At 36.9% G+C, this 144,179-nt stretch overlaps 4 protein-coding genes and 2 pseudogenes across 5 annotated transcripts; 3 read left to right on the plus strand and 3 right to left on the minus strand.

Moving 5' to 3' along the window:
• Positions 1 to 2,562: 2,562 nt before the first annotated feature.
• On the plus strand, positions 2,563 to 9,036 carry LOC148659511 (cytochrome c oxidase subunit 5A, mitochondrial-like). Its single transcript, XM_088641833.1, has 5 exons — positions 2,563 to 2,756; positions 5,434 to 5,550; positions 5,990 to 6,111; positions 7,636 to 7,764; positions 8,866 to 9,036. The coding sequence occupies exons 1-4, from the start codon at positions 2,684 to 2,686 to the stop codon at positions 7,747 to 7,749; spliced, it is 426 nt and encodes a 141-aa protein (XP_088497959.1). The 5' UTR covers positions 2,563 to 2,683; the 3' UTR covers positions 7,750 to 7,764; positions 8,866 to 9,036.
• A 1,294-nt stretch (positions 9,037 to 10,330) lies between these two features.
• On the plus strand, positions 10,331 to 19,418 carry fam219b (family with sequence similarity 219 member B). Its single transcript, XM_088641838.1, has 6 exons — positions 10,331 to 10,576; positions 11,360 to 11,462; positions 12,839 to 12,929; positions 14,752 to 14,829; positions 15,394 to 15,442; positions 15,807 to 19,418. The coding sequence occupies exons 1-6, from the start codon at positions 10,520 to 10,522 to the stop codon at positions 15,960 to 15,962; spliced, it is 534 nt and encodes a 177-aa protein (XP_088497964.1). The 5' UTR covers positions 10,331 to 10,519; the 3' UTR covers positions 15,963 to 19,418.
• Positions 19,419 to 22,309: 2,891 nt separating this feature from the next.
• On the plus strand, positions 22,310 to 79,498 carry LOC148659513 (AT-rich interactive domain-containing protein 3B-like). 2 transcript variants are annotated; one of them, XM_088641836.1, is made up of 9 exons: positions 22,310 to 23,301; positions 26,366 to 26,983; positions 52,624 to 52,698; positions 52,902 to 52,974; positions 71,882 to 72,065; positions 74,194 to 74,450; positions 76,313 to 76,561; positions 77,564 to 77,653; positions 77,971 to 79,498. In XM_088641836.1, exons 1-9 carry the CDS (start codon positions 23,266 to 23,268, stop codon positions 78,120 to 78,122), a joined length of 1,734 nt encoding a protein of 577 aa, XP_088497962.1. In that variant the 5' UTR covers positions 22,310 to 23,265; the 3' UTR covers positions 78,123 to 79,498. The 2 variants fall into 2 exon arrangements, with proteins under 2 accessions (XP_088497962.1, XP_088497961.1); XM_088641835.1 differs by having other exon boundaries at positions 22,312 to 23,301; positions 76,310 to 76,561.
• A 7,476-nt stretch (positions 79,499 to 86,974) lies between these two features.
• Positions 86,975 to 108,845, minus strand: LOC148659514 (semaphorin-7A-like). Its single transcript, XM_088641834.1, has 14 exons — positions 108,685 to 108,845; positions 102,093 to 102,238; positions 101,693 to 101,731; positions 100,883 to 100,978; positions 100,040 to 100,139; positions 99,293 to 99,400; positions 96,049 to 96,191; positions 95,055 to 95,233; positions 94,532 to 94,640; positions 93,625 to 93,820; positions 91,370 to 91,485; positions 90,647 to 90,792; positions 89,737 to 89,792; positions 86,975 to 89,110 (listed from the first exon to the last, which is right to left on the minus strand). The coding sequence occupies exons 1-14, from the start codon at positions 108,785 to 108,787 to the stop codon at positions 88,764 to 88,766; spliced, it is 1,884 nt and encodes a 627-aa protein (XP_088497960.1). The 5' UTR covers positions 108,788 to 108,845; the 3' UTR covers positions 86,975 to 88,763.
• A 10,539-nt stretch (positions 108,846 to 119,384) lies between these two features.
• On the minus strand, positions 119,385 to 121,691 carry LOC148659515 (UDP-glucuronosyltransferase 2B31 pseudogene; annotated as a pseudogene).
• A 4,269-nt stretch (positions 121,692 to 125,960) lies between these two features.
• LOC148659516 (UDP-glucuronosyltransferase 2B31 pseudogene) lies at positions 125,961 to 127,040 on the minus strand (annotated as a pseudogene).
• Positions 127,041 to 144,179: the final 17,139 nt, after the last annotated feature.

Here is a 144,179-nt window from a genome sequence, read left to right on the forward strand (position 1 = left end):
ACAAAATTTAGATCATGGAATATGTACAGTATTTCATATTAAGAACAGTGTTATATTTCCAGTAGCTATTGGGAGAAAATAAAGTCACTCCAATTCATTTTCACAAAAGGAAAAGTCTTGTGAAGATACCTCTATTGCTAGACTCTTCTGATATGAGTCCAGTCTAAAGATCAAGTGAGATCACTTCACTGAGGTTTTTACTGGTTAGCAAATAACAGCAATAATGTTGCTCCAGTTTCACATTAAGCTACACCTGACAGAAAAAAGGCAGATGTACTCTGTCTAACCACCTCACTTTCCCAATAGTGAGATGTGGATGGTGAAATATGTCATTGTGCACTAGATTAAATGAAATATTCGATTCAAAAAGTGGACACTCTTAAATTAATGGCGTTCTGTTCTGAAGTGCTTGGTCTGTAAACGCAGATTTATAATTCAAGCAATCAATTTTATTTTTAACTGAGCATTCTTGAGGCACTTTACCTAAAGACAATAAATACAACACATACAATAAAAATCATTACAGTATACAGAATATACGGAAAAATATAACTGAGAAAATTAAAAGAAAGAAATAGATTAAGAATTTAATAGCATAAATATATATATGTTTTAAGGCAAGATTTAAAAACATCAAAGAAAGCTGTATTTTTAATATGGTCAGGAAGAGAAAAAGAGGGAACCAATGAAAAAGCTTAGTCCCCTAATGTACAATGTGAAGTCCTTGGAACGTTAAGCAGAACAGATACAAGTCAACAACGTGAGTGAAATTGGACATGTGTAAACAATAGCTCTTGAAGGTACACAGCAGACAACCTATGCAATGCCTTATAGGTCAACAAGATAATTTAAAAGACTGTCCTGTAATAGACTGGTAGTCAGTGCTGGTTTTCAGCAAAAGAGAACTAATATGTTCAGATTTTTTTTAATCTTGGACAGCACTCAGTGAACATAGATAATCACATACTGTAGTTTCTATAGTCGTTTCTTGGATGATCTAGCTAATAAAGCATTGCAGTATCTAGACAGTAGTCTAACCTTGAGAAGATTAGCATGAACGAATTAGCTTTAGATCGCATTAGTTCATTAGCATGAACTAATTTCTCAGCATCAGGCAGAGAAAGAATTGGTCTTAGATGGGATGTGCTGAAGGAGTTAAACTGCTTTTCATGCATTTTCCACTTTACCCAAACATTCTCTTTCCAAAGCACTAGACCTCTTGCAAGAGCTGTTTCAGAGAACGATGAGATCAGTCTACTTGGTTAAGGGGATCAGCTCCATACCTGGCAATAAGACTCCAATGAGAAAGCATTTGATGGAGAGGGGAGATCATATAAAAAAACTGCTAGCTGACCCACATATTTTCAGATATGCGAATCGGGAACAGACGTGTTGTCATGAAGTGTAAAGAACATGACATTTGCTTAGATCCAAACCTATCACTTAAATACCTTCTGTGTACTAGTGTAGTACTATAAAAGCCTCTGTGCCTCTCACGTTAGTGAGCTCAGTATTAGTTGTTTCCTACTGGATATTAGTACATGCAACGATTAATGAATTTAAAATGACAAAGTTAAAGAGGTTAGCATTGTGGTTTGACAAATGCGAAGACAAAACGTGATGTTATGCGACAATGCGTCTTAAGTTTGGAGTTTTACTAGAATACATCCATGTAGAAGTGTCTACTTTTCCTGTTTGCAAAACCAATCATTAAGTTGTAAGCCCTCTGAAAAAACAAAAAGGACAAAACGTTTCACTTATTTGAAATGTATGTGTCTTTGATGTTAGTGTCTCATCCTTCCGGGAAATGGTTCTACATCAGCAAGTAGGCGAGTCAGACTCAAGACCAAATGCGAAAACAATCTCAGATTTATGTAGTCAGTCTGAATCTGTTTGGAGTAAATTTCATTACCCAGTAGTATGAAACAACGATACTACGCATGCGGAAGTCACGACAGAAAGACTGAAATATCACTTAGTGCATTTAATTTGATGTAAAATTTTTACACCTGCCAATTGTAAATTGCAGGGTGACATGGCTGCTGGCCTCTTTGATATCTCTAGTGATCCACCGATAAATGTCGCGCAAAATAAATTATATTAACCAAACACACTAATCGAAAGGTGACTGTGAAACACAAATCACGTGAAAACGGCCAGGAACTCATGCACACCGCTACGTCTAGCGGTGACAAACTTGTTTAATTATTAAACGTATAAAGAATTTACAAATACAACTACAACCAGAGGATCAAAAACAGGTACAAGAGAAAAACCACAGAGAAAAAAAAAACATTTAACCGCCAGAGGTAATGATGTAAATTATGTGATCAAATTGTATTTTTTTACAAATATCATACGTTTTCCTTGCTTTATTATTTCTCAAAGTTTTTACAGAATTTAAATAGTTTCAGCTCCTAGCGGTGACAAACTGTGCACCAGCTGATACAAAAGCGGCTGTTGAAGCACGCTCCTTTCCTTTCCAGTCTGCCTAAAACGTCATCTCAAAGCACAGCAGAGTTTCACGTTTTAATCCCACCCTTTTTCGTCAGCGTCCTGCGTTGAACAGGTCCCGGCCAGCGTAGCGCAGCCGCAGTGCCGACTCCGGCTTCCCTCCCCGTGTCGTCCCGATGCCCTTCTTGTGCTGAGTCTCATTGAGTTTCCGCTTCTTCTTTCCCGCACCATGTTCAGAGCCGCTGTTCGATACACAGCCTTCGGTATTCGGAGCCTGGCCCGGACTCGCCAGCAGCACAGCGGTAAGAGTCGGCTCGATAGGGTTGGAGGTCGGTTCACGGTTCCGCCGGAGAGATTGCGAGCCTTGGGCCTGAGGGGTCATGCAGTCTTGCCGGCGAAATGAGGAGGATCGAGAGGCAGCGAGACATGCATTGTGTGGAGTAGATGAAGGTCTTAACTGAGCACATCGGGTAGTGTTTTTTTTTTTTAGGTTATTTATCTTGTTTCACAAACACGAACAAAACCTTAGAGGCGGTATAGAACTGAGATTTGCTCATACCGCAGGGGACCTTTGTTTGAATTGGGTCTTGCACCGTTTCTTAACACTAGTTAGTATTTCAATTGATTGTATGCCAAAAATGTGTCAGATCACCGTCTCATCTACGTGCATTGTAAATATAAAGTTAACCTGTTTTAATTTGCATTGTATTCAGTTCACAAGCTTGATAGGATTTGAGTGTCGCTGCTAGTACATAGGAGTACATAGCGGTCAGTCTTCAAATATGTGGATAAAACCCTATCACACTAGAAAAGAAGTGCAGTAAATCTTGCATTCTGCTTGTGAAGTTATTTTACGTGATTTGATGCACAGGCTTAAAACATCTTTCTGGTTCTATATATTGTGTCCTTGTAATGACCCACTGGAGTTAAGGCTTTAAGGCCTAGCATCTGTAGCTACCTTTCTCCGCATAGCTTAAACCAGAAACAGAATAAGATTTCACACCAGGAAATGGTTCATGATTTTATTTGACTCATGTGGTTTTTAATAGTTATGGCTTGATAAACTGAGCGATTTTTATTCCTCAGTAAAATTTATGATGGCAGCCTGTTTGCCGCACAGAATTATTTCAAAGCGTTTAAAAATAACTTGAGAAGACGATCTTTTCAAAATTTCTTGTTAGATACTTTATTGATCCCGTGAGGGAAACTGCAGTGCAACAGCAGCTTATCACAGACAACACAGCAACAGTGTAACGAATGATACAATAATAATACAATACAATCAGTACAGTGAGAAGTGCACTAAGAAGAGTTACTCACAGTCCAGGACACACAAAGAACAAACCAGAACAGAACAGTACACAAAAAGTCGTATTGCACAATATAAATATAAATGTATTGCGCAGGTCCCTGGCATATATTGCACAAAAACGGTTGTAAAAGGGAAAAAGAACAGATGCATCAGTTTACTGTTTAGTCCAGAAACAGGTCACTGTCAATGTTGCCTCTGCCCAGACGCAAGGTGGGTGTGTAGTACAGTCTTATGAATGACCTCCTGTAGCACTCCCTGTCGCACCATGGATGGGTCAGTCTATTGCTGAACGTGCTCTTCATTTCCACAAGCTGTCATAGAGGGGATGGGAGACGTTGTCCATGATGGCCTCTAGTTTGGACACCATTCTCCTCTCAGCCACTACCTCCAGGGGGTCCAGGTCAGACCCAGTGAGAGAGCTTGCTCTCCTGATGAGCTTGTTCAGCCTGTTAGAATCCACTGCTCTAATCCCAGAGCCCCAGCATACCACCACGTAGAAAATGGAGCTCGCCACCACCGACTGATAGAACATATGTAGCATCTTACTACACACATTGAAGGACCTGAGCCTCCTCAAGAAGTAAAGCAGTATCCGTATTGTTAAATACGAATACTGCATTTGTGATGTATGTGTGACATTGCAGGGCATAGTGCTATTATATTTTAATTTAATTAATGCAGTTATGTAATTTGAGACAAGGTTTCAGTAATTGACATTTTGTTACAGACAATTGGGCTTTAAAAAAAATACAAGTCTTTTCCTGAAGATTCTATGGGATGTCTTACCTTTTGAAGTTGACAATGTTGTCAAACATTTTTTGGAAATCTTAAAATATTTAAATAAAGATCCTCAATACTTTCCAGGTTCGTATCTGGTTTATAGCAAAAGGTTTCTGTCTTAGTGTTAAATTTTTTTCCTTAATCTAAGACTAAACACAAAACGCTTGTTTGGCTATCTATTAAAAATATTGGAATGTGAAGAACTGTACAACCATGATAATAATAGTAGCTAGAAAAATTGAAGAGTGAATACTTTACCCCTTTATAAAATGGAAGATTGCAGTTTCTGCATCCTCTTCATAATGCAGTAGTATTGCAAACATGAGCTGTACAACAAAACTGCCAGCAACAACGTTCTTTGCCAGTCGGGAAGTTCACACTCATGCAAGATTCATCTCTGCCTTTTCTATTGGGAGTGATTGATTGTAAAACGATTGGTCATTTCATGAGTACCTTGCTGGAATGCATTATTCAAGAGCATCCCAGATGTCCAGCAGGGTTATGATTAGGCTTACGATGGGCCAAAATAGGACGGTTTTGGCCCAAGGAAGCCCATTGACTAAAATGGTTTGACAGTGGTCTTTTTTCCAGCGACATTCACATACAGTCTAACTTTTACCATAGATATACTTGAAGAACTGTTAAATAGAATTGCCACTTCGCATCCTATTTGGAAAGATAGGATACTGGGAAAGATTCCCGTGGTATTTAAACCTCCTGAATACTGGTTAAATTGATTTCTTGCAGGTATTTAGAAAAAAAGTTGTTTTAACATTTAAAGACATTGTTTCTTTAACATACAAATACAGAAGAACAGAATTTCACGATTTTCAATGTGGAATCTGGTACCTGACCCCACTTGTTGACACTGTGTGTGTTCATCCTAGCTCCCGTGGTGTCCCGCTGTTATTCACATGGCAAGCAGGAAACGGATGAAGAGTTTGATGCCCGCTGGGTCACCTATTTCAACAAACCCGACATCGATGCCTGGGAGCTGAGAAAAGGTGAGTTTCTTGGAGTGCATGGCATTTTTCATGTTCATTATTGAACCATTCCTGCAGTTGAGAACGTACAGGATTGTGCAGGTACATTTCCAGGTTGGTTCTTGCAACCTTGACCTTTTTTTCTCCTTGGTATTTAGTGAGATTTGCAAATACTCTTGTCTTCTCCATTTCTAGTGGATAGATATACAACTATAGCTCGATAAATGACTTGGGTTAAATCCTAAAATAGGTCAGAACAGATTTTGTAATACATGATATTAACATTTTTTTCTCGTAGAAGTCTTAATGTTATTTCTTATAACGAAGCTGTGGTTTTAACTTCTTTTATATCAATGTTGTTTGTCCTGGATTGTGCAGACTATTGCTGTTTCAACAGAAAACGATGGTGGAATTCTAGACCACAGCTTTAATCCCAGTTCTTCTTGCCCTCGCTTTACAGGCATGAACACCCTAATTGGTTACGACCTGGTACCTGAACCAAAGATCCTTGACGCTGCCCTGCGGGCTTGCCGGAGATTAAATGACTTGGCGAGCGCAATCCGCATCCTCGAGGCCGTCAAGGTGAGAGACTGCTAATAGAGCCTCTTTTTCTTTACACCGAAGGTACATTTTAAAATCTCTTGTGTAACCTTTATGGATACATGACAGGGGTTTGTATTTAAGTATACTTATGTATTCTTCTCCATTAAACATATGTTACAGAGTAGGACGTTTCAATAAGGAAGGCCCAGCACAAGTTGCTCATATAATATAATCCATCAGAACTCCCCTCAGAGGAAGTCAGTATGTTTCCATAGTTTCCCAGATTTAGAGCAAAAACAAATCAACTGAGTACATCAGAGCTGTGTGTAGCAACTCTACACTAGTTTGTATTGCTTTTTAAGATTTTTGAATAGAGACAGAAGACATCCTCTGAAAATTCAAACCATACGAATCTGTGAACTAGATATCGGCAATCAAATGATATACAGAAATTCTTGTCTACCAATCTAGGATCGTAAAAACATTCAGGGTGAGGAAAGTCAAAACATTGAGACTACGAGTACTGTTTTTGTGTTGAGTTAATGTAATGCCTCCCTTAACTCTAATGAAACAATGTATAGGTGGTACCACATCCTTTTTGTATACAGTATATGTACCCTTTTGTGTTTATTGCTCTTAAATCTGGACAGATGTTACAAGTGTAATGCTAGGAGAGGTATACAGACATTAAGGGTCTGTTTTATCAGTCTCCGAACACCAACAGGTTAACTTTCATTAAAATAAAATGGAGAAGTACTTATTATGATAAGGTCTCCTAGTAAAATGAACTACGCCACAGAAGGAAGTGCAGGTTGTAAAGTGAGATGTTATGATGCCGCCCACACACACACACCCCTGCTACGTGCAATCTTGTAAGTCACAGTGTCTTCTTTTGTTACATTATGTAAACTACTGAATAACCAAATGATAATATCCTTAAGCAACAGAAGAACATACACAGCACTGGTGTCACAGTACCACTCGAATGTAATAAATATTTAGATTGATCAAGTTGGTCAATGTACAATAAGCCTAACAAATAGCTTAAAATTGTTTTTGCTTTAAATATTTGTTTTATTGTGTTAAATATTTACATTAAATTCAAATAATGCACCAGCTCAGGGTTTTGACTTGGAAGACTCCTCACTTTGATCCCCAAAATCTATAATTTTCACTTAATTTGCTTTTTTTCCTCTAATTAACAGTGAGCTGTCTCCATTTATTTCTTATTTGCTTTCTTTGAACCAGTGGCTTCATTAACAATTTAGAGTTAAAGAATCCAAAGTGTTCTGTTTCAGGCATTACTCGAGGGTTAGCTGTGTGCTCCCAGCAGTCACTTTATTTCACAGCATTTGGCCTTTTGAAACTGAAAGGGAAAGCGTATTGAAGGGCATGAACAAGGCTTGACTCCTAATGTGTAAAACACGATTTCAGTCAGCTGTTCAGTTTTCCAAATTTAACTCCTGATCCTTAAATCTACTTTTTTTTAAATGGATTTTTGTGACTGTGAAGGTGACAGGCTATTGGTGCTGCCAGTGTTCTAACCAAAGTTTGTTTTGGCAGGATAAAGCAGGACCTCACAAAGATATCTACCCCTACGTAATTCAGGAACTGAGGCCTACCCTGGATGAATTAGGCATCTCCACACCAGAAGAATTGGGCATTGACAAAGCATAGACCTCAATCCCCTGGGTAGGTAGAGCTGAATACTGCTCTGAGACTGGCCCTGTCATGGGAGTCTTGGAAGATTACAGAAATATTTTTTTGTGATTTGTCATTTATTTAAACGATGCATATCAAAAACACACCAATACTAATGGGTGGGAGTTTAAATTGTAGAGGTATTTTAATTGTTTTCTATTTCTGTAATTCTTTTAAAAGTAAAATATTTTTACACTTTTCAAGCAAAATTCAGTGTCCAGATGTTTTTCTAATGAGATGCACTTTAAACTTAACAATAATTGAGAATGTGAATTTGTGTGGTTCACTTTCCAACTTCTTAGATCAGCAAAAGCCTAGGTTAAAAAGCAAAAAATAACTGTTATTCAGTTTCAAAATTTAGTTTTGCCTAATGCTTCCAAAATATCAAGAAAATAGTGGTGTCCAAATAACATTTGATTTATTGGTAATTAGCACTCTATTTCAACAGATATTCATGTTCTTAATATTCTTTATAAGTGTTTTGAAAATAAGTTCATCTGGTTCCTGTCTATTTAATATAGAATAACTGGTAGCTTTTTATTTTGTTTGTCACCAGAATTGCCACATTTTCTTTTACACATTTGCTTCTGGGAGATGTTTAAGTCAGGGAGAAGACTGCTTTATATTTTGTCCTTGTTAAAATGTACTTTCTGAATTTGATGCTTCCTTTAATGTGTTCACACAGGAGAAAATATAAAGGGCTCTTACTATAGAGCAGTACCATTAAGCTTGTCAACACTAGCAATATGAAGGGCTCAAAAGGGCTTTTCAAGCTTTGACCTTTTTTTAAAGGTTCTTGACATTACTGGCTTTGTTTCATTATCCGTTGGATAAATACTTTCTGTCAGAAGCAGCAGTAATGTGGGACAGACTCCATTTGCTTTGTCCTTTGTCACTTACTATATTATTATTATATTATTATTATAATAAGACAACACCAAATGTTGTAAAATTCACAATCGGCTCTATGTAAAACTTCATTGAATCTTTGATTATTTTTCTTTACTTGACTTATCTGCCTTTTAATGTATAAGCAGTATAACCCACAATAATATCCTAGATACAATAAATTGTACTTATCTCTCTTTTTAGGCTGATCTCCAGAGGACTGCTGTCAACAGTGTAAAACACTTGTTCACTGCACTTGAAGTCTTGGCCTTGTATGCCCATGTTTGTGTGATATTTACATCGGCCTTTGTTGTGTCCTACTGTATGTAAAATGATGGACCTAATAAAGGAAAAATAATTTAAAAAACAAGAAAATGTGTGCCTTTTAGTTATTTTCCATTCTTTAGATTTGTCACTCTGCAGATGCAATATAATTTTCCTCCACAGGACATTCTCATTTTCAATTTCTGCAAATTTTTAAAGTAGTCTTTTTTAAAAAACATTTTATTTTTTACACTTTGAACAATATTCAGTCCAACATTATACATGGAAATACAGTATATTCTTCCCATGCTGTATATTTGTTGATTTCATGTTATCAATCATTCTTGTCAGAGTTCAAAGTTGTCTGCATAAGGATCATTGGCACGTGGATCTATGAAAGACACTGCTGAACTATTTATCATTATGGTTCTGCAGAACTCGGATATTTGCTTAAGAATAGAATATAGTGTGTGGCTCTTCACAGGTAAAGAAAAGACTCACTCTTCACTCTGTGAAATTGCTTTGAAATAAAGTAAAAGTAATAATGCTGGAAAAAGCTCTCTTAGGATGAACATTCAATAAATGTTGGCCCTCACAATGTCCATACAGTATCAACAGGAAAAAGTCATTTGCTAAATGCTGATGATCATGTACTTGAAACCACAGGTGCTGTTCAATATTGATATAAAATGTGACATTTTGATGTCTTGCCTAATTTTAGGCAACTGGTCCTCAATGTTTTGCCCATTTCATACAGCATTTGGGTATAACCCAGTGTGCTGTGAAAGAGCTTTGTAATTTGAGCTCATATTTTAAAAAAATGTATTTGAATGTTAAGATACTTGGACTGGAATCAGATGGTGAGATTGCATTGATCTGAAAGTATTATATTGTTAAGAAGAAGTCTTCAATCACTGAGTTACGGGTAAACTACCTGGACCAGGCAGTGAATCCTGAACTGTGATGCATTTCCAATCTACACCTAATTGTTAGCAGAGCTCCACCTGCAGAATAAAGAGCTAGCTATGTACCCCCGCCCTCCTGAAATTAACTTTCTGCAGAGCAAAAACTGGTGATAGTCCTACAGCTCTTGGTCGAAGTAAAAGATAGCATTTAACCAGACGTCCTTTCTAGGCAGCTTCCTGAGGTTGCACACACATTTAGTTAAAAGCAAAGCGGTTATATGCATAAGGGCAGCGTTGGCATCTTTTTTTCAAGATGTATACACTTCACTAATTTATTTTTGGAGCATTGGAAATCTGTGATAAGGAGTGATACTTCTAACGTTTGCTTCACTGTTCCTGAAAGTATGCAAAAGCAAAACGTTACACAGCTCGGCAGACACTCTTACGCTGGACAATCCCTCGCGTCCCCGCCAGCTTAACGCATGCGTACATGCGTCTGCCGCGTACTTCACTGTCACCGGGAAGCGGAACCAATATGTGGGGTCAAAGCAGCATAGCCAATTTAGAAGTTGTGTTACAGTCTACTGAGTTTAATCAATTCTAAATATTTAACGTGTTTGGCCACCATGCTACAGAATAAAGAATGAGGATAGAGAAAAGCTGCTAAAGTGAAAACAGTGTGAGAGAAGATGGAGGTGCCGGAGAAAGATTCTTTGCTTTCGGTACCGGAATCGCCACAGACACTGGTGGGTAAACAAACATAGTTCAGCTACCGCTGATGTTCTTATCCAATTTTATAGACAATGCAAAATCATAATGTCAGTAGATATTATAGTATTTTCTTCGCAGTTTACGTTTTGGTGCATGTTTAGACTGGCAACATTAACAATGTCTTTGAAAGATAGGCGGTTTCCAGATTGTAAATTTATAAGTCCCTTTTAAGAAGGTAGAATCGATACCTTACAATGTACTTACAATGGCGAATCCTTCCCGAATTTGAAATATTTCTGTTTCGTCTGTTAAAACAGAGTCTGTAGGTTATATTTTTTAAGTACCTATATGAAAGTTGTTTTGAAATACAATTACATTTTTTTAAGTGGGTTCTTCTAAATTCTAGAAGAAAGTAGCCATGTCTTCTGCGGTAGACACTCTCTGTCTGACTACGCGCGATAAAACAATTCACAATTCAAATAAAAAACCATATGTTAATTGTAATAGATACAAGTACTTGTAGTACTTACAAGTTTCATTAGTTAAAATGCATTAAGCTTGATTCTTAAGACGTCAGAGAACCGTCACATTTCACTTTACTGAAGTTTTTGTTTAAGGAGTGGTGCTTATTTCAGTTTAACTAGATATATCTTGCTTACTGCTCGGAATTGAAACTATTAATAGCTTTGGTCAGTTGTGTAGTGGGGCTGCCACACAATACCCAGGTGACTGGTTGCACAAGCTTATTTTCTTTCCAACTGAAATCACCATAGATAAGAAGGCCTTTGCAGTGTGCTGCTTTTTTCATCTTCTGTCAGGTCCCCAGTAGCAGACCAAAATGGACAGAGAGTGGGGCGAGGCCTGTAGAAAAGAGAGGCCCGTACATTATGTCCAAAGTTCCTGCAATTCATCTCAAACTGCGTAAGTGCTGTTTCTGGAAGTGTCACTTATTTTGTAATTGTTGTGAGTGCACATGCTAGAAATTGCTAGGGATATTTTGAGATATTCAAGTATTTGCCCATTGCAGCCATGAAAAAACAACTGGCTTTTATCTATTTTTTTATGTGGTTTAGATAAAATATTGCAATAATATATTGTATTAATCTAAACAGAGCAGTATTAAAATATGTATTCCATGCTGAGAAGAGAAGAAGCTCATCGTTTCGGCTGTGGAGGCCGAAAAGACACCTAGAGATGGCTCCACAGCAGAAATGTTCTGTTTCTTTTCTTTTATTTTTAGCAGGGAATAAACCTTTACTTGTTCATTTGTAGCCTACGCATGCTGACGCAGCTACCTACTTGAACTTCTTCAACCCAGTATTAAAATATGTACAACTCACATCAGCTTGCAATTTCATCACCTTAAGTTGCTCACAATGTCTCACATGGCGGCCAAACTGTGTGGAATTACCCATGCATTGTCTAAATATAAAATATAACCAAAGGAGACTGTGGCATCACAAAGCTCAGAGTAATAATAGAACTGACAGTAATTAAACAGGAAGAAACCAAAACATTATTACTTCATTTGAGGGTTTTACTTTTTAAAGTACAGATTGAATGTATTATGATTACTGTATAGGAACTGAACTCGGGGACCCAGCACTGCAAGGCAACATAGCGAACCACTACGCCACCATGCCACCCATCCTTCATCATATTTCATAAAATAGGAATTGTCATTCTTTGATTCTTAATCTAGAATTACAGATGCATTGGGCATCAGATTAATAAAATAAGGAAGAAAATGTATTTGCATGGAGTGTCATGCAGATCACGGTTTGTGTTTCTCTGGTGGCTGCAGTTTCTGTCCAGGTGGTCAGCTCATGTGACACTCTCTGGAGCTACCTTCATATTCTACTGCATCATCATCATCATCATCATTAAGAGCTAAACAATGAAAATGGAAACTTTTTTAAATTGATCACATCCATCAGTTACCATGCCAGTTGCTCTATGATGCTGATAGTTCAGCTTTTGTGATGACATGCAGTATAGCATCAAAGTAACACAAATAAACTTTTTTTATGCTGTTTAATTGCTCTCTCGTTGACGAAACATTTTAAAAGACCTTCGTTTCGTGCTAATTTTGCAAAAGCTGAAAAGGTGTGATTCTTAACTTCATTAGCCCTGGAGCAGAGGGATGCAGAGCTTTACTGATCCAACTGCCGAGGTAAGGTTGGCCTTCATGCCATTTAGGAGTCATGTGTCAGCCTAGACAGCCATCTTGGTTATTATATCTGACCACAACATTAGTGAGATAATGACCGTCATGTTTGTTTTACCTGTTTTACCAGAAAGGCACAGAGATATGGCAAGGAAGGCCCTGAAGAAGAAAGGGTTGACAGCTGGAGCCGTGGTCCAGCAGCCTAAACCAGGAGCTAAGAGGTGGATCAAATAACTCATGTCCCATTTCAAGCATGTCTTAGTATCTCTCTTTTTGTGAAAGAAACCTGGAATTCCTGGTGATGTTGAGCCCTTTGGGAAATCTGTGTTCATATATCAAGAATGTGACTTTATGTATGTGCAGATACTCTTTATGCTCCAAGCATTTCAAACTGTTAACTTAATGTAGAGACTTTTAAAATGTACTTGGGCTGTTAAACAAAAGTTGTAATCATCACATTTTATGTTGAATAACCAACAGGAATATAATCAGTAGGTAATAATTGAGTAAGAGTTTTAAAAATAACTAGACTCAATTGACTAAGCAAAGTCTTATTTGGTGGAATAAAATCCTAAAACCTATATGAAATTTAAATTACTACTTATTTTATAATGCAGGGCTGTAATGGCATTTTTAATTGAGTTTCTTTAATAAGACTTTTTTAAAATAGTTTTTGCCCTTGTCATTAGGATTAGTTATCTATTGTATAATGCAAAATGTCTGTGTTTTCTGGTCCTTGTAAAGTTGAAAGAAAGGTGATAATTTTTAGTTTCTTATTTGGTTTTGAAAGGACTGTGTTTGCAGAAAATGAGTTTCACACAACATATTCTCATTTGTGGTCTTCATGTATAGCCAACTTGAGTCTTATCTGAAGGGACTTGATTTGTCCTGAATTTTTCTGAACATGAGCAAACATTTTGCCTGTAGGAAGCCTTTACAACAATAATACCACATATGCTGCTATTAATGATAAAAAGCTCAGGATTTGTATACTTAAGTGAACTGGTACTCCATAATTTGAATATGCTTTTGTTTAGGATAACCACTTGATATGTGAAGTCCCAGGTAAGGCTCCTGGCTTGTACTAAACAAGTATGTAACTGTAGTAATTCATGTAGCAGTAGAGACCTTTACAAGATGACATGAGAGATACAATTAAAAATGAAGGAGTGCAGTACGATAAAGTTATTTTGGTCATTGAAAAACGTTTTAAGAAAGAAATGAGATTACAGTTTACTAGCCTTTCAGTACACCAAATAAGTTACACACCCCCGAGGTTCTACTTTTTGTAGTTTTAACAAAATATATGGATAACTATAGTGATATTTTGCAGACAGCTCTTCACTGTTATTTCTTAAAGCACAGTTTCAAAGATCTACAAGCCCCATCTTGTGGTGATTTATATGTACTCCACTTTTATTTACAAAACCTCTCCCTTTCATGAATATTCTGTATTTAAATACTTTTCTCAATACTTTACATTCATTGTGAACAGTTTATAATCCTTTTACTTCATGGGTTTTCAATGAGTAAAAAGAAGAATACTACTCTCATATACTGTCTTTGTAATTTGTAATTAGTAAATTCATACTTCTTAAAAAAGTAAGGTTATGGAATATTGCAAGATATTTGACTTTAATATCAAGATACTTGCAGTTGTGGCAGTAATTGTTATGGGCCTATGTCTTGCACCACTGGGATTTTTACGAAAGACAGTTTGCTGTGGTTTATAAGTATCATAGACGGGAAGAAGAATTTTTTTTAATCATATGTGATTCAAACACAGGATGCATCTTGCTGTGTTAACATTCAAATATAATAAACTTTTATTCTGTAACCATGCACCAAGAAAAATGCATCAAAGTGCATTTTTGTTTTGTTATAACACCTAAATAATATATCGTCTCTCATTGTCTTTTCCACTTGTGGAATATACATTATAGTACATAAAACTACATTATATGTCAAATTGAAAATCAGTTAATGTAAAATCATTAAGTAATGATGTGTTTATATTAACATTAAAATGTCCTTCTCTTCAAGGAGCATGAAGTATAATAAAGGGTATGCTGCTCTCAGTCAAAACTCTGAGGATGCACTTGTATCATTGGATTCAGATAGGTAAGACACATTTCTCCTCCTTTCAGTTTTAGAATTCTACAGATGAACCTATCGTTACACAGTTCTCTCACAAAATCATATGTATCTCTCAGACTTATTTAAAGCTGATGTTTACTGCTAATACTCATTTTGCTTTTCTCTTGCTTTACTATGCACCATTTTGAAATGGTGAAAATTGCTTAAAGCTTTCACGTGGTGAAAGAAGGCACCATTGCTACATCTAGCCAAATTTGCTTGATTACATATACAATTAAGTGTAACCCTATGTTTTCCTATAACTTTCTAATATCTACTATGTATACTACACTATATATACACTCCTATATATTGTACATTCTTATTATATAGTGTTAGTAAATGATTATGCAATGTTCTTTCTGACTATTGAGATATACATCAGGAAACAAGGGTTTAAGAATTTAAGGAAGATAATTGTTACAGAGCTGATTAAAGTTTTATTAAAAATTACATTTTATTTAAAACATCAATATTTTTAGTCTAACCAAATTATGACTGGCAGTTCCTTTTGTGTAGTCTCATCTCTTACCAGTGTTTCTTCCTCAGTGATGCTGAACCGGAGTCCCAGTATTCTTCTGGATATTCCTCTGCAGAGGTGAGTCTTTCAGCCAAGACAAGCCACAGCTATGTACATACCCTGCAGATCATGTTCTTTGTTAGATCACAAAATCTAACCAGGTTTATCATATCTTACTCCTGTCTAAAAACTCCTTGTCCTGGTTAATTTGTAGATGAATGTTCATATTAACGAATTAATTTCCATTTGTCATCTACTGTATATATTATTATTAAAGCAGTGCAGTTTGTCATTACATTGCATCTCATTGGTACCTAGTTTTTTAGTTCAACTTTAATCATTCAGAGTTTTGATACAACTGGGTTGTATAATTATTCTTGTAGTTGTGTAATTACTTCCTGATCACGCTATACATACAGATGGCTGCCTATCCTCACTGCAGGTAAACCAGGACCTGAACAGGCAGCTTCTGCAGGATGGCTACCGGCTGGATGAGATGCCTGATGATGAGGACCTAGACCTCATTCCTCCAAAAGCCATGGGTTCTTCTACCTGTGCCTGCTGCTGTGTGGAGACCCCTTTGTGCTGTATCCAGTAGCTATAGGAGCATAACAGTTTTGTCAGCTCGGAGTGGCACAACCACCAGTGCATTGGCCATACTAATGTATTGTAAGGTCAGTGTGGGCACCAATCTTCATACGCCTGTCATTTTATACCTCTGCTGTGGCCACACTTTATGATCCTTGAGGAAAAAGTTCCATTCCAGGGCTTCTTAAAAGTCACAAGCTAGCTTTTCACGAGAGTAGCTGCAGAGTGACTGGGCAGTTTTCAGATTAGTGCATGTGCACTTTTTTATCAAAAAGCGATCTGTCTTGGTGTTTAAATTATCACCACTTTTTCAATATGAACGTTTTGTCAGAGCTTGCCTTCAGAACAGGTTTTAATACTTTACCAAAGTAATGAGACTTTCATAAAGGTGCTATTATAGCTTAAGAACTTCCAATTCTGTTACAGTAATATATTGGAAACTAATCTGAAAAAGTATGTAGTGTAGAGATTGATTTGTCCTTTTTGTTTTGGACAAAAGGACAAAATCTACTATTTGTATGGAACTTTTCCCTGATAATCCCACTATTAACAAGATTCCAGATGATGAAGAGATAACATGAATTCCTAACTACTTCCAGATTCCAAAAACTCTTGGAATAAAACATGTGGTTGAAACAAATGTAACAAGAATCTCCAGAGAAAAGGTTTCCTTTTGTCATTTGTTGGTCTGAGTAATTTGTCTCACTGTTGTGGCATCACATCATGCCCATTATCAATCCCAGGATCAGTCTGTTACTAAATTGTTACAACAAAGGTCATTCAGAAACACCATAAACCAAAATTGCTACTGACAGATTATTTAATAATTTGGTACCATTTAAAAGCACTTTCACTTACATTGGTGATATAACAAAGGTTATTGGTAGGCCTTTGCTTTCCTTGCTTTCTTCATTACTTTGAAACGGAGAATTCTTTCTCAGTTCATGGTGCAGAATAAGGTGTAAAATGTAACAGTCCTTGATAACTCAGTCAGATTGAATTCAATCCCTTTGCACTTTAAGAGCAATTTCAGGTGATATTTTTTCTTCTTGTTAAGAAATATCCAAGGAATTCTGTTTTTTTTGTATCAAATAGTAATTTGCTGAGTTAGAAGGATTCTGAATTGCTATCCTGTCACTTTCTGAAACATAGTGGGGACATTTTATTAGCATTGTTTCCAGGAATTCTTTCTCTTGAAGCGCCTAGTCCTACATTTGATAGATGTTTGTTTTGTACAAAAAAGGCCTTTTATAAAGACCTTACATGGACCTTGTCAAAAATGTGGACTTCGTTTAAAAAAGAGATTTGGCAAAGTATCACTGGCCAAGGTTTCTTTTATGTCCAATGAAATAAGTTCTCTGCAGAAAGAAACGTATTGTCTGATACCAGGGGCACAGTGGCAGAGTTCTTCAAGCTACCATCCTTTTGAAATGAGAGTACTGGTTCTCAAAATAACGATCTGTGGCTTGGGCCATCAGACTATCATTATACTTGTGTGCTTACTTAATACTTCCAAGTAGCTTACAACATATTTGTATTTTACATATATTGCTAATCGTCTTGTAGGTTTCTACCCAACGTAATCAAAAAGAGTTTCTTGTCAGAGGTGTGGGACAAAAAAAAATTAAATGTTTCACTAGCAAAATAACATTAACGTTCATACAAATTGTTCTATTTAAAATGTGACACTATGCTGTTTTTTTTCTAGAGAAAACAGTTTTCAATTTGGTTTTAGTTAAAACACTTCCCTGCCCTTCTTACAAGTGCTGTACATAAATTAAAAGAACAAAGGCAGAAACACTAAATTTTCTTACTTATCAGAAGTAGCTATAACTGCTAACACTAGAGGAAAACTGCAGCTTTGGAGTTGTAAGTGCCTTTCACAGTTAAACATCTCTGACTCAAAAGCAATTGGGCAAAAAAGAGAAGAGATTATGTAACACAAACAGTTGCTTGCCCTTTTCCCTTAAATACTCAAATGTTTGTTTGCACATAAAGTTAATCTAGTGATCTTTATATTTCTCAAAAATCCATTAAATGACTGTTCAATTTCAGTTACTATTCCTCTTGTTGTTTTTTCTGTGTTTGCACACTGTGGGGTTTTGATGATACCTGTTGTCTCTATTATTTGCTCTTAACTGTTCATTCTTGTCATAACATGAGGTGTTCATTGTTTGAGGGGAAAATACAAAGTGAGGAGTGAGACACTGAGGGTTTCACTTGTCAGTGTTTCACACTTAGCAATTTTTTTCTGACTTCTATGACTGCAATAAAGCCAATAAAAAAGAGAAGGACTTCATCACTTTTACTTCAGATTACACTCCTGGGATTTATCACATTACAAAAGAAATAATGAAAGCTTTTGCTAAAATGTCAGGATGTCCTGGCAAATATATGAAGTATTGAAAGGGCCATGATAATGAAAATGGTATGCAGTGCACTGAGGTTTACAATTCTGTAACAATATACAACTATTGTAATGTCTGGTATCTTGATATTTATCCAGTTAATGCATTGCAGTAAAACTTAATTGATGTATAAACTGTAGTAAGCATTGTTGGGAGTAGGATACATCTTACTCAATACATATGTAAAGCAAAGTGAACACCATGTATAAGATTGTATTTTCATTCATTGTTACGATAAGTAAACACCTGCTGGTCATTTTACTTATGATCATCTTTGGAATTCAGTTGATCATCTCTTTTTATCTTCACAGCTCAATGAGGATATATTTGATGTGTAGAACATCTCAATATTGTGCACATTACATGTTTTGTGCTTTTTAATCCCCTGCATGTTTGACACTGGCCTGCAGAGGGACCCAGGTTTCCAAGCCTTCTTCACAGTTTACAGTAAGAGTATGTTGAAAAGCTGTTCAGTTCAAGTTAGGGAATCCACTGGTCATAATGTGTCATTTTCTTGGCATGTTATCTAAACTTCAAGGGACCAGTAAAATTAACTGGATGATTTGTCTTCATAAAATGTACAAGAAGGGTTTTACACTTTGTATTACTTTTTTTGAAAGATTGTAGTGCATCTGTTTGCAAGCTGTACACTCCTGTTACTTAAGATATACATTTTAAAAACCCTTTTAAACCCTTTATTCCGAGGTGAGACATTTTTGGTGCAATGTGCTACTTAGTATAGAGCAGGAGTATTAATTTGCTGTGTCTTTATGAATTCTCATGTGTGTGTTTTTGACTCCAGTTATGTTTGTGTTTAAATATTGTACTGATCACAGTGCAGTAAGTAGTCACACTTGCTGTACATATGTGTACTATGCAACTCGCTTGACAATCCTTTCTGTACTCACTTTGCTAGTTAAGGCTATTAAATGTTACTTAGTGCTGAATGCAATACATTATTTATCCTTTATATATATTAAAATCTAAGCTTTGTATTTAATAAATGAAAATTGTGCTGTTGTTTATAAATAAAATTATTTACTCTGGTGTTTTGGAAATGGTTCATATAGCATGCATTTTTTCATTGAGCAAAGACAAAAAAAGAACCACCCGATATTCATTTTTTGACAGTTGCCCTTTCAAAGAGCTTTGGTGGGCTTAAAGTTTAACTGACCTTTAAATACTTCGACATTAGAATAACCGATTAATCCAATTGTTAGCCAATCACAGAACAGATGTTTTTAACAAGTTTCCATTATAAAGTAGTGAAACTTTAAAGATTTGTATTATTCTCACTATTTTTCACTCATTTAGTGGATTCTGTACTCCTTGATATTATTGATTGTGTTTTCAGAATTAATTATACCAGTCCATGACACAGCAACTGGCTTTAAGCATTGGAATTGGAAGACCTTTTTCAAGACTTCTGATCACCAGTAATAGTTTCACAAATGGTTTAGATGATATTCAAAGAATCGGTCTACTTTTCTGCTTTTATTCAGATAAATGGTGATTGTCATTTAAAGACTGTGATGGTGTGATCCAGTTAGAAGTCTAAATTAAGGACACACAGTTTCATTGACAGTGGCTTCTTCTAAGATAATCTGTCAGAACTTTGGCTTAATGAAATTTACTGGCAAATAAGCAGTCACTTGCTATCCAGATCAGATGGCAGAATGATGCAGATGGAAACGTGAGAAGGGGCTTCTTGTTAAACACCTGCAAGCGTTGCTTATTGATGCCCTTGGAATAGATGGGCAGGTGTGATGGAGGTTTGTGCACTGGTGTTTTCAAAACATACAAATGAGAACTGAAACCTGATGTTTCTATTGACTCTCCTGTTGTTTTGATCACTGTATATCAACTTTGGATACTATGGTCACAATTTCAAATTTGACGTCTAGGTTTCTCAGCTTTTTTACATTTAGGTCACTGCTGATTTTTAATTCTCTCTTGGCACATGCTGATGTGCTCTTTGCATGTGGTGGTAGATTGTAGTTGCTAAGTATGTTTCATATTTTGAACTTGGTGGTTTTGGAGATTGCCTTCTACTGTAACCAGCCCTTTTTTTCCCAGCCTACAGAGGAAGAAATGGGGTTCTTTTTCTTTAAAACATTAAATACAGATGACAGATGGAATAAAGAAACATCTTGATGGAACACCATAGTTGAAAAGTATGTGGGAGGAAGCCTGCAGAAATGTGCTCTGATATTAAATACTTTCTAGTATTAAGTATCTGAACCCCTCAGATTGCAACAGTGCAGCGCTTTTATGATGCTCAAGAACATATGATACATTAAAGTATGATGATCCTCAGCTTTCATACATACACTCCCACATTCACCAAAAGGTTTTCTTTTTAAAATGCCTAATTATAGCATTTTGTATACATTGAAAAATGATCCTGGTAGGCTTTAACATTTTAGCAACCTTGTGTACTTAATACCTGGACCTCACATGCTAGCAGTTAAGTAAATAGTGTCTTAGTGCTCAATCATGGAGTTATGGATTTACTGCTGTTAGACATCACATTTGATCAAATTTCATGCGAAAATGAAAAGGGTGTATATATACTGGGGATATATTGGGTAAAGATGTTTGCAATTCTTTAATTTTTGTTTTTGGTGGTATGCAAAATTCTTTAGGTAAACTGTCAGACGAAAACATAACTTCCTTTAGACTTCAGGACTCAAATGAAAAAGAAACTAAACACTATAAATATGTGGATTAGGGTAAACAACCCTCCTTTGACATATTGAATTCTCCACAAACAAAAAAGTTAAATGCTGTTTTCAAGCAATAAAAGCATTTGTGCTTTTTTGTTACCCAGATTATGGATGTCTTTTTTATGTTAATTTTTTTAGTTATGGAAACTGTGTAAAAATATGTCTGTCTGCAGTGCAGATAAAACATGCATAACTTAGACTGGCCCTCTGATATGTATTAAGTATCATAGAAGCTGCAACATTCAGCTCAGAATAACCTAAAGTATATCCATGACACCAACAATTGGACATTTCAGAATATTAATTGGCATTTTAATTTAATTGCAGATACTTGATTATTAAAGTCTAAATTAATTTTGATAAAGCAGGTTGAATGTAGCATTTTGTATAGAAAAGTAGGAATGGTTAAGTGAAAGCTTTTCATGTTTAGATTTAAAATGTAATTTTCTTTCTGACTCAACCTGAGTTAAAAAAAGTTCAGTTAAAAGCTTTCAGTTTCTGTCAGATATTGTGGTCAATTTTATGTTTCATCAGGCTGGAATTTGTAGCTGCACATCTTTGATAAAAATTTCCTCTTTGCCATATGTTGAAACAATAACCTTTCAAACAACATTTCCACTGGAATCATGCATGAACTGCAGTGAATAATGACAGTCAGACCACTACATAGGACACAGAGCAGTATATTTTACAAAACACAAGCCACTGATTCCCAGTTTAAAAAGCAATATGGGCTTCTCACATAAAAACAACAACAAATATAGTGGTAAATAAACAATAAGCAAGTGTACAATTAAAAACAGTTTTGAAATTTGCCAAGAGATGAAAATCAAATCTAACTTCTGAAAAATAATGTATATTTAGGATAAACAGTATAAGGAACAAGCAGAGGGTAATTCTGCAATGAGATGCGGAGCTTTCTTCGGTCGTACATTACTTTCCACTTTTTATAATGAAATTAACATTGTTTCCATCCACGGTCTCCTCTATATTGTAATTGTGTTTTATCTTGTGTATTCTTCTTATTTATTATTGTTGTCATCCTGTAAAGCGCTTTGAGAAGCCACCTTTAAAGGCGCTTATAAAATAAAGTTTATTATTATATTATTTTCTTTACAGTTCCCTGTTCTAACATTTTCTACATACTGTATATCATGTGAATTGTTGTCTAACGTAGTTTGAGCACTTAAAAAAGTCTCCTCTATACCCTATCCTCTATACAGCTAGTTGACGGAATTTTTTGCATGCCAAGTTGTTTTGGAGCATTTATGGATATCATGATTATATCAATTGTTCTAATTATCAGGATACATAATACCTACAAATTAAATCTGGGAAATCAATGCAGAGTTTGCTGCTTAAGATGGGTGAATTTATGAGCTTCTAAATGCAGCTTCATGCAGCATTACTGTACATATGTTTGCCTGTTGGTTTCAAGTTATCAGTACAAACTGTTGTAGAACCATTAATGTAAACCAGCCGTACACTTTTAAAACAAACATTATTATTGAAAGTCTTTTAAAATTCTCGATTGAGTATAATTTGAATTTCTAACTTTACACAATAACATTTTCTTTGAGATATGTTGATTCACAATAATACGTGTTTACAAACGTTCTATTTTAGACAATATAATTGATAAAGACATATTTCTGTTAGTTATTTAGCGCGTTATAGCGTTACATCCTTATTAACAAATTCACTTACTTTGGTATTGGTCAATTAGCACTCTCAACATCAACAGCAACAATAATTTCATCTAAGAAAATACTTTTTTTTTCCCGTTAAAGATCGTCGTTACCATTCTACCACTGTCATCAAGATACTCAGTTTTATGCGGATTTCTGCATAGATTTAAATATGTTTTGCATACGTGCCGTAATTATTCCACAGTGTTTCTGAGCCCTGAGGCAGGAACTTGTTGCTGACAGGGCGGGCCTTAGGCTGGGGGTTTAATTCAGCAAAAAGACAAGCAGGGAGTGTGAGAGCCGGCACACAGTTCCGAGGAATGAAGACGGGGGGTCTGGGGGAGTTAATCATAAATTAAGAAATTCCTCTTTTCGTACATAGTCATAAAGGGTCGGCTAACTTTCAACCGCTTCGGGATTTCGTGGAGCACTGCAGGACCCAAGTGGATTTTTGTTTGAATTCGTTCCAGAAAGAGGAAAGGTTAGGAGGGATGGTGGACAACTCCGGTAGCAGCAAGGCTCAAATGGTGAGTTTTCACCCATCAGCGTTGAGCTCTGATATGTATTAGCGCTGGTAGTATTGGCAAGGCGAAATGGCATCGGTTTGGATCTCTTCCCAAAGCGGAGCGGAAATTAACAGAACATCGGTGATTGTAAGGGGGGGAAATCAAACTCTACTTCTGTTTTGACTAATTTCGATTGTCTGTTTTATGTCCAGGGAGATTTGGTTTGAATTGGATTATTTAGTTCTACGTGCTACTTTTTGTTTACATGAGGGTATGTATACATTTTGCAAACTTCAAAGGATGCATTCAATAGTAAACCGCCACCTGGAAATATTTTAACAGGCTGTTAACAGTAATAAAAGTATCCGTACAAACGTATATTTACAACGTTTTCGTGCTACTCTTACAAGTGGTCTGAGTTAGTCGATAATTTGTGTTAAAACGAAAGGCATAATATCTTGAGTTTACAGTAAGGAGACGGTTTGATTCATTCATTCCCTTCCTACTGAAACGCCCCGTGCAAATATCCTAAATGGTTCAATGCAAGTTTGTTCTATAAATTTGTTTTTACATTATTTTAAAAATAAAGCAGGATAATCTGTAAACGTTCTTAAAATATTTTAGTCTCTGAATAAACAGTTTTTTTTAGGAAACAGTTTAACCACAGGGAAGAACTCAATACAAAAGCTTAGCTTTGTGAAACAAGGTGTCTTCGGTTGTATGTTTTTTTAACAAAGATTAGCTTTTGTTAAAAGAAATAGGCTATACATCAGATATTTGACAGCGGCGTCCTGTGTTTAATTTTGAGAATGCTGTAAGTCTAATTAAACTAAAAAACACGATCCCTGCTTCTGGGCTGCCCGCGTGTGAGCTAAACTTTTATTGCAGATCCGGGGAAAACGAGGCTTGTAGTTTACGCATTGCACAGCAGTATTGAGTCGGTATATTTGTGACTAAAACGTAAAGTACATCTGTGTATGCAAACCTTTTCCACGTTTCGCCTTTATTTTGTGTTAATTAAATCATTTAAAATGCCTTAAGTAAAATCTCTGGCATCTACCTATAGAAGTACATCAGTTTCAAACGATTGTAAGCCTCTAATAAACTAAAAATATTGAGTTTACCGATCGTTAAATCGAAAATATTTGCTAAAATAATGTCGCATATATCCTAAGTTACTATCTTTAAATGAATTATTACTTTATTCATAATTACAAAGGTACAATTGAGCTATAGATAGGGAAAACTCACGTTTTTTTTAAACCTACAATTATGTAATTTTCTATCCATATTGCTTCCCTCTCTTTTTTTTAACAGAACCAAGAATACATTTCCACATCTCTTCTGATATTATGTATAAACATTCTTTTGTTTATTTACATTTATGATTTACACGTTGTAGGACAACCCGCAACTAATTTCTTTTATCTGTCTTATATACGTTACGCATACCTCACAGTAAAGTGGGCGGCATTAAGCGAATTGGAAATTCTCGGGATATTGATCCTAGGCAATTAAATTTTAATGTGGATGTTTTGAAGGAAAAACACTGCTCTGACAGCTGTCCATAGTCTAGAAATGATCTAGATTGAAGAAATCCTGTACGTTTTAAAGCGTACGTTTTTATTTTCTTTCTGGGGGTGGGGGTTACAGTAAGAAACTTATTGTAATAATGCATGCCATACAAATAGTTAATCGTTCATTTGCATCTGTAATATTTCCCTGAACGAACGCCATAATGCTACTGCCTCGTCTCTCTCACACCTGAAGAAAGCTCCACTGCCGAAACGTTGTGTTTTCTTTCTTCTTCTTTTTTTCAGCATGGAATAAACATATTACTTGTTCCATTTAAAATATGAGCTCTGTTCAAGGGCTTGTTTTACACTTTTCTCAAATATACAGTCTTTTCTATATTTTGAAAGATGTAAAAATCCCAGTAATGGTCATAAGAGCAGGCTAACCTTTTCTGCCTCAGCCTATGCACAAATTAACATCGAATGTTGGTTTGGATTTTTTATCACATCAGTGTTTGCATTCACTGACGGAGTGGGAAAGTATATGCTGTCACTTACAAAGTGAAATAAAGGCATGACTGCAGAAGTGGGTAAAAAAATTAATTTGGGTTTGTCAGACTCTAGTTTCAGAATGTAAACTTACTAGATTAATGTGAAATCGAGGGATGCTGTATCTTTGCTGTTGCTGGGGCGGAGCGGTGGCTCTGTGACTAAGGATCTGCACCTGTGGCTGGAGATTGCCGGTTCAAATCCCGCAGCCGGCAGAGGAATCCTACTCCGTTGGGCGCCTGAGCAAGGCCCTTCACCCCACCTGCTCCAAGGGTGCTGTACAATGGCTGACCCTGCACTCTGACCCCAGGCTTCTCTCCCTGTCTGTGTCTCATGGAGAGCAAGAAAAAGACAAATTCCTAATGCAAGAAATTGTATATGGCCAATAAAGTTATCTTAAAAAGATCTCTGTATCTTGCTTTCAGTGTCCTTTTTATGGATTCAGGAGTGTGCTAGAATCAATGTGTATGATGAACCTTATTGAAAAATCTGTGGTCATCCTTGTTGGTGCTTCAGATTTTGACAGAAGTTTTGATTTAGGAAAAATAATAGGATTTAAGGAGAAATATATTTTACAGGATGTCTGATGCAAGTTCAGAAAAGTAGTTTAGAAAAAAAAACTGTTAAAATCCAGTAAAAAAAAATCTTTTGTTGGCAATATATGGTTTCTGCTCCTGCTTTTTTAAACAAGAAAACATTTCTTCTCTTAATGTACTTGCCTTGTCTGAAGGCATGAAGCATCTTGTTTTATATCTTTATGACTGTTAGAGAGAGAAGTGAAGTTATGGTTTTTATATGAAGGCACACTGCTCCTTTACACTCATGTCCGTGTTATCAAACTGTTCCACATGTTAAGGAAAAGGCAGGTTTTTGTGTCCACTGCACATCATCTGCAAGTCTAGAAAGAGGGAGAAGATTGATTGGACCTCAGCTATTTGTTTTGTGAAGTGTTGCTTCAAGTTACCCTTTTTTTGCTGATGTACTGACCCCCTTTCTCTTCCATTCTCTCTCTGTGCACCTAGCCCAGTTTGTCCCAGGAGGGCCTGAGCCCACCGTACCCTCAAGCCCACGCCGGGGTCAAGTTGGAGGCGGTGATGGAGCAGCTGCAGAGACAGCAGCAGGCCCGTCTCGAAATGGAAAACCGCGAGAGGAAGGAGCGCCATCTGCGCGAAGCCCATATCATGTATGCCCAGCAGGTAGCAGCACAGCAGGCCATCTTGGCAGCTGCCCGGGCTTCAGGAAGTCAGTTGTCCCAGGGGTACCTGAATAAGAGTCTGCCCGGCGGAATCGCTGGTGGACAGAGGGCCTCGGACCAGAGCAGTGTAGATTCGGAGCACGAGGAAGAGGATGGAGGCCGGGACTCGGAGGATGAAGATATGATGGAAGGTGAGGAGGATGGAAGTGAGGAGGAGGAAGGAGGGGGACTAGAGTACCTCCGGAAGCAGACTCTAGCACTTCAACAAGGCCACCGCATTGCATCGGGATCCTATGCCCCCCCTGCTAGCTCAACGAGTGCCCCACCCACTGCTGTCAAGGTGAAGCAGGAGCCTGAAGAGGAGAGTCACTCCCCAACTGGACCCCACTCGTCCACGTCCCCAAATGGCCAAGCAGACTGGAGTTACGACGAGCAGTTCAAACAGGTAAGGCCTTAGTCTTCCACTCAGAGGATTCCCTTGATGCTGGTTTAAAGATGTGAAGACTAAAAAGTCCTATTTTTGTCATCATTCTATTTTGTGGGGGGTGCCTCACTTTAAATTTTGAGACATGTCATATTCTTCTGCCTATGAATCTCAAAACGAGATAAGAGGAGGATTATGAATGTCCACCAGAAACACGATGCCATAGACAGGGTTCTTTAAATCCAACTCTGAAAAAGGTAAATGGATGAGTGGTTCTACGTGTGTCTCACTAATTGTCATGTTGAGATATCAGATTTAGCATAGTTGTCCAGTGTGTCCTTTATTCTTTTTGGACTCTGAGGTGGGGGATAACTTATCAAACTGGAAGCTGTATCCACAGCTGGATAGAATGTGAGTTTTCTCCACTGTAGCCTGAAATTGATGTGGGACTTTTCTTTAGTAGACATGGATTAACCTAAGTCTTTGAATGTAGTGTTCTCATCTTCCATCCCTTGATTTGATATTATGATAGACCAATTAATAATTAAAATGTAGGTTTTGTGAAGTTTTAATTATGTGCATATTCAGCTTGAAATGCGTATATCCATTTTCCAGCTACATAATTATTAATTACTTAATTTGTGGCTGGTTTTGGGAAAAAAAAGTTTCTCAATAGAGTGAAAACGGCAGGTCCTGTCAGATAAGACTGCTTACTAGAAGTGTACATTTTTTTCTAGGAACGGAGGCATTTGTCTATTCTGCTGTTTTAGTCAGCTTTTAATTTCTGTACTCAAGATGTGGTTGCATTCAGTTTTTTTTCTTGTTGTTGTTCAACATGGCAGGCAGAGCACCAGCTGTGAACTAACAGAAGTGAGTCATATCTCAGCCCCTTTTCACGGTCTCAGATGCCACATCAGAAAGTGTGGTCATTCTTTGAAAGTATTTTCATATTGTTTCCGTTAATGTCAAATGAACAATGCACACAATAGTCAAAATTGTGTAGCAAGATGTAACTTCAGTAATTACAGTGACTAGCTTGTGTTTGTGTGCTAAAGTTCCTGCCTGGCACTTCCATATGATCTGATGTGAAACTGGTGGGCTCACGCCTGAAGAGGGCTTCACAGCCGAAACTTTGTGTTTCCTTTCTTTTCTTTTCAGCATGGAATAAACCCATTGCCTGATCCTAATGTTCAGTGGTATGAGCTTAAGGTAAAACTAGTTTTGTCAGCTCCTTGGTTGTCCCTTGAAACAACTCGGATTAATCGATTCACTATCATAAACAAGGATATCAAGTTGTCTGACAGTAATGCCCCAGCTGAATAAACAGTACTAAATATAATTGTAGTCATGAAGTAGTTCAGGTGGGTAGCTGCATCAGCATGCGTAGGCTGCAAAGGAACAAGTAAAGGTTTATTCCATGCTGAAAATTTCAGCATGGAATAAACCTATTATTTGTTCCATAATTGGAGTCATGTCTGAAGTGTAGTGGAGTAGCCATTTTGCCCCAACATTTGAGTGGATCTTATTTTTCACATCTCATTTTGAGAGCAATATGTGATCTGTATTTTTCATTACCACAAAGGATTCCTTTTTAGCGTTGCGTAAAATACTTTCACACAACCCACTGGTGTATTTCCAAAATACATTTGCACACTAGAAATGTAAGTAGTTTCAGATTTACAAATTATATTGATCAGTGCCAAATGAACTTTTAAACAGACAAAAGGGGATTAAACTTGATACAGTAATAAGAGATTATTGTAATGCATCTCAGAGTCTCAAAGTCAATTCAACTTTGTTTTACAAGCAAACCAATTTAACCATTTATTTATCATCTATTTTAACCATACTCTTGACTTGAACTTTATGATAGTTCACTTTGTCCTCCTTAGACCTGAGGTCTTTGTCTATTATTTTTATAAAATAAACTTTGTCAAACCAGTGAAAGCTGAAATAGAATTTGGTTTAAATTTGTGTTGTTTACTTTATTTCCTTAAATGGATACATGTATATATTATAATGAGGAACAGGGCTATGAAGCTTATGCAAAGGTGTATTTTTATTGGAGAATAATAACCCTGCATCAGATTTTTCTTTTTCTTTTGTCACATGCTTTGTTTTGATTTACTAAAAGGGTGAACTGCTCCTGCTGGGAGTAATGGTTAATCTGCCTTTGTGTCCCGTCCGTTGTCTTTGTGTCACACCATTACTCTCAAGAGACTAGCATGCCTTTGTAGCCAAAATCCTCGAAGTGTGGCCTGGCGCTCTGCCAGAATCAACTCTCAAAGTGTGCTCTTCGGCCTTCCAGGAAAGGGCTTCTGGCAATCCAGTAGCAGGCTGGCCTGCATCCAAGCAGTGGAGTTAGAGACAGCCAGAGCCGGAGTGTGGGAGTGTGGAAGACCGCGAGTACAGTACTGAACTTTTGACAGTTCGTCAATGAGCTCGTGCCGACACAGTTTGAAGGAGGCTGTGTGCCAAACCCCAAGCTGTCTTTTTTTACACTGCGAAAATATAAATAGTCCATAACCACAAGTTGTGCAGTCTAGTTGTCAGTGATCCTGAGCTCCTATACCTTCCACATTTGACCATTTAAAAGGATTGTTTTGATTCTTCCGTATGATGATCTTTTTGTGGTTCAGCAATCTTGTTTCAAATTGCTGGGATATTGTACTTTATTATGGCAATCAGTCCAAACTTCTCCATGTGAATTTTTCTCATGGAATGTTTTACCTAATTTCAGCAGAGCTTCACATGGACATACTCTCGCACAGCTGTTTGTGCATAACAGACAAACGCCACGTGCGCTTGTGGTGTGGTTGCTGTTTATTTTTATTTTTCTCTCCCAGGGATCGTAAAATACAGATAGCATCTTTATGTGAGAATAGGGACAGTGCTAGATCAAAGAGGCTGTAGTAGCAGGAGGGTGGGGTTTACCACAGACGTGTATCATTCAGCAGCAGTACAGATTGACTGAAGGGTGGGAATGTTATCTGTAAACTGAAACATTAGCAAGAGAGTTGGATAAACCTGCTAGCTGCATTATGGGAAAAACTGTGGTGGAGAATGACTCATAATTGTAGACTGTCTGCTGTTTCTTCAGAGTGAGAGGGTAGAGGATTTGCAGCTGAATCTGTCTATTACCTGTACATCTTATTTCTTTGCATGTAATATTCAGTTGCCTTTCACTGCTAACTTAAATTGTGCCTTCTTTGGGAGGGAGGGTATTATTAAATTTCTTTTGATTGCTTTATCAGCATGAGGGTTTTGGAGAAGGGCAACAGATGTCGCATGCATTGTGTCAGTCCCTAAAATGATGGTGGGGGGTGGTTGTATATATCTGTGTATGTGGAGGGGTCCATTTTTGTCATTGATGTATGTCTTTTGACCTCGCCCCTGGCCTAAACAGCAGAGTAAATAATTGTTAAACAAGAGAACAGACAAAAGAACCTTGGCAACATGCTGTCAAGAAAGGCTGTCAGTGGTGAGGCCTAGCAGTTTTTAGACCTCTTGTTGACAAGGCCTATTCCAGAAAACGAGGCCTTCATCTGGCTCTCTTGAGACCTCTGGACTATCCCTTTAGAGCATTCTGACAACCACGTTTTCTTCCACACCCCTTGTCAAGCAAGTGCAGGGCCTGGACTAATCCATGGTGATTAATAGGTTTTTAATCAACAAAACGCCAAGATTAATCATCCAGTAGTTCTCTTGGCTACATCTTAATGATAGGTATTGGTCCCTGTATCTGCTGTTTTTTTTTTAATTTAGGAGGCAGATACTCAGAATGTGCTTGCCCCTCAGAGACCTTGTACATTAGGAGAGGGGGATTAAGTTGTCAGATGGAATGCAATTTATTTTAAGTAGCTTTATTTTTTAATGCACTGAGGAAATTACATTTAAACCTGTTGAGGGCTGGTGAGGAGCAGGATAAAATGTCCTGCCCGTATTTGCTTAATTTTTTTAATTTTGGGGTTGTTTTGACTGCCCTGTAAAAAGGCTAGGTTTCATTTCCAGCTTTTGCTGTATTGGAAAGGCAAAATCTGATAGTGGAATCTATACCATTGCCCTGACCGTGCCATTTAAGGGAGATTTATGTCCGCTTCTCTCTAGATCATTAAACTCCATCCTCTTGTGTTGCTAATGCATTAGGACCTATTTGTTGAATACTGTTGCATAATTTAGCTGTTTCCCAGCAACCCATCAAGCCCGTGTAAGAAGTAAGTCTTCAGCTACTTCAAATTGATTAAAATTATACAATCCAGAGTAAAGTGAGTAATTTGTGGAACCATTGAATTTTTACTATTATTGTTGCTCTTTAGGTAATGAACAAAAATAAATTGTTTGATTACAATATTTTTGGGATATGGTTTTGTCGTGCAATTTAGATACTTGTAGTTTTCCATCTTTCTGATTGTATAAGTATCTGACTCGGCATGGTGTTGACAAAGTAATGGAGATTTGAAATTGTTACCTATTAATTATTTTAACTTCATTTTTAGCAAGATTACCAATGGTGGCTACTTTTTTACATCACAGAAAACCAATATTTTTGGGGCATCGGTACTTGCTCTGGATGAGTACCTTAAATGTCTCATTTATCTTGAGGGCAGATGGAACTAGGTGGTTGAGGTATTCAGTTGTCTGTTTTAGATTGTGGGTTAGTTTCCCATTTGGGAGGAGGCTCAAATCATATAGTTCCCAAGGTAACTGCAGCCCCAGGCAACTAAGTCAAGACCACCAAAAGTGAAGTGAAGGCTCATGGATTTACCTCGTATACTATCTTGAATGGGCCGTTCTTAGCCCTGCTCTTAATAAAACAAAAGACGGTTTGATTTATTTATTATGTACAGAAAAAAAACTTTCAAGTATTTGTGGCTACTGGGAAAGCCTTATACCATTAGTTCTAAGAGTGGTATTCTAAACGAATGTCTGCTGTGTTTCACCTAGGGAGGTCTTCACTTCCTGAGCTTTGAAATGGTGTAGCTGTCAGAAAATGCTCCATGAGCATGGAATACTACGTTATAGGTATTAAAAATAATTGGAGAAAGTGAGTAAGAAATAAAGGGGAAATACTATCTTTTTGAAAAGAGATGAAAGTATGCTACAAATAAGGTTTGTATAGGTCTCTATGCTTTATTTTTTATTGGCAAAATGAGATGTTAGGATGAAGTAATTTTTAAAATGATCCACCTATTTTTTACATAAAAATATATATTTTTAAAATCTATATCTTCTTCATACATATCAAATTTCTGCAATAATTTGGTAAAGTAACCGAACCCGAATTAACACCCAAGCTTGTGTTTTTTAAATAACTGTGTTAAAGTATGTTTTTTTTCTTTGAAGTAATAAGAATAAAAAGACAGTGTGACATCACAGCAGGCCCCATGCTCACCATACCATTTTCTGATCTTTAAACAGACTTTAGCTTTGTGTTTGCAAAATGTTTATAAAATGAGCGTATAAACATTTGCTTTTCAATGTGTGTGGCATTATGCAGGGAATTCAGTGTGACTGTTCTTGGGCCTTCAGTTTGGTTCATTATTAATTAGATCAGTGTGTTGGTCTGGGATTTACACAGAAAGAGCTTAGTGAGAGACTACACATTTCTCAAACCTTGTGTTAAGATATTTAATTCAGCTCCAAAGAGGAGGAGGGGGTTGCTTTTTCCAGATTGCACTGCCCCACCCAAAGGAAACATTCCAGACAGAATTAAAGAGTTAACTCTTCAGATAGTAAGCATTCTCCTCTGGAGCTCAATCTAGTCAAAGACCGCACCCCAGACTTCCTGGGACTTGTGAGCTGTTAATTCATTTCACAAAACATAGGGGAAGCTGTAACGAAAGAACTAGAGGGTAGAAGAGGGTAAGCAATTTTACAGGCATTTTATCTGTCTGCTTACTTCCTCATTCCTAGCTGTGTTCACATTTTCACCATGGTTTGCTTCATTCACTTGCTGTTAGAGACAAATGTTTGGATTGAGGTGTTGGGGGGAAACTGCAGTGGTGGTGACTGGTGTTGATCTGTGAAAAGTTTACCACTTTAATTGAGTAGCTCATCCTTCCATGGCTCCGTGGAAGAAGTGCTCTTTCTCCCAGTCTACTATGGTAATGGAAAGTAAAGTGTACAGCTTACACGTCAAACACTTTCAAGCAGGCAAGAGAGATGTCACGGTTTAGTTAAATGCTGTAGTAAAATAGATATAGTCATCATGCTTATCTTTAATCATTATTTCCATGTAACATTGCCTTATGTTGTTTGACAAAACCAAATTACAAAAAATAAGAAAATTTCCAGAGTCTTAAAGCAACATGCTTGCGATGTATTAAAATCAAGTTATTCAATAACATAATTTCCTAGTGTTTTCATGTAATTGATGTATGCAGTGTTCAAGAAGGTAATTTTCTGACAAAGTGCCATATAAAACAGTTGGCATATGTAACTAGTCATTTGTTGCAGACGGTAGCTCATAGTGAAGAGGAGTTCATGTGTTGTGTGTCGGGGTCATACTGTGTGGACCCCCAGATTTCACAAATTTTGCCACCTGGAGGTACGACAAATGCCTTGTGATCAGACATGTTTTTTTTTCTGCTGAAAGCAGCTCTGTCAGGTGTGTCTGTTTACCTGCCAAAATGCCTGTGAACACTTTCCAAGACAGCACAGCATGTGTGAAGATGTTGAATAACAATGAATAAGGTTGTGTCAAATATTTAATCAATTTGTGTCACTTGGGAAGGTAAAATAAGTATCACACATTTAACTAATAAGGATGCATTTATATTTTAGGATACTAAGGATAAAGAAGTATACCACTAAAAAGATGTCTGTAAAATTAAATTAAAATAAAAAAGACAATATTTCCTAGTGTGTAGGACTTAACCTTATTTAACATCACTACTCTGATCCTTTTCTCAGCTTCAGAAGCAATTTGGCACAACGCCATTTAAGAATCTAACTCCTCTGGAGCTGCTGCACAACTGGAGGATGTAGTTTTATGACTGTATTTCATCCTTTGGCTGAGTCCTATAACTGAAACATTGATAGACTTGTTAATTGTGGGTGGAATTTGTCTGCCTTTACTGGATGAATGTTCTGTCTAATCCAGCTGGTTGTTGGCACCAGCTCTTTTTTTCCAGATGTGCAACAGCTGATCTGCCTTTTAATGAGAAACTTAAAGCAAGAGAAACCTCTGGGATTCATGAGAAAGGCTATGTCCTGACTGAGATCTCCTACAAGAAGTCTTTTTATGGCTTGTTACAGGAAGATTTTGAGAATGTAAAATGCACACGGATATAATTAGAGTACATTACGTTTTTATATAACGATACAGGTTATAAACTTGGACAAACCCACACTTCCTTTTTTAGCTTTTATTAAACATTGGGAGCATTCCAAAACATAGGTAATTACATGTAAAAATAGTCAGTGCTTAAGCTTATAATTTATTTAATGCCACATTCATAAATGGCATTTTTAAGAACTAATGTATATTTTTCATTACTACCATATGATTGTAGTTTTTCTGTTTTTTAAAAGTCTATTTAAGCTCTACGGTCTGGCACTCATATCTTATAGAAAAGTCATGGGTAGTTTTGTTTTAATGTCTCAAGGTCTGCGTGTTCTTGCTCAATACTTGTGGGGGGGGGGGGGGAACGTGCAAGTCCTGTTGAGCAAGCAAATGAATGCTATGATAAAGCCAGCCCAACTTGTTTCACAGTTTGATAGGGTTGTTTGTATAAACTCAAACTCATGCACTCCCTTCTTAATGGTGGAATGATACTTTAATGAAAGTGTTGCAGTAGTGTGCTCTACAGCCATAGTTGTTTTTAGCCAACATGAATGTCAATGATAACCGTTGTTTTAGTAGTAAAGCTAATAACTTCAATAACGCAAACGCATATTATACATCGGTAATACCAGAATAGGCTTCATACTTGAAGGAGAACTATGAGGTGTGCTGAAAACTGATGTGCTCTTGGACAGAACAGTCAATTTGATTGATATATTTTATATAATAAAGCTGAGAAATAAAGTTGTACTGTATTGGTTAAAGATTTTAAAACCAATGATCCAGATAGTATTTCAAAAGCTAAAATGTAGGCCATAGCTTGTATTTTTTTTCCTTGAACTACACTTTTTTTTTGGGCAGCAGGTTAAACAAAAGTCTGCAAGCTTTTATTTTTTTTCAGCGCCTTGACAGTAGAGTAGCCTTTAAAACGTTCTGGCTTTCACCTCGCTGTTTAGTTGCAGGACAATAAAACTGAATATAAAACTGGTTTGAAAGAAAAGGCATACATTGGACTGTTTGCTTGTAAAAAGCTGTTAAAGTGGATGGCATTTCTTTGAGAGGTTTAAGATATGAACGGCATTTCCAATTAGATCTTTTGAACCAGTGAAGAGGTTTAAAAATATTTGCTCGTTTTAAAAGGCAGAGGTTTAACAGCAAGGCCACAGTTTTGACTGTTGACAGTTTCTATATCTCCATCCCCTGTACATGTACAAAATGCATATTGATTAAAAAAAATAAAATGCAATCTATGGTGATTTTAGACATTTAATAGATTTTTTGGTTTGGAAACTTTGGGTTTCAGAAAGTACATCCTATGAAGGACTTGAACCGTAGTATAGTTTTTTTTTTCTCAGTCTTGTGGTTTACTTTATTCTTGTTTCTCAACACCAAACTGTTAAAGTGACATTAAAATGATTGGAGGGTGAGCTTCAAGGCTGAGGAATGTGATATCTTGGTGAAAGGGATTTAACTGAGCAAATGTGGCTAGCTGTTTGCCTAACACAGCTCCCAATGACCAGCAAATCTGTTTGCTTTGGCTCCTTGCGCTGACACATTGATAAGCTTCTTCCAACTTGTCTCTTTGTCTTTCCCTTCCCTTCTTTATTGAAGGGAGTTCAGGGTGGGGCATGGGGCCATTTGGTCTGATTTCTGTGGCCTCTGTGCATTGTGGGGTGATGGTCTAATTGCTGTGATTAATCTCCATTTTGTTAGACTTTGCCTGGGGACACACATTTTGCTCAAGCCTCAACAGGTGTGCCAAGAGGCAGACACCCTACATCTCAAAGACTTGTAGCAGCTCGTTTTCTGGCCATTTGACCTTCTGTTTCAACTATTGTCTTCTTGGCTCTTTGTAAAAAAAAAAGGGGGGGATGTGCTCTAAATTTCAAGTTATTGTATCTTCGCCAAGAGATGTATTTTAATTTAGAAGGGAATAGACTTCTTGAATAAAATACAAGGTCAGAACTGTAAAGGAGAGATGCATTACCACCAGCTGTGTTTCACAATGAACGTGCCATAAAGGTCACAACACTGGAAATGCGAGTGGAATCGTCTTTGGGCAGGGGTTGGACAACAGCTAACATTTGTGTAGATTAATATCTGTGGTGCTGCCTTATGAAATTCCATTTATTTTCTCAATTCTGTGTGCTGAGGAGAATTCAATTAAGAGCCTTTTAAATTGCAAGTAAATGCAATTTTCTTGTGCGGTAACAAGCTTCAAAAAGACATTTCAGTAACATTCAGCTTTTATTGCAATATATGCAACATCTAAGACAAGAGGAAATGGGCATAGTATGAATCGCCCCTTTGCAGTGTGCATTGTTTGCAAGTACTATATAAATGACATTTCTTAAATGGCCATTGTTCTTCCATATTTTATTGATTAGTTCTCTTAATTATAATTGATTATTCATTTTTTTTTGTATTGCATAATGGTTTACTGTACCTATAAATGCAATTAACAGTCTTAGTGCAGAACTGCCCATTTGTGAACACCTAGTCAGAAGGATTTTTTATTAACAGAATTACATTGTCATTGGAATGATTTTACAGATGGGTTTGAAATATTTATAAAATAAGATCAAAAGACCTTTGCTTAGTCAGTTGTTTTATTTGATACATTGCTTACTCATACAGAACATTTTAGTGTCTAGAAGTTCTAACTGATCTTGCAACTCATACACTGCAACCTGTAAGATACAAATCATTATTTTAAACATGATCCTCAAGTTAAAATTCAGTTTGTTTGAGTGTGTCATTTTTTTTAATTACTGTGAAACAATAGGTAATAGAATGTATAGTTAAAAAACCTGTGTAAAGACATTACCTATTCAGAATTATAGTAATTCATTCTTTGCATTGTATAAAAACGTAACTTCTCATGACATGCATGATAGTGTCTCTGAACAAGGTATGTTTCTGTCTGAATATTAAGATTTTATGGTGTACCAAAGTAAAAACAAGCAATTTTTTAGTTTGTCTCTGACATGACTTTTGTGCTAACATGAAGCATGCAATTGTAAAATGCTGACTTTAATAATTGATAGTCTTATTAAGCCTGTTCTACAGATTTTAGCCTAAAGCACATATGTAATATATATACAATGTACCATTCTGTTCTTTTATTTATCTTCTCTTTAAACAAAAATCTTGTGTTTTTTTAGAAACTACTATAGAAATGGAATTTGCTTAATTTATTTCAAGCTGTTTACTGTAAGATCAGCAGTTATTTTCTTTTCACAATTTTCTGTAAAATGTTGCAGTGTTGTGGTGTGCTTTTGAATTGCAGACTAATTTCAGAATGTGAAAACCCATTCCAGATTTGTGGATGTACTTCAGTCAGTGTAAGCCAGATGGTGCAGAAAATCAGTGCAGTTTAATTAACTGGTCTCCTCAAAAATCTTTCTGCTTTCAGTTTATTCACTAAAGGCTGTTTTCTGAATTGAGAAGCTCAGTCACCTCAGAAAGAGAATTAAAAGTATTTTTTGAATTTTACAGAATCTGTAGCACTGCTGGTTCATGCTACTATATACTGGTCTGTTCCATGAGGCACTTTACCAGCTTGGTAGTTGAGGGTCAGATTCAAGCTGTGATAAGAAATGTTGAATTATAAAAGATGTAAGTTACCTGGTATATTTCAGATAATAAATGTACTTGAACTAGACAATGTAATTTTAATTTGTCCAAACATGTTTGTGTAAACAGTATCTGTTCTGCCAAACTTCATGGGGTGTATGTGTAAAAATTAATGCAGATCTGTGCTGAAGGGCTAAGTGATCATGTCCACCAATATTTTGTCCAAAAAACCTCACTCTGTTCATTTAGAGAGCATAATACACCATTTACCCCTGTTAAAAAAGGCCTGCACAGAAACATCCCTATTGTTAAATGATAATAAGCTATATACAAACATACATTATATGCTGCATATTGTTATTATATATTATTGTTACAGATTATGTGCGATTTTAAAGATTATTAGAAAGGTTATGAATTTTACATAGAAAAAGGTCATTTTTAGGAAAAGCTGCTGTATGTAACATGAGATTGCGGTGTTAACAGACAGCTGTTCAAAAGCCTTTTTTCTGTTGGCAGGTGTCTAAATCTAGTCCTCGATAGGCATAGGATTTGCTGTTTTTATTCTTTCTCTTTTACCAAATTTAAACAAGAATTTGCTTAGTTCAGCAGATTATTATCAAGATCTTACAATGGCTTACTACAAACCTGGTTCTGCTCAGGTACGAGATTTACACTGCATGCTTTTAGGCTTGCTCATGTAGGGTTTAAGTTTTTATGAACATTGTTTAATTTTGCAGTGCTTATTCTTACATTTTTAGAGAAATGGACGCTAATTGCTGATTCACGATTTGTGTGTCATTTTCAAACTTGAAATGAAGGCACTACAAGTCTTTTATGCATTTACTGCCTTGTTGGGTGTAATTGGCCTTCTGCATGCTAGGTTGTGATAGGCATAAGCTGTTTTACCCATTTCAACCATCTGCGATTGTTTTTTGTTTAAGGCAATCAACCTCTCCTTATACTGTCAAACATCTCGTATAAGTCTCGAAGAAATCCTACATTTCATAAATGATAAATGATTTAGTCTATTACTATCAGTAATGTCTGGAAACTCCTGCCCCTCAGTTTTGCTTGAATGTTTTTGCTATTAGCTGCCCAAATGTTATTTCACCAGCCCTTAGGTTTATCTCTCAGGTCAGGTTTGGCAACAAGCTGTAATATGATCCTTCTGCTGTTACTAGATAAAGAGCTGTCTCCTATCACAGTTCTTGTCCAGTGGAAGCATTATAAATTATTCCAAGAATTCAACAAAGAATTTAATTGCAGTTGTTCAATTCAAATGAAATATCACATGCCCTTTAAGGCCTGGTATTTGACTGTGTCCAGTGAATCATAAATTACTTCCAAGCTCCTTATTGTCTTTAGCCTGCAATTGCAGAAATGGCCTTTTATGCTGAAAAATAATGAAGGTGTTTATGCTTGATACCCTTGTGAAAAGGTTTATAAATGTTGGCTTTCCATTAACTGCTCAGGAGCATTTCACTCCATCATGATGTTTATGAATTGGACACAAGTGTCAAATGGAAATGACCTGTTCATAAATTTAAATATTTCTGACATAAATAGACCACCCAATGAAATATTGGAATAATATTTTGTGAGCTATTAACAAATATTCCATGAATCAGGTTTAGTTCACATGGAAAGAATAATTTAACCATTTCATGTAATTGAAATTCGGAAGAATCTGAAATATAACATGAATTTCAGCACCACTTTTATTTGCATGTCTTTGTTAAATGTACAATTATTGTTCAATGTACTTCATGTTAAATAGCTCCAGCACAAGAAGGACTGTTTTAGTGACGGTGTCCAAATAAAATATTTAAAGAAACTAATTTTAAGGCAACCAGACCATCATTTCTGTATTGTGATAACCTAAATGATTAAATAAAATCACAGATCTTTGATGAGTCTGGAAGCATAATTGCTGCTTTTTTCTTCTTCTTCTTCGCATTTTCCCACTTCTGTGGGGTCTGCTTTTTTGCACCGATTTTTCCACTTCGTACGGTCTGCGGCGTCTCTGCAGGTGACTTTTGCGAGGCGCATGTCGTCTTTCAGCCGGTCCAGCCAGCGCGTAGATGGTCGTCCACGGGGCCAGCGGCCTTCCACATTCAATTCGAGGGCGGTCTTTGCCATTGATGTGTCATTGCTGCGGAGCACGTGTCCATACCATCGCAGGCGCGAGTCCCTCATTTTCACAGTGATTGGGGTGACTCTGAGTGTTTTTCACACCCCTTCATTCATGACATGGTCTAGTCTTGTCAAGCCGAGGGTCCATCGCAGCATCTTCATTTCCATCGTGTGGAGTGCCCGTTCATGTTTCATTGTCGTTGGCCAGCATTCAGTTCCGTATAGGGCCACTGGTCTGACCACTGAGCGGTAGACTTTGGATTTTAGGCGCAAAGGGATCTTCTGGTTGCACTGTACTCCAGTGACCTGCCGCCGTTTCATCCAAGTGGCGCTGACTTCCATCTTGGCGTCTTGGAGGGTAGTGCAGTCGGAGTTGACACATGAGCCAAGGTACTTGAACTGTGTCACTTTGTTCAGTTGGACCCCACAAGCTGCGATTTTGCCATCGGTTTGATCACCACATTCCAGGTACTCCATCTTCTTGATGTTCAATTTCATCCCGTATCGTTCAAGGCGCGTCTTCCACTCCTGTACTTGCTGTTCAAGGCCGTGTCGCGTTTCACTTGCTATCATAACATCGGTGTCCATGGATGCCTCGTTTGGATATCTTTGGTCACTGTATCCATGCAAAGTATGAAGAGCAGAGGAGACAAGGCTGAGCCTTGGTGGACGCCAACATTGATCGGGAAGGTGTCTGAGGTTCCAGCTGCGCAACGTACTGAGCTAGTGGTCTTTTGGTACAGGAGCTTGTCCAGCTGACATAGGCTTCAATCAAGGGGGACTTTGGCATCCAACACCAATAGCAGATGTTGTGGGGCGATGCTGTTGTACAGGATTACTTTGGTGTCAGTGACTATTTTGAAGTCTCGTTGTCTCACCATCCAGTAATCGATCTGAGATGTTCGACTGCCTCTGTAGTAGGTGATGAGGTGTGATTCCCGCTTTTTGAAGGTGTTGGTGATGACCAGATCCTAGGTCTCCGCGTGCTCTAGGTTCCGGGTGCCGCCTTCATTACGGTTGCCGTGTCCTTGTCCACCATGGTTATGATGGAAATTATCCTTTGCTTGGCCAACATGCCCATTGAGGTCTCTGCCAATGAAAAGAATTTCACTGTCATCGATGGCTAAGACGTGCGTTTCGAGGTCGTGCCAAAATTTATCTTTCTCCTCGTCTGGGCAGCCAGTGTGCAGTGCATAGCATGACACAACGCGCAGTGTGCTGGTTCCCATGCAGATTTTGGTGGACATGAGGCCGTCGGTGATTTGGGCTACTTCGGTGACGCTGTCGCGGATCCACTGGCTTACGACCACACCGACGCCATTTTGTGTTGTCTTCTTACCATGGTAGATCAGCTTATAGCCTTCTCCTATTTCTCTTGATTTTGGGCCGGCCCATTTAGTCTCTTAGACGCAGGCAATGTCCACTTTTCGCTTCTTCAGGGAATTAGCCAGTTTTTGGCTTCGGCCCGTCATTGTTCCGATGTCGATGGTCGCCAGCCGGATCCTTTTTGGCTGTTGTTGTTGTTGTTGATGATGATGGACTAGCTTCTTTAACCATCTCCGTCCTTGAGCCGGTAGCCCTCGCCCATTTTGCCCTAGCATTTCCTGTATGCCATGAGTTGTCGTGTGCATTTCAGACTGAATTTGGAAAAAAAAAATTGTTTTTTCTCAAATACTTGAAAATGTTATACAATTCAGTCTGAATTGGATAGTCATTGCATTGTAACCAGTATCAATTGGCAGTATCCAAATGTGAATCTGAATTCTTGCTACTGTATGATTTTGTTCCTGTAACTTGGCCGTCATGTAAAGGGCTCAAACATGCAAGCCCAGTACATTCCAAATTTTATATATGCAATTCTAATACCAGCAAGGTGAATGTATGTGAAAATGTGTTTGTGTTAACAACGATAACCATGAGAAGACTGTCTTTATGGCACATAACACTAACTCCTGTTGTTTCAAGCCATTTTTGCAAGGAAGTAGTTTTATTTTAGTGAGCAGACAATTAGCACTTGATGCACTCTTTCTGCTTAAAATGATAGCAATTGTTTTTTAAAAACTGCGTACAATTCTGTTAAGAGCTCTGTGGCAAACTGACATGAAGGGTAAAATAGCAAAGATTAAGTATGACTACCATTTTGTTCTTTTGTCCATTTGTATTCTTCATTGTAAGCTGCTCTTGAGAGCACAAAGTACTTTACTGATGAATTCCAAACTAGATAAGCATTTTATTGTGGGAAACATCCACACCAGGCCATGTCGGGGTTTCCTATAGTTGCATGCAGACCAGGTGGGCCTCCTGTCCAAAAATCGGTGCTGTCTGGCCAAAAAAATGTGTCAACACGAGATTCCATATTGAAATAGTTTTGTAATAATACGCCATAAGATCATTTGCCAGCCAGCAGCCGCAGCGGTACATAAATGTCTACACATTGTAACTCTCAATTCTCACACATTGGAAGGGAATCTCACGGTCTTGCGTATTTCCACCACATCTAGGCTGATTAAAAAAAAATGAAGTAATGAATGTGAAATTCTGAAATTGTTATAGAGGCTCATGAGTCCGTTAATTAACCAATGTATTTTTTGTATGTGATTAAAAGAAACCATTAATACATATTGTAAGCCACCATAGTTTTTGAGAACCTCACACATCAGGGTTCTGGACCCTAGAGAGCTTGTTAGTAAGACGTAGAAGAATAAGTGGAAGGTTTCTTAAGAGCTGAATCATCGGGTCACAGATAAATACCATTTCCCTTCGTCGCTTGCCTATTAATTTTCAAAGTGAAAAAAGACTTATTGCCTCACTGGGTGTAACACAATAATAGCACCTCAATATCAGGAAGAACACAATGGTGACATGCTGCACGCAGAAAACAAAAAAAATACCTATGTGTTTCAAGCACAAAGGTCTTCCATGGTCAGCATCACGGGTAGCCTACATCTTTGATGAATGCTATATGATCGAACTAATTTTTGTGGTCAAACATCTTATTCAGGACCATATAGTTTAGTTACAATAATAAGATAGCTAGTTCGCAAGCTAGTACAGTCATCTAGCTGTTAGATAGCTAGGGGGTGAGGCTGGCGAGGTGGTGGTCACCAGATGGGCTAGGCTTCTTCCTGTGGGAAACTTATGTTGTTGGAAATGTGATCTGTAATGCAGTGTATCCAGTATACAATGTATTGTCGATTAACTCCAAATGTAGTAGAATATAATTCTGTTGCCATTACATTTACAGTCTGGTTAAAGGCTGTTTCAATACAATCTAAAATGGCCCCAATAAGAGCCCTTTAGTATGGTTGTTGATAAATAGCATTGTAGACTTCTAGTGGGCAAAACATGTTACTTACATGATGAATACTTCCTCTATTTTCTGGCACTTGAACTGCTGTGGAATTAACAATTTTAGTTTCTTTTGTGGGGGATGTTTTTTATAGGTGGTTTATATTAAAAGTTGCTCTGCTAGACATGTGTATATGTTTATGCACTTCATTGAGGTATTCAGTTACCAGTATCATTTGGCGTAAGTGAAGACTATGGAGTCTTAAAAATGATGGATGATATTTAACTTTGTTGTGGCATGCTTAGCCTTGAAACTTCCATCCTTGAATATGAAGCATCACTAAGACTGGATTGGATATTTCTTTGCTGTCTGCTATTTGGAAACTAGCAATTTCGAAAGATTAGTAGGGTAGTTACTGTAATGACTTAGTATCAAAAACTGCAAAAACATTGTTCCATTATTCTGAGTGTAAATATACCCTGAATGTTTAAAAGTTGCTGGGTTCTACATAATTTAGCTAAAATGTTTGTCCTGAAATTATGGTACTGGCAAAAACTGATGTGAAGTTAAATCAACAATTCCATTTATATTGCCCTGCTAGTGGCATAATTTAATGTTTTTGGTCTAGTTGTTGATTATATGCTAAGCATGTGGGTGGACCTTTGAGTATTGCCATATTTTTCAAGTGTCAACCAGTTGAATTGCAAAATTAAGATTCTTGCCTGTCTTGCTTTGTCTCGTGTAAGAGTTTGTACGCAGGAAAAACCTGAAAAACCTGTAGGCTGGATTTAAAACTGTAACTGTAGGCCCTTATCCTTTGAATCATGTCATCAATGTGCACTTTGCTAAATGAGTGTTGGCCTATGTGGAATCAGGCAGCACAATATAGTTTAGATCTAAAATCAGATGCAAACCTTCCTTTGCAAATACTGTAGTTTTTTTTCAAACCTCTGGGAAAAGGTTGTACAAAGATTTTAAAATGTTTTTTCTGCTTTCATAAATTCAGTCAGTACTACACTAGTATTTTTAAATTAACTTTTCTTTAGACGTAAGCACTTACGTAGTGCTTTAATGCTCCAGAACAGGAAAATAAGTTTGTTTCAATACAATTTTTCTTTTGCTTAGTAAAATAAATAGCCTTTGAGGGCTGTAAATACATTAAGATGACTTGCAAACTTTATCTTGTTACTCTTATTACTGTATTGCTACTGTTTAGACCCTAAAGAAGTATTACTATAATTTTTTCTTCAAGAATCTTTTTCTTCAAAAACATTTTTTGTGCATGTGTAAAAAAAGAAAAGCCAGTATTTCATTCTGCTCTATTTGAACTTCACCACATTGGTAAGAGTTTTTATTTTAACCCAGTGATTTTGGAAGGTCAAACCTTTGTCATACACGTGTCACAAATGGAGAACTATATGGTATTAAAAGAAGTCGCTAGCTGTAAACTCAAAGAGCAGAGCATGATGAATTATTCATGGCTCTCTCTCCAGCACTACAGGTGTCTTAAGACTTCCTTTTTACAGCAATCATAAGGACAGCTAAGAACACTAGGGGCTGCTGGGACAAAGGCAGGGGGTCATGTGAGTATGGGGTTGACAGAATAGACAGTCTCCCACTTATGAATGGGATAGAGGATGCTAACAACCTTTTCTGCCAGTTGGCGGTGAGCTACCATTTCAATTAAACAGGATATACGGTCCAGCACTGCTTTTTCATCTTCACGATTCACTCTTCTCAGTGATGCATTGCATGTTATTTTTGTTCATTTTGAATTCTTATATAGATGCCTAATGTGATGTGATGATTGAATTTAAAAGTGTACAGAACTGTTGAAAATAGAGGAATGCATGTCCAAAGACTTGAAACACGATAACACTAGGCAGGTCTATGAAATATTCAAATTAATTTCACCATATATGTTGAATTGTTCGCATGGATCTTAATCTAAAGGTTAAGGAATGTTTCTAAAATTGTACTCTTCCAGAAAAACATGGGTCTCCTGAAATAGAAATTAAATGGCTACAGTTTTTATTGCTGTCGTGGGGTTTTGCTAAACCTCACACTCATCTGAGAGTCATTTTAGTGTGGATAGACTTTTTATTATACCCTTCTATTATAACACAGGATCCATTTAGAATAGGGAGGGGTTCAGTTTTACAGCTGCACCCAGACCCAGAAGTTAAATGCCACGTGGCTTATTTAGTGTCAGTATAATAAACCTCAGCCCAAGAATATTATTCCAACTCACTAGGGGTCATGACAGCCATTGAAAGGAATAGGATATTACTGTTACAGGCAAATCTGGACAAGACTTGAATCATTCTTTTTTTTTGCTCTCTATAATGAGCAGTAGTAGATACTGCTACTTCAGTCCAGAAAGTTCCCATATGAGAGACAGCTTTTAGGTTCAGGATTTCGCTCAAATGTTCGCATGCTTCCCACCGGTGACATGAAATGAAAGCTGGGTTATTCACACCCTGCCATTTATTAACAGTAACTGGACACCACAGATGTCATCGGGTTCATTTGCCCTGTGTTTACCTTTCCATGGGCCTCAGGGATTAAATCAACCACATTATAGAATGTGAATGACCTGTTTATGGGTAACCTAAACAATCTGATTTTTTTAAAGGTGGAATTGAACGCTTTGTAATTAGTTAACCCGCATATGCTACTGAAAAAAGGAAATAAAAAGCCACTTTATTTTGTTAGCTGTATCGCTTTCAAGAAGAGAGTTGAAATTCTCAGCCCAGGTGATTCTGCAGCCCTGTAGCTATTACACCTACTTCATTAGGCCCTTGTGTCACACTGCTGACCATTACTGATCTTGAATTAACCAATGTTAATTTTAATATTACACAGATTTGAACTTGTGTGGTGCAGGTCATTTTTAAATATTCAGTCATATGAAGAACATTTACATTTGTTTTATGGAAATAGGTTTCCAAAAGGAATACCTAAAAATGACTTGTAGTCCATGAAGGCTACGTTTTTGTTTTGTAAACTTGATATAAAATACACGTGTTGGAATTTTAACATTCCGCTTAACTAAGCTATCTCTAAATGAGGAGTTTGAAGCTCTAGCCCTGTAAGTTAGAATGGTTTTCTAGATCTTTTTTTAGCCTGAGCCCCAAGTTACTTACCTGAACAGTCATGAACTAAATGGGAATTGTAAACCCCTGCATTTTAGAATTTATGAAAACCGATTGTATTCATATTGCAGCATTTACACAAAATGAAGAAGTGTTAGCCTGGAAAATGGAACAACAAAAAAAGTGCAGCTAACATTAGCTGGTACCATGAAACTTTATCATTTATTTCACATTGATTGTTTTTGGTAGAAGCATGTTAAAATGTAGAGATGAAAACTGCTATTAATTTATGACTTTTAGCTGGATTCAAAAACATTGAAAATGAAACTGGACTGGAGTTTGGCAATTGGTCGCCTTTTGGTAACTGTTCTGGTTTCCCTTAAATTTGGAATATATGAAATGTATTTTTCCACTGATTTCAGATTTCCATACTTGATATCCTTCACGTGCTATTTTTGTTACTCATCTTCTCTTAATATTGTAGGTATTTATTAATATTTTAATTTCCATATCTGTATTTGAATATTGCATTATGAATTTGTTTTGGTTAAAATGTTACTGTAGAAACATGTTTTTTCCCCTTTTGGGGTGCCTTTCATTTTGTGCTTTGTATTTTTCAATTAAGCAGTTGTTTTATTGAACTGAAATCTGCTGCAACAAAACGCAGAGGCATGCAGCCGCATGTGAAGAGGATGTTGATCAAAAGAGGAATGTCAAAAATCACAAGAGACCCTTTATGTTTTTATTTTTAAACCTCACACACAGTTGATTTTTTGTGACAAGTCTTTATCTGAGGAGCTGTGTAAAGTCTCTCTTTGATTGCCAAACAGGCTCTTACACCCCCCACACGCACACATAAAGGCGTTTTATTTCTGCTCTTTGTAGGGTTTTGGCAGCCGCCCTCCTGTGTAATGCTGTTAAAGGATTTTATTGGGAAAACTATCCGATCAGTAATCGGGTTATCCCAGACCCGTGACTGATTGGCCAACGGCCCAATTAGGGATGGAAATGAAGCAGATGAGCACCTGTGTTAGTGGGTCATTAGGAGAGGAAATGATCTCGTTTCTTTGTGCCTTTTTTTAGGGGGATAGCCTCTGTAGCAGGCATGGTTTGTGGTCAGTGCCATAAACATTTGATGTCATATTATCACTTTTATGTGGCAAATAAATTGCTCAAACCTTTTCTAACTGCATCTGATTTTACACAGATACCACTTTGCTTAGTTTATAGCCTCCCCCAACACAGTGTCTGTATTTTCATTTTTGGATTTTGTAGATTATGTTGGATTTCTGAAAATAGGGAGCAAATATTAAGCTACAAACAAACACTTACACTTAAAACATAATGGGGAGAAAAGAGAAGGGAAAAGGGAAATTGATCCAAATCAGAGAGTTTTGCATTGTCTTGAGTTTAAGATATTGTTTTACATTTGTAAAATTAAGGGTCAATCAACTGCTATAACCAAATAAATGAACAGTGCTCAGTCCTCCCATTATCTTGTAACCTTTCTTAAAGTGGCATTATGTTCAGTGGTAGCATTTATTCTTAACATTTATCTTCATGCATTGTATTCACTCTATCATTAAAACCTGAATTGAGTTTTACAATACGCTTGGTGCCTCAGGGTTCCCAGTAGTTGTCCAGTTGACATTGTGATACCCTTGAAACATGTCTCTCATATTTATTTACCCTTTTATGCTAAATAACCACATCAGTTAAAAAGGGAAAACATTAAATCTGGTAATTGCAAAGTGAAAGCTTTGTGTTTTGATACAGTTCAATCACAAATATCTTCACTGGCCATCAGCACATAGCTTTCTGTCAATTCTACAGTATTCATGTGCAATTTAGAGTGGACATTCTGGTTCTATTGCTCATGTGTGAGACACTGAATGATCTAGCTCCAAGTTTATTATTAGTTTTACCAGTCTTTTAAAAATAATAATAATAATTGCTTAAACTTATATAGCGCTTTTCTGGACACTCCATTCAAAGCGCTTTACAAGTAAGGTTGATCCCCTCCACCACCACCATTGTGCAGCCTCACCTGGATGATGCGACAGCAGCCAGAGTGCATCAGTACGTTCAACACTCATCAGCTCTCAGTGGGGAGGAGAGCAGAGTGATGAAGCCACTTCAGAGATGGGGATTATTAGGAGGCCATGATTGGTAAGGACCAATGGGAAATTTGGCCAGGACGCCGGGGTTACACCCCTACCCTTTTCAAGAAACGCCCTGGAATTTGTAATGACCACAAAGAGACAGGACCTCAGTTTTACGTCTCATCCGAAGGATGGCGCCTTTTTACAGTGCAGTGTCCCCATCACTATACTGGGGCATTAGGACCCACATGGACTGCAGGGTGAGTGCCCCCTGCTGGCCCCACTAACACCTCTTCCAGCAGCAATCTTAGCTTTTCCCTAAATGAAGGACTTGTGTGAATCCCTTAATCCTTGATCTCCCAGTTGAAGCCGTTTCACAATGCCGAAGACCAGGCACCAAAGACCAGGGTGATGGAACCTTCTTGTGTACAGCACATTGTCTCTTAACTCTTGGTTAGACAGTTTTCATCTGTTTTTGAAAGACTCAGTTATGTTTGAACAATACTCTTTAATGTATAGTTAACTTTTGGGTTTACTGGGTCATTCTTTTGTGTTTTCCTTTTTCTCCTCTTTTGAATTGTTTTGTGCATATGCAATTGTACTGTGGTTCCAGTTTCTTAAAAGGAAAAATGTTGAACATTATAAATCATAGATGGCACGCTATGTTGAGTATATAGAGAAACGTTTATTTTGCGTCATGCAATGAATACCAGGCATTTAAATTAGCAAACCTTTAGAGAAAGTGTTTTCTGCTGGGGTAATACCGGCAGTGTTACACTGAAGGGTTAAGGGTAGTGTGTCAAGGGTTAACTAAAAGTTCGCTATGAGCAGCAGAGATACATTAATCTACAGCTCTGGTCTATATGCAAGGCCTGTGGCTAAAAGGGCTCAGACACTGTCATAAAAGTGGCTTGTTCATTAATAGCTGATACAGCAGATTTGGTAATAATCCAGAATCTGCAGCTTTTAGCTGACACTTGCTTGGGCTTTAATTGAATTACTGCAAGCTCATCACCTCATATTGAGGCAAAGCTAGAGGATGATGCAAGTGTAAAACTGGAATGGAAGAAAATCCAGCATAAACTGTTCATTCTATAGTGCTAATGCAGAAGCCAGCAAAGGCGCACAACCCAAACTATTGAATTGTTTGCCTTTGTATTAAAAGTACTGGGTGAAGTAAGCTTGAAGGAAAAGGAGCAATTTCGCTTAGGTGTTTGAGTTAAAGGACAGAAAACCGAAGCTTTCTTGTGGTTTAGACCTGATTTAGGTGGTGGTCTTTCCTTGCCATTATGACTAAGAGACTGGAAGGAAATTTAATATTTTGGCTGGAGCTGTGGACCCAATAGTCAACGTCTTGAAATGTGGCTCAAAAATAGCATGGCTGAGTATAGGGGCAGTTTGTTAGAATCTGAATTACTAAAATGTTTTACTGTATTGTTTAAAACATTTGTAATTTCCTCCACCTATTGGTGTTAACCCATTTTTTCTGCTAAGAATCTGCCAGTTGACGAATAATTTATCTTATTAAAGTACAAGCACTTTGCAAAGAGAGACGGCTTGTGTAATTAATAAAACAGCTCAATTGGTGGAAAGGGGGGTGTGGGGAGGTGGAGACAGAGAGACTAGATTTTGACAGTAATTTACTAATTTAATAATAAAAAGCTATTAGATTAAAGATGGAGGCTCCACTAATAAAATTAGCTCTTTGTTCAGATTTTTGCGATGCTGCCTAGCTGTTCGGGCACGAGGCTCATTTTCATCTTTAATGCATGAGGTGATGGTGTTTGGCATGTCTGTTCTGCAAATATCTTGTGTTGCTGCTTTTCTGGCCATTGATGATATACACTGAGCGGCAGGCCACTCAGCGACCCTGAACCTTCGGCTGCTGCTTGATTTATAATCCAACTGTGGTAGTGGGGGTGGACAATAGAAGAGGCCAGCCTGTGGGACAGAGGTTTGCTGGAATGTCAGAAACAGGCTTGTTTTCACTCGCAGGCCCGGACATATCCATTTACCTATGAACATGGAGGGTGGTGGTGGGGCTCAGAACAAAAGGGTCTGTGGAGACTGGCTCCTGGGCCTTTGAATTATGAGAGGGAGGGGGTTGAAGGTGGAGCACATGGAATCCTGGGTGTCTTGTCCACACTTGCTGTTTTTATCACACTTGTCAGGATCAGCACTAACATACCTGATATGAACAAAATAGAATAGGGGTATCCCTGAAGGAAGGTGTAGAGTCCTGGCTGTCAGTTGTCCCCACACAAGTAAAAAAAAAATGTTTTGCTAGTGAACAAGCAAATAACATGTATAATTTTGCTGCTTTTATAGACAGCACTGGTAAAGGATCGTTTAATACATTTAAAAAAGGTTCAGTGTTACCCTTAAATAGATATGCTTCAATCTATTTTTTATTTATTTAGGAAGGGAGAAATGAAGGGAAGGCAAATTTCTTTAAAAGGTGTTGGATTCCCTTTTATTCTTTACTGTGATGTACAGCAACAACAGTTGTCCTACTTATTTAGGACTCAGTCTTTCCACAATTTTATTGTAATTTTTTAAAATCATGTTACAGATACATGATTGCTGTAGATTGAATTCTTTGCTGTAGTTTACAATGGTTTAAAACTATTATATATGGCTAGATTGTTTTCCATGAACAAAATCTCAGGAATAGCATAAAGTTACTGTTATCTAGTTTGGCTGGTAGTAACTAATTGATCTGTGGATCCCATCCATTCATTTTTTCCAAAGATGTCTGCATGGCTGGGTATTTTTTTCCAGACTCTCAGAATGCTTTCTGTAAAAAAAAAAAGTACATCACCTTAAGTTGAGGATTAATTCCTTATCTGTACAATTTTCCAAATTCCTGATCCTTGAAAGGTCACACATACATCGAATTTCTGTAATTATTTAATATTGAGCTCATATTTAATATTGAACTTTCCTTCCTCAATCTCAAGAAACAGCTGAGTATAGTATTCACTTAATACATCAAACGTTTCCCTTTCATTGTCTAAATGTTTGCCATTGTTATCCCTGAGACACTGTGTTACTCTTTACAATTGTTTTGATGTTGTAATACTGAAAACATGCATTTTCAGTTCCATTGCCATATTCTTGCTCATTTTCTATCTTTTTTACCCATACATGTAATTCATTATGTTCTCTTTTCATAACTAGATATTTTTATCTTTTTATAAAGTACTCTTTCTTTTCATTTAAATAATCTTTTGATTTAAACAATCAATCAATGGGGCACTGCTTTGTGTGCTTTCATTGATATATTCATAAGTTGTGTCTGTTGTGTGCTTCAGTTTGTGAACTGCCACCGTCCACTCTCTACTGTTTCCACATGTAGGCCCTTACCATCCTACAACTCTTAATCTGTCTTATTCCTTACTGTTTTGCTTTCCTGAAATTATAAACCTTTGTTCTGGGCTATGTACATAGTATATTCAGTATATACTTCAAAGTATAACATTCTAATCGTACATCTCTCACCTTTGTGTTTCTTACTCTATTATTATTATTTGAAAGGCCTAGAGCATGAGACAAATGTGTATAGTTTCTGAGACCCTGAATGGTAATATTCCCATGCCCAAATACTCTGGTTATAGTGCTATACCTCCACCTCTTCCACGTCTGTCTCTTTCAAAGACTACAGTGTTTATCTCTTGTATTTTATTCTGAATACTCATGGCATTACATTAAGCACTAAATTATGTGGCCTTTGCTCCTTATGGCTAATTGCTGAGTATCTTACTTGAAATTGGTTTAGATTCTCTGTTGCAGTTTAAATGTTTCCAAATTTTGCCCCAAGCCGAATGATACTCATGAAAATAATCCATCATGTCTTTACAGTTAGTTTTTGCCATAGAAAGATTTCCTAGAGGTCAAGAAAGCAGGCATTTATTTCTGCACACTACCACACAATGTACAAGCACAGTTCCTGAGAAAGCTACTGATGTAGTCTTACAGTACAGTACCATATCACAGCATTATCAAAATCTTGAATGATTTAATGGTACAGGCATAAATGGTTGTATAGCTCTGGTATTCTGTGCTCATGAACTGCAGGATTGCTCAGAAAATCCATGTGTTTTTAGGCTCACCTCAGATATTTTCATTGTTGCTTGTGTGGTATCAGCACATAATGTCCCCTTTCTCTTTTTATGCAGAATGGCAGTGCAACCTGGAGTGATGAAGCTGATGGAGGGAGAGGAAGAGGAGAGGCCTCTAGAGACTTTGCTAAGGTCAGCCTCAGCTGGAATTTCAGTAGTTCTGTTAGAATATCTCTCTGGGCTGCAAAGACTAAAAGATTATTCCAGAAAAAATTATTTAATTCAGACTGGAACCATCTGTTTGAGAATCTTTGAAATTAAATCTGAAGAAAAAGAAGGTTTCCCAGAGCTTTGAAAGTTAAGATTTTACATGTTAAAATGTTTTCCTTTTGCAGCTGTATGAATTGGACAGTGATCCCAAACGCAAGGAATTTCTGGATGATTTGTTTACTTATATGCAAAAGAGGGGTAAGTCTTTTATTTCTGAAGGCTTTTAAGAATTTACACAATGAAACAGTCTTAAAATATTGTACCTCTGTACTGCTGGTAATATATCACTGGTCCAAGGGGCTCCCTGCTATGAGTTTTTATTTACAATTTCCTTACTTTAGCATTGTTTAAGTACTTTTTATATTCGTTGGGCTATTTTTGCTATAATATGAGACTCTGTGAAAATGTTGGATTGTTGTGATTTGTGTGACTTTCTCTTTAATTTGGTAAGAGTGTGGATTTCAAGTCTTAAGATCTCTCTTTAAAAGTCATTTGGATGTGAAAAATAAGGCCATACTACTTCTGTGGAGAAAAACCCCCGAAACAACAGCAACCATCTGATAATGACATACAGGTTTTCACTTTATAACAAACCACAAGCCTTTTTATGCAACTATAAAAGTCATTGTATATAATGAATACCTTTATTGGGCAAAATAGACATTTACTGTGGTCTTTGCACTGGTATTCTACAAAAAGAAAACAGACTGTAAATGTGTAGCAAGCACTTCAAGAGTGTAATATTAAACATCAAACACTTTCAGTGAAGTTTGAACTGCAGGTTTCTGATGGGAATATTTTTGCACATTCATACATTAAAACTGGTGCAAAATATTAACCATATGACTACAGAGGGTTTGCTGTAGCCACACTTGATGAATCCCTTCACACATTTTCCTAATTCACTGAGCAAACATATCTAGGAAGGGTCCTAAGGAGCAGCAATCTGCCTGTTATCTAAATTTGGCTCTAAAGTCTAAATACTTCAGTCTCTGACCCCTGTGTATATTGGCAAATCTGATCACTTGGGACATGAGAGAAGTACGATTGAACACCACCTTTCCAATTCATGTTGCAAGCATTTCACATTTCAGTGTACACTTCATAACAGCTACAGATTGTTGAGTATAGCTCAATATAACTGTATAACTGACATGTAAGTTTCTCAAATAAGTTTAATAATTCTTAGTATATAAAGGGTTGCAAAATTCGAAGTCTGTACAGCCTGTCTAACTTGTTTGGCCATGGGTATCAATCTGTCAATCACGGATATGATCCATTTGTGTAAGAAAAGTGCCTTCTGTTCTTGATTTTAAATATACTTCTTTTACACAACACATTGTCATACAGATAATACTTTAGTTCTAGTAATCATTTTTATTTTAATAATTAGATGGGAAAACAATTCAACAAATTCAATGCTATAATCAAGACTGTGTTTTCATAAAATAATTTGAACTCTGATATCTTATTTTGCGTTTTATGAAGTACCAATTCATTTTCTGGATGTTCATTCTTCAGATACTGGGATAGAAGAAGTTCAGACATTAGGCATCGTAAACATGCTCTCTTCCTTATACACAAAGAAAAGCTAAATGTATAATTTACATTACAATAATGTATTTTTCCTTTGTCATTTACCATCACTGTTTAATGTTCTCTCTAGAGCTAAAATGTCAGGCAACTGTTGCCTGCTAAAACATAGTTGACATCTGTCAGACAGATGCGAATGTTTGCTTCCAGTGTTAAGTTTCTTTTAGTGTTTTTACAGTGTTAGCATTATGGACAAGCTTACTGGGACACCATAATATGTAAATCACTTAAATTATTCTGTTTTTGTGATGAATGGGAAAAATTCATTGTAGTATTCTGAATTCAGTCATGTGGTTAGAAGACTTGAGCACTAAATGTGGTTCACCATTCAGTACTGTTCAGTCAAAAACACTTCTACTGAATAACCACTGTTACTGGTAATAGCTATGAAAACGATAAAGCAAAATTAGAAGACAGAAAAGATGTGAAAAACAAGACAGACTCCTTACATTTCCAGATGTAAACTTAAGGAGTAGCAAACAAATGTCAGGAAGGAAATAAAGCTTCAAATCATGGCTAGGGCAGACAATAGGCAAGTAAAATTTAAAGTTGACAAGTACAAAATTATCCATGCAGGAAGCAGGCCAATACACTATCACTTCTCATGAGTGATTTAAGACCTCATCAAGACAATGTGGGGGTGGAATAAAAAATGGATGTTTGGTTATGTAGCAAAAATTGAAATCAATGTCAGTTATAATTAAACTTAAAAATGCAGGAATAAGACTTCATCCAGAATATTGTGTTCAATTGTGGTTACCATACTACTAAAATGATATTATATAGTGTACCAAGTAAGCGGCAAAAATGATTCCTTGTCTCAGGGGATTGACATACAGTGACCTCCATAACCATACTCTTGCTAAATGTTACTAAAGATGATTCTGTGGAAAGAAAATAACTAAATATGTATTTTTGGCAGTTAACTGCCGCCACCTGCTTTCATGAATTGGAATCATGCATGTTCAATTAGGTTGAGGCCAGGAGATTGTGATGTCCACTCAAGAACATTGATTTTGTGTTCTGATAACCATTATTTTGTAAATGCATGCTTGGTATCATTATCATGCCTGAATATCCATTTTTTTATTTTCAGATAAATTGAAAAGAGCAACATAATTTGTCCACAAAGTGTGTTATTTACAAACACAGTAACCATAACTTATTAAAACCCTTGCAATGGGTGATTTCTGCATCCTCCTCCTTTTGCTTTGATCATCCTGAGAAGACACTTCCTTAAATATTTTAAAAGGCTGCGTCACATCTCCTTAGGGATTTCTGAACATTCTCAAGGGAGCTTTTCTCCATCTCCACTGGATTTCTTTGTTAGCTTTTTTCACTGCTCTCTTAAGTCCAAACCATACATGTTCAATTAGACTTAGGTCTGGAGATTGTGATTACAGTCAATTGACTTTATGTTCGGATAGCCATTTCTTTGTAGACTGTGATGTATGTTTGGGATCATTATCATGCTGGAATGTTTTCAGTGCAGCTTGAGACTCCTAGCAAAGGATACAGGTTTTTGGCCAAAATGTAGTGGTACATTCTTGAATTGCTCATTACTCTCTCAACCCTAAGGGCACCAGGACCAAAAGATGTAAAATAGATCCATCTCCATATTTCACATTTCATATTTCATGTTTTTCTCGGCATGTGTTAAATATATTGCTAGTGAGTATAACCACAAAGCTTAATTTTTGTTTCATCTGACCATAAGACATGGTCCCAGTTGTCACTTAAGTGAAGTTTGGCAAGTCTATAGAACCTATTTTTATGTTATGACTTCAGGACAAGCTTCTTCCTTGCAACTCGTGAACACCATGTGCATGAAGTTGACATCAAATAGTCGTTTGTATTATAATGATACCAGACTGTCATGCAGATCTGGAATGTTTTAGCCTGGGATTTGTGATTGTCTCCTAAACTAATTCTCTCACTGCATGTGGTGACTTCCTGGTAATGATGCAACTGTTTTTGTGACCTTGAATTTTAATGATGGAAATTCTTGCTTTCATACTGTCATTTGTACTGCCGGAAACTGTACAGGAAGGAAAATTCTGGCTTTTATCATAATGGCGAATGCTACTGAAGGATTTCCTTGATACTGCATTACCTCCTTTCATACCTCATGGAACCAGGGATACAATTAAATCTTGTAGAATGTTCCAGAAGCTTTATAAATGTCCAGACCACAGAATGTTGACACAGGATTGTTTTTCCTGGAATTTATTTGTAGTTGTTTGTAGAACATTGTGTTCTTTTTAAATACATTACTGTTTGTGGTAAAAAGACTGTTTTCTTAGTCGTTTATTTAAGAACATCCTTATTTTAACACTGAGTAAAACAAACTCAGTCTTCAGCAGTCATTTTGTTCCATTGAATAATGTTTTTGTTTACATTTAGAAAGGATGTTAATAAATATGGAGGGCACAGCATAAGGAAGAGTTAAGGGATGTAGATCTTGTAAGTCTATCTCTGAAATCACTTAAATTGATTGATTGGAGATTCCAACTAAGGAAATGGGTAACTACAAATGAAAAAGGAATTTGTTTAGGTTGATGACTAAGAAAAACTGCCTTATACTGCACTATAGGTATCTGGAACTGGCTTCTGAGTTCCAAACTCAGGTCTTCAAAAAATGATGGCATTTTAGATTCACATAGCTACAAACTAGCAAAATGGATCAGTTGGCATCCTCTAGGTTTGCAACATTCCTTTTGCTCTTGTGGTGTCAAGCAATTTTTTCAAGTTTGGTTGACTGTTGGAGTGTCTTCAAATTAATTTTAAAATGATGTGCTGCATTTACGTTTGGAGCATGATTATGGCTAGAGCAGAGCTCTCCAAGTACTGACGCTTAGGAGCCCGTCAGAATGTGAATTTGAATATTCATGGTTTTTGGAGCAAAATTTGAAATCTATGGGTTTTTTAGTCCTTGTTTTGTCACTCATTCTCTGCTCATCCACTCATTCTCTAGGTAGATGCTGCACCTTCAATGTGATTATGTAGTTCGATTGATGATTGTTTAAATGAAGATAGCATTATCACAAACAGCAGTGGAGGCCCATTTATGTCCCGCGCTCTTAATAAATGTGCCTGAGGTGGCTGAAGCAGGCCAGGCCTTTCTCATGGTAATTAGATAATGAGAATATTTGTTTCACTAACCTGTATTGATGGGAAGAAAATAAGATAAAAGTTCAGCCATATTTTGCTTTTTGTCCTTGGAGACTTATTTTGGGTATATATATAATTTTCTGATCAAATCCTTCTTAAAGAGAGATTGAGACTAAGGATCAATGTGTTCTGATGGTTTTCTTAGAAAACAAGCACATTTAAGTTGTAATAATGAAGTAATTTTTAATGAAGATAAAGTCAACCTTACGAATGTGATGACATATACCTATTTACTGCATTTAAAAATGTAAATGCTGTACTTCATACTATTTTAATTGGCATAGGCGATGCAAACTATCTGTAAATAAAAGTAGATGTATAGCAGCAGTTCTTTTAAAGAAATGTATGCTGTAAGCCAAAAACATTGTATGCAAAATACAAAGATCATTGGGGAAAGCTTCTGTTATGATGTTCCTTCTCTTAGGTGTCCATGGAAGTTAAGTCCAGTTTGCTGAGCCATTTATCTTGTTGGTGTATTAAGCTTTACAAACATGCGGCAAATCAAATGCCTTCCAGTATTCTCAGCTAACTGGCTGTGGCCCTGGGGTGGAGCGGTGGGCCCCTGTGCAAGGCCCTTATCCCCAACTGCTCCAGGGGCGCTGTAAAAATGGCTGACCCTGCAGTCTGACCCCAGGCTTCTCTCTCCCTATCTGTGTGTCTGTGTCTCATGGAGAGCAAGTTGGGGTCTGCGAAAAGAGGAATTCCTAATGCAAGAAATTGTAAAGGGCTAATAAAGTGATGTTATGTTTTGCTGTTCATTAAGACCTAAGAAGATATCATCCCTCATGCTTCTGTAGGTTAAAGACTTGGCAGACCTCCTTTCTCCCAAAAGGGACACTATTCAGTAAAAAAAATGCATAGCTGCCTCTCACTTGTCTAATTGGGAGGATGCATCTCATTAGAGGAAGAAGTGCTGAAGGGTCCTAGACAACAAACATTCATGTTTTTTTAAATACGTTTCTTTTACTCATAAACTTTGAACAGAGATCCAAATCTTCATTCAAATGTAATGTAAGATGCCTTTTGTTTGGTACTCATTTTTGTAATTCTTTTGCAGTTTTTTCTATTTTGAATTTGTGCTGAAGTGTTTTTAGCATTTGTATTGAGTACTCTTGGTCTTAAAAAGCTGTTGGAGGTGAAGCAAATCACTTTTTCATGCTGATTATTTTATGGACATCTTGGTTTTACACAAGCAGTTAAAAGAATATACATCATCTTCCAAAAGTGTTCACAGATCACTGCCAGTTCCTGTTTAGTTTTGATAATCCACAAGTACCAGTAAACTTCAAGCATCAACAACTTATTTTCAATGACTTCTTAACTTTGAAATAAAGGTACAAAACAATTATGAAATTAAGATGAGTTTACTCATACTGTCTAAGCTAGGATATGAATATGGCAGTGAGGGTGGATTTTCTTATCAAGTGGTACTGTTGCTTTGATCCGATTTAAACGCACCATCCTATATTTAGCATGTTTTGTACTTTTGAAAACCTTAGTTCTAGAAGAGCAAAACAGAAAAGATTCTGTAGCTCACAATCCTTTTCAAATAGGATTAAGGCTAAGATTTTCAGGATTGTTAATGAACAAGCTTGTTAATAACATTTATTATGTTCATTTTGTGGTATTTTGGGACTCCCTATTTGTATGTATTCACAAGCCATTTTAAAATGCATTATGTAAGGCTAGCATTTGTTTTTTTATACAAAAACGTCTCTTGTCTGAACAAGCTCTTTGTACCTATGTACTGTTTGTTGGTTTCTTACAGTGAAGGTCATGTGCAGTAGATGTTTTGATAGGAAAATAAATACTGTAAAAGTTGCAAGATCCTGAATTGTACAAGGTCAAAAGGTCATTTAAAGTTTTGTTCAATCAATAAACATAATAAACAATGATTTGAGCTTTTAAAATTATGTAGAATAAAATAGCAATCCAAATGTTTCAGGGTGCCTAAAATTAAGTTATCCAGATGCAGTTATGCATGTCAAAGCTATAGTGCAGATAACAAAATGCCTGAAACTGATAGAGGATTAACGCATTACATCATACTTTTGATGGTGCCATTAACCTCCTCAATAGATTTTTAATTAAGCAGATGGGTCATCGTTTGTATTGGGCTTCTCCTTTCCCCTCCAGGCAGGGTGACTGGGACAGGGGTCTGTATTACAGGTTTAAAGACTAAAACTTGCAGTTTACCCAAATGCCTGTCAGTGCTGTCCACTTCAAATGATTAATGGTGTGTATATAATATTCTGATAGACTTTCTACTGTGGGTGATTTCTGTTAGGGGGGAAGCAAGCTGGTGATGTAAGATGTCTTATTTGATTTTTCTCTTTTTTGGATCTGCTTCATATTCTTAAAGATTTTGGCTACCCCTTCAGTTTCATTTGTCTGATCAGCTTTTCACCACTGCTTGGTGCTTCATTAACTCTGTATTAAGTCTTAAAACAAGTACATGTAACATTCCTGAACGTGTTTTAAACAACAACAAATATTTAGTTCACCAGAACTAACCTTACATTCTATTTGTAAAAAAACTAAATTGCCCATTTTTAACAAGACTATTTTGTTTTCTGTAAGCACCCTGTCTCGCCCTTCTCTCATTTCCTCCAGTTGTTTTGAATTGTGAGTTTTTAAAATGGCTAGTTTAATAGTTTATAACTGTTTTATAAGCAGAATATTAAACTTCAGATATAAAAGTCATTTGTAAACTCTTGTCAAAGCAGTGAGCACTTTTTCTGAAACAATAAACAAGAGAATGAGCCTTGAACAATTTTGTATGATCTATTTAGGAATCTCTTGTTTTGGACAAGAAACATAAACCTTATCTATACCGGACATCAAAGTTTTTTTCCAGAACTTTTCATCCCACTTTCTCAGTCCTCCTTGAGAGTATGGTACTTCTTCCGTTTAAAGATTTTATTCCAAATGGAAAGACTTTAGACTTTACTAAAAGCCATGGGACATGAAGAGGCCATAATTCCACAGGGGTAAAGGCTGTAGTGGGAAGGGTTGTTTAGCAGTGGTAATCTTAGAAGAAGATAAAGATAAAAAATGTTGATTGTTTCCTTCAACAATCTACATCCTGAATGTAGTAATGTGAAATCCCTCCTGATTAGTTACCCAAAAGGGGTTTTGTTTGTTTTGTTTTTTGGAGGCTTTGGTTTTGATCAGTCCAAACAGGGGAAATAACTAACAATCAAATTGCGTGGGAAAAGCCAACAGCTCTTGTGGGTTTGCAGTGAAAACGTAGAGCAGCCCAAGGGGTGACATGAGGAAGCTGTTAAAGTATATGGCTAAAATATAATTAACAGGCTATCTGACCAACCAGGGTTGTCCCATGAAACTTTTGTGTGCATAGTACCCCTGATAAAATTAATGGAAATTTTGAACTCAAGCTTAAGGTCTATTTTTAGGTTAAGAAATAACCTTAATTTGTAGTTCCCTTTTTTTAAATATAAGGAATAAAGTTGTACATCTTCATAAAAGTTGCTGTTCATTTTTGTAATTTAGAATTACAAAGGAATTCTTTCTTAAATTTATTTTTACTGATGTTTAGTGTGTTTCACAATGTTAAGGAAAAGGCTGCACAAATTGTAAGCAACTGAAATTGTTTAATAAAATACTGCATTTCAATAGTGTTCACCTCATGGAAATTATTAGTATACATAATTGTAAATCGTGTAACGTGAAATGTATGTCACGTGTTGGTTTTTTTTCCAGCAGTTATTGCATGAATTTTTAACGACATATGACATTTTGCACGAAAATAGATTAATAGACTGGGCATTTTTGTATTCTGTAGTGACAGACCTCAGATCGTGCCCACTGTTCCGAGATTCAAAAACCTTCAGAACAAGGGCCAAACTCAGCCACTTCTGTCTCCCTCTTTCTCTCTCTCTGGCAGTATGTTGTGCTACTGTGGCAGCAGCTGAAACATGATAACCCTTTGGTGGGGGGCTGCTGCATTAAGTGTTGGAGATGGGAGGGGGTGGATTGGCGAAGGAGGAGGCATGGGTCAGATTAAGGGGCCTCCTGTCCTGCAGTGGATGATTAATGAGCCCCTAAAATCTGGGCCCTGCCTTTGATAGAGAGGAGTGACGGACAGCAGCCGTGTAGAGGGACTGCCGCGTGTCTAGTGAGAGGCCACAGGACTGAAAAGACAAGACAAGGGAGGGCAGGAGATGGGGGGGGGGAGTGATCTTGTTTGTGCGGAAACTGGCCCCTTTTCACTTCCCTCTGGAAATAGGCCATCTATCACTGGGGAAGACCTCAGGCTGACAGACTGGAGAACCTGTCCAGCACAAGGAAGCTCTGTGTGAGATCCAAGAGGGAAAACCAGACATGGATCTAAGAAATGAAAATAAATGTTTTATCCAGATAAGGGAGTGGACTGATTTCATAACACGTGTACAGTGATGCTTGGGTCTAGTGATGGGACTGTCTCGTTCCCTGCTTAGATTTGGTGAGGGTCTATTTGATAGGCATAAATGGGAAATTAGAGCAATGTCGGGATTGGTCTAAGATATAATATCTTATATAGTTTCTTTTACAGCCAGATATTATTAAGGACCATTTTTGAGTTTGTCTTGTTGCATCTCCTACTATACTTGGTAAAATTGGGCTTTTTTGATGTACATTAGAAAGCATGATCTTCCTATAATTCACCTTCACAAGCATGAAGTCTTCACTGGGGACACTGAACTGTTTAGCAGTGTGGGGCCAGCACAGTATATTTTCATGTTACATAAATTCAGGATCTTACATGAGAGGAAGCGCTGTAGAAATATCTCTTACGTTGAGAACTTTCAACAGAAACAGGATGGTGTTTCCGTCATATCTATAATATCTTTAGGCAGGAGCCTTTTGCGTTTATGAATGTAGATTTTTCTTTACTGTCTTAATCTTACATTACAATTATTACAGCTGTGTATTTACTTCTTTCCTAAAATTGATTAATCTATAGGAATGTGAGGATCATGACGTCAATAAGCACATTTTATCTTCTAAGTTAAGGTTTATTCTGTTTGCTTTGGAAATAGTGTTTTTTATCTCATTTTTTTAACTGCAGGAATGTTTGTTTTGGCCACAGATAATGGAGGAATAAATGAAGTAAATTACAACAGCATGTTTTGTATATCTAATCCATATTTCGTGGAACAGTTACACAACTAAAGCTTGACATCCCTTTAATGCGGACATGTGTATTGAGCATCAGTAAGTATTCTCGTCTCTGTTTCTCTCGTCCTGTGTGAGATGGGTCAGACTATATCAGCACAATGATTACTGTTTTCAAGTCCAAGTTAGTGACATACATGGTTGTTAAGCCCAAGGGACTTACAAACACCTTATTGGTCCTTTTGGATCTGGAGTTAATGTACCTTGTTTTTTTTTTGCTGTGGTCCTGATAATGCAGCTGCCACGTAAAGGTAGATTAGTGATTACCTAAAAAACCTTTGTAGTTTAATATTTAGGATACTTTTGAGGTAAGCAGACAGCAGCAACTTTATAATTACGATCTATTTTATTTTATTCAAAGTGACATACTTTTCCATAGTTTAAATGTTGCTTTAATTTAACATGTATGGGTTGTGGGAGGGGGGTATGATTATCCTTTTGAAGCTGTAGATGTCTCAGGAGTGTCGGAATCAAAAAGACTGGTTTGCTCTTGTAATCTACATTTAAAAGTACCTCTAAATTAGTTACGCTGATGTTGAAAAAATGTCTGCAGTTGCTGCCTCTACGGGCTTATTTCCCCTGTAATTATGGATGTATAGGGATTTGCCATCTTAAGCTGCAAAGTCTGTGCAGGACGTGGAGAACTTAATCAGAGGAACTATAAATAAATTCACTCCTTGCTTGCTGAAAATCAACTGCCTAACTCCGCCATGATGCACTTGGAGTCTTGGCTCAAATGGGAAATGCACAGCTCTGAGGAGGGCTTCATTTAAAGAGGCTTTATTCTCTGCAGAGGTTCACAAACTCTGTTGGTCTCAAATGTTGATAAACTATTGATAAATGCCAATGGAACCCTGCAAGGATTGTTTAAGACCAACCAATTTACCAAAAAGAGAGTGAGATCTGTTTGCTTTGTACACAGAACAAGGTTTAAGAGCTCAGAACATCTGGTTTCATTATGAAGTCCATCATAGACTATTGCAATCCAAAATGGAGCCAACCAGACATAGCTAATTGGTGAAATACTCATTAAATATGTCAGTAGTGATGTACTAAATGGATTTGTTGCCATTCAGCTTTTGAACACATTTTGAGAGATTAAGTATAAAGAAAATACTACCTGGTTTATTTAAGAAGCAAATACTGAATTAATAATAGATAACATGCATATGTCAAAGATGAAAAAAAGTGATATTCGTTTTGCTTTCAATTATCATTGAACTAAAATAATATGGAATAATGTAAAAACATGTATAAGAATGGCACTAATGTAGACAATCTCAATTGTCAATGGATCATAAGAATTTACTGTCAAAATAGATTTTGATGAGTAGATGCTGTGTGAGATTCTTTGTAGATGGGAGGAAAACAAAATTTTCTGTGATCAACATTTCATGCTCTGAGTCTTCTCACTGGAGTTTTTTAGGTGCTCAGCCTTTAAAAAACGATTCTGTCCCTAGCAACGATGCTAAGATGTGCCTTGCAGCTGCTTGCTGTCTATTGATTACCTTAACAGACCTAGAAATGCTGCTTATGAGCTAATGTCTCTATCTGTCAATCTCTGTTGCCATTGATTTCAACAGCTATCTATGTATTGAATATGCAGGGGGAAGGGGGAGCCTAAAGGATGCGAACCTGCAACACTCGGTGATCTTGTCCTCTTTAACAGAGAAATTAGACCCTTCTGTGCAAGTTGGGTAACACCAGAGCAGGATTCCTTGTGGAAGTTTTGGCTATGTGTTTTTGTACACTTTGCTAGGGAGATTTAAGCACACAGCCAAAATAACAGGAACGCAAAAAACTGAGATTCATTGTCTTTCAATTAGCATTAATATTAATTATTACTTTCAATTATATCCATGGTTCTATTCCAATAAAACAAAAAAACAAAACTTTCTACTGTTGTGACATCCTTAAAATATCACAGGAGTAACTACAAAATTATTCCTGCCAGTGTTATTCTTCCAGAGAACATCCTTTAAAAGTAAAAAGTAACTTGAATTGCTTAGGTGTTTCGCTGCACACAGCACAGAGTGATTTAGTAGTCTCTCAAAGGGGGCATTATCTGTAGAAAAACAGTCCTTCCGACATTCTGGGATGTAGCAATGCACAGCTGCTTTGAGCTGTACATGCAAACATTTATTAGTTTTGTATACAAAATATTGCACATGTAGTGGTATTTAATTCAATGTAGTAAAGTCAGATGAGATGGAAGCTTGGCCTTAACTGTGCTTCAGATCCAGCGTTTTTGAATTCAGCTCATTTGAATTGTGAAGAGTTATGTATGTGGACCTCCTTAGTGGACCCCAGGCCTACGTCATTGAGCTCCCCTTAAGAATATTTGTTTTTAGTTCTGGTTTAAAGTTTATGGTGGATGGTGGTAATCAGGAAAGCACTATTGTTGCCCTTTAGTATTATTGAAGGCTTCCTGTAGATTATGTGGAATGCAAAACGTGTTGCAAGACACCATCGGTATCGGAGACTAAAGGTCTGGATTTTGGTTGGATCATGATACTGGATGGAGTATGATACTGGATTTCTGGTTTGTAATTAAGTTCAGATGAACTGAACCTGGAATCTTGGTATCTTTTAAAAACCCACTGTGTTTCTGACTCAATTTATGGTGCTTTCCAAAGCAGAGTTTATGCAGATAATGATTTGTGTGTTCAGTTTCCGTTAATTTGAATTATTTGCCTCAGGTTGTATTAGAATTAAAAACAACCTTTCAGCCATCTTGCATCACCATCAGGCCCTGATGAATTTATATCCACTATTACAGTCTTCCTCTAACTTTAACCCATGGTCAGTATATTGTTATGAGTAGGACCCCAGTCCTTCATAAAAATCCATCATTTAAATCTAGTGGGACAATGATTTTAATCTGTAACAGATCCGTTTTATGTCTGTAAATGGATCTTATAGGTCCATAGGTCCTTTGATGTTTATATAATGGAATTAAGCCCTAATGTTTTTAACCAAGCAGTAGGTGGTGTAATTCCTAATATTTACATCCTGCTGAATCTTAAATAAAAAAAAAAAATATTTGTACTTTTGGAAAATAATTGTTCTTTTAATTATGAATTGGGTATGATATTTTTAAGCATTTTGTGCCAAGGCTAGGTTTCTTACAGATTTCTCACTGTATGATATGGTTGGAAACCACATTTAGAGTGGGGAACCTTGTCCTTCACAATGCTGTCGTGTACAGTTTCATTCTTGTGCCTGTGGTTTGCAACACATGGGTTGGCACAATTCTCTTTATAATCCTTGAATATGCAATTATTTTTTTAATTAAATGTTGCTTTAATTTAACATGTATTGGTTGTGGGGGGGGGGGGGGGGGGTATGATTATAAGTAGCTTTTGCATCATAATCCAAGGCTTGACCTCTTTAATGTAATGTAAAATTGCAGCAAGTGCTCCAAGTATCTTAAATTCATTTAGGGTTTTCACCATTTCCTTAAACTGGCAACTGATTTGGATGTTTAGATTTTAAATGCTGGGGGATATCTGCATGTCAGCTAGCCAGCTATACCCCAAAGCTATCTGGCAAAAAACACTTACAGGTGAGTGAGGAGAATTTTTTTTGCTGATCCACTGCAACGCCAAGAGTTATTTATAGGAAAGAGGCTGCAATTTTTGTGCTGTATTTTTATGGTGGTTCATAATAGTTTATAAGGATTATTTTCCTTAAATATTTATCCTTTTACAACATCAACACATTGAAGAATTAAGGGAGCCACACAGAAACTTCAGATTAGTGTTGAATGTAAACTGTTTATGCTTTTCTCAATGGTGAGACCAAATTTCTTATTTTCAGTTTAGTAGTACTATCAAAATGCTGGTGTCATTTTAAAAATATGCTCTAACTACCCAGCCACAGGGTGTCACTGTTGCCCAGCCTGATTAGGAATACATGTCTATCCTTACAAACGTTGGATTCTTATTAAGAAAAGGGCAAACTGAAATAACTTTTTTAGATCTCTAATTTTCTGTTAATGATTATTTTAATCTTTTATTAAAAATTGTGCATTTTATGTTGTCAGATGAGGGAAGAGTTACTTTTGACATAATGTGTCATTATTTTGTACAAGGAAATTTCACTATCACAATCCATAAATACCAGTACTGGAGTCTGAGGAAATTCTTAGGTGTCCCTCCATTATCATCAAAGAGTTAAAATAGTTTTAATTGATGCCTTATAATTGTTTTAATAGTATGTTATGCTTGCTGTTCCCAGCACGAGGTGTGTATATACAGGCAATATCAGGGGCGCTCACCCTGTGGTCCACGTGGGTCCTAATGCCCCAGTATAGTGATGGGGACACTATACTGTAAACAGGTGCCGTCCTTCGAATGAGACGTAAAACCGAGGTCCTGACTCTCTGTGGTCATTAAAAATCCCAGGGCGTTTCTCGAAAAGAGTAGGGGTGTAACCCCGGCGTCCTGGCCAAATTTCCCATTGGCCTTAACCAATCATGGCCTCCTAATAATCCCCATCTATGAATTGGCTTCATTACTCTCTGCTCTCCTCCCCACTAATAGCTGATGTGTGGTGAGCGTTCTGGCGCACTATGGCTGCCGTCGCATCATCCAGGTGGATGCTGCACATTGGTGGTGGTGGAGGGGAGACCCCATTACCTGTAAAGCGCTTTGAGTGGAGTGTCCAGAAAAGCGCTATATAAGTGTAAGCAATTATTATTATTATTATTATTATTATTATTATTATTATTATTATTAATATCAAAGAAGCCATCTTGTCCAAATACAAAATATTTTTCCCTTTCAAAAGTTATACGGAGAACCCCAGACCACCTGATTTCCTGTCTGCTGTGTTGAATGCTTCCTGATATTGGCTTTCTAATAACATCTTCTATCTCCCAATCTGCTAGAGTGCTGTGGCGTGGATTAGAGGCAGAGGGATTAGTCAAGACCTACTTAGCCCCCAAAAGAGAAGCTGCTTGGGTTACGGTTAAAGCAGACATCTCTTTTTCCACAGATTTGTTTCTGGCCTGTAAGCACGGATGATTCCCCCTGCTGGTGATTCTGGGAATTTCATTCTAGGTTTTTTTTGCAGAGGATGGTTCCTGTATCTATACAAATATATCAAGGAACTAATGAAAATACCCTTTGAGCAGAGATTACAACTGAGACTGCAGATATACTATATAAAGGTCACTACTTAGTCCTAACTGTTGGTGTTTATTCTTGGAGATCTAATCAAGGTGGATGAGATCAAGAGCTTTTCTTGCATGGCAAGGATAGGTGTTGAAAGCTATGTTGATCTGCTGCACAGACCTGCTTGCCAGTTGAGTAGTTTAAAGGCACTGGACCATTTATATTTCATAAGTAATAGATGGTGGCCGAATAACATGTCTGGAGGATATGTGATTAAAGTTATATGGATTTATATTGAAAGAAAAAAACTGTTTTCTTGTTAGTACTGTTCAGCAACCAGCTCTCTGGATCTGAATGGTGTTTTCTTCCATGCCATAAAAATTGAGCTATATTAAATTACATATTTCCTTAGAGCTCAAATAAAGTGAAAAATAAGTTGCCATTTACTGCTGACTAACTTTACAGTATGTGCTCCAGAAAAGTTGCAAAGCCATTAGGAATTAGCTTTATAATCAGAGCATCTTTGCAGTGCCATTTTATACAACTACTGAAGAAAAATGTGTGGAGATATAAAGCCCGTTGTTTATTGCTGTTTTCCCTTTCTGTACAACATCACTGTGTATAAGTGCTCTATTCTCCATTGGCATGTGCCTTGTTTTTACGACAGTGGTTTAAGGTTGGTCTTAAAAACAAAAGATTGCAAGTTGGTTCCCATTGATCATAATTTTTTTTTTAATTTAGGCAATGGAAGAATGCCATAAGAAGCCACATTTGATGTTCAATAGTTCAGAATTGCAGTAGTGAATTCTGGAATTATGAGCCTTTTCTTGTGGTCTTTATGCTGTTCTCCCCTCAGCCCTGTTTAGCTCTGTACTGCAGTTGCTAATATATGCTCCATATCTGAAAATGGATGCAAGACTCTTCTTTGTGTATGTTCTGATCTTTAATTGTCATGCAACTAAGCTGATTTGAGGTAACTCTTTTATTATTTTTTAAATTATTTTCTCCTATCAAGTTCAAGAGCGAGAGGCTGTATCCAGAAAGTACAGATATACTGTATTTTTTGCTTTGGCTTTATGTATTAAGCCACTCAGGTTAAATGGGGAGTATTTCTGTACTGCTGTGGAGCTTTTTTTACTGTATGCACAGAGCCTTGCTTTACCCCTGTGGTGAAGCCATTTTTTAGAAGGTCCTCAAGAAGTGGAAGACATAAAGCCCCAGACACAGTGGGCGCTTATGTGCTTTTGGCATAAAGTTATTAATTTCCTGCATGTTTAGTGTCATCCCCACAGCGAAGGAGGAAGGCTGTCATTCATTGCTTCTTAATTATTTAAAGAATCCAAGTAATGTGGAATCAGCGATATTTAATTTACTGCGCTGGCGTCAGGAGCAGCCATTGATTATTAAAGCCTTTTAATGTGGGCAGCTGTTTTGCTCTAAAAATAGGTCAGAGGTCACATGTAATGACCTTGTTTTTACGGTGATGAAGGCATGGTTTCAGATCACGAGTGGGGGAGTAAAATATCATGCCTTAATTGGTGGATTTTGTCTTTTTTTATTTGTGCCTTTTTTTGAGGAGTGTTAATAGTGCCTCCCTGGTGTTTTTTCATTTCATGCACTAAATTAAACTTGTTAGCTGTGGATTTTTCTTCCTTGATTTCAAGCATTCTAAGCCAGCCCCTGCCAAAGCATAAGGTGGGTGCATTTTAAGTTATAGAAAAAACATTGTGAATAAAATTGAATGATATCACTGAGAGGTTTTCTCTGAGGCCTCTGGCACTTCCCTCTGCAATACTGAACTCTGACCTTACTAGTCATTAATCATCATGTGCCAGATCACAGTAATCCACCATGACAGGTGACAGATTGGGAAAGTTGGGGGTGGAAGGGAACCAATTAGAAATGGTTTTTATAGTGTGTCGGCCAATCTTTTCTAGTCTTTTTCAGGGCTATTTTAAATTGCCAAATTTAATTGGCCAGTCATTATCAATATGAGCTGGATGGCCATTTTTGTTAGTAATAAATGGCACCTTGAGCTTCTTCATTAAACATTGAGCCCCAGACTGGATGTATCTCCATAGAGCTCCGTAGATGAGTTAAATATTCTCTGTGACAGTAGTTATTGACATTTAGCTCGGGTCACCCGAGAGCTCAGACCTAGGATCAGTCACACCTTTCTAAAACTGGTAAAAGTCTCCTGTCAATGAAGAGAAGTTGTGAAAAGATGTATCAAATATCTGTAGGAGATGTATTTAGAACTGTTAACAAGCATGAAAATCCACAGCCAATGAAGTGGAATTAAAATGCTTCAAGATAAGATCATAATTTAAAACACTTAATTTAAAGGGGAATATGCCTGTAATGTTTTCCTGCATGCATAGAGCCTGATGCTTGCTTTATCCTTATGGTGTAGCCATTTTTTAGAAGGTTCACAAGTTGTGAAAAGATGTATCAAGTATCTGTTGGAGATCTATTGAGAGCTTTTAACAAGCATGAAAATCCCCAGCCAATGAAGTAGAATTAAAATGCTTCAAGATTAGAAAAGCTTGAAACTCTAATGAACTGTCTTAGCTACTCAAACTTCTCCTACCTGAATAGAGTATTGAATATCAATTGTACAGTAAATAAATAGTTCAACTGTTAAGGTCAGAGGTCATTTCTGATTTATTGAGAATAAAAGGCTAATATAATAAGCTTCCATGAGTATGAACACATGTTTCTCAAGATGTAAACAAATTAGACAATGTACACAATCACAAAAAAGTATACATTTCAATTTTGGTAATACAGAAACCCAGTAATGAAATATTTTTGTAAAGCTGCTACTTTCCCAAGAAAGGGAAATAAAGTGAGAATACACAAGAAATATTTAGAAACTTTTTAATTCCAAGGATGCAAAATGTGCAATGTAGTATTCTATTAGGTTATGAGTCATCACCTAACCCATATCATGTCACTGGGAACACCTTTAATGTTAATTGTGTAAGAATTGCCTTTTTAGTGGTGGGCTAGTGAGGGTTTTGTTTTTCTTTTAAGAGTTGTATAAAGTGTCAAATGTTGGATTTGTTTTGATAAGTCTTAATTTGTATTAAATACTGACTTTTGCAGCAATGTTGCTTTTGCCTTAAGAAGGAAAATAAGGTTCTTTTAACCTTTTTAGCTTTGAATCTGTTGTTCAAATGATTTCTTTCAGGATATTCTGTGCCAGAAAAAAAGTACTGATATATTTTTTATGTATGAAAAAATAAAGCAAAAATAAAATCATGACACATTCATGATTAAAACCCTCAGAGAAATACGGGGTTAAGTTTAGAAGTAAAAATGCTAATCTTAAAACCAGTATCTATTTAAAATCAAGGAGGGTAGTTGGATTTATTCTACGCTGAGAGCAGCCATGTGTGGCTAGAGGTCTGGCTGGTATAAACATGAATAAATCATGGAATCTAGTAGGCTACTGCAGTATGTTTGCTTGCAGGTTTAAAGAAATGGGCTTCATTAAACAGACCTAAGCCTTTGGCTGTTCTGTTCTGAGGTGGATTAAGGCTACAGAATGCTGTGCCATGGAGTGGTTGGATTGATTTTGTTTTGTTTTTGCATGTTTCCAGTTCAAGACACCTTTGCCCGTGACTCATCTTTTATTAGAATTGGAAAATGTGATAGTTCCAAATCGCTTAGGTTTATGTTAGCAACTTATCTCCTGGATATATACTTTACTGAAGCTGTATGATTGGCTCTGTGAAATACCTCAACTTTTGTATTGTGATTAAAAATAAATTCTTGAGTCACTTCTTTTATAATACAAAATATTTCTACACATCATGTGAAAAAACAAGCAATATTTATTAAGTTATCCCTTCCATAATGAACTCACTGGTGGCAGCATTTTTATTATCTAAACTAAAACATTCAAATCATTTTCAGCATCATGTTCTTAATTGGTTTGGGTTTCTGTTACCAAGCTTGGTTCCTTTAGGTTTGGACATCACATCAAAATTCCACATCCCTGGCTTTTCTCCAGGTAATTCCTGTTTTGTTTGGACTTCCAGGGACACCTGTGAACCGAATCCCTATTATGGCAAAGCAGGTCTTGGATCTCTACATGCTGTACAAGCTGGTGACAGAAAAGGGTGGCCTGGTGGAGGTTATCAACAAGAAGATTTGGAGAGAGATCACCAAGGGCCTCAATCTGCCAACTTCCATTACCAGTGCAGCCTTCACACTCCGCACACAGTAAGGCAGTCCTGTAACATCCTGCACAGCTGGCTGCTTAGAGGATTGATTGATCAGTACTTAATTTTTCAAGCTGTTTCATGTTACGTTGGTGTTTCATGGTCTTCATGTTCTGTAGTCCCTCTTTAGGGCGGTTGAAATATTTTTGTGATTCTCCCGTGCAAAGAGCTACTGTTGTTGCCCGTCTAAGCAGCTGTTTTCTAATGACAGTAGAAGACAAAGTGCCAATTAGTCAATTTTTGTTGTGTTAGTCATGAAACTTTGGTGCACAAAATAAAAATTATTGAATGTTAGAGTTAGACACTTTAGGTTGCTTTACTTCTGATTGTTTTTATAGTATCAGTATTATGTTTGTCTAGAAGTAATTGATTTGAGTCTTCATATATAATTGACTTGTCAAGAATCCCACTGGTCTTCACTATGTAGCCACATGAAGCCTTCATTCAGACAGTGACTAAAAAATGGTGGCCAGTCTAGCCAGGTTACCCCACAATATTCTGTCTGGGGAATGTGCAAAAAGATCATTAAAGGGGAACTGCAGCACTATTTTTATATTTTGGGGTAAGAAAGAATCGACTGAGTGCATTTCAAACCGCAATGAAAGTAAAATGTACATCTAACGTGTAAAATCTCCAATTTACATCACAAAATAGACAAAATTTCAAGGTATGCACAGTACCAAATTCTGCTATTCAGAATGAGGCAACGGAACTTCCAGTGATGTGATCTGGTCTTACTACAATATAAACAGGCACATGTTGTGAATGCATCTCTTTTAATCCAATAGAAATATTGCTCTCAACTCTGAGACTGTTTGCCAACAAATACATCTTACATATTTTCTCCGTTGGAACATTTGTTCGGTGGAATGTCTGCTGCACAACCTGTAATGCGGTGTACGAGCAAATAAGTACATTAGACATTACAGTGACTAGTGAGCAAGAAGGGCTGCTTCAATTTGCGTAAACTCTCACTCTTGCCTATGGCAAGACCAGTGGTTTCCGACAACATGGCAACTCTAGTTTAGAATTTGTAAAATGTTGCGATACCGTTAATTAATTTCTGTTGTTACCAAGATTTAATAACTGGTATAAGAAATTGATGCTGCAGTTCCCCTTTAAATTGGTAAACCTAATTTCTAACATAAATATTATTTTGTCTCAGGTTAGACTTTACTGGCCTGATCTTGTCCAAAGATATTTTGTCTTGGTTTTCTAAAAAAAATAGCTCAAAACATTTCCAAATTTAATATGAAAAGCTTAGGCCTCAAAAACAGTATTTCATGAATATAGCCCCTTATGTTCTAAACATTTCTATCTAAAATTGATTCATTAATCTCTTATCAATATATCTTTTGCCCACAAAGAGTTAAGTCCAACCACTCCCTCAACCACAAGAGTGTAAGCATTTGAGCTTGTCAATGTAGTTTGTTTGCCTATTTCCTCTCCTCAGAGTTTGAATTTCATGCATCTCTTGTCATCTCTTGCTAAAAATTACACTTCATAAAATAAATGTGTGAAAGAAGTCTTAATGAAAGGAAATGGCAAGCCACATGCAAGCAAAACCATTGTTTTATGTAGCTCACACCTGAAGAAGGCTTCACAGCCGAAACAGTTCTCTCTCTTCTCTTTTCAGCATGGAATAAATCTATTAATTGTTTTATGTAGTTTTGCCAGCTGCAAGAATTCTGAAGCATTAAACACATTTGTGAGATTTTTTATGAAAATGTTTTTTTTTTTTATTTCTAGTAGGTAATTATTTATAATTAATTATAAATTCCCTGGACTCTAACCTATAATTTTGTAACGGCCAACAATTGTTGGTGAAACTAAATATTGAACAAATTATAATTGTGAGGTTATAAGGTTGTCTTTAGTCTGTGCTTAGTGGAGGAGCCCATTACAGAGTCATTTATTATTCATTTCAGACAATATTTCCTTAATGCTGTCACATACCGTGTTTTCTGTGGGAGCCAAATATTGACTATTATGTAAAAATGCTTTGGCTTTTTTGGCTGTGGTGAGTGTAATTGCTCCTTCTGTTTATTGATTGTGATCTTGTGAGTTTTGTGGCACTTTATGCAAAAATTAAACCACAGATTCAGTTTGCCGTTCTGTTGTTGTTGCAGGTATATGAAGTACCTCTACCCCTACGAGTGTGAGAAGAAGGGTCTCAGCTCTCCTGTGGAACTCCAGGCTGCTATTGACAGCAATCGGCGGGAGGGCAGGAGGCCCAGCTACAGCACCAGCCTCTTCCGCTTCTCCCCCACACCTGCTGGGGCCCCACAGATCCTCTCTTCCGCCAAGATGCACCTGCCTTCTCTAGCAGCCCCACCTGGGGCAAACAATGGCATGCCAGCCTCCTCCAGCCCCTCGGTGAAAAAAGGTAAAGGATACATCAGAAAACATGAAGACTTTTGCAGCTCAGACCAGCGGCCTTTTAATTGTGCACGTATTGATTGGAAATCACGTTAAAAGGAATACCACACGGAGTATGGCACATGCCCTTTACGCTCATTTTGAGGAGAGCTTATATTTGTCTTATAATTGAGTCAGCTGAAAGTTGCCACCTCCTTCAAAATAAGGAAAAATACCTCCAAGAGATAGCGACATGAAATATTGCTACCTTTCCTGGCTGCTGAGCATCTCTCTAGCAGATAACTGGTCACATTTATATTATATACAGGATATTACTGTGGATGAGTACATGAGTACATTCTTTAAGTGGATAGTTTTATCTTACTCAAGATGTGAGGTTGTGTAGGCTGTGATTTAATATCAAAATGCCCTTTTAGCACACAGCAATATCTTTGTTGATGGGGATAGAGTTCCCTCTATTGGGCTGTGTGGGAGTTTGTGAGGCATTAAGACTCAGGACAGAACTTTCTGTAAATTGTATCTTTTGCTGTAACATAGCTTGTAACGTAACTGGATTTAACATTTATTTATTAATGAAGGTTACTTTTTGTATTTTGAAATTAGTGTAGTTTTCTCACTTTTCCATTCATGGTTTCAGACTCAGGTTAAAGTCATGAGAAGAAAATTACTTTTTTGAGAAGGTAGCGTTATCACTACTTTCTCATCAACATATGAAATTTCTGCTTTTGCCACCAGCCAAATTTGGAACCTTAATCCTAAGTAAGGAAAAAAACATTTTATCCAGTTTATCAGTTGGTTGTACAGATTTTGTTCAAATGTAAAATGTACAATTTTTTAAATCTTTAATGTCAAAGCAGTGAGAACTTTGGTTCTTAATGTCCTGCCTCAAGAACACTAACTCCTACAGTGTCTAGTGTCCTGGTGACCGGACTATGGCATTGGTTTTGAAATTGTCCACTAGCACCACTTGCAGAAAAAGGTTTTCTCTGTCCAACTTGGAGGTGTTCCATGCTGATACTCACTTTAGCTTCTAAGTTTTGAAGGGATCTAGTTGTAAGTTGGTAACATTACTCCCACTGAAAATCAACCCATTAAAACACTATTTTAATATTCAGCCTTCCAAGTGTGTGTGTTCTACAGCTCTGGGAGTTTTGAGTTTCATTGCAGTTTCCAAATATCTCAATAGGTGGAGCTGAAAGATCAGGACCAAGTTTGTTGAATCAATTTTATGGATGACATTTTGTGAATCTGTTCAGATCCACAGGGTGTTACCTAAGTAATGATGCCTGGACATTTACTTTTATAAAATATTTTGGACACTAATTTTGGAAGGCAGGCTTTGAACTTTTGAACTTTTTCAAATAATTAATTGTATGCATTTCTCTATGTTAATGTTATTCTTTACTTTGTTTATTCTTGCTAGGCGGTGATACAGACTGCTTTTCCTGTCAGTATAGAATAATAAACCCCAATCAAGTCTTTATTGCTTTGCGCTCTTCACCATTTATATGTCAAGCATTCTGCTTGATCAACTTGACTAATATGATCATTGAAGCAGTAGCAGAAACCAGCAAATATGCAACACTAGCCTGTACATTTTGTCAAAACAGGGCCTGGATTATATGTGTGGGGCTTTTGGGTACAACAGATGGAGATATGTGCTTATGTATTCAATCAACACGTTGATTTTTTTAACTGCTTTGAAACGGTGAGATTTTAAAGATGTATATTATGTTTATAAATTTACCCAAGCAAGGCTGCAAGTAAAGCCTTGTGATAGTTTTGCCTTGTCATCTGACCTTTGCTTGAAAGCATGACTTTTTTTTTCTGTTGTCTGCAGTCTAATTCGCAATTTCCTCTCCCCAGAAGAAGGCCCACCATCAATCCTGCCGAGCCGCCTGCCTATGGCCATGGCACTGGGCAGCCAGCAGGTGGCAGGATTGACCCGTGCAGCCACTCTTGAGCAGCTGCGCGAGAAGCTGGAGACAAGTGAGGCCCCCGAAAGGAAGATGGCGCGGCTGGCGGAAGAGCAGCAGAGGTTCATGCAGCAAGCCTTCCAGCAGAACCTGCTTGCCATGGCAACGCACATCCCCATGAACATCAGAATCAACAGCCGAGGTGAGCCTGCCATTGTTTGGATCTGCTGGTTTTTGCCCTCCATCCTCTGTGTACCTCAAATAATATACCTGTGGAAACAGCATTTCCATGGTTCACTGGACTCACCACAGACCACAAGGAAGATGCACAAACTACTGTCTGCAGGTTTTTGTCATTTATTTGTGTTTTTAAACAGGGCTGCTTATGCACAAATGTAGATTAGTCTTTCTAGGAAATCTGACAATAATGGTCAAAACGCTTTTTTTTTAATGCGCAACAAAAAGTAGAACAAAACCAGTAAATTAATACCCATATTGATTTCATCCATTTTTTGGCTTCAGCTTCTCATAGTTGGGGTGTCATACAGCACTGAGGAACTTTGAAATGCTTTTCTGTAGTGCAGATGTTGTCTTTATACATTGGTTATGGGTTATGCAGTTCTTAGGTTAAGGATAGGGTGGGAATTGTCATATAGTAGTGCTAATGTCAGGAGAACATACTCAGATCATGTTATTACAATTTCACTGTATTCTATGATGCAAATGGAAGTTCATTACAATGATACCGCCCACTAAGGTGTAAAGTCTGGCTGCTGTTGTGGATGTTATTGACTCAATTGCAGTTCTGCACCGGGAATGGAACTCCTAAATAAACTGCCAGATCCAGATACTTGTGTCTGATTTTCCAATACTTTGCTAAAGTTGAAGGACAGTGGGAAAACTGCAACAAGGTTTCTTAGAGCATAATAGAGGATGTCCTCTGTCTCCATCACAGTTCAGCAGATATCTCAAGCCTTAAAACAACATTTCCTAAAAATGCTATAATAGACAAAAAGATAAGGAGATAACAGAAACAACTATTTTCTCTTAAACTAGAATGCTGTAATACATGTGGGAAATGTGATGGTGAAGCTGCAGTGATGAACTAAAGCACCACCTTCCTGCTCTTGTTTAGGTTGATATGAATATTGATACAGCTGTTCTGTCTCTGAAGTCATGTTCCATTACTTTTATTCCTTCACAGAAGACAAGCAGGATATGGCACTGAGTATTTCTACAAATGGAGCTAACAGTATCAATATGTCAGTGGAGGTCAATGGCACTATATATTCTGGTATGTATGCTATTTGCTGGCAAATTGGAAAGGCTCAAGGAGTTGAAAATCCTCATTATGGTGTACTATACCAAATGTATCATTTTTGTGTTAAACTCTTACACCGTAAACTGAAGCTGCTCTCGCCTTTAGAGCCATAGGAATTGTTAGAAATCAGATATAACCTATTGTATTCCAGTTCCCAAGAAAAATATTTTAGTGGACAATTCATGTGTTTTTTTTTTTTACCCATTGGAAGAAATTGCTCACCAGGTACAGATATGAAAGTGCCAAGTGATTTTCCTATGTGAAATAAGCTCTTTGTTCTTCTCTTCCAGGAGTACTTTTTGCCCAGAAGCCAACACCAGTGGCAGCAGCACCTCCTGGCCCCAGTGGGGGTTTTGGGATCCTATCCTCCTCCTCTCACAGCCCATCCTCTTCCTCCAAGGCCCCCAGCTCAGCCGAACCTTCCACCAGTGGCTCCCCTTAGTGAGCTTTCTGCCCCCTGTTACTGCCACCTGCTCCTTAGGCTCCTCAAAGAAACTAACCCAGCAGGGATTTACAGACTGTTGCACAACTATTACCTCATCGCACTCATCAGGACTGGCTGTCTATATGCATAAAAATCCTACACGAACAGCCAAAAATGATGAGCGTTCTGAATGGAACTTGAAGATTTTTATTATGAATTTGTTGTTGTCATTGATTAATTTTAGGTTGATTTTGTTTTCCTCTTTCTTTGTTACATACCTCAAAACATGTCATCTGCAGTGTTTATATACCTCAGGAGTTGTAGTATAGCTTAGTTGACTTTTTTTAAGCTTTATTTTCTTAAGTCAGAAGAGTCCTTGCTTTGCTTCTTGCATTCACAATGGAGGCTTTTCCCCTACAACTATGTGCATTATAACTGTTGTAATCCATATTGTGTAGAGATACAGGACTGCTTCCCCCAACTCCCCCGCATCTCCAGCAGGTATGCTTCTATCTGTGAGCCTTAATTTCTGTCTCTTCTTTAAGGTATTTTTAGTACTGTTGGGTTATTAATTGTATAGCTGATGTGCAGCTAAAATCAGACATGGTGATAACAATACCATGAAATGTAATTATAGAGTATGCAATTCTGATCTGAATTGCTATTGCAGCTCAGACTATCCTAATTCTGCCACCTTCAAAAAGCAGTAGTGTTTTCTGGCTGTGTTAGTCCTATCTATCAAATCAAATTGCTATAGCCCATGTTTCTTAAAGCATGAAAGCTAGTACACTGACATGCTGCACCACATAAATCTGACTGTTTTTTTATCACATTTTTAAAGGGCCCTTTAGTTCAGTCTGTGGGTGATTTAATGACGTGAAGCACCAAGTTTGTATGCTGAATAGTCCTCGGGGTGTAAAGCTTGTTATGAGGTTTGTGACATCTGTTGTTTTTGACTCAAAGGCTTTTCTTGATCAAATGCCATGCAAACTTTTCCTCTAATTTAAACTGTGTGGAAATACTAAGATAAGTGCTCCACAAAGCATGCATCACCTTCAGCTCCAACAGCAAACTAGCCTTTATTCACCTGGGCTTTGACTTTTGGCAAACCATAAAGGAAGAATTTGAGCATGGGCCTTGCAATAGATATTCAGAGCTGTGGTTAGACAGTTTGTGATCTGTGGTACAAGCTTGATTTTAAAATCATTCTCACTAGTGCAGAATGGCCAGGTTAAAACTGTTCACGTTCAAATGATACTTGCCTTTCCTTATTGGAAAGAGACTTTCTCAGGAATACATGTCATGTAGGCTTTCTGTAAAGCTTGTTTCTTCTCACCTTGCACAATATTATAAACTCAGTGAAATACCTCAGACATCTGTGGGAACTACATACCTCATTGCTGAAAACCAAAGACTATCATGAGCGTCCTCTCAGCGCTTCACAGGTGTGATGCGGTTTAGGAGAGATGTTTGACTTTGGACTGCAGCTGTCAGTTCAAGGACTCATTGGATTTTTTTTTCCAGCAGAATGTTATAAAGACAGTTTATCTTTGGACTGTGGGATTTACGTTTTTTTCACATGCTGTTTCAGAACATTTAGTCTATGGCATTCTATGGAAAATGTCACAGGGTCATTTGACCAGTATTTATCTCACAATCCAGATAATGCATATATGTCAGAGTACAGCTGAATACCAAAGACATCTCATACTCTTGAATAAGAGTTATTTGCTTGTCGTCAATAAAACAGTACACCAAGATTAATGTAAAATCCACTATTTTTCAGGTAAAGATTTAATTAACATTAAATGAAAGGTTGTGTAATTAAGTAACTGAAGTGAAATATCCTATGCAATTTACAATGGTGTCCCAAATGTGAAGGCTACCTGGTTTGACCTGGATTGATTTTACATATCCGAATTTAAAAAAACACAAACCACTTTGGACTGGATCATTATGGCAATTAAAATCTGAATGTAGTTGTGTCAGTCTTTTCACTAACGTCTTTAGATCATAAACATCTTTGTAACTGGTCGTAAATAATCCTGGATCTGAACATTATGAAATTTCGATTCCCGCTTTCAAAAAGCAATGGCTGATGTTTTCAATAACCCATGAATTTTAGAAAATGACTTGTTCCAAGACACTGATGCCACAGTAAGAAAGAGATACTTGGTTTGTTAGAATCTTCTCCTGTCTTTGTTTCATACCAGTTTAATTTAAGGTAGTCTCATGGTTGTGATAGCATTATGTGATGCACATTGAAGTATTCTGTGTGGTCCAGAATGGCTGTATTTAAGAATATTAGAGAAATTTTGAATGTTGTATGGGGCATGTCTGTTATTGGGGACACATATATATATATATCTTTCTTCAATTGGGAAAACTTTTTAGATTGAGTTTAGAATATTCTCCATCAAATCTAAAATAATGCTTTGAGCAACCTGGAGGACTTGGATTAGTGCCTAGCTGTTGGATTGCTCATTTAGTTTCTATTTGTTTGAGCAATTTAGAAGGAGTTGAGATCTTCCATATTTATTCAACATTAATGGCAGTGTTATAATACAGTTCTGGAGTTTGGTTATTAATCCGAAATTTCCGAGATCATCTTTCCAAACAGCTGAAGAGTCCTGATATATTACAGGTTCATAAGTATAGGTACTGCATTTGATGGAAAGGTTTGCTTGTTTTCTCTTCACTTTAGAAGTAATATGAAACACTGTGAAAATGGAAATTTAGACTGCCAGATTTTCATGCTGTGAAAATCATTCTGTACTTTATAGTTCATTTTTGTGAGCAGCCAGTCATCTATATTTGTGTTGAAGCACATTGTGGCTCCCAGTAACGTATGTTTGAGAGTTAATATGAAATTGTTTAGTAAGCTGCTATTATTGTTGGGATTCCCAAGACTTGCATATCATTGGTTTTCTGGGATTTATTACGATTTTATTAACATCTGTGTAATAAGCCATTGGGGTCAGTATGTAATTTACGGACCCTAATTTTTCCCCACTTGTCCTATTCCAACTTTAACTACTGGTCTTTAATTAAAACGTTTATGAAATTTAGTAAGTCACTAAATTTATTTTAGAACGGTGAGTACTTTGAGAGAGGAACAGGTCTTCTCTCATTATACTTGGGTGTTTGCAGAGCTGCATACATTTCCTTTTATATTTTTGGTTTTCATTAGGTTGCAGCACACAATCTGAATAAATTAGAAGTTATTTTTTCCTTTTCTCAAAAGCTTTGAATTGGTATTGATTCATTGATTACTTTTTCACTTGCCTGTTTTCACAAACATCTGTGGTGCATGACACTTCTTCAGAATGCATTTTTCAAATGTTCAGGACAGGTCATGATAATGGAGAAATGTATGGCTGTAAAACATGCCCTAAGCTGCTTTTACTCTCCATACATTTTAAATTAATTGACTAATGAAAAATGGTTTTGTTTTATTATATTTGAAGTCCATAGCTTTGGTAACTGTATGTCTGTTATCAGTAGGACACTTTGACAACAGGAGGCTAATTTATTTATAGATTTAGAATTATGTCTTTGCTTAAATACCACAGTTTAATTATTAAAAAAAGCTTGTTTACAGTTCACAAGCATTTATTGACGATGAATTTCAATTTCCTGCCTGAAAGTGTTCTGTTGTTCACAGTCTCATATATGGTTACTCTATATGATCAGACTAAAGTGAGAATCTTAGTTTTAAGCTACAGTATGACTCAAAAAAGGTATGATATTTATTAACACTAACATGACCAGTATCCTAAGTATTGTTACATTGTTTATAAAAGCTTTTGCAGTATATCTTGGTGCCTAACAAAAGGTCCCTGTTTCACATTTATGCACTCTTAATCTTAGTTTGATCACAAATACTGAATACAATTCTCATGGCCATTTCATTTCAGAACATTCTTCAAAATACACTTTATCTTATTGATTTCTCTGCCTTGAGAAATCTTAATGCTAGGTTGTCCAGGTGTGCTACAAAAGTGCACTTACTCACTGTGGGCTATAACTGTGAAGTTGTGTAGTTATTGGTAAAACTTTTATCCAAACAATCTTTTGAAATTAACTGTTCTAATATGAATTACTTATGTTGTATATTGTTATGCAGATCAGTTAGTAAGTTAAAAAAGACTGTGGTCTCAGATTGAAACAACCACTGCACCAGTGGTAAAAAAACGTAGAATGTTCTGATGGTAAAGTCACTCTTTCGGGAAAACACTTTTTTGCATGTAAGTTATTTCCATATGAATACTGAAAACCAGAAGCCTTCACTTGTTATTCTTGATGAGATGGCGGATTTTTCAACTGAGCAAGAATAACAACATTAACTTTAGATTCTCCAGATCTGTTGAAGAGGGTGTTCCGATAGTGAAGAAATAGAAAAAAGTTCGAAATGGGGCAGCTTTTCAATGACCTCACTATGACAAACTTCTAGATGACGGCATCACCTTAAACTGATGTTCCACACATCCCTTCCTAAGTCTCTCCAAATGAAAAGATATCTTCATATCTCTTTAGGGAAAACCTAATTAGAAACTCAGGGAATAATGTGACTGCTTCAATCAGACCTGCTACTCGGCAGTCTTGTGAAATGCTGCAGTCTGCACCTGTAATTGTGTTTACTTGTAAGTGTACATAAATGTCATGATGCTCTTTGGATGCCGGTTGCACACTCTGTTATGCAGCAAGCTGGGCACAATGTAAAGTACATTGTAGAATAGTGGACATTTCGTTTGAGTGGATGATTGTATGTAAGTGTAGCTCGCAATGCGTTTTACAATGCTGCTGTGGGCGTATCTATCTTACTAGAACAAAATAGGGTTCATCCTTTTTCCCCAGAATGTTTTACTGTTTTACTCTCCACTGGACAACCAATTCTCCTAAAATAACTGCACATGAGAGGTCTCGTGCATATTTTTAGATATTTTTGTGGTCCACTCCTCATGATGCTACTGACATTTTTACCATCGGTTGAATGACTAAATCATTTGTATAAAAACAAAATGTAATGAGGTGCATCTGTAAAGTAAAAGCCAGTTGGATGGAAACTAATCTAATGTTAAACTAATTTGTTTTTTTTTGTAATTCTAAAGTAAAAAAGCAACAAAAGCACATCTTGTGTTATGGAGTCAGTCTGGGTAAAAATACATAGCCATAAAGTGATTTTGCATCTCAAGTGAAAAATAATTTTATTTAAACGAGGTAAAGTGTATCCCTGTAATTTCTCCCCTTATAATGTTTAAACACATTAATAGCCACTTTAAGCAAAACGTTTCAGTTGGCATAAACTTGTAACATTATTCTCACTAGAATGACCTTTTGCACATTTATGTTCTTGTCAGCTGATAGAACTTCACATAGGAAATAAATCAGGTCACTCTAGCCAGCAAAGGAATGTGTAACACTGTATGCTTGCTGTTGTCTTTGTGAAATAAGAAATAAGCAAAATTAATCAACAGAAATATCAACAGTGTTATTTAGAAACAACAAGTGGTTTGGGTAGCTTAATCCAATGTTTTCAAAGATCTGTCTTGGCTTCAATTCTAGGTTGAGTCATTGTGGATATGTGATAGTCATTCCTTGCCCCAGCTTGTCAGCAGCCATCTTTACAGAGCCAGCCATCCGCTAGTCAGGGCTGCTGATAACCCAGCTGTGGGACTAACTGACTCATGATAAGAGTTTTTCACCCTAATTTAAAAACCATGAATTGTTGAGTAAACCTACTTAAATACAGTAAGAAGCTGAGGGAGAATTACTCGAATGTTGTCTGAACCATGTTTCAGGTTTGCTGTTTTTTTAATTCAAGTTGGTATTGTCTCTGTACACATCAGTTACAAGCCTTTGTCCATCTTATTTATTAGATTTCCCTTTCTTTTAAAGCTATAGGATCTTCTCGTTATGAACTGCATATGATCCTAAAGGAACCAATTGAACCAATTGAAAATGGGAAGATAGGTTGTAAGGTACTGTTAGGAAATGTATGAAGTTCACTTATTTGGGTTAAATGTTTGCTGCAGACCTTATAGAATTTCTGTATCTGGCTTTCCTTGAGCACATTGTGCCATTACTGTTACATTTTGTCATGTTACCCATCATGGATCTCTCAAAAGATCTTAAGACTTGGAGCTTATGATTTGATTTATCATTTATAATGATTGAAAACATTGTTCCAAAAGACAGTTTACATGTATTTAATGGTAGTACCTGAAAATGTATATGTTCAGCCACGTTTTATTGAGGTCTGCTAATTTTAGGCCAACATTGGGTTTTTAGCAAGGCAAAATGGCATTCTCCTTTGCATCTGAATTATTTGAATTTTAACTTTATTTAACCTAATGTGTATATTACAATGTATAAAAAATTGGTAATCCGATACCTCATCTTTTTTTTTAAATGCTCCTTTTTAAAATCATTTGTGGGTTTGTGCATATTTTGTATTTCCTAGTCAAAGAAGCAAATTGAAAATATGACAAATGCTTGTAAAATTGGTTTGTGATGATGATTGTAAAGTGTATTTAAAAATGGAGCACTTTTTTCCAAAAGTGATATTGGCACAGTTTTTTTCACATTAGTAATTAAAAGATGTGGTTCTCAGGGCTTCAAACATGTATGTCATGATAAAGTTTTACTTTATATCTAACTTTGTTGTATGTTGTTTGATTCTCTAGTTCACTTGGATTCATGGGTGTATTATGCTTTCTCAATTCTGTCATTGTCATATCGTAACTAACAGGAGCTCAAAGGGACTAGATGTGACAAGACTTTGGCTCACCAAATGTATCTGCAATCCTTTCCAGCTGAGCGTAATACACAAGTATTACACAGGAAGGTCATTACAGAATGAGTGATTTGAGAAGACCATTATTTCATTGTTTATCATTAAGGTGTTCACAGCTCCTGTGGTGGGTTGTGCAATTTGGAAATGAGTAAATAGTTTCAGCTATTGCACACATTTAAAACTTTGCAGTTGTTCTGAAAGAGTAGCCAGGAAGTTTGGCAAATCTCCTTGGTGTAAAAGTAATGTTTTTCCATAATTTCAACCTTGGTAGATAAGTATCAGTGTGAAATATTGTAGATTGCCTCAAGCTCTCTTCCTCCCCTGCCCCAGAGACTTGCAGCCAGACTAGTTTTTGACAAAAAAGATAAAAAATCATCTCTTCACACGCTTGACCCAACTTAAAACAAAACTTACCCACTTTTTCCAGGTAGTTGCTTTCTGCTTGCCTCAGCCACCATTATGGGGCAATTGGATTCACTGGTAGATTTTCTCTATCCAGTGAAAACATAGGAGCCAAGTAATTTGAGGATCTCATCCAGCTGCTCCTGAAAGCAGTTAATGTAGTGGCTTCAACAACATGGCTGCAATGCTTGTTATATGCACCCTCATCCCTTTCAGTAAAAAAGTGTCTCCTGTTCATTTTCGAATGCAGGTTCCTGTAGTTTTGACTTAGCCTCTGGTTTGTATTCACACAAAACACTCGTATCTAAGTGAGAATGCACTGCGATTACCCTTGATTTACATTTACCTTATTTCAAAACAGCCCCTTTGATAGTATGGTTTAATATTTATGTCCCCTGAATGAAGGCTGTCACTTTGTATTTATTTGCATTATATTGATAAATGCTTTTAATCATTTTTTTCTTATTCAGAATGTTACATTGTACCTATTATTTTCATTTTGTGATGATGTGTCCTATTTGAATACAATGTGAATTTTAGTAGTGGTGTTTTGGCTGCTCTGCAGAAGTTTTTCTAGCTTGTTGACTTGTATCGTGGTTTTTCTGCCTGTTGAGAAATAGTGGTCATGAGTTTCCTTTCCTTTCCCCTAAAAACTATAAGGAAATGAAATCCAGTATTTATTGTGTACCATAAAGTTAAACTGGTTTTCTTTGTCATAAGCTTTTGTGGAACTGAAGTTCTGTCATTTGCCTTGGTAACTGAAAGATTGACCTTAGTAGAAATTGACTACTAGTACAGACTGATAGGCAGAATTAATTATTTAACCCATAGTATTAAGCGGAAAATAACTTGCTGGTTATTTTTAGATACTTTTTGGGAGTAAAGGGCAGTACTCTAAAACATATTTAACCCCATTAAGCATTTTTGTAATCCCCACAGAAGGTTCCAGAGAAAAGAGCAGTTGAAATTAAAATGTAAAGATAGCCTTGGCTCTCCTGGCTTGGGATTGATTATCACTTTTCCAGTCCATTGTCATCTGTATTACATTTTGAGAACATAGCTATACATTCAGTTTGAAATGAAATATTCAGAATACATTTAATTTGGTTACTGACATGATTCAGTCAGTGTTGATATAACATTGTGTATTTATTTTGAACTTACACTGTTCTGTATGCCGTGTTGTCTATTGCAAAGTGTTTCATATTAACTTGTATTAGAATCTTTCAGGATCTCATGTGTCAGTTGGATTTTAAGGAAATAGTAGTAGTTAATAATCCCCATTCCTGGTTCTAGACCCTACAACATTTATGGGGAACTCAAACCCCCCTGTGGTTAAAGACATTTGTAATTGGCCAACTAAGCCCATAACTGATTCAGTTAAGTCATTACGAACTCAGGTGGAATGAAAACCAGTAGACCTTTTGGCTTTTCAGTAATTTAATTATTTGTATTAAATTATTTTGGTATTATAGCTATTAATTCAGTTTGAAATATTACATATTAACTTGAGTCAGTTTCTGTGTTTAGAAGGAATGTCTTACTACTGTTTTTTTCCATTGTTACAAGAATGTTGCTTCTGTGCTCATCCATTCAAATGCATTTTGACACAGCCTTTTTACTTCACACACCATTCAAATGGCTCTAAATTAGTCCACAGACCAGGTAAAGCTGCAAGTATGAACGTTCTTTATTTGCCAGGATTTTTTCCTTGTGATGCAGAAACTGGAAACGAATCAATGAAATACAAAAAAGAAATGTTTACAACAAAGCTATCTTCCAGATGCATACAATTCTAAATACATTTCTTATTGATATACACACCTACTGTAGTTCTTTTTACAGTTTTCAACAAAATATAAATAAATTAATGAAAACATTTTCACAATAGCTCAACATTCAGACACTTCAGTCACAATTATTATTATTAAAACCATATAAATATTTTGTCTAAAAACAATGGTAAAACCCTTTTAGACTGAAGATAATTGAAATTTGAATAGACTCACATTATGTGCAAATGGTTACTTTTAGAAATTCTTAAAAAATGAGTGCTCTTTTTCTTTAGCCACATCAACATCACTTGTAAGAATTTCAGTGGTGTCACTCTTCTTTCTTTGATGACTTAAAACATAGACCTTGTTGATTTGCCTTAGTTTGAATTAATGTCAAACATAAGAAAATTTTTTTTCTCCTCATTAGCTTTGGCTAGCTCATCCACAAAGTTACACAATAGTTTGAATGACTATTGTGTGACTTTAAATCCATTAGGTCTTGTAAAAAAAAGTCCCACAAATCCAGGACACTTTGTCCCTTTTAGTGACTAGTCATAAGAGGTGATTACCTCAGTTACTAGTACTATTAAAGTTGAATGCTAAATTACTAAAGCAAACCTATAAATGGTTAAAGGTCAAATCTATTATTATTATTATCCAGGTCTTAACACCTTGACTTAAAAACACTGCTCAAACCCACAGGAATTTGAATTGCGATTTGACTAGGTTTGGTATACTGCCAACAGTGAAAAAATACTTTTATGTGACTACATAAAAAAAAAAGACCACATGTTTAAAAATATAGGTTTCAAAATACTTTGGAAAGAGGGTTTCAGACAGACTAGTTTTACTTTTATACAGCATGATACTGTAACCTTCCTATGCCTCTACAGTTTTTTTTTCCAGTCAAATCTTGAAGATTTACATTCAATTTAAAAGAATGTTCCAATGAATCAATCACTCACCAGAACATGTAAAGTGCATATAAGAGAGTTTCACTCGATCATTTCCTCTATAAGCAAGATTTTCTGTATCTCTTTTAGACCCAATTTTAATTTGGCATGTTCAATCTGTAATAAACTTTGTATGACCTACAAATATAAAACTAATAATACTGTATCACTTCTTGCCACAAGGACTAATACTTACTGTAGATTCACATTAATTTACACACTAATAAAAGTTAAATGGCTTTTTCCTTCATATAAACTAAATTCTTACATTAATGTAAATTTAACAAAATTATTGAAAAACAAATTTAGAAACTACACAGTTGGGCAAATTGTAATTGCTTGACCAAGAATGGTACTTAGATTATATAAATATGCTTTATTTACTAATTCTATTAAAACCTCTTTCTAGTGACAGCAGTTCCTAAAGCTGGTTATAAGATTTCTTTCAAATTATAACCTGGATAGACTATTTGCAAAAAGTAACTTTTCAGTCACTATACATGCAGCCTTGTCCAGTTCTGGTCTTAGAGGGCTGCTGTGTCTCAAGGTTTCATCTTAGCACATCTTAGTTTTAAACTGTGCACTTTCATTAAGTCATGAATACCTCCTCCAATTTCTAAAGGTGCTAGTGATTTGAGAAGATCGAACACCTGTTGGATGTAGGGCATTCTAGGAGTGAAGGCCCTGTGCTCAAAGGGCAGGGACAGAGATCCAGCGTCTGGCTTTAAAAGGCCTAGAAACAGAGTGATGCCAAAAGGACGCTTATCAGAACTAGAGAGCTTGAAGAGACGGCTGTGGCTCCATCTCTAGTTAGCAGGTACTGTGCCACTTGCTGTTCGTAGCCATTCTCCAGAGCGATGCAGCTGTATTCACCAAGGTTCTCTTCAGCTACATTCCTTATCAAGTACAGACACTCCCCATTAGAAACTTGGCACTCTGTCTCATTTTCTTTATGGCGCCAAACATATTTTGCGTTGCGAGATTGGACCTGGCAGCTCATGTAGGAGCGGGTAGAAAGAGTAACTTCAACAGTGGCTTGAGACTTTGCATTTGGCATGTTGGAAGATGTTTGGGGTTGATCTGGAGTAGGAAAAAACAGCGTGTAAATAAAGACAAATTCCTGTTGTCATTCTATCCATTTTAAAAGATGTATAAAGTGAAAGGCTTTCTCAAATCCTTGACATCCGCATAGGTTTTACATTAATATTACTGAATTCCTTCACCCTTTTTTGAGCTTATAAAATAAGATTGTAAATGTCTAAAATGCAATTTTTTACTTTATTTTGCAATGTCTTATGAAAAGTAAATGTAAACAACAAATGGTTGAGAATTATACTGCCAGCCACGGTGTATTCCAAAATACTTGCATGCTTTTATCACATTAAATGGTGTTACAATTATTCAGACATATTTTTTAATACTAACACTATCTCAGAAAATGAGCATCCCTGCTCAGTTAAAGCTAATTTAGTACTAGTAGACTGATTCTGACAAAAAAATAATCAGTAGCATTTTATTAAATACAGCTTTAGATATTTCCTTGTTTATGTAAAAGAACCATAAGCAGACTTTTATTTTATAGAGCCTGCCAAGGTTTTTCTGTAACTGTATCTGCACAGAGCATCATATTTATTTCTACCTCACCTAAAGCAATGAAGAGAGACGGAACCATAAAAGATGAAGTAGTATAAGGAACAAATACTCACACAGGGGTTGTTTACACACTGAATAATTTCCATGATGCACTTCCTGAATTGCTGACCTGTAATGAAAATTAAAGAGACAGGTATGTAAAAGAACCATTTAATAAATATTTGAACACTAAATAATTATGTCTGTGACCACACACAACAGACCTCAAAGTCTGGAGAAATTGGGCCATTTAAAATGTTTTTCTTTAAATAGTTCAAATGAAGGAATGACTGGGTTGTGATGCAGAAGTGTGAAAAAACACTCGGTAATTTCCAATATACAAGCAATAGGGGACAGGCCAGAAAACCACAACATAGAAGTGTCTTGAGTGGAAGAAAAGTGGGTGTTTCACAGACTTGTGATTTTTTTTGCGGGGGGGAGGGGGGTATAGACTTTCTTATAGCCCAGAGCAATTAAGGAGATTTTGCCCACAATGAGGCTTACCCTATTTTCCTAACAACTGCCTTAACATATGAACATTTAAATCTACCGTGATTTAACATCCAGTTTAGAAAAACGTGCTTATTCAGGGCATATTAATCTAAATCGTAATATACAATACGGTTAAAAACAGGTTAAAAATGGGCATTCTCCGGCAATTATCATTTTAATCTGTTTGTTTCTAGGAGTTTGAAATTAAAAATCAAACAAGACGCTACTGTTTTGTATGGCTCTTATAGCTGAGCTGCTTACCACTGTGCTGTTTTACACTCATACTCTACTGGATGTGTTGCTCACTCAATCTCAGTAAAGGCTTAAGTTCTGGAGTAGTATATAATGAATGTATTATTTAAAATTCAAGAGATTCTGTTTGTCTTGCTGGATGTAATGAAAAAAAAAACATTTGAAAAAAATGTTACAATGTTATTTGACAGTTCTAAAAACCCACTGAATTTTTCACACAAGAAGAAATCAGGAACTTACTCTGTTATTCTTGTGCATTTATCTCCCTTCCAGCCACAGTATGGGTCTTGAGCTAAGACACACAGCTCACATGTTTTCCCATAGTGATCACATCTTTGCAGGTCAATCTGAACCACTTCTTCAGATGAGCCAACATATAGCTTTTTCTAAGAGAAAAAAGAGAACATAGTGACTGATCTTATGAAGTTATTGTAAAGAAGCTTTTAGCTATTCATCCTGATATTTGAATATATACAGAATTGAAACTCATAAAAGTTGCACCGTTTACATTAGTCACATAACATTTAGTGTTGCTAACCTCTTGAAGTCTTCTAGTTACCCTCCAACATATGTAATGGAAAGCTCAACTAATATCATTCCAGCAGAGTGCAGTTCTTTTTTTTAATCAAATATATATTTACAGCAATTCACACCCTTTCTTAAGGGTCCCAAAGTGAGGAATAAAAGTGGACTTTAATTGCGGTGACATGGTTATCTAATTGTTTATTTAACAACAATGTAATAGCAAAACTGAATAGTCCTAAAATGGGTTTTAATCTTAGAAATTAACAACCTTTGACTGGCCATTATCTCACCATTAGAAAAAGAAAACATTTAATTTGGTTTAAACAGTTAATTTGATTTAATATTAAGGTTCCCTAGAATTTTGTAACACTACATTACAAGTTAACAATACTTTCACTTGACAATTAGTTACAATAATAAAAAGCTAGTGAAACTAACCTTAGCTGAATCCAGAATCATAGACTGAATGTAGGTCTTCTTCTTGAATGGATAGATTTCTGAGATAATGAAGGGCTTGCCATTTGCCTCCAGAACTTTGTGCACTGCACCATTATCTATAGAGAAACACAAAGCCCACTGCATTAAGACTGCTGAAACACCTAAACCATTTAACCTTAACTCTGTGAATCATGATGACTGAAATTAAATCATTCCCAAATACTCATAGATAGGCTGGTAAAGTAAGCAGAAATGTACTGTAGAAAAGTTTTAAGTACAACAAGGATAACTTAATTGCAAAAATTGTGCCCATCATGCCTGGTGCCATCAGCAGTAATGGTATCAATATAACATTATATGATTTCAAACAATATTATATATCAAATGTATATGAATTATATAGTAATGTATATATAAATGTATTATATTTGTTATATATTATTAATGTATATACTTTAAATAAATAGTAATATTTGTTTCTGCTCTTTATAAAAAGGTTACAAGTAAAAAGTATTTCACAAATATTAAATGTAAACGTTTTTACCAGTTATTAATTTTATGCAACTTTTTGCTATAATTGTTATAGAAAGGCATTAAACATCTATAACTAAGGACTGAAAAAGAAAAGGAAGTGTATAGCTATTACATATGATTTAAGTGATATTTCTGTATTTTCAGTTCTAAGAAAACGTTTGTGTGGCTGAAAAGTCATCGCTCACTCCCCAGTTACAAGCCTTTGTGTTGCCTGATTCATTCAGAAAAGAGAAGACATTTATGAAACTGATAATGTAATCTTGCACTTGTCTCATTTAAGGTTTATTAATATGGTAATTAATAATACATTCATTCAAATAAAATATGATATATCAGCTGTTACAGAAGTAGCTTTAAAGGATCAATTAATAGGAACCTCTATTACTTATTTTTCAATAAAAAAGGGAGGCAGTTAAAATATTGTTTTTAGTTTTAAAACAAACTTGGTTTTTGCAATCATTTGACCTGTTCTGTTCTACATTCAACTGGTTAGGTTTTTCATTCTTACAGACATATTGCCTGCTTTACTGGAAGTCTAAGGTCAAATGTAGTTACAAGAATTACCAACATATTTGCATGAGTTTCGCTGCAAGTTGTGAGGGGTGTTAAAGGAAGAGACTTTCCCCAGCATTTTTAACAAAGACCCCTGGGTGTTGGTGTGAAAACATTCAGAATCCCCAAAACCATAGTTTCCTTCACGTGCGCCCACAAAGGAAGGTTTGAATTGATATGAAATACATTAAAGCTTCCCCATAAGTAGGTCCATGTTTCAAACTGTGTGTTGTGTACTTCTTACAATGAATCATTGGAAAAAGAAGCCTTAATATACATATCTTCTCAGTTTATTTGAAGCCTTGGGAGTCTTTTCCAGATTTAGAGAAGATTTTATTGCTGTACATATGTAAAAAAAAGGTTACACATGTCCATACCAAAAAATGAAAGAGACTGAACCAAACAATTTGAAGAAAAATAAGAAAATATTACTATATGTACAGTATGTGAAATTAAGCTGCTTCTTTATAGTCTAATTTCTGTTTAGTTTTAATCTTAAAAGTGACAAATCTTTTAACTTCATCACTTTAAACAGTCCCATGAAAATCTCAAAATTGAGTTCACGTGTAGTTTTCCTGATTTTTACTAAATGGAAATCTTTAGAACTGCACATTTTCTTGAAATAGCAGATACTGTAGCCTCTCATGCTGTAATGTTTATTTTACATTGTACAGACTGACAATGCAGAACATATTAAAATACATTTGGTTTAGAATTCCATACTCTGTATAGGGGTAAAACCATAAAACAGACTTTAGACTCAAAAGAGTTATTTTCCGCAATAATCCATCCACTATTTTCTAACTGTATTATTCTATACATTGTTGCAGGCAAGACAGAATCCTGGCAAACTTTTCCAAACCACAGAAGGCTAAATTAAACACTTCTTTGTGCGAAGTTCTTAATTTCATCTACATTTCAAACCTTCAGCTGCAGCAGTTTAAAAACTAATTCCCAGTCAGAATTACTGCAGATGACAAGCTGTTCATAAACGTTCTTGCAGGTAAATCAGATGTAGAGAAGTATTTGTAGGGTATTTCTCTGGCAATCCTGTCTTATCCTGCAGCTTGAGATAAATTTAGTAAAAGCCAAGGAGCATATCAAGCATACCTTCAAAGATAAAAAGAGAATTCCTGTATATGGCAATAAGACTTCAGCATGTAACTCACCTAAAGACATCAGCAGGACAGTGTGTGACGAGTTGGCATGACGTTTCACCACATCCACTTGAATCTGTCTGTAATGTCGATGACTAACCATGAAAGGAGCAGTCTGGTCAATAGGCTTGACCCAATCTTCCATCTCTGGGTTGTCTTTTATTATATTCAGGACATCCATGTTCAGTTTTGTACTGTCACTAACACACTGAAGTACAGAAACATTTTTTTAAACAGATGCCACAGAAATGGCCTTGTCAGACCTCATTTTCATATTTAAGCAATTATTTTAACCATTTGAATCCCACATTTCCGATCAATAACCGTTACTCAATATGGCTCACTACTACATGCCTCTTGCTTTTAACTCAGATTTGTGCAATTCATCCTGCAATTCAGGATGGATTAAAGCATTTATCATTATACAACCCTTTAGGTATTTCAAAAAGTTTCTTTTCAAAACCATGAACCAAGCAGTTTCATTTTTTTAAATCCTTATCATGCCTACCACTAATTTCTTCAAAGATGTGGAATCTTTTACTGAAAGAGTTTAAAAAGCATTTTTAAACAGAGTATATATCAGGTTTTACCGAACTTGCAAGTCTGAATATTTAAATGCATGAATAACAGTATTGATAAGTATACAGTAGGTTCTCATCCAGCAACCCACTTACAGCTCAAATCACTTTCAGATCATCTCTCAACTACCTACATGAATGACTAAAATGTTATACCTGTCTCTTTCAGATTAAATTTATCATTAAAAGCCAAGTTACTCTTACAGCCATGCATACAATATAAATTTAAAGAGTCAACAAAGCAAAGAAAGAGCTTCAGCTGACGACTTTTTTAAGTCCCAATATTAGCTGGTGAACAGGGCAGGAAAAAAAAGAACAGAATGCAGAAATTCTTCCCTTACCGTTCCAGGCCTGGGATTTGGAAGACTTTGTGTACGGCCCTTAATATTTGACTGTGTGAATACACGGTCAATCTCATCCATCATGTAAATACAAACAGCTGTTGCATTCCTAGAAAAGATAATTAACTCTCAAACAGAATGCACTGAGTCATCATAGAAGGCTATACAATAATTAGTTACAAATAAACAAATTGTTTGGTAATACCTTTGCTACGTTTTTACTAGCACTTAGTTTGTACTAGTTTGAACATAATCAATGAGTGTACCTGTAATACAAAGATATCAAGTAATGTTTCCATTCTTGTATACTGGAGTTGCGTGTTTTCATTTACTTTGGGTTCCCTGCCTTTAATAATTATTGTGAGAAAGCAAAGAGAACCATACAGAGCTATAAACTTCACTCAAGTGTCTCCTAGTTATATCTCTTCACCTGTAAGGTGGGTCAATCTCTTATTTCATTTGAAACATTTGATATTTAATTGATTTGTTTATATAGTTAATGTAATCCCTAATGAACACTTACCAGCGACTAGAAAAGAGTGCATACACCTTACTCTGTCTCCAGTCATCTGCATGCAACACAAAGACATCCAGCAGGCGATTAAAGAAAATTTTCTCTGAAGGGATTCCACATAAAAGCCTGGTACTCAGAATTGAAGTCCATTTTTTCTGCAGTATATTTTTAGGACCCCCTAGATCAGCCTGGCACAGAACAAAATGACATACTGTAAGAGCTACAAGTAGTTGATCTGAATGTTGGTACCAATTCACTACTGTTCATAGTGATGCACAGTGCTGAAATAGCCATAAGAAATTCAAATGTTAAGAAATTACATATTCTGTACATCCAAAAAAGAGGAGTAGCAGTGCCCAATTAAAAGAACAGTTTCAAAATGCCAGAATCACTTTGTCATTTTCATTAATCTTAGGTAAGTGTAAAATTATTAAAATACTTTACTTTTACGTTCTTAATTACAACAAAAGACCTTGGAATGTCAGACTAATAAATGTAATTGCTTTCAATTAACTACAACTGATAAAATATTTATTAGATTTTTTCTTATTGCTTGATGTGGATCAATAATGAAGTGTGTGATTAATATTATAGCACAAAACATGCAGTTTATAATATTTAGAATATTTTACATATCTAGCCAATATTTAATATATATTAATTGTGAAAAGCAGATGTGTAATATTTTCAAATATTTTGTCCTTTTTTTATTAACAAGTGGTTCTGTAAGAAATTGCAGTAATGACTAGAGCAGTTCAGTCCTCAATTAAAATACAATTGGTCTTGTATTGGTCTTGTAATTAACTCTAGAGTGACAGACCTGACAGAAAAGATATTTCACATGCTAAAGTAAAAAGGACATTTCTTTGTATAGATATATACTATTACAATTAAAATACTGCTACAACTATGTATTGTGGAGTATTTGACAGATTGAAGAGGTGTCCTCAGATTTGCCTTCATTAAATGTTATGAGTTCAGAATGTGCACAACTGGTACGTACCCTGCAAATCTGGATAACACGGGAGATCCAGAGATCTGCCTCAGGATGTTCATCCAGATTTTTCTCTCGGAGGAAGGCATAGATTTTGTCTTGAAACCCATCACCATTTCTTCTGCTCAGTGTCATACCAACATATTGTTGTTCTAAGAAAGGGTGATAAGGATGGTTTTTAATAGCCAGGCAATGTAATGCCATGGTTCTAGTTCAGAAGAGATGAAGCCATTTCATGCAGATCTTCTTCCTATCACACACAGTTAAAAATATTTATTGACGCATCTATCTAGGTGGCACACAGCTAGTAATTTAGCTGCAGTATGAATTCTCCAACACACCTGTAAGAGACTTCAAACACATGTATGTTTTTACCTTCTTGTATGTGCAATGAAACCTTTCAAACTCATTATATCATTTTATAAATATCAATATTTACTGCACTTCCAAAAGCTTTATGTGTAGTTGTAATAATACTCAGTGTTTCTACTTAGTGGCAGACAAATACCAAAAAAAGTAAAAAGAAATTAATTACTTTATGGTACTTAGGTAAATTACAGCAAATACTGATTACTATCCACAACCATCCCTATATAATGAACAAATAGTTCATAGGTTCAGCATATGAAATGGTATGAAAAAGTGTTTGCCCCCTTCCTGATTTCTTATTTTTTTGCATGTTTGTCACACTGAAATGTTTCAGATCATCAAACAAATTGAAATATTAGACAAAGACAACACAAGTAAACACAAAATGCAGTTTTTAAATGAATATTTTTATTATTAAGGGAAAAAAAAATCCAAACCTACATGACCCTGTGTGAAAAAAGTGATTGCACCCCCCCGTTAAAACATAAATCAACTGTGGTTTATCACATCTTTGGAAAGCTGAGTTCAATTTCTCTAGCCACACCCAGGCCTGATTACTGCCACACCTGTTCTCAATCAAGAAATCACTTAAACAGGACCTGCCTGACAAAGTGAAGTAGACCAAAAGATCCTCAAAAGCTAGACATCATGCTGCGATCCAAACAAATTCAGGAACAAATAAGAAACAGAGTAATTGAGATTTATCAGTCTGGAAAAGGTTATAAAGCCATTTCTAAAGTTTTGGGACTCCAGCGAACCACAGTGAGAGCCATTATCCACAAATGGCAAAAACATGGAACAGTGGTGAACCTTCCCAGGAGTGGCCGGCAAACCAAAATTACCCCAAGAGCGCAGCGACGACTCATCCAAGAGGTCAGAAAAAACCCCACAACAACATCCAAAGAACTGCAGGCTTCACTTGCCACAGTTAAGGTCAGTGTTCATGACTCCACCATAAGAAAGAGACTGGGCAAAAATGCCCTGCATGGCAGAGTTCCAAGACGAAAACCACTGCTGAGCAAAAAGAACATAAAGGCTTGTCTCAGTTTTGCCAGAAAACATCTTGATGATCCCCAAGACTTTTGGGAAAATACTCCGTGGACTGCCAAGACAAAAGTTGAACTTTTTGGAAGGTGTGTGTCCCATTACATCTGGCATAAAAGTAACACAGCATTTCAGAAAAGGAACATCATACTGTACCAACAGTAAAATATGGTGGTGGTAGTGTGATGGTCTGGGGCTGTTTTGCTGCTTCGGGACCTGGAAGACTTGCTGTGGTAAATGGAACCATGAATTTTGCTGTCTACCAAAAAATCCTGAAGGAGAATGTCCGGCCATCTGTTCGTGACCTCAAGCTGAAGCGCACTTGGGATCTGCAGCAGGACAATGATCCAAAATACACCAGCAAGTCCACCTCTGAATGGCTTAAGTAAAACAAAATGAAGACTTTGGAGTGGCCTAGTCAAAGTCCTGACCTGAATCCGATTGAGATGTTGTGGCATGACCTTAAAAATCGGTTAAGGCTCGAAAACCCTCCAATGTGGCTGAATTACAACAATTCTGCAAAGATGAGTGGGCCAGAATTCCTCCACAGCGCTGTAAAAGACTCATTGCCAGTTATCGCAAACGCTTGATTGCAATTGTTGCTGCTAAGGGTGGCCCAACCAGTTATTAGGTTTAGGGGGCAATCACTTTTTCACACAGGGCCATGTAGGTTTGGATTTTTTTTTCCCTTAATAATGAAAACCTTCATTTAAAAACTGCATTTTGTGTTTACTTGTGTTATCTTTGTCTAATATTTCAATTTGTTTGAAATATTAGACAATTTCAGATGATCTGAAACATTTCAGTGTGACAAACATGCAAAAAAATAAGAAATCTGGAAGGGGGCAAACACTTTTTCACACCACTGTACAGTATACTGTATGTAGGTGGGGGCTTCATATCAGGAAACAATTAGTGATGTAGGTAGAATAGAGTTAAAGGCAAATATGAAGAGCTCTACAGCTAAACATGCATTTGCATATACTGTATAAATACATTTTCCAAAACTGAGACTAAGAATTTGTAGGTATCTAAAAATATAAAATCTTAAATATAAGACCATTAATATAATAATAATAATAATTGCTTACACTTATATAGCGCTTTTCTGGACACTCCACTCAAAGCGCTTTACAGGTAATGGGGATTCCCCTCCACCACCACCAATGTGCAGCATCCACCTGGATGATGCGACGGCAGCCATAGTGCACCAGAACGCTCACCACACATCAGCTATCAGTGGGGAGGACAGCAGAGTAATGTAGCCAATTCATAGAAGGGGATTATTAGGAGGCCATGATTGGTAAGGGCCAATGGGAAATTTGGCCAGGACACCGGGGTTACACCCCTACTCTTTTCGAGAAGCACCCAGGGATTTTTAATGACCACAGAGAGTCAGGACCTCGGTTTTACGTCTCATCCGAAGGACGGCGCCTGTTTACAGTATAGTGTCCCCATCACTATACTGGGGCATTAGGACCCACATGGACCACAGGGTGAGCACCCCCTGCTGGCCCCACTAACACCTCTTCCAGCAGCAACCTTAGTTTTTCCCAGGAGGTCTCCCATCCAGGTACTGACCAGGCTCACACCTGCTTAGCTTCAGTGGGTTGCCAGGTGTGAGTTGCAGGGTGATATGGCTGCTGGTGTGAGTGTAGGTCTGAGGCTGGTGTAATATGATTTCAAAGACTTTCAAAGATTACTGGAAAAGTAGGCACAGCATTTCACAGTTGTAATATTAGGATTGATTTCACTCACCTACTGTTTTAGGCTGTGCCTATTACTCATGTTTAACCTGGCTGAGTGTACACCACATTTGAAAAAAAGGTCTGAGGCTCACCAGTCTTGGGTGAATCTGACCAGACAGATCCTTTCTTTCCCAGACACCTGCGGATTCCTCCCTGGTTTCTAGTAGAGTGCCTATTTGCTGTGCTGTAAAGCTCATCATCTGAAAAGAACAAAACAAGAGAATCACTTACCAGAGCATTGAGTCTCAAACCCTGGAAACAGATGCTTTGGAATTTTGGTTTATGATATTCTAATTCTAAACAAATGTAAATGGAATGAATCTTAATGCCATTTTTGCTAAAATGGTAAGTCATGCCTACAAGTGGACAGTTTTAATGATGTTAGTTAAGAATTTTAACAAGCGTGGCTTTTATTTGTGAGTAACAGAAGATTTGTAACATAAATGTTAAAGATTTAAGGGCTAACACTTATAGAATAATTTGTTGATGGTCTCTGCAAAGTTGTTTCTGTGGAGTATGTTCCTCACCATGAGACCAGGAAGACCAGGAGACTTAAACAGGCTACTCAGCCACATAGTTGATGCCGATTTCCAAACGTCCATGAGGGAACACCTTCAATTGATCACTCGCTACCTAATAAAAGAGCTAGATGACCTCCCCTTATTTGAAATCTCTCTCTTCTCATTTTGATTAACTCATGGGCCAGAATGATCTCTACTTTGAAAAATGCAACGTGTGAGAGAAAAATGATAACTTAAAATCACAAAAAACGAACAAGAAAACATTCTCTATATACAGTAGTACCTTCAAAGAGCAGACATTTTAATTCAGCAACTCACCAACAAATAGTGATGCGACTGGTTCTCTTGGTGAGTATGGGGAAGCTCCTGCACCATCGTATATTCTAGTGCTATCACATTTGCCAGATTTGTCTTTGTCCTGTGTAACATTACAAGGCAAACATAGGTATACACAGAAAATTTGACATGTAAGTTACCATGACCATATACTGAATAATCAAATCTACAATAATCCCAAGGATCAGAAATAAAAAAAACACTGCCTTTTTTTTTATAACTAGAGATTTTTTCAGCTATATTTCAAAAGTTACAATTAATTTTCTTGTTATAAGACTTTGCAATTTATCCACATATGCCTGTTCACATTGAATTGACAGCTTTTGTGCTTTTGGTATTTATATGCAATGCTTCAATATATTACTATTTAAATTCATTTAGATTTAGATTCAATTTTTTTAGATTCAAATTTAGATTCAATATATTACTATTTAAATCTGGAAATATTCTTATGACATTGGCCTTTAATTAAACTACATATATTTAGAGCTAGAAACATGACAACAATTTTATGGGCACTGCAACAAACAGCAGTAGTGAAACAAAATAGAAACCGGACAGTTTTCCTAAGTAACACCTGACACAGCTGTGTATCAACACTGGATTGCACTGACATACTGTGGAAAAACATTTTTTTCATCGACAGTATGTTTCCAAAGGTAATGTAGCATTACCAGCTTCAATCTTAAAAGTTTCCAAAATGTCGATTTTCACCTGTAGCTCGTGCTGGTAAGATCACTATACCACATATTCAAGAGGTGATCTGGGGAACAGTGGGCAATGCTAAATGATGCTAAAATAATTGTATGAATTAATTTCACAAACCATGTAGCAGCATAATGGTGCACCTCCATTTGTTCCACATACAAAGAGGGAATCATTGTTCTTGTACATAATAGTGATGTAATTTTTACATGTATCCTGCATAAAACACAGAGAAAAAAATGAAACCACCAGTTTCTTAAGTTACAGTATATACCACCTGTCTGCTTCTACACATATACAGTAAATACCTTTAAATAGCTCATTGACTACTGCCTGTGTAGATCCATCATTCCCACACGTAGAGAAGTAACGTATTACAACCATTTCTAGATGATAATGAGTAGATGTGCAGTATCAGTTTAAAGCCCTCTGATAATGTATATGTTTAATACATTAATAGCCATATTGTATTCAACAGAAATTTTTCAAGAAAGAATAAATTACACAGTAGTAACAGTAAACTTCTACTGTTTATCTATGAGACAATTTCTACTTATGAACTTGCCAGTAATGTTGGTAACAAATGTCGTCAGTAATGGTCATTTCTGATTAAATCAGACTATTTTTATCTAATGCTGTCCAACAGATCCTATGTAAGTCTTATTAGTGTCCTGCAAGCTGCATTTTCAGTCAAAGGACAGACTAGTAAAAAAGGTCAGCTTTTCTTTTCTTACTTTACACTTGTGACTCTATGATTTTATTTGTTCATTTGATCAGCTGTCAAGAATGAAGAACCATCCTCCCCCGTTTTGTGTGCTATTGATGTAATAAAGCATTATTTGTGTATTTCTCTAATGAAAGGAAATGTTATATTTTTCCCACGGAAAGTCCCTTCCAAAACAAAGTATAATATGTATTTAAAAAACTTACCACCTTGTTACATTCCTGTTTGAATGAAGGGAATTTAATCTGTAAGGTACAAACAAATGTGAAATTGTTTAACCAGCTCCCTTTTTATTTGATCTTATATAAAGCAGCCATTTCTGAAAAATGTAAACAGAGACAATTAGGCAAGGAGTTCATGTAAAGTTTATCCCTGACAATATTATCAAAAAAACATTATATAAACATTATATTACATTATTAATTTTGTTTTCTATGGCATATACAGTAAAAGATACTGGAGAGACCACTGTGTGTGACTAGGATAAAGAAAAAACTTTTAGTACAATGGAAAGAGTGCCAGTAGTGGCATATCATATCAAGCAGTGAATTTTGCTTGCAAAAAAAAAGTATGTCTGAGCATGATTTGCAAAAAAACAAAGCTTACCTCTCTGGATTGATTCAATGATGTAAAATCGATGTGGAAAAGTTTGTTGTGGCCTCCCACATAAAGCATTTCTTTACTGTCATCAGGCAGGAGAAACACTGTGTAGCTGTGATCCTCTTTGAACTGGTATCTCATGAACTCTCCATCTGCAGAGGAATGGATAGAATACATCAAATATCATTAGACCAAAGGAAATCTAAAAAGAATTTGAAGAACATAACAAATATTTTAACCTACTTAAATGCAAACTGCATTAATTCACATTAAGATTATCCCCGCATATGAAATCTGGATCTACAAATGTAAATGAAATCTGGATCTACAAATGTAAATGCTTTATATGATTGTAAACATTAGATAAGTGCTGTGCAGCTCATTTATTTGTATGGGCGTCAGGAGCCGCCCATTAAGGGGGGGGGGGTACTGTCACACCCTCTGCAGCCAGAGGGCGCTCCTTCTCTGTCCTGTCTCTTGTTTCCGGTGCTTTGCTGTCCTTCCGGTGTTTCTCTCTCTCTGGGGCTATATATTTCTAGGTCTTTCATTTGCCTTTGCTCAGCATTGATGTTCGGATGTCCTGAGACCCAACTAGCACCAGGTCGCCCCACGTCCTCTACCTGAGGGCATTGGTTTCTATACGGCATTTCCTGAACAGCTGAGCCCAGGCTAACCCCCCTGTTTCGCTGCTACGCATAGGGTCTTTTACGCTCTCCTGACATTCCAGGGTTCGTCCTTTCCGACATCCGTGACAAGGACAAAAGACAGGGTAGTTGAGAAGAGGCATGGGGCATGTGAAAAAGGAGTACCAAAACTCCTTTTAGAGGATTCAGAAGGAGACAAGTCTGTCATTATGAGAAATGGGAAAGTGTGATTCTAGTTTCAGCATTTTTTTGTCTCTAATTTTTGGTTTCTTTCTGTAATAGGAGATCCAAAACCCCGTCTGTGAGGACGCAGATGGAGAGATTGGTGTGATCAAGGCCGTTAGAGGTGAAACGGGAAACTATGGGGTTGGAGAGATCGTTGATCCTCGCAGCCCTGACATGTTTCCTGAAATGGTCTTCTAGTCTCCGCCAATGTAAATAGCTGGGCATTTTCTGCAAGAGATGCAGTAAATAAGGTTGCTGGAAATACATAATGTCATCTGGGTGAACCAGAATTGTCCAAAGGAAATGCTCTAGCTGGTCATTAGACCTACTTGAATATATATCCTATATACCCTGTATGATTATATTCACTTCACAAGCCAATTTAAGGTTATGACCAAAATATCAAAACTTATTACTAAATCTTATTTTCTCTGTACTGTTATCTACATCTTTGTGGAAATATTTGTTTTCAAAATATGTAAGGTAGAATTTTTTTTATTTGGGTTTGCATTCATATTTTGATGTAGAATTTTATTTTAAATTCATACATATGGGAGCTGATATTGTCTATGTCAACAATGCATGCTAAAGGCTTATTTTCTTTTTAAATAAAACATTATAAACATCACAATTATCAGTTGACTAGCTGTGAAGATTGGTAACAAACTTCTAAGTGGCAGCACAGTTTTAACTAGAAAACTAGAATGTACTACATGTCATTACATTGGCTAAACTAACAGTGGTCTTGCCTATGCTGGTAAGGACAAAGCCTGAAACTAAAAATCTTCTTTATGAAGTTTCTAGTTCTGCAGCATACAGCAGCAACAGTATCACTTCCATTTTTATTTAAAATGTTTCATGAATACTTCCTCCAACATAGAGAAAAGAAGAAATCAAAACTTCTAGTGCATCACAATGGAAAGGAAACCAAAACAGTTATTTAATTTAATTCACCATTTGACCACATCTATGTAACTTTTCTTAAGGCTGTTGAGGCTCTTCTAGCTGGGAAAAAAAATTCAACCTTAACACTTCTCAAATTAATTACTTATCAATCCACCCTAGAGCATGCTGTTGGTTTTTCACACTAGTCTCTATCTCTTTCTGCTCTGCATGCAGCCTGAAAGATTCCAGTAATTTTTATAGAAGGTTTTCTGTAAGACAACAGTAAGTACAGTAGTGCCTTCCAAATACAGTACAGTATGTTGGATGCTGAAGTGATTATTGAGACCAACGATCTTTTCCAACAAAACACAAAATTACAAAAAAATAAAAAATGAAATGTAAATATTTCTATGAGTAGCTTGCTTGAGGATTCTTAATATTCCTTGAAATTTTTTTATCAAGTTTAGGTTTCCACATTTTTAGGTATAACTCCTCAAACTGAACGCACACAGCTTTGAATAATTTAATACCATACACCGCAATGAAAGGAAAGTTAACAGTACAATAAGTTAATATATCTATTAATATGTGAGAAAACAAATACAATGTAACTCTCATTAAGTAAAGAATAATGCTACCCGTTGCAAAGCTCTGCTAAATATGTTTATGGGAAATACAATCAGTTGAAAGAATGTGCGACTTAGACTGGTTTGTATTGCATCCTTCATGCTAATGTTTCCAGATGCTTTTTTTTCGTAAAATAATTTTGTTAATTAATTTTGTTAAAGTTAATTTGAATTATAATCTGTTAAACAGAAGCATTTTAAATAAACACAGTTTTTAGTTCAAACATAAAATAATCACAAAGTTATCTTGGAGGAAGTTTCTCATATGAAAAGCACAGCACCTAACCATGGTCAATGCTTCAAAGTAGCAAACATAGCTGTATTTTGTGATCCCAGGAAACAATCAGCAAAAAAAATGAATAAAGTACCTCCAGAAAGTAAGAAGGTTCCAGCACAAGAACAACATTCTAAGTGTAACTACTACAACCAATTCAAAAAGTTACCAATACCCAACAAAGACACCTGAGAGCAGATAAAATGTATTCAGGGAGAATTCGGGATAAGGAATCTGACTGAGGCATTCTGTACAAGGTGCAGATTTGATTCATAACTATAAGATAGCAATAAAGGGAAGATTAACTGGGCTGTCCGAAATGTTTTTAACTGGGTGAGATATCAGCAATCTCTTGTTTATCATGTTTAACTTCTTAGTTTTTGTCAGACTGAAAAAGACAAATGAGAACTATCAGCTCACCCAGCTGTTAATGCTCTACTGACAGTAAAAGGCAGATATTCCTCTTCCTTTAAAAACATTCAGTCAGGTGTGCCTCAGTAAATCATTCTATGGAGTTATCCCAAATACAATTTGTTTCCCAGTTCCTGGAGTACTACTTGTTAAATCTATTCCCATTTAATTTCCAGGACATTTATCTTTCTATTGGGTTCCATTCTTATCTAGAAACAAAACACTGAGATTAACTATACCAGAGTTTTCAACATGCAGTACATTGGTCACCTGATTTTCATAATCCAGTATTAATTGAAGTCATGACAAGAACAAAGCCTTGTTTTGACATTTAAAAAACTGCATCCTTTTGATTTCTAAATAATAAAGGAGCAAGAAGGAAAGGCATCTTATCATTACATTTATTAATTAAATAAACTGTAGGGTGCTGTAACTGTAGGGTGCTTCTCAAAAAGAATAGGGCCAAATCCCCCGAATCTTTCTCAATCATGGGTTCCTAATAATCCCCATCTTTGAGTTGGCTTCATCACTCTGCTCTCCTCCCCACTGTTAGCTGGTGCATGATGAGTGATCTGGTGCACTTTGTCTTCTATCGCATCTCAGGTGTGTGCTGCACATTGGTGGTGGAGGGGCATCAAAATTGTGTGCAGTGTGCAGAAAAGCGCTATATAAGTGTATGGAATTATTACTTTTAACTAAGAGTGTGAAGTGTCCTAATAAAATGCTGCATTGATATGATGTGAAAACATTAAAATCAAGAGCATCTATAAGATACTCTCTTCATGCATATATTATTTGACAAAGTCATATGAGAGGACCAATTCCAAACCAATGTTGAAACAAAGACCCATCAATGCAAATGGAAACTTAGAATGAGTACATGATGTGAAAATAGGAGAATTTCCTTGCTCAAACAAGGAAATAATTGGAAATTGGTTAAATAATTTCCTGTAAAGTTCACTCTTAATGTTAGCAGATGACACTTCAAAAACATTTAGATAGTATTTTAAACTGGGAAAACATCTGTTAAATGCTGTTTAACGTAGGCAAAAGTTATTACATGCAGACACCAAAACCATAAACTAAAAGATTCAAAACATAAAATACTGAGCTTGAACAGGCTTCTAAAGAAAAAAGACTTTGGTGTTTATGTTGACACATCATTTAAATTTTATATTTAAATATAAAGGAAAGGCAGTATTATAATTCATTGTTAAAAGTACAGGATTTAAATGAAGGGATAGTATTTTAAAATTGTACTAGTAAACCTCATTTAGGGTATTCTGAAAAATGTTAGTTACAACATTAGAAAAATATTTTGTGTCTCTGGTATCAGTTCAGAGAAGAGCAACCAAGTACATATTTGCACTTAAGGGAACGAAAGAACTAAATAAATATTAATTTGCTTACGTTTTTATTTTCTGTAGTAATAAAATACAGACATAGATCATTTATATCTAACTATATGGACGAGACACTAGTAATTATTCACTTTACTCATGTTGCTCTTAGTAGAATAATGTTGCCCTTCTCTCACAAGATATCACATGTGGTTATGCTGATAAGTAGTGTCTGGTACTTGTATTTTATATTATGTGTCCCTGACCAAAGGAGATCAGCCAAGAGAGAGTGTTAGGAGGTTTTTTTTATTCGTGCTGGAGTAGACTGGCTAGCCAGTGTGTGGGACTTGGTGAGTTATGTGTTAGCTTAAGATATAGCAAATGATGCTAGGTTTTTACAGGTTCCAGACAGTCAGGTTGAATGGTACTTTTCCATGCCTAATGGTGAAAAAATGAACTGTTAAGGAACAGGAGTGGTTTGCTAGATAAAGGGCAACAGGAGGCGATAGCACTTGGAGGAGGGAGGCCGTGCCTGTTACAATATGTACCAACAGATGTACCAACAGTCTCTAGATTTTGTACAGAAAAGCATGGCGAAATTTTGGATGATTTTGAAAGTTTTTTTTAAAGGACTGGATGCTTAAGTTGACCCATCAAAGTTGACCCTTTCCTAGGCTTAGGTTAAAGTAAAGGTAAGACTGAGTTAAGGTCTCGTGGGAGTGAATCATAGGGAAGTCATGGTGCTGAGAGATATATAGGCCCTATGAAGTAAAGAGAGAGCACTCAACACTTGAACGAACATCCTAAAAGAAAAGGACAAGAGAAGGAAGGAGTTTACTAAATCTCCCTGACAAGGGGACATGGCCACTTTGATCAACAGCATGATCTATGATTCTAGAGGTGGTCATGCAGTAGTGAAAAAGACTGAGTTTGGCCACTTAATAAAAAGAAAGCAAACCAGCTATGCTGGTTTATACAACATTTTATTGTAGTCTGAAAGACAGTATTGTAATTGGGAAGGTGACTTATGTATCGGACAGGGAAATGTCCAGAGTAGTAGTGTTGTTTAGTTCCAGTGGAACCAAGTGTAAACCAGTAAGTACTACTTCTTGACTGGCAGGCTGACTAAAGTGTTTTCAGTCTTATCTGGCATCTGTAACTTTTAGGTTTGTTCCATGCTGAAAAGAGAAGAAAGAAAAAACAATGTCTGGGCTGTGGAACTTCGGGTGTAAGCCTACTGTACATCCAAAAAAGGCTCCACAGCCGAAATTCTTCTCTTTTAAGCATGGAATAAACCTACTACTTGTTCCTTTGCAGTCCACACATGCTGATGCAGCTACCCACCAGAACTTTCTGTAATTTATGATTTCTTCAAGCCTCTTCAAGATGCTCAGAAGCTCACGTTGAGTGCAGCCTCTTTCCACTGATTTCCCTCTCTTTACTTCTTTTTGGCTTTTAATCTCCCTTGTTTTCTATAACTGTCCTATATTTGTAAGTACTAGGACTAATAAAGGGGATAATACAATACAATGTCATAGAATCAACAACCACTACTATCTGAATTTAGATCTGAAAACCTAAAAACTGAAACAACACTGCTATGAACTAAAAATACTTTGATAAAACACCTTATGTGCAGCAACTTTCCTGTAATGACGTTTTTTAAATTATTACAAAAAACCAATTATTCTAGTATATCTCATTTTTGCAGTACTTCTATACTTCTATAGCGCTGGGAATCCCACAGATTATCGTGTATTAAATATATTTAGATTAAATAGAATTTCATTTTTTCTGGAGTCTGTCACTAAAAAGACCCTAGACAGTAACAAAATCTTACTGTAATTACCTAATGTTCAATGAGATTTGATAGGAATAACAACAGTACAATTATTGATTTACAGTAAAATTGTGTGTCGTTGTTAGATTAAAATGAGAAGCGTGTCAATTTGGCTTTATAGCTTGTTGATAGCTGATAGTATTGTTTCATTTGGTAGAAAAACGCCTATTCTTTTCTAAACAATAATGTTTTTTCCCTCATTTTATCCCACTCTTAGAGATTTCATATCACAAATGGCATAACGACGTAAAGTGAATTATGTAGTAGAAAAAACGTACAATTAGCTTGAATTTACTATTGGACTTTACGTACTGTACAACCTTAACACAAATGTAGCAGCGCTCCGAACTTACCCGTCGCGTGTAAAACCACCCTCGGTGTTTGATTGTTATCCAGTGCTAGCAGAAGAACTAGATTGAAATAAAAAGGTATAAAAATACGCATTTGGCAAATCATTATTAAACGTGCCTCAAACTCTCTGCCACTGACACAGATGTACTGTGAACTGCTATTTAAGTGCCCAGCCCACATACAGTAGGAAGTAAGCAGGAGGCGGGCGCATAGTATATAATATTCCATTACAGATCTAAAGAATATTTAACTCTAATTAAATACTTCTACAGATTTTACTTGCTTCACTTGGTGTGTTAGTTCATGGTAATGTCAACGTCATAATTATTTTATTTTGTGGAATCCCTAACTTCATGACAATGAAGACTTTAAAATAAGAACTTAAGCCTGCAGAGCAGAAAAGCATCATAACACCAGCAGCATCATTTCTAAAAGCAATTTCTGGAAAAAATACAAATTTTAGCACTGTAAGTCATTCCAATTACTTACAGTAATTCCTAAGACCCTGAAAGGCAGGAAAATTCAAATGAGTCATTTGTCAAAAGAACATTGTTGTAAAAGAACCGCTGAGAAAACAGGAAAAGAAAGTTCTCCCTACAGTAAGCTGTACTCTAAAGCAACTTTTAATTCCTAATCAGATATGTCACAAGTGTAGTGGAAGTCTCGAACAAGCTATCCATAGCAGACATTCTGGCTTTGACAAGCGGTCAAAGCGCACACTCTGGCTTCTTTTAATAAATATTAAGATCCTTGAACAAATTAGCTATAAGTAACCAAATGAGTTAGATAGGCTGAATCCAGCTGGGCTGAACATAAGGTTACTTGTTGGTAACCTTATGATCATTATCATTGGCAGTGACCACACTGGTTTATTTTTCTCACCGCTACCCACATGATGTTTGGTGAGAATCATATTCTGTTGATGAGTTTTAGGAGACCATAGTTCGTGGTTTTAACTTTTTAGTCAGGAATCAAGCAATAAGTTTGCTGATGTAGAAAACAACATTCAGATGCTTTTTATCCCAGCAATTATATTTTTTTCTTAATTGTGAGGCAGACACCTTTTGTTGTCATTCTTAAACACAATTTGGACATTTGTTTTTACAATTGCTCATCTCTTCTTTGTGAATGACAGTAAAGTAGTATGCTAAAGCAAGCCCTTTGTATGGGGATAAAGCCACATCTACATTTTTGTTTTGTTTTTGTATTTTGTTAGAATGATCAGTGATGGTGCATCCCAATGGAGATGTTGTTTATAAATTTTAAAAATAACAACATAACCAAAAGGATTTTAATAGTCAGCTTCTGTTTCAGCACAGAGACCAGGAACCCAATCAGCTTCTCTGGAACCAGCACATTGTCTATACAGTACGTGAGTACAAGGCATGGAGTGTATGATGGAATAACAACCCCTTTTATATAGTCATACGTTAATCCTGTACAACACAGCTGTGTCCTGAGGCAACTAGGCGCACATAAAAGTGGAGTTCGTCATCCCACATGAACAAGCTGCATTTTTTCACTGTGCTGACATCCACATGATTCATAGCCCACTAGAAACTACTGGTCTCATCTACCACTGTTTTCTTTTCTTCCCAATTCACAAACCTTGGCCTAACATAATATCTTCTTGAGCCTCTGATGCACCAGGTCATGAGAAGGAAGGACATTGGTAGGCTGTGAAACCCAGGTAACAAATATTGACTACTATGTGGCGAATATAAAGAGTATGACTCTATGGAGAAATATTTCCTTAATGACACGAGTGAACAAAAAGTTAATCTATGATGATAAATTACTGTAGTATCACTCACCTTGATAATTAATGCACAGTCCCAAGTATGTGGGCACAATAAAAACTAAAATCTTAGTATTTTATACAGAGTATTCCTGGCTGTGAGAAAATCCATCCATCCATTTTCTAACCACTTTATCAATTCAGGGTTGAAAGGGAGCCAAAGTCAATCCCATCAATCTGTCTGTCTCAAGAAGTGGGCGTGAAGCAGGGTAACCCCCTGGACAGGACACTAGTCCATTGCCGGGCATACACAGACATACTGTAAACAAACTCACATCATGGCTAATTTTCCCAGAAGGCAATTAACCTGCCAGCATGGTTTTGGACTGGGAAGAAGAATTTGGTCAGCAATCAAACCCGTATTTATAATAATAATAATAATAATAATAATAATAATAATAATAATAATAATAATAATAATAATAATACTATATATATATAATATAATAATTTAATATTATATTTTAATTTAATATTTCTTCAAAATATTTCAAAGAATTTACAAGCAGCTTCAGTAATTTGTAGTTGTAGACATTTTTGTTTTGAAAAAAAAAACACCACACCCTTTTCCTGTTAGTTTGGAGAAGTAAGGGCACATCTACAGTATGTACAATATCATGGGACAAAGGAGTTGTGAACGGGGGTGGGGGGGGAGGATTTGGATACTACTTGAAAACATATTGTGATAAGAAATAATGAATATCCTTGACTTGAAAATAGTTCCTTCCTCAGTACTAGAACTATGAAAACTGTAAGACACTCAAGGTTGTGAGCTTTTAAATATTTTCAGGCTTGGATTCTACACAAAAATGTTGAGGGTGACATTAAAATAAAAAAGAAAATGAATTGTCACTAGGTCTTACTTTCCTTATGTTGTAAAACTATTGATACTGTTTGTATTGCAACACTTCATCACAGTTGTTTGGGCTTGTTTGATTTTGTCATCCAGAATAAGAATTTCCACACACAGGAAGAATGCAATAATGCAAAACGACACATTGTTAGATGACATTCTATCACAGGGCACGCACAGACAAACGTCCAAACACACTCACACAATAAACACATTTTTCCCATTTTTATAATGTGATGACCAAATATGTTTATAATATTCTAAATAAGCCTTAGTAGTGCTTTATATGTTTGTTATACTGTATATATTCTGAACCAGCAGTGATAGTTAAAGAGGTCTAAGCACAATTTTCACAAGTCTTTTCACACAAAGTCTTTCCTCCGGCACAAACAAAGATCAAACACTCGGTCTCTTAGAAAACACGAACTACTGTATGTTTGCCATAACTCAGCAATGCACGTGACACACTCTCTAATGGCACACAGTTGTGCTTTGTTAAAAAAGATTAAAAATCTATTGTCCACTCATTACTTTCTGGGAAATACAGTTCTGAGCCGCATAGTGGAATGTACATGGCTTTGCAGCTAGAGGTAAAGTAATTATTAAAGAGCATGCAGGTCTTTAAGAATGGCATACCCCACTGTTGCTGTTAGGTGCAGCTTCCTGTGAGTCAACTGTGTTTCATGACAATATACAGAGAGTATTTAGCAATACACTTTTGAATTTCATCAAAACGTTTCTTATTTTGTCATAACCATGTCGGTAGTCACTGAATTCCATGGATACTGACAGTCCTTCTGCTTTTAGTTTGAAAATATTTTAAAGGCTTTTAACAGGCTCCCCATCAGGGAGACGTGGAGCAGTGTGGAGAAACAAATTAGCACTGCTCCATTCTCTGTATGTCCTCACTTTCTGCACAATTATTGAGAGAGATCAGTATGATATGCACACACAAGAGAAATTGTTTCTGTCTTATACCCTTCCCACTGTTGGGCAGTAGGAGTTTCAGGACCCTCAAATGTCACTTAACATTTAACATTTTATACAGTAGTTGCATTGAGTCCTTCTGTAACCTGAAGTTGATGAAAATTCAGAGTTCTGAATGAAATGCTGTAGCAGGAAAATTGAAATATGTGCAAATCAATCATAAGACACATATGAAAATTTTGGAGAACAATGAATTACCTCACCAATTATTACATTAGATGCTTTGACTTTCAGATTATTCTTTTTTAACTTACTCCTCCTGCAGCTTTACAAAAAACATTTGAAGAAACCTACCATCCTAGGAAGCAGTTTTCTTTTTGTCTTTTGGTTCAAGAAGACTTGTTAACACAGATAATAATCTTTATTTTATGCAACACCTTTCATGATACATCCTCAGAAACTTTGTAGTGGAGCTAGTTTGGATACGGTGACGTCAACACCCTCACTGCGCGCAGCAGGGACCTCAGCTGCCCGGGCTGGGGGAGGTCTCCTTTAGCTCATGCGACTGGTTCCCTGTTGCGTTACACCAGAGACCCGGGTTAGCGCCCCAGGTGCTGCAGGACAGAACGGGTGGCGGGGGGCACGACCCCGTGCAAAACCGCGACAATCACAACTTCTCCTTTATTTCTTTTTAATGCAAAGAGATATTTCAACCTTCTGAGCCCAAAGTATAATTGGATATTTGGACCTGCTTGTACCCCTTGGGTATCAATGGTTTCTCATAAGTTAGTTTAAATCTCAGTTTAATTCTTAAGTATTATGGCAAAAAAGCAAAATCATTTGTTAAGATTGTATTTGTAGGTGCTATTTACAATGTGTAACAATTCAGGTCTATTCCTGATGTTATTTGGATGGGAAATTACAGCATCTGTTATGGGTGCAATCATAGTATAAATGGTTGTTTCCCTTAACGATAGAGCATCCATAGGTGATATAGGCTTACCTGCATGAAAATGTAGGTAATAAAATGATTGCCTTTAACAGAGAAGTAATACTGTTGCGGTTAGATGCTTTTTTATCCAAAACTGAAATATCTGGCAAATACTAAATACTATAAACTAAAGAACTGTTTATATTGATTTAGCTTATTTAATTACATGAATTCAGGATGGGCCTGCTGTCTCTTTCCTATGTGTGTACTTTGAACAAATTGCATGTCTTCCTAAAAAAGAAGCTAAAACCTGTTCTGGGCTCAGACACCTCACCAGGTATTGGCATAATGCTAACTGACAGAACATATATGTACTAGGCTTTATTGTTTGTAACTCTCCCTTTTCCTGAATGTGTTTTCATTCACTTTCGCTGTGGTCTCCAACCAGACCACAGAATTAGAAGATTCCTTGCTATACCCATCCATTCATTTTATAACTGCTTCTTCCATTTCAGGGTTGAGTGAGAGCCAGAGCCTATCCCAGCAAGCAACGCACAAGGCACAAAGCATGGTACACCCCGGACAGGAAACTGTAGGGCTCTGTCAGTACTTGGGATAAAGTGTAGCTTCATGTTCCCCTTAATAAACTGTTTGCACTGCATTCCAAGTCTGTTTTTAGTACAGATTAGATAATTACAGGACTACTTTATTTATATTTGTAATGCAAATACAGAGAACAAAGTATAATGAAGTATAATCACTGATAGAAAACAATAGAATATTCTATTAATTTCTACATCAACAAATTAAATTTGAAATTCAAATTAGTAACCTTGAAAGGTGCTTTCTTGTAATATTTAAATATGGCATCATGTCACCAGCCAAGTGACCAGGCTTGGCTCAAAGAAAAAAAAAAGAAACTCCCACAAGCAGTCTTCAAATGCAAACAAAACTGGATTTATTGCCAAAAAAAAAAATAAGGATAACACAAAAAAAAAACCCCCTCACATAAGTACTCTCCACACCTTTCCTCCAAAGTACTCTCCACACCTTTCCTCCAAAGCACCCTCCTCCATACTGAGCTCTCCAGTCCCTTTTATAGCCCCTCCTCTTCTAAGGACCATCCTCTTAAAGGGACTCGCTCACATTTTTGTTAACAGAGATGGGAAGATTGATCAAAATGAAGTATTTAACAATCCCAAAATAACTTATACATTTTAACAGAGTCATGCAACTATGATATATTCACTTAAATAAAACAACTAACCTTACATCGGTTATTTATAGATGGCTCACCAGTAACCTTTCCCTTTAAGATCATTTGTGTGATACTACAAACAGGAAAGGTGACTAGTGGCCATCTTGATCAACACAAAACAATACAATACAATACTCCAAATGGGGAAAACACTGCAGTGCTTTTAGGGAAACAACAAAAGGGTAAGTATCATTCACATGTCATTTGTATCACATACACTCTCTCAAACATACCAGAAGGGTAGGGTGAAGTATTGGAGTATTTCACATTCAGAAAGAAAGAAAAAATAACAAGCACTCTGTCACACATCACCTGTGGAAAGTTTATACAAGTACATTGTCATTACTTCAAATTGACTGCAGTAGGGGGACATTCTACACTCCATGTAAGGACAAATTTGATAAATAGTTTTTGCTAAATTGGGTGTTTTCTTCTGAATGTGAGATAAAATATTTATAATCTTTCCAGGAAACTGGACAGGCCTGGTCTGTGGTTTAAAGGATTGCATTAATTAGACACAGGAAACAAATATGTAGCTGTATTCCAATAACTGCATAGGAAGAAACCTATGACAGCGTGTACCAGATGTGTCATAAATGATCTCAAACAGGGTTTCTGTTTTTGTCTAATATATATATGGCAATGCAGTATGTAATAATTCTAAACATTCTAAATGAGGTCTTACCTCAAATACCTTATTTCCATTGTATAATGTTAATATTACTTTGTATTACTTAAATTCCACACATTCCCTCATGATAAAGACCTTTTTTTGAAAGTAAAAAGGAAAACATTACAATCAGTATACAGTGGGTAGAAGACCGACAGACTGTACAGAAGAACATAAAAGATGTTCTCTGTTTAAAACTGAAGAGGCTCATCTGTTTCAGCCTGTGTGTGTAGGGCATTCCATGGAGCCTGTCTACAGTATTTAGACATTCTTCTCTGATATCTCTGATAATAAAAGCAGAAATATCCCAAAGCAGAAATATATTTTTGTTAAGCATATATTTACCTAATTTCCATTGCACAATTTTAACATATCTTAAAATCATACCTTAAATCCCACACTTTTAGCTATAGATCCTAATCTGTTATGTGAAAGTGTGAATGACATCCACCTAAATGCCTAAGTGCTTTTCATAAGCAGGACCTTCAAGCTCTGTGTTTCCCATCTACTGTATATCTGTAGTTCTTGTATTTACCACCTGCATGTAACACTCTACATAGGACGTGTTCCATGTTTTCTATGTTTTCCCAATCATCAACCACGAGCTTTGCTATTTAAGTTATTATGAATTTCTGATGTATGCTATGTAGTTTTCTAACCCTCCTATTTAAGTATCATCTTCAACTTTGTCTAACTATGAAATAATCTCTAAATCATTCATACAGGAAAATGTCTCATGTGTGGTGGACTGCTTTTGTGGTTTTTAAATTAAGCAAACAGGGAAGATATACTGCATGTTGAAGAACACTAGAGTGCACATAGGGTATATCATTCTAATCCCCTAATATGCATTGAACCTGAGGCTATAGTATGAATTTTTGTATATTTCTTAATACTCAGATGCCCTCAATCTCCTAAGCTTTTTTATACTCGTAAATGGAAATGAATGTGGTATTTGAGAACTTTCTGCTCTAATACGCAGATACAATGTCAGATAATTTTGTTCATGCACATAAATGTAGGAGGGACAGTGTTGCAGGAGTGGTTAGTATTGCTACCTCACACTGTTGGGGCCCTGGCTTCAATTTCTGGGGTGCTATGCTGCGTGGAGTTTGGATATTTGTGTTTTGGTGTTTGTGTGGATTTACTCTGGGTACTCCAGTCCAAAGACAAGCTGGTAGATTAACTGGTTGCTGGGAAAACTGGCCCTGATATCAGTGTGGCACTGAGTGTGTATCAGTATTTGTATGTACACTGCAATTGGCTGGTTATCTGCCCAGGGTGTATCCTGTCTTGCACCTGTTGCTTGCTGGGACAAGCTCCAGCTCCCCCTCGACCCTTTATTGGATAAAGCAGTTAGAAAATGGATTGATGGAGAGATGCACATACGTTGAAGACCAATCTTCTGACCATTGAAGTAAAGCAGAATTCCACTTGAACCCTTTTTTTAATGAAATTGTCTACGCACATAAGATGAGCCTTTGCAAGCAACAGCAAATTGTATAATCATAATCATAATCATAATCATAATCATAATCATAATCATAATCATAATCATCATAATAATAATAGTGGAGCAAATAAAAAGTGATCAAGTACAAAAAGCTTGTGTAAAAACTGCACTTTAAAGCAGCCTGAAGGCAGCTTTTAATGAGGCAGGAAGTTATACTTAAGACCACATAGCCATCTTTTTGGTGCTTACTTCTTATTTGCAACAGCAAAGTAAACACAAAGCTGTCAAAGAGATCATAAAACTAGCCTGAATAGAAGTGGTTGAGACACACTGTGTATTATATGTGCACTTAGGTATGTAACAGACCTTTTTACCAGGGCCTGTGTCTGATTGTATTCTATCTGTATAAACCTGTATGTTCTTGTTTTTTTTTCCTTTACTTTTTACAGTACTTTTTGTCTTTTTCTTTATTACTATGTTAATTGTCCTTGGGTTTGAAAAGGTGCTTTATAAATATAAGTTGTTGTTGTTATTATTATTACTATTTATGAAAGGGTGCTGAATACTAAATTCTGTTCTCACCCCATCTACACCCCATATACAGTATGCTTTTCTATTAAGACATTGGAAACTAAGCTTAGTCATAGAGGGGACCAAGGATGTTGTAAAAAATAATCTTATGTTTGATAATTTGCCACATTTGGTGTTTAAATCCTCTGATCTGGAGGTAGACATATGATTTCAAGAAGTAACACCTTGCTGGTGGGTCTGTAGTCAGTATTTATACATACAAGTATGTCATGTATTGTATTGGAACAAGTAATAGGTTTATACAGATACAGATCTCTTGTAGTAAATGCCCAGCCATCTTCATTGGAGAAACAGGAAGGAGACTCGGAAATCGCTTCAGAGAACGTAGGGCTGTGAAGATTAAAGATCTCTCCAAGCCCATTGCTTCTCATTTCACCTTCAGAAGAGATATATTTAGCTATTATTATTTAGCAAAAAAACAACTAACACTGTGCACAACAAGGTTGTACCTTCAGCCCTTATGATCAATCTTGCATGCATCAGTTGTAGACAGTTTGTCCAAATGCAGACTCTAGCAACTACCAAAGCATGCAGTGGTATACAACAGCTACACTTGTCCTAGTTTTCTGAAGTCAAATCCTTCAGCTTATGCCTTTTTTCAAATACTTTAAAACTCAGACCACTATGTCTTATCTTGCAACTTTATGTGGTAGTTTTGCTTCTTCAGCCTGTTCAAACCAGTTTTTGCAGACTTTTGCAGAACAACAGACATAGCTAGAATTCTAAATGTAACCATCCAGGCCCCCCCCCGGGATACATAAGGTTCTGCAAAAACAAAGTTAAAGTTTTGTATAAATAACCTGAAGCTACGCTTTCATGTTATTTTTTCAGGTTAACATCATTTTTATTCAAGTAAATGTCAGCTGTTACCTAATGTCATACTGTGAAGTCCTTTAAAGATGTAGTAAAGAAAATACACTTTCTTTTCTCTATGAATTATTTCTATTTTGAGCAATCCATAAAAAATAATACTTCATTCAGAATCTTTTATTGTTCTGTTGATAAATAACTTTGCTTATTATCATATTTTTTCTTGCATGGTAATGTGCATGGCCTAAAAATGGTGCTTCAGGAGATTTTCTTTCACTGTGCAATGAGTGGTGGATTTCTTAAGAAATTACCTAATGAAACAAAGCTGTGGGGTTGCCAATATTTCCAAAAGAACCCCTAATAACCAGGGAGGTTAAAAAAATGCTAAGTGACTAAAGAAAAAAGGATAAATTCTGCTTTTTATAAGAAGACTGAGGAATAGCTTATATTAAAATGTATATTAACTTGTAAGCCTTGAATTCCCAGTCCTTTTCTTGGTGACATCTTTCCATTGGTAGATGGAACAATCCACTTGCAAAAAGAAAACTTAAGCTTATATTTTCGAATGCTGGTAAGGTCAAAATATTGAGTTCTGTGCAAGTCTCAGTGGTTGTCAAATTCTAAGAGCGACCTATCATGTTTTAAATTTAGAATTCTGTACCATCCTTATCATATAGAGTAGCTGCCCAGAATTCAACTGGTTTCTGTTCCCTTATGCTTTGATTCACTGTGACAACACCTGCACTGCATGAGGGGGTGAATGAGGAAGGACATACAGACTCCTCTACTCATCAAACCATTCATCAAGCTGCACAGCAACTCGTGGGGGAGTGGGTGCCTGTAGGTGCTGAGGAAGTTTCAGGATTTAGCCTTGATCAGTCAAGCCCAGCTCAGCACTGCTCTGCCAGTTGTGAACCATTTGCAGTTTTATCAATTTGTATGTGACGTGAACTCTGATATGGTTTTCTCTTTTTCAAGGTCTTTCCGTTCTAGCCCTGGAGACCCGGAGATATCCTTTGATTTCAATTTTCAGTTCTGCTCTCAGTGATCTGTACTAAATTGAACTTTCTTTACTGAACTACAATATCCAACTCTTTAACAATGGGAACCGATTTATGTCAATCAATAGTTTGATTATATTATATCTATTAGATAATGAAGAGCTATGCCGGAATGAAACTATAAAACAGTGTGTTCGTACATTTGTACAATGACAGGCTGGAATGCAATATAGACTGTAAATACACAAAATGTTCTCTACTGAATGTGGAAGAGGACAAGGTTATGACACACAAATGCACCTTTGATAGAAATCACCTGAGAAATACATGAATTAGTTGACAGTGCCACCTATTGAAAATTCTAGTGAATAGGTATGGGATATGAAAAGAATGAACTAAAGTCATGCTGCTGTGGTTCTATTATCTTTTATTACAACATTCTACACTGAGGAGAGTAGCAGGAGGAGTTACAAAAGCAGCTGGCCAGAGTTTGAGTTTAGTGATTCTGATTTCAAACATCAGGTGTACAGGTGTGGTAGTTTAGGCACACATTTTATTTCCTTTCTTTTTTATTTTCTTTATTTAATAGGAAAATGTAATTTTGAATACCCATAATATTAATTTATCAGATTTTATGAGGACTTAAAACATAACATTTGAGCATTTTAGCAAACATTTTTATGTAACAGAATTTCACATTTTCAAACCATTTACAATCTAGTTGATGACAATTTTAGCATGAATAGGAATTCAATTTATTCAGATTTTAGTTTTCTCCTATAATAAACCCTGTGGCAGATAAATTTGATAACAGCAATGGTAATCATTATGAAGACAAATACAGCTGCCAGTAAGAACATAATAACATCCACAGAGTGATACGTGTACCAGGGCATCTTGTAGGACTCTGAATGCAGGTGAGCAGCACCTTTATGCCTGATCACATATTCTATCCAGAATGCTGCATTATCCAGGGGTCTTATAGGCTGGTCCCAGTGCAGGCTGGAGAGCTTTTTCATGTTCATCTGGTAAGATGGATCATTGAGTACCTCCAGCAAAGCCTGAAGGAAAGTGTTACTCTTAACTTTGTTAATTTCCAAGATTTTGGCTGCTCCTTTCCCTTTCAGTCGTAGGAGGTTGTCATACTGGTCAAAAAGAAGTGGAAGACCCAAAACTGGTATGCCATGATAAATTGCTTCTTGTACCCCATTGGTTCCTCCATGTGCTACAAAAACTCTGGTCTTAGGGTGTCCCAAGAGATCATTTTGTGACATCCAATTGACCAGTAGTGTGTTATTTCCTAAATTAGCAGGTCTGTTCCCTTGGTGTCTCCAAATGACTTTCTGAGGGAGCTGGGCAAAAGCAGAAGCTATCTCATTTGCTATGTCAATAGGAAGACTGTTAACCAGGGTTCCCAGGGACATGATAATAACACCATGTTTTCCAGAGCTCTGCATAAACTCTTCCAAATCTGGTGAAAGAGGCTTAGCAGGCTTGCACTGAAAGCCCCCCATGTAGACAACATTGGGCATTGTGGGTCGTGGGAATTCAAAGACAAAGTCAACCCTCATGAGCCATATATCTGCACTTTGAATGAGACTGTAAATATCAATTCCTGGGCCAAAATAGTGATCACATACAGCTCGATAATGTGGGTCAACCACAAACGTTTGCTCGTAAAGTATAATGGCATAATAAAGGAAGTTTTTGACCCTTTCAATGACATTCATTTGATCTGAGAATCTGGATCCTGGCACTGGGATATATGACAATGGTGAAGGCGCAAGTGCAAAATGGCCTTCCCCACTGGTGATCCAACGAACATTCAAAACTAAAGGTAGTTTCAGATAGTGGGCCAACAGGACTCCACCAGCTATAGCAGGATCTGTCAGGACCAGGTCATACTGAGTGTCCTGTAGACGTTGCATTAGCTGCTTATTTTCAAACATGGTAGTCACCATTTTGCATATAGCTCTGTGAACTTCAGAAATCATGGCAAGGAAATCCCTTTTCAAGGTGAGGAATGTCAGAAGGGAACTCTCCTTTATTTGAACTTCTAGGTATTTGACGAGGAATGAGTGGAAGAACTTATTATCCATATCTTTATTTTCAGGTATTGTGATTGAGGTGTAGTAGAGTGAATTCTCCTTAATGTACCAACTGCCTTCACCTCGGATCACAGTGATATTATGTCCCCTTGAGTGCATCTCCTCTATCAAAATATTCATATTCACCCAATGGCTACCATCCACTGGGAATACTAAAATCTTGCCACCATCAGAAAAGGGGACAGAGATGATAATTAGAAGAGATATTAAGGTGGGGAGAGTTTTCCATGAACCACACGTCTGCATTGTATCTAAAAAAAACATTTAAGATTCTTATAAATGGTGATCAATAATGCAGTCTTATTGTAATATACACAAAGCAGTAGATTGAATCAGACCATTTAAATCAAAATGACCATTTTGATACATTTCATGGTGCAAACTGTATAATGGGTTTACTGTTGTTATTATTCCATAATCTCCTTCTCTACAGCTGCACACTTTAAAATAAATCTAAACATGGAGAAAGACTGCCTTTTTTTCAGTCTAGACCACAAATCCCAAATATTGGAAAACAATTGCCCTTTTATATACACATATAAAGATTTTATACTTCTATGAGAAAAAAATCATTTTAATATTTAAGTTTTCCAATGTATTAGAACTTGCCTGCATTTTATGAAAATATTTGGTATCCATTGATATTGACACTAACTTAGAATACTAAAATCATTTTCTTTAAATTGCATACTACAGAGTACATATTTACACAAAGACAGAACATGTTAAAAAGTAAATGTAAATATGAAGAAAGAGTCTATGAAAAGTTTTAAGGAGTAAATGTATTGAAAATTCACTTACTTGTGAATCCTTGGCACATGAGAGAGAAATCCAAAAGTGACCCTGACATACAGAGTCTGCTCAGTCATTTAGTAAAAGTACTCATTTCAGTTGAGGTCCAAGTCCACACTTTATGGAGTGACACTCTTAAAATAGCATGGTATTCATTGACTAAGCAAATCAAAACGAAGACAAGATTTAGAATCCACTGATAAAAAGTTACATATTTTATATTTTCTTCAGATAATTCCGGCACATTTCTGTGATAATTGTAAAGATGTATGCCCACACAAATGACAAAATAGCTACAGTATGTCATAAGCTCTTCATTAATAACTAAAAGATAATTGCAGTCAATAAAGTAAAGACATGATATTAAACAGCAATGATACGGCAAGGTGGATTCAAAACTATCTACTCTAATGACCACTTTTAAAAGGTAATGAAACAGTTTAAAAATATTTTATAACATTTCAATGTGAGCATTGGAACATCTCTAAAGCTAACTTGTCATCCTTCATTTTCTTCATATTTAGGTTATCCCCCGTGTCCTTCATGAACCATGAACCAAATTTGCTTTGCTGATTTGGCATTAATTGTTTTTAAAAGCTATAATTTCAAGAAAACAGTATAACACTGCAATTTATACACTTATTTTCTTTTGTTATATATACAGTAGAATTGTGACTTAATATCAAGCAGTGATATGAGACATAGAGTGACATAATACTACTTATTCCAAATATTAACATTAAAAAACAATGGAAAATAAGACTTTCTTTTAAAATATATTTTTATAATTTAAACATATTTTACATTCAAATGTATATAGCTGCAACCTAATGGAAATATTGATGTTGTACTTTTGCTATCTTTGATTTTTTTGTGTGATTCTTTTGACTGTACATTTTCCAGATGTAGTATGTAGATGAATGACAAAAAGTAAGCAAATAAAATTTGTAGGTAAAATACATTTTCTTTAGGAGCTTTTGAAGCAGATATAGACTAATAAGTGATGACTTGTCTTACTGAGATGCACATTGAGAATGATGTTTTTTTACTGTTTAATACATCTGAGACAAAGTCTCATTGGGTTTTATTCATTGAAAAAAATACATCCTATTATGATGACAGAACAGACATAGTGGCAAGTACAATGAACTTTCATCTGCTGAGCAACAGAAAAGTGGAAATAAATACAGATTATCTCTACACCTACTATGTCATTTTATAATGCCTGTCAATCATATTTTTAGTATGAATGTCATGTCATGTCATTTGCCAAAACACTTTATACCATACGGTGTCGTGGGAAGCCAGAGCCTACCCAGCAAGCAACAAGCACAAGGCAGGGTACAGCCTGAACAGGTCACCAGTCCATCAAAGGGCCAGTGCAAGTCAATCATACATGGGGACAATTGGGAGACCACGGTTAAGGCTGAGGGGGGAAATTTGGCCCAGACACCGGGATAACTCCCCACTCTTATCGAGAAATGCCCAGGGATCTTTAATGACCACTGAGAGTCAGGACCTCAGTTTAACGTCTCATCTGAAAGACGGCGCCCACTACAGTATAGTGTCCCCACCGCTATACTGGGGCATTAGGACCCACACATACTGCATGGTGGGTCCCCCACTGGTCCCATGAACACCACTTCCAGCAGCAACCATAGCTTCCCATGAAGTCTCCCATCCAGGTACTGACCAGGTTCAACCCTGCTTAGCTTCAGTAGGTAGCCAGTTGAGAGCTCCAGGGTGACATAGCTGCTGGCAGTATGAATATGTGTGATACCAAAAATCAGTTTCTACATTTCATGATAAATAAAACACCAGAGAATTTAAGGATTTAAGGATGTTTACTGAATATTTAGTAAAGTGAGATTTGGCTGAACTTTCCTGGGTGAGGGCCATCCTTCAGGTCATAATACGAGGTGGCTGGGACCCCTATTCATTGTGAGGAGTGACCAATGGACAGCTGTAAAGGTGGTGAAAGGGTGGAGGAGGGATGAATTAAATAAACTGTGAAAACATATTTTATACATTTTTATCTCTTACAAAACTGATGTCAGGAATGATGAATGAAAAAACAGGATACATTTGGTATCTAGTCAGTTAAGATCTTCCATTTAGAGTTCCAGAAATGTGCTAGTACAAGCTGCTCTCTGTGTTCTCTCCTGATGTCAGCCAGGGTGATTTGATGATCTGTTCTGTTCCTTCATGCCAGAGTACTAAACTCAAATGACATAGACTGGATCCTCCCAAGTCCTTAAGCTCAGCTGACAGACTGACTGTACAGTATTTGTTACTTAAGACAGTCCTTGGGGAGTCTGAATCGGCTTCCCCTCTCAAAGCCCTTTTTAAATGCACTGTACAGAACTCTCTGATGACGCTGATTGTTTTCCATGAAAATATATATGATGTGAATGACCCATGTCAACTGTCTTTATGTTAGTGTGTCTTTAACACTTGGCTGCCAGTTATATTACTTAATTGTTGGGGATTTTGTTAGACCATTTCATTTTTGTTATCCTACATAATCTGCAGCTGATGTGGTTTCAGACCATTTTTTTAAATAGAAAACCAATAAACAGGTCTCTTAAAAGTATAGGATAAAAGAGACAACAGAACGTTGTCGTAAGCGTGTCTTTTTTACTTAACCTTTATACAAGTATACTTTCTTATCTGTATGGGGCAAAGGGAATAGATGAGTTCACTAACCTTTTCTCTACTAGAGTCAAGATGCTGTTAACAACCACAGAATCAACCTTTTAGGTGAAATGGCACTTACATTAACTAGGTGCTAAACAAAACTATTCAAGCAATGAAAAACAGACAACTGTGAAACTGTTTCAGTATAGGAAAAAAAAAATTTCCAAAATGTGTGACAATGTGGCTCTTATCCCTGCAGATTAATTATTTATATAATTAATTTATATTTATATAATTACAGGTTACTTAATTGTGCTTTTACAGTACCTTAAAGTGTGAAGGGGCAACTCCTCTGTGAAAGCCATCTTTTCTGGAGTTTTATTAAATCCCATGTGCACTCAGCTGTGGGCTCTTATGGGTTCACTGCTCAAACTAGATTGTGAGGTGGGGGTACACAGGGACTGGAGATATACATTTCTGTATGTCGGTCATGACTTATATTTTTTTGTGTGTTATTCATTTGTTGACCGTCGTTTTGTGCCATTTATTTGCTGTAAATTTGTTTTGTCTTATGGGGTAAGATCAATCTGAATTCAATGGCAAATTTAAAGGATTAATCTTAACACGACTTTACAACAACATTCCCACCTTGGAATTCTTTGAACCTATTATATGCTAGCTAGGAGGCTAGGGCCCTAAGCATACCTCCACGCTCCCATCTAGTTTGAGAATTAATGTGTAATGTTAATAATGTTGCTTTATTAGCCCTATACAATTTCTTGCATTAGGAATTTGTCTTTTCGCATACCCCAGCTAGCTCTCCATGAGACACAGACACACAGACAGGGAGAGAAGCTTGGGGTCAGAGCGCAGGGTCAGCCATTGTACAGCACCCCTGGAGCAGTTGGGGTTAAGGGCCTTGCTCAGGGGCCCAACGGAGTAGGATCCCTCTGCCGGCTGCGGGATTTGAACTCGCAACCTTCCAGTCATGGGCACAGATCCTTAGCCACAGAGCCAAAGAGCCACCGCTCCGTCCATGATAAAATAAGATTATTATCTTATGTTGTCAAAGAGTTTGCCCTGGTTAGCTGTAACACAGATGCAAACATTTCCCTTTGTTGAAACTCAGAAAAAAATAATTATATTATTAAACTACCTTGCACTTTTACTTATGAACTACTTATTGAGGTTATATACTTACAGTAGCGAGCTATTCTTCTACAGCCCCATATGAATTTCTATGTTTGTCTTCTGTAAATTTTTCTCATGGTCATAATGAAATGTTATAATTCTCATAATGAAATTTTATAGTTTATTATAAACCTACTGATCTGAGTAAAACTACAAAAAAAAAGAGATTATGTAGTGTATATGCCAGTCTAGGCATAGATTAAGCTTATTCTGATTTTGGTTTTCTCATACTGTATAACAAGCCCTATATCACAGAAATCAGAAAATTACAATTATAATGAGTATGAAGATAACCACAGCTGCTAGCAAGGCCATAATAACATCCACAGAATAGTAGGTGTACCAAGGCAGTCTGAAGGACTTTGCACATAGATGAGCAGCACCTTTGTGTCTAATCACAAACTTTATCCAGTAGTGGGCACTGTCCAGTGGTTTCATAGGCTGATTCCGATGCAGGTTTGAGACCCACTGCATGTTCATCCATTAAGATGGCTCACTGAGGACTTCCTGCAAGGCCTGGAAAAAAGTATATCTGTCTAGGTTAGTGACATCAAGGATTTTGGCTCCTCCTCCAACCTGAAGCCGGGCAAGATTGTCATACTGATCAAAAAATATTGGCAGTCCCACTACTGGCATACCATGATAAATTGCCTCATAGATCCCATTGGTTCCTCCATGTGATACAAGTAGCTTGGTCTTGGGATGACTGAGGAGATCATTTTGAGGCATCCATGTAAACCAATAGGGTATTGTTGCCCAAGTTAGCAGGTCTGTCACCCATGTGTCTCCAGATAACCTTCTGAGGGAGCTGGGTAAAAGCAGCGGCTATCTTTTCTATTATATCACTGGGGAGTTTGCTAACAAATGTTCACAAGGACATGATAATAACACCATGCTCTCCAGAGCTCTGAGTAAACTCCTCCAGCTCATCTGGAAGAGACTTGGCAGGTTTGGACTGAAACCTAATATAAACAACATTAGGCATGGTGGGATGTGGAAATTCAAAGACAAAGTCAACCCTCATGACAGCAGACTGCAACAGATGATAGTAGTTAGTTCCTAAGTCAAAGTATTTATCACACAGAGCTTGATATGTGGATTGACACACATGTTTTGAAAGAGACTAAGACCACAGTACAGCCTGTTCTTCAGTCTCTCAATGATATTAATCTTATCTGTTAATCCTAATCCTGTCATTGGGATGTACGATATTGGTGATGGAGCAAGAGCAAAATGGCCTTCTCCTGCAGTGGTCCAGCATACATTTAAAACCAAAGGGAGCTGAAGGTAGAGTGCCAGCAAAACTCCAGCACCCCAAACAGGGTCAGTAAGGACTAAATCATATTAATTATAATAATAATCACTTACACTTATATAGCACTTTTCTGGACACTCCACTCAAAGTGCTTCACAGGTAATGGGGACTCCCTTCCACCACCACCACCAATGTGCAGCATCCACATGGCTGATGCGACAGCAGCCATAGTGCACCAGAATGCTCACCACACATCAGCTATCAGTGGGGAGGAGAGCAGAGTAATGAAGCCAATTCTAGATGGGGATTATTAGGAGGCCATGATTGGTAAGGGCCAATGGGAAATTTGGCCAGGACACCACCTACTCTTTTTGAGAAACACCCTGGGATTTTTAATGACCACAGAGAGTCAGGACCTCGGCTTTACGTCTCATCCGAAGGACAGCGCCTGTTTACAGTATAGCGTCCTCGTCACTATACTGGGGCATCAGGACCCACATGGACCGCAGGGTGAGCACCCCCTGCTGGCTCCACTAACACCTCTTCCAGCAGCAGCCTTAGTTTTTCCCAGGAGGTCTCCCATCCAGGTACTGACCAGGCTCACACCTGCTTAGCTTCAGTGGGCTGCCAGTTGTGAGTTGCAGGGTGATATGTTGACTGGGCTGGGGTTTTTTCACTAACTGCTGGTCTTCAAACATTTTTTCGACCATTACACTCACTCTTCTGTGCATTTCAGAAAATGTATCAAATATCTCCAGTTGCAAGGCAAAGAAGTTCAATACAGAGCTCTTTCCCCTTTGGATGTCCATCAGTTTCTTCAAGGTCTTCTTAAGAAATGCTTCATCTATGATTTCAGCACAATGAACTGTGACTGAATTGTAGTAAGAATAATTCTCTTTGATGTATCAGCTATTTTCTGAACGTACAATTGTGATGTTGTGTCCCTTGGCATGCAAGGCCTCAATAAGGACATTCATATTCACCCAGTGACTGCCCTCTGTAGGGTACACCAGGACTTAACCACACTGGCAAGAGGGCACAGAGCAGATAAGGGATGTCAATGGGATAATGACACTCCAAAGGTTATAGGTTTTCATAATCCCTGAAATACAAAGTGGAAAAAAATGTTGGACTAGAAATGGTCAGCATTTTGTTGTCTTTCTGAATCATCTCCAATTAAATTGCAAAGGAACAACACATAGAAAAATACTTTACATATTGTCTAGGTCTCATGCCCTATTGATCATCACAATATCTGAAAGGTCATGTTTTTGTTTTGGAGAGTTAAAGATTAGCATTAAAACAAGCAAGCTTTTCCAATAAAACTAAGTTGGGGATTAATTCCACAGATCACTGATAAGAGAACGTAACATTCTTCACACCATTATAGGTTTTCTTGTTTCTTATTTGTTTATGAAAGGAACCATTACACCATGTGAAGTACAGTATCTGGGTTTTAGAGAAATTATACTCTTAATCTATTTCAAAGTTAACGTAAGTAAAATAAAGTTATGAATCTTGAATGAAACAGTTGTGAACTTGGAAGTTTCATTTGTGTTAACTAATGTTCCTGAAGAAAAATGTTGCAAAACAAGCTTTGAAATAGTTTTAGCAATCCTGATAACCACTCATCCTAGTTCAACACTAATCATGGTAGGAAAAAAAACTGCTTTACTTTATGTATTAAGTAGCAGATATGGATACATTTCTTTTATTCGACCATTCGTGTTAGGTTCTTTGTCATACCTCTAAATTCAAGGATCACTTAAAAGAAAAAGAAATGGAAACTGAAATATTTGAGTGCTTAAACCTAATTGATATCAAAGCAGCATGACAAAAAAGGGAATTCATAGTGGCATAGCCTCACCAGTCATTAACTATTCTAAAGTTTCAGGATAAATAAACCTCCAGCTGGCACATAAATTGCTCACCACAAGTAATTAGTAACTAATTTATATTTTTTATGTTTATTTCCTAGGGTAGACAAGTTTGCCAATTACACTACATTTACAGTATCCCATGAATATTTTTCTGTACACTGTAAAACCTAATGAACAATATCTACAGAAATACAACAATTTAAATGTTTTATTCACCTTGCAGTATAGTAAGTATTGTAAGACAAATGCGTCGTGACAGTTACCATACAAAAATAAATATTTTTTTTAAGTTTAAATATAAAATATGATTCCGAGGAAAGTTATTCATACATTTACTGTACATCTGCTGATTGAATCAATTTCATCAGCTCGTTCTGGAACGAATACATTTCATGACTTGTGAATTTGCGGTAAACACGCTGGTTAAAAAAGCTATTTCAAACTATCTCAAAATCATCTAGCAATCCGAATTATACTGCAAATTGGGTGTTACTTCTGCGTAACAATAAAAAGGGTATTATTCCGTATTGATATCAATAAAAAATTGTAACGTGCGGGTACAATTAAGAGACGCCCCAATGTGGAGGATAAACGTTTTTATTTCAGTGGGCGGACTGTAGCGATTGGGAAAAGGGAAAATGATCATCACTGAGGATCTCATCGAAGTCTTTATGAAAGACAGACGAACACATTTTGAATTAGAGGCGTTTTCATTCTAGAATGAACACTTAACGTGTAGATTAATCTTGATTAAATTAAACTTCACGTAAACACCCTCACCCCCCGCGCACGTCAGACAACCTTTGATGTAGCGACCTCTTCAAATACACCTTTAAAACTGTATTATCTGTGATAATGTTACATTTAATATTAAATCAAATCCCTCCTTTACTCATTTCCTTATTTTCCTGCTTCCTCTAGTAGGTGTCAGTGCAGTTTTCTACAGTTCTGCACAGTTTTGCGTTCTTCGAGGGGGCTGGACTTTGATATCACGTACAGTATATATCTGCATGGTTCTTTGCAACAGCTTTCTGCAACACCTGCTGGAGTTGTGAACCCACAGAGTGACGCAGGGTGAGGAGTAACCTCATTGTCAATTTGATGTTATTTTACCATTTTTATTTTTATTATGGACCCATATCATTTTAACGGGTATAAACAGTTAAATTGCCCGCGGTAAAAATAAAGGAAGAGTGCCTTCCAGGAATGTTGTCAAAATTATATTTTCCATTATGGTATTAGACGCAACGTGTGACGTCACATGGTTGGCAAAGAAAACCTCCGATACAGAACGTAGCTGGTTTGGGGTTATCTGTTGGGAATCTTATGTGTGGTATTTGTGTAAAATCTGTCTAAATTGATCTCTCGTTTAATAACCGACCGTATTTTTAGAGTAGGTTCTGCAGCCTGGTGTTAACGTGCGGTTTTTTAGCTGGTTGATTGTCTTTCCCCTCGCCTCGAAATCCGTTCGATGTTTTATGAAAATAAATAAAATGTCTATACAGTATTATTTTTAATTTGCATTGTGTTTTTATTACATCATTTTTTTTGGCTATTGATAAAGTGTTAGTAAGTTACACCTTGTATCATAAATTATTATGCTAGAGGTCTCAACTACAAAGTTTTACTGTTGAAAAAACGTAGCAGAGATACCTGTATTGTTGTCAACCGAGTGTAATTAAACCATAATAGTCAGTAACATTGTTGCAGTTTTTTTTCAAGCCTGTTACTTCATATCCACTATCTTACGTTTTATTAGAGTATTTTTAGAAAAAACTTCAGCCTAACAGCGTTTTTGCTAAAGAGGAAGTTTTCTGAGCTCTGCGGTCAACACTGATCACACCCTCATTCTCTGAAGAAGTTTTATCGCGTACTCAGTTATGATCATTTTTCTGTGAAGTCATGTTTGCTCAAGTGGTGTTTGTCTTGTAGTTGCAATTATTGATAGGTATGTAACAGGGCTTTAATGTTAATGAACAGCAACTATCTCAGGTATTGATTAATACACATACACACACATGAGATTAATAACTCTTGTGTGAGATTAATAACACATATGATGCATCTAATAATGAATATAAAAAGGCATTTTAAGTTAGTTTTTGCTGAGTTGTTTAAAACGAAATTGTAACATCGAAACAAAAAAGGGCAGAGCGGTGGCTCTGTGGCTACGGCTCTGCGCTTGTGACTGGAAGGTTGCTGGTTCAAATCCCATGGCTGGCAGAGGAATCCTACATCGTTGGGCCCCTGAGCAAGGCCCTTAACCCTAATTGCTCCAGGGGCACTGTACAACGGTAGACCCTGCGCTCTGACCCCAAGCTTCTCTCCCTGTCTGTGTCTCCATGGAGAAAAGCTGGGGTAGGTGAAAAGACAAATTCCTAATGCAAGAAATTGTATAGGGCTAATAAAGAAACATTATTAAAAAGAAATTGTAACATTTCTTCTGTTAATTGTTCTTTTAATGCTTTCTTCTCTTATGGATTTATCTTACAGAATTGGCAGAAGCAACTACAGTCACCCAAAACAGATCCGCCATTGTCAGGAAAGGGGAAACAGTTCTGCATTGCCATTAGGATGGCACTAATCAACAAATGTACTGGTACAGACAGTATCCCCAAAAGGCCCTGGAGTTCATTTTCTTTTCTAATGTTGAGAATGCCGATGTGGAGAAGTTGTCTGTACCAGACAGATTTAAAGCCAGCAGACTGGACAGAAAGTACTCCCCTGTAAACATTGTGGATCTGCAGACTGATGAGTCTGCTGTGTATTTCTGTGCTTGCAGTTACACAGCATTGAAGCACAATAGAACCTCTGTACAAAAACCTGCAAGTGATCTACTTTCCACAGAACACTAGGGGGCAGTATTGGATAAGAAACAGCATCTGCAAAGTTTACATTAAAGTATTTTTTTTAAATTAGCTGTGATATAAGTATAGCAGGTAATTATATTAAAGCAGTTTGTATTTTTTTAATTATAAGTGAAAACAATAATATATGTACAATTTCTGTTAATCTTTATGTCACTGATGCTGATTAAGAGTCTCCTAATATATAGTACTTATAGGGCTATACTGCTTTTGTCAGCAGCTATATCACCCTGTAACTCACAACTTCCAACCCACTGAAGCTAAGCAGGTGGCCAGTACCTGGATGGGAAAGCTAAGGCTGCTGCTGGAAGAAGTGTCAATGGGGCTAGTACAGGGTGCACACCCTGCTCTTGTATAGTGAGGGGAGCACTATACTGTAAAAACAAAAGGCGCCATCCTTTGAATGAGACATAAAATTGAGGTCCTGACTCTCTGTGGTCATTAAAAATCAAAGGGCATTTCTTGAAAAAGAGTAGGGGTGTTCCCCCCAGTGTCCAGGCCAAATTTCCCCCTTGCCTTAAGCAACTGGCTTCATTACTCTTCTCTTCTCCCCACTGATAACTGGTGTGTGGTGAGTGTACTGGCCGACTATGGCTGTCATTGCATCATCCAGGTGGGGGCTGCACATTGGTGGTGATGGTGATTGGGGTGTCCCCATTACTTGTAAAGCGCTTTGAGTGGAGTGTCCAGAAAAGTGCTACAGTGCTTTGCAAAAGTATTCAATCCCCTTGGATTTTATTGTGTTTCAGCATGGAACCATGATGTATTTAACTGAGATTTTTTGCCACTCATCAACAAAAAGTACTCTATAATGTCAAAGTGAAAACAAAATCCAGAACTTTTGCTAAATTAATAAAAAATAAAAAACAGAAAATAATTGAATGCATAAGTATTCACCCTCTTGCTTTGACACACCTAAATTACCTCTGAAGTAACCAACTCTCTTCTTCAAGTCACATTACTACTTGACTGGTGTCCACCTGTGTGCAGCTGAGGTATTTCACATGATTTCAGAACAAATACGCCTGTGTCTGTGAGCTTACCCACTTAGTGCATTTCCAAGGAAACAGTACACCACTAAGACCAAAAAACATTCCAAGCAGATTCGCGACAAGGTTCTTGAAAAATACCAGTCAGGGCAAGGATATAAGAAAATTTCCAAGGCATTGAATACACCTCGAAGGACAGTGAAGTCCATCATTAAAAAGGTGAGAATATATAGAACAACTGTGAATCTGCCCAGAACTGTCTGTCCTCCAAACCTGAGTGTCCAGGCAAGCAGAGCCATAGTAAGGGAGGCCAACAAGAGTCCTATGGCAACTCTGAAGGAGTTACAGTCCTCCAAGACAGAGATGGGAGAAACTGTGCATGAGACAACAATAGTACACACACTTCATAAATCTGGCTTGTACGGAAGTGAGGGAAGAAGAAAGCCTTTGTTGAGAAAAACTCATATATTTCATCTTGGCTGGAATTTGTCCAAAGGCATGTGAGAGACTCAACAATTTCGAGGAAAATTCTATGGTCTGATGAGACCAAAATTGAACTTTATGTTTGGCTCAAATCTAACACAGCACATCACATTGATAACACCATCCCTACAGTGAAGCATGGTGGTGACAGCATCATGTTTTGGGGATGCTTCTCTGCGGCAGGGACTGGAAAACTCATAAAGATAGAAGGGATAATGGATGGAGCTAAGTACAGAAAAATCCTGGAGGAAAACGTGCTGCAATCCGCAAGAGCACTGGGACTTAAATCATCTTCCAACAGGACAATGACCTGAAACATACAGCAAATGTCACACTGGAGTGGCCTTAAAACCAAAGAGGTTCATGTCCTGGAGTGACCCAGTCAAAGCCCAGACCTCAATCCAATTGAGTACTGTGGAATGACTTACAAATTGCTATTCACACCCATCCAATGTGATTGAGCTTGAGCAATTTTGCAAAGAAAAATGGACAAAAATTCCAGTGTCAAGTAATTGCTGCCAAAGGTGGTCCTACCAAGTATTAATTTGGGGGGGTTGAATCCGTATGCATTCAATTATTTTCTGTTTTTTATTTTTAATTAATTTAGTAAAATGTCTGGATTTTGTTTTCACTTTGAAAAAGTCCAAGGGATGTGAATACTTTTGCAAGGCACTGTATATAAGTGATGTAAGATGTGAACACAGGGTTAATTTTAAGTTCTTTCTGCATGAAGATTAGACTTCTAAGGCTGGAGTTTATGGCAGGAAGGGGGTTAACTGATAAGGATTCCAGATGTGAGCTAGGAAACTCCCTGGGGACTTAATCCCTGACCATTTGGCCAAAAAGCTGTAAACTGGCCAAACACGTGACCTCCCCCCTTTACCATAATAACAGTGACGTCAGAAGCGGAAAGGAAAGGATATATAAACCTAAAGTTTGTACCAGCACTTCGAACAATATTTCGGTTTTGTTGTTTCTTGCGGGAAACAAGACTTCGTTGTCCTTATTGTTCCTTGCATGCAATAAACTCATCTGTTCAACTTCATCTTGGGACCCAGAACCTTATTCTTTCTGTTACAACATAAGTGTTAGGAATTATTATTATGACTCCTCGAATAGACATCAGTCTCATGAAGGTATTTCACTCCTTAGCATTTAAGATATTGAGATCTTTATGTTGTACTGCAGAACGTTACTCAGGTGAGTGCACCCACTTTTGTCCCCTGCCCAGGTGAGAGCTCTCTCCCCAACCATAGAGGAATCCAAGAAGAGGTGGCAGGTGGCAATATTTTGGGACAGGTTCATGAACAAAATAATCTAGAACAAATCATTCAGTAGATAGGTCTGTATTGGATCATAATCAATTACTCTGTATAAAGAAGTACAACCATTTAAAAATGGATATCTATGCTATGTAAATTTATCTAAGAAAAAAAAACTTTCTAAAACATAACATAACTGATGTGTACAGATACAGTATTGGAAAAATACATACCATTTTATCTCGAGTGTCCTTGTGAGAAAGAGTGTGAGCAATTGAAAATCCAACTTTCAGAAACTGAAACTATTTCAGTATGCATGCTCACTAGTGTTCATCTAGCTATTGTTATTGTCTCTCAGACAAAGACCTGTGACTCAGCCCTTTGATGAAAATCCAACACATACAGTAGCTCTGTATGCCTCTTGTTTCTTACTTTTTACTACTTGCCATGCTACAGTTCCCTTCTCCAGCTCTCCTCACATTAAACATCTGTTGTGGCTTCTTGACCTACTTCCAGAATAACTTTGTTTTGCTGAACTCTTTTAGAAGAAAATGGCACAACGGGCTGACCACAACCACATCCCTTGTAGATTGGTGCACTGCTAAACACAGTCTGACAGCAGCAGGTTGATTTAAAAATGTTTTTTGTATGACAATATTTTAAGAAAACAAAATGAAACTAGCACACATAGTATAGGAAAATGTACCAACTTCAAAATGAAAAGTACAAACTCCCACTCAGTAGTCAGATTAGTAGACTCTGAAACGTCTCCTACATGTCTGAAATATTTTATATCAAGCATGCACATTTAAGACTCGGTGACACACTAAAGTGTATATTTATTTCTGTATAAGAATCGTATTTTCCAAGATGTCTTTTAAGAATTCATCAGATATTGTTTTCTGAATTATGATGAAATGTGATCTTAAGACATACTGTACTATAATTGTAATCAGATTGGTTATCTTATTTTCTCTTTGCTCTCTTGTTATTGGTCTTTGCCGTATTTTCTGTATCACATTATGTTTTTTGCATATTTGTTTCTGTAATTATGGCAAGTGTTGTCAGAGTTTTCTGTACTGGCCTCTACTACTACTACTTCTGTAGTTAACCTCTGTACATTTATAATAATAATAATAATTGCTTACACTTATATAGCGCTTTTTCTGGACACTCCACTCAAAGCACTTTACAGGTAATGGGGACTCCCCTCCACCACCACCAATGTGCAGCATCCACCTGGATGATGCGACGGCAGCCATAGTGCACCAGAACGCTCACCACACATCAGCTATCAGTGGGGAGGAGAGCAGAGTAATGAAGCCAATTCACAGAGGGGGATTGTTAGGAGGCCATGATTGATAACAGCCGATGGGGAAATTTGGCCAGGATGCCGGGGTTACACCCCTACTCTTTTCGAGAAACACCCTGGGATTTTTAATGACCACAGAGAGTCAGGACCTCGGTTTTACATCTCATCCGAAGGACGGCGCCTGTTTTTTACAGTATAGTGTCCCCATCACTACACTGGGGCATTAGGACCCACATGAGCCGCAGGCTGAGTGCCCCCTGCTGGCCCCACTAATGCCTCTTCCAGCAGCAACCTTAGTTTTTCCCAGGAGGTCTCCCATCCAGGTACTGACCAGGCTCACACCTGCTTAGCTTCAGTGGGTTGCCAGTTGTGAGTTGCAGGGTTATATGGCTGCTGGCTATTTAGGTCAATTTAGTGGATCATACATCTTAAATATTACCCAAATACCTTCACTTTTTCTGTTCTATTTACTCTCAAACTGTTGCCTAATCATACACCTCACACATTTCTCATTTTAATTCCACTGATTATTTTTAATATCTTTTAGCAGTTTTTACCAAACATGTTGAACATGCAAGTTTGGGTTTTTGTAGTCTCTACAGACAATACGTTGCTTGGACAGGCCTCAGGTCTGATTGTAAAGCTAGTAGTTGAAACACATCATTGCCCTGACACTTTCTCTGAGAATTAGTTTATGTCTCACATGTTTCTCATTGTACTGTTAGTGCTGAGTAGATATATTTAATAAATCCAAATCAGATTTGAGTCCCGTATTATTTTATAACCACATATCAAAATGGTAAATGTTAATTTAAATAGAAGTTCCATTCTGTTTGAAGTGCAAATCAATATTCCATGTGCTATACTGTATCTGTATTATTATGTGCCCTTATCCTATCCTACATTTACAGTATTTATTTGAATGCAGTGTAAATGCATTTATTTTAGGCATTTTTGCCACAATATGCACTCTAAAGGATTTTCTTTAATTAGTTTTAAATGTTGACTGAGACAATACTGTATATTTAACCAAAGATACATCAGTTTGTCAATATGAATGAAAACATTCAACTGAAATGTGAGAAAGACAATCAGTTTTGATCCGATTTCTGTTTGCAAATTGATAGTTCAGATATCGGGAAAATATCTGTTCCAGAGATGGCCAACCAACCAGAAAGCATGTCTTGCTAAACTTTAAAAGTGTACAGAATTAAGTTTTTGTTTTATGCTGGTATTTCTGTTACCCTAGAAGTACATAATTGAAACCAATGTAACATCAATTTGATTGTATATGTTATATATGTATTCAACTCAATGTGAAAGGATTTTCATGAAAATGTTGGAATGATTAGTGAATTAATTTTACATCTTATTATAATTGACCTTATAGATTGACTCTATCAATAAGCTGTCAGTTACAGTCAAAGCTTGGAGAAGATGTAATTTCACATTTTTGCTAGATCTGAAAGATACTGATCAGAATGGTCACTTGATATCAATTCATTTTAAAATCACAGGAAATACTTATTTTTGCAGTCAATTGTTATTGTATTGTATTGAAGAATTAACAAGCCTAACAAAGCACACAAATTGTTTTACTATATTACCAAATAAAGGAACAAAATTACTGAAGGTAAGAGAATATAAGCATACTGTATCAGTTTTATTTCAATCTTTTTTCAAAAGTGTATTTTATAGTAAGCAATCTAAACTCTTCATATTAAAGGTAAAATATATACTTTTGGACAAGATTGCATTTTGGTATGAAACAATTTTCGGAAATTCTAAAACCAATTTTCAAAACTCATAATAACACAGACCTGGATGTTAGACAACGAGTAAATAAGGCAATTCACTGCCCTATCTTTCTTACACCCGAAGAAGAAGGTGCGCTATTTTGTTGACTATAAATCCTCACATGCCATGTTCAGAGGGTCATATTTAAAAAATGATACAGTAACATTTCTTGTACTTCAGGATTTTCATAGTCTGTTACATTGTGTCTATTCTGGATTGTGTCGTCTGCACAGGGCCTGGAAAGAACTGTCTCGTAACATTGTGATCCTAAAGTAAAAGCATTTTAACAAAGAAGGACAGTTGAATGAATCATATACACATACATCAGGTTCAAAAACAAACCAAACATCATTAGACATTTGAAGAAATATTGTCACTACTGTAATAAATGAAATGTGAATTTTGTACAGAACACACTTGATTACATGATTATCTCAGGTCACTTTACTTAAGGGAAATGGAAGGTAGTCGTTGTACTGCAAAATGTTTTACTTCGCTGAAGAGCGTGACCAGGTAATACATAAAATTGCTATATACAGTCACCATTGAAACTAATGAAAAATAAACAGCATGGCTTTGTCCATTGGTATATAGCAGTTTGCTGCTACAATGCCCAGCAATTACTACCAGCTAGGCCAGCTAAACTCAAGCCCTAATTAGATGCAGGGTGTCTCACAGGACAGCCCAAGAGCTGATCATGCAATGTAATTTACAGTATTATGACATGAGTTCACCTGACTAGAATGTTTTTTTGCTAGATCTGTTAAATATGATTGATTGATTTTAAATGTTCTTTTATAAGAAAACAGAAACAAAACTGGATGTTGCAAGTCACATGAAAAGGAGACATGAGAAGTCATATACAGATGCAGCCATTCAAAACGAGCAGGCGATACCGCATTATTTTGCGGTGCGCTTGACGCAGCGTACCGCGAGTTACCGTAAATTCTCGTATAGTACCTCATAATACCACGTGGTACCGCAAGTAAAATAATAGTATCCGGAATTTCCGCAAGGTGGAGCTAATAAAGCTCAACCTCTCATGTTTGAGCTGTCGCCATCAAAGTCTTTAACGAAGATATTACTAATAGTATTAATAATGAATGACCTTGGACAAGCTGTAAACTCAAAGTATTGCCCTGGTCGGCATTCTTTTTTTCATTGACCATCTTTGTAAAAGTAACACCACAGCAATTTGTTTCCAATCATGCAAACTACAGTAATTTTTAAGAATCTCCGATTCACCATGTCTTTCACATGCTCATGAAAGAGATTGATTTAGGAACATAAACATATTACTGTATGCAAACTGTACTGTATACAGTATGTATATGTATATTTAATGTCTTTACTGTGCTCTTTTAAGTATTGAATATTTATATGGAATTTTACCACTGAAGGGAAATCTTAGTAGTTGAGCATAAAAAGAATAGGAGCATACTGTAACGCGTGTGAAGGCCATAAACGATATTAATTTTGGAACATAAACATACAGTATATGGCTGGTCTCTGTACTTTAAAGAAAAATACACACCAGTATTCCATTTCTCCCTAAACATTTTAAGCATCGAAGTCTTTAACTAACGTGATACCAGAGTCAACAAGCATACTTTTAGAATTTGATTAAAAGGGAATATAATATGGAATCGCGTATCTAAAGAAATTAATAACGATATAATTATATTCATGTACTGCAACAGAAGAATAGTACACGCTGTACAATGTCTGTTGATACTGTTTCTGTAAGGCTTTTTCAACACTCATCATGTGACCTTGCCAGTGGTGCTGTGGGTGAGGTTCCAGACTTATACATCACACATTGGGTGTTTGAATCCAGCTAAAGCCATGCCTTTTTTTTTAACAAACATTTCTTTGAAAAAATAAAATAGGGTTAGTGTCAAACTTTAAATCAACAATTGATTTAAGGACGATCTGTCAAAGTGCAATGAAATACAATATTGTTGTTGTTGTTGTTGTTGTTTTTATCCTGTAAAGCATTTTGAGAAGCCACCTTTAAAGGCGCTATATAAAAGCACTGATTCTTTTGGAATGTGTTTTCTTTCTTCTTTGTTTCAGCATGGAATAAACCTATTACTTGATTCTTATGGATGCCCGGTTCTACCGGGGATTCCAAAAAAAAACCCCATGGAATCGCGTATCCAAGGAAATAGCAGTATAACCTTATTCATGCACAAACAATGGCATGTTACATTATGAATTGGGTGTCTCCTCTTGCCAGAAAGCTCTAAATTGCATTTTGACTTTTTTACAACCCATAAATAAAGCTGATACTGTTTAGACTTTTAATTATTTTAAACTGTATTACAGCAGCACAATGCACAATGCAACATAAATCGCTATCTTTGTCTTCTGGGTAATAATGTTCACCTCTCTGTCCAGCAAATTAACAATAGTAATAATAATGAACTTTATTTTACTGTATATAGCGCCTTTAAAGGTGGCTCCTCAAAGTGCTTTACAGGATAAAAACAATAACAACAATACTGTTAAGCTGGGCAAACGATTTTTAATTTTTTAAAAAAAGAAATAAAAAATGAGATATAATGAAGTGTTCCGGCTTAGACATTAACGAAGAGCATAACGAAGGTCATAAACGATATTAATTTTGGAACATCATTATGTAAACTGTATGTTGCTGTTATTGGTATTTTCTGGGTCAGAGATTAAATAAAACTTCACTCGCACCAAACAAATTTATATTTCTAAATATCACAACATGATCGAATTTAAGTCATTTTAATAACAAGGAATAGTTACCTTTGCTTTACAATATAAACATTTATATTGATTTAAATCGCGTTTGTGTTTAAATATAAGTGTTTTTTTATTCACAATCAGACAAATGCAACATAAATTGATATCTTTGTCTTCTAAGTATCTTAAACTTTCAGCATAGCTTTCTCCCCGTTTAGATTTATTTTTCGTGGGATTTTGGGATCAAACATGGAAAGATAAGATTGTAATCGTTTTTATTTTTTAAATACATTTTAGAAAAGCTATAAAGATACATATTGTAATACTTTTGGGTTCGGATAGGACGGACACAAGAACTCAGACTTGCGGAGTTAAAGCAAGTTAAAGCCTTAATTTTTCTTCTCCGTCACCACCTGCCAGCCCGGCTCTCCCGCAGGAAACTATTTACAAGGAAAACGGATACCTCCCCAGACTGTACGCCCGCTTCACTGTGGGACAGCCGCACTGGTCAGCGGCCTTCCTAAGCCCCGTCCTGACCACTTTCACTCCTGTCCTGCCCCTCCACGCGCACCCCAGCCGGGTGCCCTTCGGCCTCTGCCCGGGGCGAATGCGCTGCAATATGTTTAGATATTTAGATATTCAGACCCGGGGCGGCACGAGAGAGCGTCTACATTTATAACTTTTAAGTGCCTTAATTATCATTAAGCACAGCTTTCTCACCACTTAGATTACTTTTTGATACCATCCTTAGTACTTGTTGTACTTTCTAGTGACATACAAGTGGAAAGATTACAGATTTTTATCGTCTTTAATTTTACGTTATACATTTTAGAAACATTTCATCTATATTGTACAAACACCACAAAACTATTTTCGATTGTATTTCTGAATGTTATGTTACACTTACAGTAGTTCACTGTTACATCTAAATACATCTAATTAAGAAACTTAGGTGTAAGCATAAACTATTAGTAATCAATAATATTGAATTTAGCACTGTAATAAGTTGTTGCACTTTCCCCTGCATCTTGTAAAAATATATTTTCATTGTTCAAATATACATTAAATCTGACTATCATATAATAAGTTAAATACAAAACCAAAGAATTGAATTTATAATTCAAAATATTTTGCTAACAATGTTAACTGTTTATAAATAATAAAATGTTTTAACTAAGGAGTAGGATGGCACAGTTGTTAGTATGCTTTTTGTTTTGTTTCTTCTTCATAAATACAACAGTAGTACCTGATGTCTCAGTGGCTTTCAAAATTAAATTATGCTTGCAAACCTGTGAACTGGCCTGTGATACTGGCCATGTAATACCCTGCATTGTGGACTGTATCCTGAGGTTGGATTGGTTGCAGGGGGTGGGTGGTTTCCTTGTCTTGGGCGTGAGGGACGGGGTGCGGTGCCGGGGGTGGCGGGTGCCCTCCAGCGGCGAGGTCAGGTGGCAGTTTGTGGTGGGACAGTTCTCCAAGTGGCGCACGGCCAGCAGTGACCAAGCAGTGACCTCGCCGCTGGAGGGCACCTGCCACCCCCGGCGCAGCATCCCGTCCCTCCAAGGCCTCCAAAAGTGCACAGAGTGCCTTACAGACCGGGAAGGGGCAAGCTTATCTCACCGGACTGGGAATCAGCTCTGGCATGCTCGCCCCAACACCCGCGGCTCCGACAAGCCAAAGCAACGCCCGGCGCTGCCACCTCCGCTTCCCGCTCCGGTCCACTCACACACCCCGGATACCTCCCGCCCCGCCCACCATGAGACTGATTCATTCCCCCTGCCCCACCAACCCTCGCTGGCCCAAGTCAAGGCAACCACCCACCTGCTGCAACCAGTCCAACCCCAGGATAACAGTTCTCACGGACTGGGGCAAGGTTCTGTAGAAGGAGTGTTTGACCCTCGCAGCCCCAAAGTGCACGGTGAGCGCCCTGGGGGTCCGACTGCCTTGCAGGGTAATGGACGAACAAGTGTCGAAGAGGGCTTGGCAGGGTCTGCCCTCGATGAGGCAGGGAAGAATTTCCGCTGAGCATTTACGTGAACTCTATCCCCAAACCAAAAGGAATGAGTGGGAAACAATCATGACCAGGGATAAAAGCACTTGCATTTGAATGAGTTTCAAGCATGCTTGGGTACTCGTGTGATCTGAGTGACTCAGTTTTGGAATACAAATGTCACGTGCTGCACCGCGACATCCAGGCCCCCCTGAAGTTTCTGAAAAAAAAATTTCAGCGATTTTCACGAAACCACTTTTCTTCAACTTGAATTGGGCTAAAAATCCATCCCTGAAAATAAAAATTCTCTGAGTAGTGCGGAAATGCTGATCCTTACCCTACCTGGGCTGTCCACTGGGCATTTCCGCGAATTCTATCTGAAATTCTCTGGGCATGGGATTTTGACATGTTCCCCAAACCAAAAGGAATGAGTGGGAAACAATAAAGAAAACAGACAGAAGCACTTGCATTTGAATGTGTTTCATGCATGCTTGGGTACTCCTGTTATCTGAGTGACTCAGTTTTGGAAGACAACTGTCGCGTGGTGAACCGCGACATCCAGGCACCCCGGAGTTTCTGAAAAAAAAATTTCTGCAATTTTCATGAAACCACTTTTCTTCAACTTGATTTGGGCAAAATATCCATCCCTGAAAATAAAAATTCTCTGAGTAGTGAGGAAATGCTGATCCTTACCCTACTTGGGTTGTCAACTGAGCATTTCCGCGAACTCTATCTGAAGTTCTCTGGGCATGGGATTTTGACATGTTCCCCAAACCAATAGGAATGAGTGGGAAACAATCAAGGAAACAGATAGAAGCACTTGCATTTGAATGAGTTTCAAGCATGCTTGGGTATTCGTGTGATCTGAGTGACTCAGTTTTGGAATACAACTGTCGAGTGCTGCACCGCGACCTGCAGGCACCCCGGAGTTTCTGAAAAAAAATTTTCTGCGATTTTCACGAAACCACTTTTCTTCAACTTGAATTGGGCTAAAAATCCATCCCTGAAAATAAAAGTTCTCTGAGTAGTGTGGAAATGCTGATCCTTACCCTACCTGGGGTGTCCACTGAGCATTTCCGCGAACTCTAGTTGAAGTTCTCTGGGCATGGGATTTTGACATATTCCCCAAACCATAAGGAATGAGTGGGAAGTAATCAAGTAAACAGATAGAAGCATTGCATTTGAATGAGTTTCAAGCATGCTTGGGTATTCGTGTGATCTGAGTGACTCAGTTTTGGAATACAACTGTCGCGTGGTGCACCGCAACCTCCAGGCACCCCGGAGTTTCTGAAAAAAAAATTTCTGCGATTTTCACGAAACCACTTTTCTTCAACTTGAATTGGGCTAAAAATCCATCCCTGAAAATAAAAATTCTCTGAGTAGTGTGGAAATGCTGATCCTTACCCTGCCTGGGTGTCCACTGAGCATTTCCGCGAACTCTATCTGAAGTTCTCTGGGCATGGGATTTTGACATGATCCCCAAAGCAAAAGGAATGAGTGGGAAATAATCAAGTAAACAGATAGAAGCACTTGCATTTGAATGAGTTTCAAGCATGCTTGGGTATTCGTGTGATCTGAGTGACTCAGTTTTTGAATACAACTGTCGCGTGGTGCACAGCGACCTCCAGGCACCCCGGAGTTTCTGAAAAAAAATTTTCTGCGATTTTCACGAAACCACTTTTCATCAACTTGAATTGGGCTAACACTCCATCCCTGAAAATAAAAATTCTCTGAGTAGTGTGGAAATACTGATCCTTACCCTGCCTGGGTTGTCCACTGGGCATTTCCGCGAACTCTATCTGAAGTTCTCTGGGCATGGGATTTTGACATGTTCCCCAAAGCAAAAGGAATGAGTGGGAAATAATCAAGTAAACAGATAGAAGCACTTGCATTTGAATGACTTTCAAGCATGCTTGAGTATTCGTGT

This window comes from Lepisosteus platostomus, chromosome 7 (genome assembly GCF_059453375.1).
Source record: "Lepisosteus platostomus isolate fLepPlt1 chromosome 7, fLepPlt1.hap1, whole genome shotgun sequence".
Classification (NCBI taxonomy): domain Eukaryota; kingdom Metazoa; phylum Chordata; class Actinopteri; order Semionotiformes; family Lepisosteidae; genus Lepisosteus; species Lepisosteus platostomus.

Excerpts from the sequence above, each read along its gene's own strand:
- fam219b (XM_088641838.1), top strand. The coding sequence starts at position 10,520 with ATGGAGGTGCCGGAGAAAGATTCTTTGCTTTCGGTACCGGAATCGCCA. Across the intron at positions 14,830-15,393 it reads GTATCATTGGATTCAGATAG|TGATGCTGAACCGGAGTCCC; the intron begins GTAAGACACATT and ends TTTCTTCCTCAG. Across the intron at positions 15,443-15,806 it reads CTGGATATTCCTCTGCAGAG|GTAAACCAGGACCTGAACAG; the intron begins GTGAGTCTTTCA and ends TCCTCACTGCAG.
- LOC148659511 (XM_088641833.1), top strand. The coding sequence starts at position 2,684 with ATGTTCAGAGCCGCTGTTCGATACACAGCCTTCGGTATTCGGAGCCTG. Across the intron at positions 2,757-5,433 it reads GACTCGCCAGCAGCACAGCG|CTCCCGTGGTGTCCCGCTGT; the intron begins GTAAGAGTCGGC and ends TGTTCATCCTAG. Across the intron at positions 5,551-5,989 it reads TGCCTGGGAGCTGAGAAAAG|GCATGAACACCCTAATTGGT; the intron begins GTGAGTTTCTTG and ends CTCGCTTTACAG.
- LOC148659514 (XM_088641834.1), bottom strand. The coding sequence starts at position 108,787 with ATGATTTGCCAAATGCGTATTTTTATACCTTTTTATTTCAATCTAGTT. Across the intron at positions 100,140-100,882 it reads CACCATTATGCTGCTACATG|GACAAAGACAAATCTGGCAA; the intron begins GTTTGTGAAATT and ends AATGTTACACAG. Across the intron at positions 95,234-96,048 it reads GTGTTATCCAGATTTGCAGG|GCTGATCTAGGGGGTCCTAA; the intron begins GTACGTACCAGT and ends GTTCTGTGCCAG.
- LOC148659513 (XM_088641835.1), top strand. The coding sequence starts at position 23,266 with ATGGTGGACAACTCCGGTAGCAGCAAGGCTCAAATG. Across the intron at positions 76,562-77,563 it reads CATCAGAATCAACAGCCGAG|AAGACAAGCAGGATATGGCA; the intron begins GTGAGCCTGCCA and ends ATTCCTTCACAG. Across the intron at positions 77,654-77,970 it reads CAATGGCACTATATATTCTG|GAGTACTTTTTGCCCAGAAG; the intron begins GTATGTATGCTA and ends CTTCTCTTCCAG.